General features: G+C 40.7%; 2 protein-coding genes, 3 long non-coding RNA genes and 1 pseudogene across 19 annotated transcripts; 3 read left to right on the forward strand and 3 right to left on the reverse strand.

Moving 5' to 3' along the window:
* The first annotated feature begins 12,496 nt into the window (after positions 1-12,496).
* LOC112643485 (U2 small nuclear ribonucleoprotein B''-like) lies at positions 12,497-14,482 on the forward strand (annotated as a pseudogene).
* Positions 14,483-19,720: 5,238 nt separating this feature from the next.
* On the reverse strand, positions 19,721-30,702 carry LOC112644542 (uncharacterized). Its single transcript, XR_003126482.3, has 5 exons — positions 28,697-30,702; positions 28,452-28,603; positions 26,046-27,735; positions 25,071-25,115; positions 19,721-19,921 (listed from the first exon to the last, which is right to left on the reverse strand). It is a non-coding gene; the product is annotated as an uncharacterized LOC112644542 (long non-coding RNA).
* Positions 30,703-36,541: 5,839 nt separating this feature from the next.
* Positions 36,542-59,038, forward strand: RNF146 (ring finger protein 146). 10 transcript variants are annotated; one of them, XM_049115341.1, is made up of 5 exons: positions 37,425-37,556; positions 37,839-37,969; positions 47,307-47,411; positions 53,003-53,032; positions 57,282-59,038. In XM_049115341.1, the coding sequence occupies exon 5, from the start codon at positions 57,283-57,285 to the stop codon at positions 58,357-58,359; it is 1,077 nt and encodes a 358-aa protein (XP_048971298.1). In that variant the 5' UTR covers positions 37,425-37,556; positions 37,839-37,969; positions 47,307-47,411; positions 53,003-53,032; position 57,282; the 3' UTR covers positions 58,360-59,038. The 10 variants fall into 10 exon arrangements, with proteins under 10 accessions (XP_025278761.1, XP_025278755.1, XP_025278757.1 ...); XM_049115347.1 differs by having other exon boundaries at positions 47,312-47,411; XM_025422976.3 differs by lacking the exons at positions 37,425-37,556; positions 37,839-37,969 and adding an exon at positions 36,542-36,655.
* Positions 40,001-47,308, reverse strand: LOC125755931 (uncharacterized). Its single transcript, XR_007413518.1, has 2 exons — positions 44,657-47,308; positions 40,001-43,577 (listed from the first exon to the last, which is right to left on the reverse strand). It is a non-coding gene; the product is annotated as an uncharacterized LOC125755931 (long non-coding RNA).
* A 1,211-nt stretch (positions 59,039-60,249) lies between the features above and the next one.
* ECHDC1 (ethylmalonyl-CoA decarboxylase 1) lies at positions 60,250-121,367 on the reverse strand. Of its 6 annotated transcripts, none has more exons than XM_049115359.1 (7): positions 107,556-107,649; positions 106,278-106,398; positions 100,089-100,310; positions 95,036-95,178; positions 87,305-87,357; positions 84,960-85,040; positions 60,250-61,430 (listed from the first exon to the last, which is right to left on the reverse strand). In XM_049115359.1, the coding sequence occupies exons 3-7, from the start codon at positions 100,306-100,308 to the stop codon at positions 61,022-61,024; spliced, it is 906 nt and encodes a 301-aa protein (XP_048971316.1). In that variant the 5' UTR covers positions 100,309-100,310; positions 106,278-106,398; positions 107,556-107,649; the 3' UTR covers positions 60,250-61,021. The 6 variants fall into 6 exon arrangements, with proteins under 6 accessions (XP_048971316.1, XP_025278754.1, XP_048971309.1 ...); XM_025422969.3 differs by lacking the exon at positions 107,556-107,649 and adding an exon at positions 107,233-107,363; XM_049115352.1 differs by lacking the exon at positions 107,556-107,649 and adding an exon at positions 107,233-107,363 and having other exon boundaries at positions 106,274-106,398.
* Positions 107,316-120,063, forward strand: LOC125755934 (uncharacterized). Its single transcript, XR_007413525.1, has 2 exons — positions 107,316-107,446; positions 119,614-120,063. It is a non-coding gene; the product is annotated as an uncharacterized LOC125755934 (long non-coding RNA).
* Positions 121,368-144,179: the final 22,812 nt, after the last annotated feature.

The raw sequence follows: 144,179 nt of genomic DNA on the forward strand, positions 1-144,179 counted from the left end.
CCAGAGCTGATGCCACTACCGATGGAAGGTCTGCCCCGCCAGCTGAGCTATTAACACCCCACAGCAAAGCTTTAGGTCTGCTGTTTCTCTCATTCCCCACAATGATGTTTTCAAACGTTCAGTCCGACTTTCTCCATCACACTCAGCAAGTGAACTCCACTTTCATAAGGAAGCAGAGACCACTCTGACTACGTCGTGCGTGCCCTGGGCGTGATATACGACTGATGAACCACGGAGCTCTACTTCCAAAACGAGTAATGCGCTCTCTGTTAATTAATTGAATTTAAACTAAAAAAAAAAAAAGAAAATAGAGACCATCACGCAAGAACATTCTCCGCTTCCTGTCTCTCCGTATGACACAAACAAGTGTAAATATAGTCAGAGTTAGACTTATCCTTTCTCTTTCTGTGTTAGCTAAGTGGTTGTCCTGCATCTTGAATGTCAATCCTTCCATCTGTTCTTTAAATCACATCTGTCAGGGCAGCCCGGGTGGTGCTTCTATTTAGAATTTTAAAACTTGGAAAGAATGAAGGGAAATAAAATATAATTTTGTGCACCGGTTTAGTATCTTTGGATCCATTTTTACCTGTTGAAAATCCTTAGATTTCATGATTCAAGTTTACTGGTGAAGGAGAAAAATTCTTCTAAGAAGTTAAGACTAGGGCAGACCGGGTGGGGCGGGGGGGGGGGGGGGGGAGGGGGGGGAGCTCAGCGGTTCAGCGCCGCCTGCAGCCCAGGGCCTGATCCTGGAGACCCTGGATGAAGTCCCACATCGGGCTCCCTGCATGGAGCCTGCTTCTCCCTCTGCCTGTGTCTCTGCCTCACCCTCTGTGTCTCCCATGAATAAGTAAATAAAATATTTTTTAAAAAATCACATCTGTCCATTTTGGGGGGACCCTCACTTAAATCAAGTGTATTTCCTCTCTTCTGTATCTTTAACGTCTCTTTTTCTTTCAGCATCTCCCGTCTTGTCTCTTTATCTCCTAGTGATCACCTTATTTTTCCTTTTCTTCTTAGAACCACGTTGCTCCAAAGACCAATAGGTACTTACCTCCACTTCCTCGTTTCCTAAGACCGACTCACACACTGTATCTGTGCTTCTTTATCTCCATTAAATCACATCCTACAAACATCTTCCTAGTTGCTAAAAAACAGTAGACATGTTTCAGCTCTTACCTTACAGGATCTCTCTGTTATTTATCATCTTTCTTCTCCAAATTCCTTCCTCATACGATTGTTATGGCATCGAGTACTCTTAATTTTCCTCCTTTTTCTCCCATAGGGAAAATCTCATTCACTTATAGGATTTTAATTACCATTTAATGTTAATACTCCAACGTCTCAGTCTCCAACCCTGGTCTACTCCAGATCCATGCAGCTAATGGAGAGTTCAAGAAAAGCAAAACTTCTTGATTTGGATGTCCTATATATAACATGTCAAACTGTTATGTCCCAAATTGAACTCACCATCTTTCTCCTACTTTGAAATTTGTTTATCTTCTTTTTTTTTTTTCCTGCCTTGGCAAACTATCACATCCCATCCATTTTGTCAGTTCATAGACTACATCCAACCACCACATTTATCCAGTGATGAAGTTGCCCATTTTTTCCATAATATTCCTTAAGTCCATAATTTTGTTACTGCTATTCTACGATCTTTGGCCTTCCATATAGTTTCCTACAAGATGTTACTCACTGTGTCTGCCACAGTTACTGGAACCGTACTGATCACCCACACGGCTGCCAGGCATCCTCCCAATTGAAATGTCCCCCCCAAAGCTCTCCGTTGCCTTTAACAAATTAGTAACAACTACCATTTTTTTTAAAACTTACTATGTACATTGAGGACTTATGGGCCTCTTTGCTCAGAAGCCCCTGGACAGGCTCATTCTGGGAGACTTCCCCTCTCATGCAGCCTGTGCAAGTCCTGCCCAATAAAGCTTGCTGTGTGTTCCTGCTTCTCACAGGCATGTTTCTTTCTTTATGAGCCCCAAATCCCTTGAACCCTAGCAGTGGTCACAATGTACTCATTTCAGGATAAAATCCAGACTTTTTAGCAGAGCATATTGGAGAATTCACTTTCTGGTCTTTGTATCTCCAGCCTCATTTCCTGCAAACACTTTCTTTTGTGTCTGCTACATTCCAACAGTAACCCGTTAATTGCATTTTCCTCACCTTTGTGCTACATTAGCTTATTTGGTGGTATAATAAAATAATACCCAAATGTCAGCAGAAACTTTAAAACCAACCAAGGTTGATAAAAGATCTGATCACTTCCTCTGAGGAGGCTCAATTCAAAAATCATTCTTCCATTCCTTGAACAAATATTCAGCACATACTGACTACTTTGTACCTGGTATTCTTCGCAGTACTTGGAGCACATCAGTGAGTAAAATAAACACATGCCAAAAAAAAAAAAAAAATCCTGTGCTGGGAAGCTTCATTCTGGAGGAGGTTAGGGTAGCAGTTGGCAAATTTAAATACAGTGGACTGAGAAGATTTTAGGGAGGTGACATTTGAGTTTGGGGATAATATTTCAACAGAATCAACCTGGCTTCTAGGTTGAGAGTGGATATTAGAGGAAAGGGAACAAAGGAAGCAGCTGAGAAAATGGTGTCTTAAAATAGAGTGGTAGCAGCAGAGCTGGCGTAGAAGGTCAGGTTCTGGAATTATTTTGAAAGCAAAGCTACTAGATCTGCTCCGAGGTTATAGGTTATTCGTGGGGTATGGAGGAAAGAAAGGAGTTAAGGATGACTCCAGTATTTTTTGATGGGAGCAACTGAAAGGATTGAATGGCTATGGCTGTGAGGGGGAGCACTCTGGGTCAGGTCTTAGCATTTATTCTCCCTCCAACCATAACCTCTCTCCTCAATGAACTGTGAGTGGTGTTGCATATCAAAACTTTGGGAAAAAAAAAATCTTGATCCCTAAAGAAAAAAAAAATTTGAACCAAGCAACCCCATCTCAAAATGTACAAAAAAATAATGACAAGTCGGATGGATCAGCATGTTCTAGATATTCTGATAGCCCATATGGTCCAAAGCATAGTACAAATCAAACTGCATCCATAATAAATGAGTCACAAACAGGAACTGTTTAGGACTTGCAAAAATGCAGTATAAATACAACTGGATTTGAAGATTTACCGTGAAAAAAAAACCTTTGTTTTATAACCTTCCTCCTCTCTTCTGTTACCTTCTAACTTGTTGTTCTTTTCTCTTTTCTAAAATTATATTTTGTTTCTTGGCATTGGTTTTATCCTGAAATTAAAATGTGATTTCCGGAGCATATGTGGATTAAAGCTCATCCAAATCCATCATGTTTTATCTTAATCGGCCTCCTATTAGCAAAGCAAAAAGAGCCAAACCTACTACAGAGCCTAATTGGTAACAGAGGGGCGCTGGTGACTCTTCCATTGAGAGGAGGTGAAATAGGTACTTGACTCATGATGTGCCCAAGGAAAGTATACAAACTGCTTTAAAAATAGAAAAGTCCTGGGATGAGAAGAATCAAATATTTATGTCAGCCTGAAAAAAAAAAAAAAAAAGAACAATGCATATATTGTAAGGCCCAGAGACTCAGGAACTCGGCATTCTATCTTGGGAAGTGACTTTAGGCAAGTCCTTCAACCTCTCTGAGTCAGTTTCCCCCGGGGGCAGGGCATCAAGCTGTACTTTCTATCTTTTTTCTTTCTGCTTATCTTAGTCTTTCTTCCTCTCATCTGTACTTTCTTTCACTCCATCTTCCCACCCGACCTTCACTCTCCCTTTTTCTTCCTTCCTCCTCTTCCTTCTTTTTGTTTTGTTTTGTTTTATTTTATTTTATTTTATTTTATTTTATTTTATTTTATTTTATTTTATTATTTATTGAGAGGGAGTAGGGGGAGAAGCAGAGGAGGAGGGAGAGGGAGAAGCAGACTCCGTATGTACTGAGCGGATGCAGGGCCAGGCTCCCCCACCAGAGATGCTCAACCGAGTGAGCCACCCAGGCGCCCCTCCTTCCTTTCTTCCTCATGCAGGATTGGGAGACATTTAAAAAATAACAACAACAACAACAACATATCCAATAAAGTAATGGGAAAATGAAAATAGGAGTGGAAAGACAAAAGTACAAATAAATACACATCTATCAGCCTAGAAAGCACCAACAGAGCTGTGATAGTTGATCACTAAGTGATCAAACCTTAAGAAGATTGGGGTGCTTGGGTGGCTCAGTCGGTGAAGCGCCTGCCTTGGGCTCAGGTCTTCATTGCGGGGTCCTGGGGTCCAGCCCCACATGGGCTCTGCTTCTCCCTCTCCTTCTCTGCCTGCTGCCCACCCCCCATGGTGCGCGCGCTCGCGCCCTCTCTCTCTGTCAAATAAAATAAATAAATAAATTTGTTATGTTAAAAAGATTTAGCTTAGGTTATTATACTTTGATTGGAATGAAGAGACTCAAGCAACACCGCCAGTGGGCCAGGGCCAAGCACGCCCCCGTGTGCCGGGGTTTGCACTTCTCAGCTCCCTGTCAGCTCCATCACCTGCAGGCCGGAGGTAGGTATTTGCATTCCCATTAAGGCCTTTTTCAAATTTATTCTATGCACTTCCTAGGTGGATAAACCTGAGAGGGTGCTTAAAGTTTCTGAATTCTGCTTCATTATCTGCAGATGCCAGGATAGAACATAACTCTGTGTATCACTACGAGAATGAAATATGTGAAAGTGCTTATATTCATCTTCCATTGCTGTATGACAATGTTGCCACAAGCTTAGAGGCTTAAAAAAACACCAGTTGTTCATCTCAAATTCTCCACGGACTGGGAGTCTGGGCATGACTTCCCTGGACCCTCTGCTCAGGGTCTCATGGACTTGCATTCCAGGTGCTGGCCATGATGCCCTTATCATTTGGAGCTCAAGGTTTATTCAGACTGTTGGAAGAAATCTCCTCCTTGCAGCTGTGAGACGGAGGTACCCATTTTTTTCCTGCCTGTTGGTGGGTGACCCAAGGCCACCTGCGGCTCTCTGCCACGGGGCTCCCATAGTGACTCCAAACATAGATGTTTGCTCTCTTCCTTCCAGGCCAGTTGGAGTGAATCTGCTGATGTTTTGTTTTTGGTTTGGTTTGGTTTGGTTTGGTTTGGTTTTAATCTCTTTCAAGAGTTCATTCCATTAGATCAAGCTCACCGAGGAAAATTTCCATTTTGAGATTTATCAGTCAACTGGTCAGTCATCTAATCGTAAGAGTGAAATTCCATCATAGTCACTGTTTCTTCCACTCACAGGGTGTAGCTTATACAAGGTTACAGGTCATGGGGGTGTCATAGAACTCTCTCTGTTGAATGGAACACATCATGACACCCACTCCCTACAAATAGGACCCTTAAAACAAGAGGCTATCTAAAGTGCTGCCTGGCTTGATCTTTTTGACGAATTGAAGGTAGCTCTGACAATAAAGAAGGCGTGGTTTCCACCTTCACAGAGCTTGTAGAAAGTACTGGAAGAACAAAACAAACAAACAGAAACCCCAAATAAGTGAGTAAACAGATGGATACAATCTTTGCTAAATATGATTAGAGCTTCTAGTCCTTGAAAGGCTTTTAGCAGGGAGGTGACAATGTTCAGATGGCAATTTTAGAAGATGACCCTGAACATTATTAAGAAATGAGTATTTGTTGGGAATGACTGGACCCATTTATGAAATTATTTGGTACTCTTTACTATACATAAACATAAATATGTGGCTTTAGTGAGAACTCAAGCCTCTTTCATCAGCCTGCCTTCAAATCCACTTACAATGAAGGAGAACCCTCGTCTAATTTTATTCAAGGCTTAGAGCACAGTATTGGGACCTAACCCTAGTGGGCTCAATTATGATGTCTATCTGTGGCAGTCTAATCACTGAGTTCCCTTCTTTTGGGGGCCTTCTTGCCAGTAGATGTGATCTCATTGCAATTTTCTTCAAGTGGAATGGTTCATCATTTAGAATTAGTTTGGGTGCATATAAAAAAATAGTAGTGATTTAAACAAGATAATTTATTTCTACATCAAGTAAAAAAGAATTTTTTTTTAAATGCCTGAAGATAAGTGTTCCAGGGCTGGTCTGGGGCTCCATGATGCCATAAACCTGGGTTCCATGAATCTCAGCTCATGCTTTCTACCCCATAGTCCAAGGAAACTGGTCAAATTCCAGCCAGACTATAACAACCAACTGAAAAGGAGACCTGAAAAAGGAAGGTGGCAAAGAGCACATGCCAGCTGCCCCTTAAGGAAAGTTTTCAGAATCTGTAAAAACAAAAACAAACAAATTAAAAAAAAAAAAAAAAAACCCCTTCTGCTGAATTCTCAGTCACCTTGATTACAACCCATACCTAGCTGCAAGGAAAATTAGAAAATGAAGACATTTTTTCCCAGCCAACTTATCTCCAACTAAGATTCAGAGTTTCCATTAGAAGGAAAATGTAAACTGGAGTAGGCAACCGGCAGTCTCAGTCACATGGTATGAGGCAGGATATGAGTTTGAGTGGAGTAGGCAAAGTCTGCAACTTGGCACCAGTTTTGTTCTAGGCTACTCACGCTAACCAGAAAAAAGGGGTCCCTTATGTGTGCTGGCCTAATCAACTAGAGTTCCCAGTATAGAATTTGAAGTTGGAGCCCCATTTAGAACTGATACAGCAGGTTTTTTATGCAAAAAAAAAAAAAATGGAACAAATGAAGCTCTTGACATAATAATAGTCAGGACTCTATCAGATACATGTGAGAGAAACCCACATTGACCTAGGTTAAGCAAAAGGAGAAGTTTTATTGGAAAGCTATTCATTTAATACTCAAAACTTAGAAAAATACCAAACAACCAAGACTTTGGAAGAACAGTTGTTGAACGAGCCTCAGGGCTAAACCAGACACTGAAAGGTCCTTCTGTTTATTATAATATTCTCAGGACATTCTCCTTACTTCCAGCTCTATTTCATAGGGGTAGGGAGGTCAGTTTTATTTTCTTGGATTTCTCACTATGGTAAATATGTGGAATGCATCCCAGCTACTCAATCATGCCTGATAGTTCCTGACCAGAGAAGAGATAGAAAGAGATTCAATTCCTGAAAAGGGACTCTGATGTGCCCAGTTTGGGGAATATTTCCATCCATGGACCAATCGGTCAGTCCCCAGGAGAGCCAGGTAGATGAAAACAGGAATGTGTAGGCGCTGTACATGTAGATGGAGGAAAGCCACTGAGAAAATAAACTTAATAGTGGTCTACTAGACTTGGAGCTGACATACTAAACCTTTGGAAGTCCCAAACATTTGTTTCAATAGCAGAATAAGAAGAGAAAGAAAGGAAGAAAGAAGAAAGAAAGAAAGAAAGAAAGAAAGAAAGAAAGAAAGAAAGAAAGAAAGAGAAAGAAAGAAAGAAAGAAAGAAAGAAAGAAAGAAAGAAAGAAAGAAAGAAAGAGAAAAGAGAGAGAGAATAGTTGTTTCTGTGTATATTTTAAAATTTTAATATTTCTTCAAGAACAATTTGAGAGTAAGATCCGTGTAAGGAATTTTTCATTTCTCTGTAGGAACAAAAGATGTTCTTGATTAAGAGAAGGGATTCCAATTCATTTGGTTTTATGGAAAGAAAACAGTTTTCAGACACATTATATTTCTGGCTTCATATAACTGAACTGGGCTTTTATCGAATGGATGTTACATAACCCTGGCTAGCTCTTCCCCCAGCTGCATGAGAAGAGCCAATGGAGCTCCCTTGAGCTCCTCTCCCAGCCAACCCAAAAAATACAGAGGAAGGGAATTCAACCAGTCCTGCCCTATTCCTCGGGCCAAACACTTTCTTGGTTTTCTCTGCTTTCTTCCACTGTTTGTTGCTAGATGGTGTCCTTTCCTTGACTCAAAGAGTGCTGACGTTCAGAATTCATATTTGAACTTTGAAGTAGAAGCAAAGAAAGCAAGTCTTCCACAGGAGTTTGATCCTAGCCTGCTTAGGCCCAAATGGCCAAATCTAAAGAATCAGTGTATGACCAAGGCTAGTAGCCCAGCCACTGGATTTCCCCAAGGGAGTTTGGAGTCAACCCCATGAAGCAATGAGGTATCCCTTGGTTTTGTTTTCTGTGCATGATTTTTGTTTTTGTTTTAATTATGGGTATGGGTATGGGTATCTGTTAAGAATATAATTAAAGTGATTGTGATGTCGTGTCATGGCTAGCCATACCTCTTTCCATAAAAATCTTTTGCAGTTCACACATACATACATACACACATTCACACGTTCATATGTTTTATCACAACTAAATACAAATGTATGTATGTGGGGTTCTAGCATCCTAGTATAGTGGAGTTCTAAAATTGACTTTTAATTCCTTTTTTTTACTAAGGAGTTTATGAGACCCCCTTAGTCAGTGTAAATGAGGATACATAGTATGCTTCAATCTGGAATCCTCTTATAATCTCTTCTACGACTGTGATAGTTTTTAGCAGGCCACCTACGTTGGGATTTGTCTTATTTAAAAGCCCTCATTACTATTTCCAGGGTAGTCTTTTTCTGTTATATCTACATGCTCAAATTTCTCTACCAGTTGATTTCTATAGAGAATTAACTCCTCTAATTTGTTCTATATAATACTTTCAGCCTGCTTTACTTCTTAACCTTGACATGATCTCTCTCTTCTCTTTCTCTGTCTTCTCCCCCCCACTCCTCCTCCCTCATCTCTTTCTTGGATAGATGGTGGATGGATAAGAAGGAAAGGAGGGAAAGAAGGAGGAAAAAAACAGGGAAAGAAAGAAAGAAGAGAAAGAAAGAAAGTTCTCAGAGAGCAGTCATATTATATTCCACAAACATTGACAAGAAGAGTCATCACTAGCTGGGGTGGTAACAATTTTCGTATTGGCTAAAACATGAGTATCGTGCATGATGCATGTGGCCTAGGTCAACACTGACTACAGAAGTTGAGAAAGTATCTGTTTAACAATTTCACACATGACACCATAGAGGTTAAACATGGTTAAAATTCAGTTGCCTTCTCTTTTTCGTAGGAGCATAGTCACAAAGGCAATAGATTCACAGGTTGTTGCAGAGGGGGCAAAAAGAGGCTCAGAAGAGAAAGACTTCAGGCCGCCAAATACAAAGTCACTACCTCACTGCTCAGCCTTTTTTGTGCCTTAGGAATGAGTTGGGGAGAGGCTTTGAAAAGCCTGGGAGTGGGTTTAATGGCCCATGCGACACCTGTGAGGTCAGGGAATTGGTAAGAGAGAGCCCTCTCTTCACCTCTATTGTTCCAGGGTGGCCTGGGTCATGCTCAAGAGCTGAACACAGTCAGAAAAAGTTAGCTCCTGCCCTCTTACTTAGAAGTATCAGAAAGGGAGACAGAACATGAGAGACTCCTAACTCTGGGAAACGAACAAGGGGTGGCAGAAAGGGAGGCGGGCGGGAGGGTGGGGGTGACTGGGTGACGGGCACTGAAGGGGACACTTGATGGGATGAGCACTGGGTGTTATTCTATATGTTGGCAAATTGAACACCAATAAAAAATAAAATAAAAAATTAAAAAAGAGGTCTTTTTGACCTGAAGATGTTAATAAGCCTGTGATATGTGCTAACCTTGGAATGATTTCTCTTCTTTTTCTTCTATCATTACTTGTGCCAGTTTGTACATACAATTACGATATAAGGAAAATAAGTTTGGATGAAGGCACAGATAGATTGCAATTACTCTTCTTTAAAATAAAAAGGAATTAGTGTCTAATCTAATTAGATATTAACTATGTTGTTATTACTCGATGGGATATGGCAATCAGATGAGGAGGATGGCACCTAACACCTACTATGTGTTAAAGCACCAATATCTATGAGTAACTAAAGTTGAAGAGTAAATTTGAACTGATTCAAATTTTATTCCTAAAGTATTGGCACTCCCGTTTTTGCATTGTGATACATGTAGGGCTGGAAACACTTGGTGTTCCATATGGATCTCCTTGGATCCCCTTGACCATCCCTGAGTGGCCCTCTGCCAGTTTCTAGCCTGTCCCTGAGATGCTTTTGTAAAACTGCCTGAGGGCAGCTGAGGCTATTTTGCTTACAGACTTGGAGCCAAGGAGCTGAAAGTGTCTGAGAGCCTATGCACCTCCTATTCCCTCAGCCCTCGGCCAGTCACTGACACAAAAATATGAATGCCTGACTTTTACCCCTCCAATCAGGACAAAAGCCGAGGTGAATTTTACTTTTCAGAGGACTTCACAGACTCTGGAAAGCAGGCTGAGGCTCCTCTCTGGCTTCTTTTACTTCCCTGTCCTACTAGTCCTACTCCCTTTGTGGTGTCTCCCATGAGCATTTCCTTTACAAATCATGTGTTTGGGGGTTGGTATACTTCTAAGAAACCTGATCTGAGACAATGGGCTGCCTTGAATAGAAGAGAAACTGATAAACTTGGACATGGTCTATCAGAAAATGCATTGGGCTGAGTCCACCCACAGAATTCTCCCTCCAAGAAATGGACATGATGGACAGATGTCACCACAAAAACACAACATTGAAATCCTCCCCAATCTAAGCCTGGATGAGGAATCTTTTCATATATTCAGTCTTTGTGCCAAAGGAGAGAGAGAGAAAAATTAAGTGAATATTCATTCAAATTTAAAGATTCTTGTATCTCATTGTGTAATTTTTATTTATTTATTATTGAAGTGTAGTTGACCAGTTGTGGAGTTTTTTGATAGAGAAATGAATCAGAGTCTATTCGTTTTTAAAATTATTAACGGGAATGTTGAATTCTATTGATTTACTCCAAAAAATAATAAAATGTCCCTTTCACTTACTTTCTAGAGAAAGGTGAAGAACAGGAGGGAATGAGCAGGGCACAGGGAATGGAGACTAGGAGACTCAGTGAAAATCAAATTTGTAATCATGTCTGATGCTTAGAGAATGCTTATTTTAGGCCAATATCATCTGAATAGGCTCACATACACTCTATGAATTGGAGACTATTATTATCTTCATATTTCAGATGTGTTTAAACTATGTGGGTCACTTATAAGCAAATTTTTCTACAATACAGCGCTGTAAATGTATCTCTCTTATGATTTTCTTAATAACATTTTCCTTTCTCTAGCTTACTTTATTGTATAATGTATAGTATATAATACACATAACATACAGAATATGTGCTAGTCAACTGCTTATGTTATTAGTAAAGCTTCCAGTCAACAATCGGCTATTTAGTAGTTAGGTTCAGGGAATCAAAACTTACACGTGGATTATCAACTCCATGGGGGGGCCCATAACTCCTGTGTTATCTAAGGGTCAATTGTACACGCATCCCCATATAGACAGACATCTGTGCGGAGGTATGTACCAACCTACAGTTCTGTGAGTTGGGGAATATTACAACCTTCATATTTCAGATGGGAAGACTGTAACACTGAGATGCTAAACGTGTCCTGAGGTCATCATACAGTATGTGGCACACCTGAGGTCTGGTCCCAGCAATGTGACTATGGTGTCTGTGCCCTAAACCACTTCACTCGGCTACCTGTTCCTGGAGAGATTGAGAGAATTCAGTAGAAAGAAACAGAGACTGAAAAAGAAAAGATGGAAAGTCAAACATGTAAAAATTGACCCACACACAATGATTAAGACTCGGACCAAAAGGTACCAACAGAGAGGAGCATGCACACATCCCACAGAGGCAAGGTGAAATCAATATAAAAAGACTCCCATTGTAACACAATCACAGAGAAAAATCCATACACACAAAAAATAAGGCATGCACGCTTTATAAAGACACAGGCAGGAGAGGGGGTGCGTCTAAATAAGCAAGACTCAAGACAAATGGGACATGCCTGCAAAAGGATCCTGGGAACCAGAATTCAGGCAGATGAGTCTTTACTGCATGGATGGCTTTATCGGTGTGATTTGAAGGGAACCATCTACCTTCAGTGATAGGGAGAAGAAGAAACTGATAGGAACTATCCCGTAGGGGAACATAAGTCCAAGATTCAGAATTTCTACTTGTTTCTTCCATTATCTACGGCTGTGTAAAAATCACTCCCAAACTTAATGGCTTAAAACAAGAACTATTTTATTATATGTCATTATTTTATGAGCCAGGAATTTGGGCATATGTACCTGGGCAAGAGTTTTGTTCTATAGGGTGCTGACTCACCCATTTTTAGCTGGTGCCTGGGTGGGGCTGAAAGATCTAAGGTAACTTCCCTCATTCACGTGATACCTTGCCACAGTCAACTGGAAGGATGGGGCTCAGCTAGGCCTCTCTCTCTCTTTCTCTCTCTGACTCTCTGTATTCTCAGGCCTTTCTCTGTGGTCTCTCCAGCAGGGCAGTCCGACTTCTTATTTTTTGTCTTGGGGCTTTAGGAGCCCAAAGCAAAAGCTGCTACCCTCATAAAAACAAGCTCCAGAGCTGCCACAGTCTCTTGCACATAGTCTCTTTCTGTTTGTCGAAATAGCCTAATGGCAGCCCAGATTCAAGAGGAAGACAAATAGGCCGTGTCTCCTGATAAAAGGAGTACCAGAGAATGTGTGGCTGCCCTTCACCTGCCACACCACTCAAGCAGAAACAGGCCAGCGATGCACAGATGTCTGAGAAGCCAGCAAGGGTCCAAACCTTGGACACTTCCCAGAAGGAAGTGCTATGGGAAGCTAACCTGGAAGGCAGAAACTGTCTCTTGAGGTAACTAGTGAATCTGAGAGTTGGATAATTATGGAAGAGGAAGGAGAGCCCCGGGGTGGCTCAGTCGGGTAAGGGTCTGCCTCCAGCTCAGGTCATGATCCGGAGTCCTGGGATGGAGCCCCGAGTTGGGCTCCCTGCTCAGCGGGAAGCCTGCTTCTCCCTCTGCCCCTGCCCCCCTGCTCATGCTCACTCTCTCTCCCACATTCTCTCTTTCAAATAAATAAATTCAAAAAAAGAGAGAGAGAAGAAAGAAAGAAAGAAAGAAAGAAAGAAAGAAAGAAAGAAAGAAAGAAAGAAAGAAAGAAAGAAAGAACTGTGTTGTTAGAGTCACACACTTTGTTTGGAACTAACTAGATACACTTACTTGGCCCCAAAGGTTATCTGTGTGTTCTTAAGTGTTACACCGCACCTATTGCCTTACCTGCCTACGTGACCCCCTGTTCCCACTCCACAGATCCTAAGTTCTGATAATTTGCATTGACCTTCATGTTTCTGGAGTTTCTTCCATCTGTAAATACAGCGGGGCCTGCAAGATTCATTACTAGCCCGTTGAGTCCGGATGACTCTCCTCTTCTATTTGCCGATCAAGAGACACACCCAACGGGAGGAGTGGAGACACGAAGAGCCATAACACTGACAACAATGCAATTATATTAGCAGGGTTTTCCTTTTTTTCCCTGGGTCAAACGAGAATAGTTCGAGGCCACATGAGCAGTTTGCACACGGGCATTGGCTCTGGAGTCAGGTAGAAATCTGCCAAAGTGTTTGCAAAACAGACAACTCGTGTGAGCTGGATCTTAGATGAACTGAGTACTACTTATTTTCTAGGATTGTTGGGATTATTCAAGAAAACGGATACCGTGTGGATAGCACAGAATAGTCCTTCAATACATGGAAGCAATGGTTACGAACACCAGGTCGACCCCTCAGCATAAGGCGGTAGGGAACTGGAACAAAGGAATAAAACCCAGGGGTGCAGCCTGGGGTCTGGTCAAGCCTCGGTGCACCTGACCAGCGCAGGCCCCAGGCAATTTGAAACAGTTTAACTGCAAACACGGATATCAGACCAAATCATATAATTTACATGAACAATATGAAAGACAAAATTAAAAAAGAAGAATTGAAGTGATCCCTGTACGCCTTGTTTTCTCAGTTTGGCCCTGTGGTAGGTATTGTAGCTTTACAGACCATGAAGATGAGGGGGCAAGCCTTTGTTATTTTTAAGGAACTGGGCTCATCCACAAATGGCTTGAGACAGTTACAAGGATTTCCATTTTATGGTAAACCAATGCGAACCCAGTAGGCAAAAACAGATTCGGATATAATATCTAAAATGCGTGGCACTTTGGCTGACAAAGAATAGAAGAAGGGAAAGAAAAAAGCAAAAACTGTGGAACAGACTGCGACCACTGCAAACAAAAAGCCTGGTCAGGGAACACCAAATGCAGCAAATGCCCAAGGAAATTCAACACCAAATCCTCAGGTCCCTGATTACCCTCCAAACTATATTTTATTCCTCAACAATTTACCAGAAGAGACTAATGAGATGATGTTGTCTATGCTGTTTAATCAGTTTCTGGGCTTCAAAGAAGTACGTTTGGTACCCGGGAGGCATGACATTGCTTTTGTTGAATTTGAAAATGATGGACAGGCTGGAGGTGCCAGGGATGCTTTACAGGGATTCAAAATCACACCGTCCCATGCCATGAAGATCACATATGCCAAAAAATAACATATGGCATAGTTGTCTTTAAAGGACTTGGTGTTATTTAAAGTGTTTGTTTTGATGACATTTGGTCAGGCCATTTTAATAGTTGGGATGTGGGGGAGTGACAGAGAAATTTTTGTGAATTCTAAAAAATAACCTAGTTTTTGTTTAGCCTTATTGAACTATAAAATATGAAGGCCTCATTTTTGTACGATTAACTTTTATTTGTATTCTATAAAAAAAAACCTCTGTGCATCTAAACTTTAATTTCTAAATATTTTAATTATCTTCCATCTATAACACATGATTACACATACAGTATGTACATACAGTTTAAAAGTATAACTCAGATTTACATTCAGGCAGAAAACACATGTTACACCATGGGTTTCACCCAAATTTATTTTCAGAATTCATTCTATTTTAAATTTGATTTCACCAGTGTCTGATTCAACTGATACATTTGCTCATCCATTCTTCATGAGCATAAAAATTTAGAAGGTATTATTGTTGATGGAAAGTAGTAATTTAAAAGTGACATCTTCTATGGCTATCATGGCTGTGCGTGTGTGTAAGCATATTTAGAGAGCAATTATTTCTTGATTATTCTTTTTTTTAAGATTGTATTTATTTATTCATGAGAGATGCAGAGACATAGAGAGGCAGAGACACAGATGGAGGGAGAAGCAGGCTCCATGCAGGGAGCCCCATGTGGGACTCAACTGGGACCCCTGGATCATGCCCTGGGCTGAAGGCAGGTGCTCAACTGCTGGGCCACCCAGGGATCCCCTATTTCTTGATTATTCTAAGTGTGCTTAAATGTACACTTTTCAAGTGTATATAGGACCCCAAAAGAAAGTTCCCGCTAGGCTAGTTGTCTTTGACTATAGAAAAGTAGTTAAAATAGATCCTTGCATCCCCTGAGTCTGGCATTTTCTATACCAGAGCCTCATCACCAGGACATCACAGATTATGTGTTTCCTCTTCTCTGTAACCTCCAATTAGAATTAATCTCTCCCAGGGGGCGCTTGGGTGGCTCGAGGGGTTAAGCATCTGCCTTTGGCTCTGGTCAGGATCCCCAGGGCCTGGGATTGAGCCCCACATCCTGGGCTCCTTGCCCAGTGGGATGTCTGCTTCTCCCTCTCCCTCTGCCTGCTGCTCCCCTACCCCCCTCTCTTTCAAATACATAAATAAAATCCTCAAAAATAAATAATTAATCTCTCCCTCATATACCTTTGTTATAAAGGGGTGTATGTTGTATTTTTTAAAATAATTTTAGCATTTTTATTTGATGCTTTAAGAATTGTTTGTTCATGCCCGTCTCTCTCACTTGATTACAAGCTCCTGAAGGCAAAAGACCCTAAACCTGTGTTCAAAATACCAACCAAAATGCAAATCAAAAGACTCCATATGAAAACACATTCAATAAAGGGGATTAAGTCTGCTAATGCACACAGAGAAACCAGTCACGTACTTCATTAACCTGCCCAAAACAGTAACATAAAGTAATAAATACTAGCTTTTTACAGCAACAGAAGTATTTTTTTTAATATGATGGACTATTTAAAGCATACAGCCTTACTGGAGTATTTATGACTGATTTTATTCCAAAAATATATCATCTCACGTCTTGAGACAGAAGGGCAACCAGTGCAACCTCTGGATTGCTGACCCGGGCTATGCCAAGGGTCGCCCGAGGGACAGCAGCAGCAGCCAGGCCTTGGAACTTGTCAGAAATGCAAAATGTCTGGCTGCACCCACATCTGCTGAATCAGAATCTCTGGATGCAGGAATCAGAAATCTGTGTTTTAGCAAACCTTCTGGGGGACTTCGATGCACACTAAAGTTTGAGGGAGATTAATCCGAACATTTATTAAAATTCCAAACGAGGAGAGAACTAAGGAGGCCTTTCGGTCTAGCTCTTTACTTACTGGATGAGATGCAGAGGCCAAGAAGGGATAAAGCACTTGCTTCAGTGGCAGAACCAATATCACAACCAGAATCCTTGATTCCAGACCCACGTCCTTCTCACTTTAACCGCCCTAAAAATGTCATTTTCCCTTAAAACAAAACACAGTGGTTTTGAATGAATACTAGGTGGAGTTTGAATTCATGTTGGGTGGAATCGGGGATCCAAACTGCAGTCACTTGCTGCAAATTGTTCAATTAATCAAAAGTCATTAAATAGAAAGAAGCAGGGTAAAGTTGCATCCTCTTGGCTGCTGGGAAGGAATCGGGCAGCCCGTGACCCTTCTATCCATTCTGTCCCTGAGCAGTAACCACACAGGCACTCGCATGTGTGCACGCAGGAATCCACGGGAAATTTCACTCCAGACACGCCACCCCATCACGATGAAGCCATTTCCCCCTCCGCGACGCGTTTAGGAACATCAGGCCTCCCTGTCTTGTCCTGACATCGTGAGTGGGAAAGCATTTGTTCTTCTACCGTGAAGTGTTATGTTGGGTTTTTGTGGATTTCCTTTTTCCAGTTGAGGGTGTATTCTTGTGTTCTTTCTTTGCTGAGTATTTCACAGGGAATAGATATAGAATTTTGTCAAGTGGTTTTTTTCTGTTTGTTGAGGTAAGTTTTCAATCTGACTTTTCATTTTTAGCTTGTAAGGTAGTGAATACATTGCTACATTTCCTGTTAAACCAATCCTCTATTCCTGGATACAGCTCAGCTTGGTTATGACGAATTATCCATATTTGGGGGCTCAATTTGCTAAAATTTTGTTTGGGACTTTTATAAAGATGCTTATGAGGGATAGTGATGAGTAATTTTTCTTATTTGTTTGTTTTATTATGTTTCTTGGAATGCCTTTGCGTGGTTTTGGAGTCAGTTTCATAGTAACTTCATAGTGAACAAGTTGGGGAATATGACTTCCTCGTTAATTTTTGGAACAGTGTGTCTAGAATTAATATTGTTCTTCCCTTAGATATTTGTTAGAGTTTACCCAGTAAGCAATGTGAGCCTGGAGTTGTCTTTGTGGGAAGCTTTATAACCACAGTTTCAACCTCATTAACAGGTATAGGAGTATTTAGATTATTTATTTGTTCATGAATGAGCTTCAGGAATTAATGCTTTCAGGGAATTTGACAATTTCCTCCCTCCTTCTTGACCTGGAAACTCTCTCAAAGCATTGTGGTGAGGATAGCACAGTCCTCACCTCATGGGTTTCCCATCCATCAGAAATCAGAAATCACTCTCCTTGTAACTCTAGGTGCAGTGTTTTGAAATTATTGTTCCATATTATTTATACATTTTTTATTTGTTCCTTATGTGTGGGTAAACTCCATCCCTGTTTCTTCATCATGGCCAGAAGTGGAAGTGTTCTTTTGATTGGCCTTTGCATGCCATTTATTTTTCCATGCGTGGTCTCCTTTTTCCTATGCTTTTACTTTTACCTTAGCCGCTCTTTTCTATTTAAATTCCAGTCTTGTAGACAGCATATAATTGAGTCTTTCTTTAAAAAAAAAAAAATCCTAACTATCTCTGCATTTTAATTGGTGTATTAGGCCATTTACATTAAATACAATTATCAATACTTATAGGTTTAAATCTATTAACTTTTGGTATTTGTTTTCTTAGTTTCCCATCTGTAATTTGATCCATTTTTCCTGCCTTCATTTGGATTGCATGTTGTTTTTTAATTCTATTTTATTTTTGTTCTATTTTATTCCTAATACTGTTAAGATTTTCTCTTTTTTTTTCTTTTTATAATAGATTATGATGTGATTTAACATGGTTTTCTGAGTAACTTTTATTGACTTTTCCAGGTCAGCGGGTCTATCAGTTTTCATCAACTTTAGAAAACATTTACACGTTTTGTCTTCAAATGTTTTTCTGACATCTCATCCTTTTCCTCTGGAATTTCAATTACACATATATTAGAAGGCTGGACATTGTCCTACTGGACCTGGATTCTTTGTTTTTTCAATCTAATTTTCCCTCCTGTACTTCATTATGGATAGTTTCTATTGCTATGTCTTCAAGTTTACTGATCTCTTATTCTACTGTACCTAGACTGTTCTTAATTCCATACAGTGCATTCTTCATATCTGATGTTGTATTTTTCCTCTCTAGAAGTTCCATGTTGGGGATCCGTGGGTGGCGCAGCGGTTTGGCGCCTGCCTTTGGCCCAGGGCGCGATCCTGGAGACCCGGGATCGAATCCCACATCAGGCTCCCAGTGCATGGAGCCTGCTTCTCCCTCTGTCTGTGTCTCTGCCTCTCTCTCTCTCTCTCTCTCTCTCTCTGTGACTATCATAAATAAATAAAAAAAAAATTAAAAAAAAAAATAGAAGTTCCATGTTGGCCATTTTTATAGCTTCGATATTAAAAAAGATTTTATTCTCATCATTTCATGTTTTGCTCTACCTCCTTGAACATGTGGGTCATATTTATAAGAGCTGTTTATATGTCATTGCCAATTTCAACATCTCTGTTATTTCCAGATTAATTCCTATTGATTCAATTTTATAATAGTATGGGTCAGAATTTTCTTACTCATTTGAAGAAGATTTTTAATTTTTATTTTGTGGATTTATAGTATCAGTTGCTCTATTTTGTTATATTCCTTTAAATTCTCTTAAATTTTGTTCCAGCGTGTTACTTATAATATGTAAGCTATAGGTAAGTTATGCAATAGGAAAGTTACCTATAATCAGATCATTCTGAGTTTTCTTTCAAACTTCATTATAGTGGGGCTGTAGAGTTAAAACTAAAATTTCAAATGCTGCCTTGTTACCTTTGGCCTCACAGGTCCCCACAGGCCTAGCTATGTGTTTCCCTGCTCTCATGGGAAAGTCTATCCATCTGGTTAGTTCCCTTATCAGTTGGACCAGCTGCACTGTACTAGGTCGTCAACTTAACATGTCTTATCTCCTGCCAGTCCACAAAACTATTCAAACAAGCCGATCACAACATCTCATAAGAACCAAGGGGCACCGCTTATAAACTACAAAGCCTGCCTGCATAGCCACATTGGAATTACTTTGCTCCCAAAGGCAATGCCATGTGACCCTCGTGGAATTTGCTGCCAATCTCTTCTGGCACCATCGTTGGGTGCATGTGTTTGACAATCCTGTACTATTTAGTGTAAGAGACCCTTCCTGCACCAACAGGGTGAGTAGGAGTTCATCAGAACAGTGCCTAAAGCAACTCACAGTCTAGTGATAATGTAATTTCATGAAGATAATACTCTTTTTTCTTTTTTATAATAAATTTATTTTTTATTGGTGTTCAATTTGCCAACATACAGAATAACACCCAGTGCTCATCCCATCAAGTGCCCCCCTCAGTGCCCGTCACCCATTCACCCCCACCCCCCGCCCTCCTCCCTCTCCACCACCCCTAGGAAGATAATACTCTTGAGAATTCTATCAGATGAGCCTTGTATTATATGATCTTCACACATTTTCAGGTAGGAACATGAACAATTTCCAAACCTGCGTGATTTCTAGGAATTATTCTTCTCCTCCTTCATGGTGGTGCTTTATGTGATCCTCAGGGAGTTTTCAAAACCTCTTCCTTATTATATGTAGATGACTTTTCAGCTAAAGACTCAAAAGAAAAAAAAAAAAAAGACTCAAAAGATTCCTCTAAAAATCTCTGGAACTCTTTCTGTGCAGTTCTTTCCTCTCCAGTAATCTCAATAGCAAATTTTAGCCAACTTAGCCTCCCTAAATTTTGACTTTTTACTCTTCAACTTAGTAAGACTCTTGGGTTCTGTTTGGGTTCCTATAACTTTACTGTGGCATGAAAACTCTCTCCAAGCTACTAGAAAATATTAGGGCACATACTATTTAGTTGTCTTCTCTCAGGAGTCACAATTCTGTGCTGTTTGTTATCCAATATCTGACAACTTTTATTTCCTTTTTTTTTTTTTTTGACAACTTTTACTTCTTACATGTTCTCTTTTTAAAATTGTTTAAGGCAATGGATGTGGGTAAAATCTGACCCCTATTAGATTCATCTTGACTGGAAGGGAAAGTTCTCATCTAAAATTTTAAAGTGTATTTTTAAACAAATAATTATGTGCTCAAAAATGGAAAAAAATGTTTGTTTATGTATACAATGGAATATTACTCAGCCATTAGAAATGACAAATACCCACCATTTGCTTCAACGTGGATGGAACTGGAGGGTATTATGCCGAGTGAAGTAAGTCAATCGGAGAAGGACAAACAGTGTATGTTCTCATTCATTTGGGGAATATAAATAATAGTGAAAGGGAATATAAGGGAAGGGAGAAGAAATGTGTGGGAAATATCAGAAAGGGAGACAGAACATAAAGACTCCTAACTCTGGGAAACGAACTAGGGGTGGTGGAAGGGGAGGAGGGTGGGGGTTGGGTGTGAGTATTTTTCAAATAGAAGTAGAAGCTAAATTCCCCTTTAAAAATTCTGAGAATTTATAGATGTGCGAAAGACTTTGTTTTTAAAGATTTACTTTGAAACCCTGGAGACTGTTGATTTTCACCAAGATGTATGTTATTCTTTGGCAAGTTTCCTATTTTTTCTCAATGCTGTCTCTCAGATCTCTTGCCATCATATATCTCTAGATTAAAATAAACTCCTATCTGATCTTTCTGGCTCCACTCTCAACCTCGTGTTGGATCTCTTGCCCATCAATGCAGAATAGATTTTTCCTTACAACTCTCTTCATCATAATATCCCACTGAAACTTGAAAGATATTTTTCTAATGCTTACATAATTAAATAAAAACTTTCAAGATTTGGACTACTTTATAAACTAAACCACAGAACAAATGTTATTTATTAATAGAATTATGCTCTGCCTAAATTTAAAAAGCCCTAACTTATTTCCATTAACAATGTGAGTCACAGAGTCAATGGTATTAAACTGCAATATGTTTAGCTTCCCTCCCAACTTTTTTTTTTTTTAGTTTATTTGCCAGTATTTGAATGCTGCTTGAGGGATAATTCTCTTCATTTCTTGATCTAACATTTATTGAATGTTCACTATTTTCCAAGTGCTATGATATATATGTTAGATATATAGATGACAGTTATTATAAGCTTATATATAATATAGTGATTATGCTTTACATATGATAATCATATAATGACATAATACTTAATTTTAATACAATCTTATGAAGTAAGATTCCACACCTATTTTCATTTAACAGTTGAGGAAATATTCAATTAGAGAGATACACAGTGATTGTATCACAGATATGAGATGTATATATGATCTTTCTGTTTCCAGAATAGAAAGATCTTAACAATTATATATAAATGAGCAATGTATGATGCAATATTCTATTTGTTGAGGGAATCTTGAAATAACAAATTACAATTCAAGCAAAAAAATTATAAGAAAAAAGTAATATATGATAATAAAGTATAAAAGCCACAATGGTTATTTAACAGTCATGTAATGTTAGAGGCTCCTGGGTGGCTCAGTTGGTTAAGTGTCTGCGTTCAGCTCAGGTCATGATCCCGGGCTCCTGGGATTAAGCCTGCTTCTCCCTCTCCCTCTGCCACTTCCCCTGCTTGTACACTCTTTCACTGTCAAATAAATAAAATCTTTAAAAAAAAAAAGTCATGTAACTCTACATACCATTGCAAGCTCTTATATATCACACCACTTTTTTAAACCTATTTAACTACCATTTGAATAAATACCATTTGAATAAATACCATTAAGAATATAGCACAAAATATTTAAGAAAAATTTTCAGAGGCATAAAAGGAGTAAATAAATGTGCCATGTATTCTCAGTTCATTATGGTCAATTAGATGAAAAACTAAACCAAATATTCTCTTTAATAAGATTATATATAATAGCTATCTGTTGACTAAATTCTACAGCAGTTGCATGGTCTCTCCAAGCATACTTCTACATAGGAAGATTTTCAAGCATACTTATACAGAAAAATTTTGCACAAGCAAAATTTCAGTAAATTTTCTTAAAAGCTGCAGAAGAAAAAAGGACAATGCTACAAATGTAGACTAAGAAAATTATATACAAAACATATACCTCTCCTTTAAAAAGTTCTCCACTGAGAAATCAAGTCTTAACTGCTTTTATAAAATTTAAGTACAAAACAATGACAAGAAAATGAGGGGGTGAATCCAAGAGATTAGAATGAAATAACAAATGAAAAATAAGAAAGCTATAGAAGAAAAGAATCAATGAGGCCAAAAGTTGGAACTTTCATCTCAGTTAAAAGAAATTAATGTTAGAAGGGCAGCGCAGAAGAAAGGGAGGAGCTGGTATAAACGGCTTCCCTTGAACTATCATGAAAATCCTGGATGAGGGACACCAGGGTGGCTCAGCAGTTGAGCGCCTGCCTTCGGCCCAGGGCGTGATCCTGGAGTTCCAGGATCGAGTCCCTCATAGGGCTCCCTGCATGGAGCCTGCTTCTCTCTCTGCCGTGTCTCTGCCTCTCTGTGTGTCTCTCATAAATAAATAAATAAAATATTTTTAAAAAGAAAAAAAGAAAATCCTGGATGATATCTTTTTTTTCCCTCATTTGGATGAAATTGTTTTTAAATGGCATAGTACAACTCTTAGCTTGAAAGAAAAGCAAGAAAACTCTAGGAGCCATAAACATAGAAATCAAGCAATTAATAGAGAGGGGAAGGTGAAGCTGATGTCCTGGCCTACAGAGCAGTCAGTCAGAACCACGTGTAGGTGCTGGGCCTCCCAGGCAAGCAGGCAGATTGAGGTGGGACCAAGACTCTACATAATGGAAAGTGTTAACATGCTTCTCTCAGAAACTGGTAGTTAAAGCATAGTAATTGACAGTTAATATTTAAAAATATTTTTAAAGCAATGAACAACAAATTAATAATTTAGAGGACAGTCAGGGAATGCACATTCCTTTCAAGCTCAAAGAAGATTTTCAGAGGTGGATCAGGTTCTGGACCGCAAAGTATTCTCCATAAATGCCAAACAATCAATAACATATGCCACATTCCATAACTACTCTGCTACTAGGATGAAATAACAAACCAATAATTTACAGCCTAATAAATAAATCAATCCAAATTATTGTAACAAATATCTGGACATTTAAAAGAGGTCCACAATTCTAGGTAAGTCATGAGCCAAAGAAGAAATCCTAATAGTGTTTATTATGAAACATTAAGTCATGAATTATAACTAAAACCCCAATAGAATAAGGCTTGTGCAATAGAATTAAAGGTTTCTAGAGGAAAATGTGTAGTCTTAAAATGCAAATATTACAAAAACTAAGAATTAATGAGCTAATCAACCAAGAACTTAGAAAAATAATAACAGGAGGGACACGTGGGTGGCTCAGTGGGTTGAGCGTCTGCCTTCAGCTTGGGTCATAATCCCAGGGTCCTGGGATCAAGCCCCACATTGGGCTCCCTGCTCCTTGGGAAGTTTTCTTCTCCCTCTACCTCTCCTCCCTGCTTGTAACCAAAAATATTTTCTTGAAAAGGACTAATAAAATAGAAAAATATGTAACAAGATTGATGGGAGAGACAGAGGGAGAGGGAAAGAGGCAGAGGAAGATGGGAAGAGAAAGAGTGTTGAGTTAAAGCAGCTCTCTCTGGGGTGCTAGTATGCTCCCATTTCTGACATTTCTGATTTCCAAAGGTAAATATCACCACTTTTGCTGATTTTAATCTACCAAAACGATGTCACGGTACACAGATTGGGAAGAGATGCACAGAGTTGGCTCTCAGCGGCCAGTACAAGCCAGCTCTACGGTACCACTGGGGAGAAGTCGCGAACAGATAATATTAGAGCTGCAAAAGAGTACACAGTGCAGTAGAAATTTAAAACATTAAAACATCAGAGAATATCTTGAATAATTCTGTGAACATAAGTGAAAACATGGGAGAACTAGACAATTTCTCAGAGAACTATATGTTACCAAATAGACCGAAAAGCAAACTAGACTAGAACTACATCATTAAGACAGTGAATTAATAGTTTAAAAGTTATCAATTATTTAAGAACACAAAACAATCAACTTGGCTCTTCAGGTTTTATAAATGAGATTTATAAAGCAATGTTTCTTAAAATCCAGCCCTCAGACCAAAAGCGTCAGCAACGTCCGAGAATGTGTCAGAAATGCCAATTCTCAAGCTCTCCTTCATACTTCCTAAATTAGAGATTCTGCGTTTGATATCACTGAATCCGTGCAGTGATGTGTGCTGAAGTTTGAGAATGATTGTTTCAAGGAAAAGCCCAACCTAAAGTTACACAAACTATTTTAGAGGCTAGAAAAAGAAGAAATTCCCCTATGAGGCCATTATAGCCTTCTGTTCAGAATCAGACATAAATACTGTAAGAAACATTATAGGCTGATGTCACGTGGAATATAAGTAAACCTTTGAGCTAAGGTGTTAATTTGCAATGGAATCCAAAAATGCCTGTGTGTGTTTGCCTCGTCGGTGTGGGCCATGACTAAGTCGGGAATATCCCAGGAACCAAAAGATGTTTTTATAAATGGAAATCAATTACTAAATTTGCCACAGTAAAAAAGGAGAAAAGCCATGTGATGATCTCTATAGGTACAGAAGGTAATTTGGGTAGGTTTAAATATCCACTTGTGACAATATTTCACTATTACTATTAACTGTTTGCCAACTAGACATAGAAAAGTTTTAACCTAATCAAAACTATCTTTAAACATTTAAAACCAATAATACTCTGATAAAATTCTAGATCTATTCCTTTTAAATTAGGAACTACACAAAGATACCTGCTATTACCACCTCTCTTCAGCATTGTACTGGGGGGTCCCCGTCTGTGTAGTGAAAAATAAAAGAAATAAAAGGTTATCAACCAGAAAGAAAGCTCATTCTTTCTTGGTGATTCTATTGTGAATACAAAAATTCAAGACACTTTACAGACAAGTTAATAAAGTTCAAGAAGATTGTTCAATATGAGATCACCATCTGCTTACATACAAGCATTAACAGGATTCCTCTGCAATAACCTTTGATGCACAATAACTTTAAAATTTTTAAGTCACTTAGGAATAAATCTAACAAACTTAGCAAAATATACGACCCTAGTTATTTAGTGATATAAACACGAAATAGATGGAGAGTATAGAGTGTTTGTGAAAAGGATGACTCAATATCTTAAAGATGTTATTTCTTCCCAAGTTAGGGTTGCCAGATTTAACAAACAAAAAAATAGAGAATACTCAATTAAACTTCAATTTCAAATAAATGATGAATAACTCTTTTATAGAACTATCTCCCAAATATTGTATGGGACATATTTACGTTAAAAAATTATTGCATGGATACCTCTATCTACCTATCTATCTAAACATATACACATATATAGGCATTTACTTACTTATATTTATATAATTTATTATTTATCTGAACTTCAAATTTAACTGGGCATCTTGTATTTTACTGGGCAACCCTACACTAAGTTAATCTAATGAATCAGTATTATCCAATATAATCCCAACAGGATTTTTCGTGGAATTTAGAAATAATCCTAAAATACATATGGAAGAGAAAAGCATGTAACATAGCAACATGAAAATGGCTTTTCCAAGAATAATGGGTAAGGAAAATCTGCACTCCTCCTGGGTCTCTCCTTTACTCTCACATGACAACTACCACACTAACAACACTCTGACACCAGCTGTGGGGGCAATTCTGTGACAGCAGCTGGGTGACCTACAATTTAACTTAATTCTGACAGTATCTACCTGGAGAAAGCATTAGATCCTTCAGGCTAGGGCTGTGTCTCAAGATGTACTTCAGGCCAATCAGCTATGACCCGGAGGTTCCCATGTGTTAGAAGGTGGAGGGGAAACAGTCAAGTATCCCCCAGACTGAAAAGGCACTTTGAGACCAGAAACGAAGCAGGCCACTCCCTACAAGGTGACTTGCTTACTGACAGCGAGGAGTGGGGAGAGAATGATGCGTGGCGGCTGCATAGTTTTTCCCTGCAAAAGTCGGGACGTAGTCCACAGATGTTATAGAGTGAGGGGCCACGCAGAAGGATGTTGTAGTGAGATCAAAGGGTTTGCACACACCTAAGGGGGGTGCATGCATCTGACCAACAGCTACTCTTCAGTTAGATCTTGCAGCACCACCTGTGAGTCAGGAAGGGCAAGACCATGTTATCCCTAACAGACTCCTGGGAGGCCAAGACAAGTCTCCCTCCACCCCTATCCTGGCCTTGGTGGGCATTTCTGAAGTATGTATATTAATCTCCAGGGGCCCGGAACAAATAGCCCCAAGGGATGTCACTGAGCAAACATGAACAAGGTGGAGAGCCAAAGATGGAGTCAGTCATTGTCAGCACTCCTACACCATTATACCCTCCTCAGGTTCAATTAATTTGCTAGAACAGCTCACAGAACTCAGGAAAACAGTCTACTTACTGTTGACCAGTTTGTTATAAAAGGATATGATAAAGAATGAGCACCCAGAGGGAAGAGATGCATAGGGAAAGTCATGTGGGAGGGGGCACAGAGAGTCCATGCCCTCTCGGGGCATACCACCTTCCCAACACTTCCATGTGTTCAGGGACCTGGAAGCTCCCCGAACCTGATAGTTTTGGGATTCTTAAGAAGGCTCCATCATGTAGGCGAGATCATAATTTACTCAATTTCCAGCTCCTTCCTCCCTTCCTGAAGGATAGGGGACTGGGCCAAAAGCTCCAAGCTTCTCCTCATGTCTTGATCTTTCTGGTGACCATTCCCCATCCTGGAGCCCATAGAGAGTCACCCCATTAGAATAAAAAACACCACTGTCACCAAGGAAATTCCAAGGGATTTAGGAAGTCTGTCAGACACAGGGGTTTAAACATCAAATATTAGAACAAAAGACGTTCCTAGTGTTCTTGTCACCTCGGGAATTATAGGGATTTTAGGAGCATTGTACAGGAACCAGGGCCAGAGACCTATATATATCTTTTTTCTATCGATTCACAGGGAGGTTTTTGCCTTAGACCTGGATGATTAAAGAGACATTTTTAAGAAGTCTAATACAAAGCAAGGGAATGCCTTCCTCAAAGACTAGCTCAGAAACCTCAGCCCTGGTTACACCTGCATTGGCCTATTCACTCCTGCCAGGTGGCGACAAGAGGGAAAGGCACACCTCCACATCACAGTCCTTGCTTTCATCTGTTTTCTTCTCTTCCCATCAGGGACTCAAAGAGTGCTTTTGATTTGTGGCAATAAAAAGCAAAAAATGAAAGTATGAGAATTTGAAAATGAGTCATGACAGTCATTTGACCTTCATAACATATTCCAGGCATGATCTGATCTTAGCCCCGGCCTGCGAATAGGTCCAGCGTCTAAGAGAAAAGTAGACCAGATGGGAGGACGGTGTCTGTAAGATCAGTCTGGAATCCTCCTCGTAGATAGATGCAGCTGAGGAACAGGAAATCTGGAGAAAAATCATACTTACATAAAAATGCAGTCATGAGTAGAACTTGTATCAGTCGGGATTCTTTTAGGAGCAAGAAACAAAAATCAACCCAACCTAACAAGCACAGAGGAATATGTTGGAGGACTGGAGGATATGGGACATCTTTACACAATCTCAGAGTCAGTCTTGGAAAAGCAAGGAGCCAAAGCATCTATGGGGAAAATGGAAAGGAATAAGTCACAGCCAGATGGGATTGATCAGCTCCAATTGCTTTTTCCACCTTTCTTCACATTCCACGTGAGCTTCAAATTCCAAGGAGAGAGAAGCATCTGATTGGTATAACTTGGGCCACATGCAGATCCCCTGGCCGGGGGAAATGGGGACATCTTGATTGATAGTTCCTTGGTTGTATCCAATAGTGAAGAAGTAGTTTTCCCCCCGAAAGTTCAGGGGACCATTTCAAAAGAAGAGGAAATGGATTTTTGGCAGCCACAAACAACAGATGTCCACTGCACGACCAAATAACACAGGTTTTGGGAAATGTACCAACGTAACACAATCACATTGTGATTATCAGTTGAACCTTGGAGCAAGACTGATTTTTTATACATGACAGGAAAGATTTTCTCAAGATGAGTTATTCCAGGAAAAGGTTACTACTCGGGCAGAAAAAGGAGTAGGGTTGGAGGTATTATGCTGACCCAGGGTGTTATTCTAGAACTACTCCTGCTTACGGTGGCTGCTGGGAATTCGGTTTGTTGTGGGAGGTGCAGCCAGCAACAACCATGAGGAAAGATAAGCCACGTTCTTGAGCTTCAGTACCCAGGACAGCAGTTGAGCGTCCTCCCAGGTCAAGGCAGGCACCTCCAGAGGGAGTGGCGGGGAACTGATGCGCGCCAAGGACAAAGCAGAACAAAATGAAACAAAGCAAAACCCAAAAACCTCCCTCCCTGATAACAAAACAAAACAGTGCAGTTACTTGGGCTGCATGAGAGTTTTCTCTGGCTGAGGTGAGGATGGGGTTTCTTCAGTGGTGATGGGTAGACGGTCCGTGGCCAGCGGAGAAGCACTTGAATCATCAGCGGCGGCAGCAGCAGCAGCAGCCCGGAGATGAGCATGCAGAGGGCAAGATCTGCTGTCTGCTGAGTAAGCACGTGCACCTGCACCCCTCGGGAGGACCGTGGGATCACTCTCGCGGCATGAGGTAGCCCACAAAGACAAAGAAGAGAAGAGAAACACGTATGTGTGTAATCTGTGAATGGGCACACATATGCACCTGTGTGTGTATAATGAACATAATGTCCATTTCACGTAGGAAATACTTGATACTTGTATTTCCAACAGTTTTTCGGCTCCCACTTACAATATTTTGGCTGTACAGAAGCTTTCCGTCCTGGTGGTCCCCAATATTGTCCTCTCCTCTGCAGTGCTTTCCATTTCTTTCATGGTTGGGAGGTGCATGTCTACAAAGGACAGTATTATGTCAGTCATTCACGTTAAAAGATGTTGGCATGGGCAGTGGGCTGTCAGTGGGTGCTCCTCGGGGTAGGCCCCGTGCTCCGTGTGGTCCCTGCTGTAACCAGGACCCTCCCCCCTGCAAATGGTGAGCAGCTTCCAGCCTGAAGGGCCACACTCCAAAGAGGACAGAGGAGCGCTTCGGCTAGTCCCTCTCTGCTCACCACCAGATGTTCTGCTAATCAATAAATAAATGGTAGAAAAGGCTTCGTGTTGGTGAGATGGATTCTTGTTGGTGGAACTAAATGACATGGGGTAAAATTTTCAGAGATGCCTTCTGCTCTTGCTCGAACAGTACCCCAGAATCGAGGGACCCCTGAGTCCTATTTGCCCAAGGGTGGCACCAAGATTTGATCTCTGGTGAAGTGTTTTGCCTACTACTAATAATTTGATAAATGGTTGCACGTGCAGAGGAATTTGTTCTGAAAATGGCTTTCTTTATAACCTGATAGAGGTTGTGGGGAAGTCGTTAATCCTCATCCACTTCCGGCTCTTGGAGACTACTATTAATTAACAAAACAGCTCAAGAGTTGCCCCAAATAAGATTGGCTCAGGCCAATTCATAAGAACCAGTTCAACATTCACCGGTGTTTTCTTCTCATTTATTTCGTGATTTTATCTTTTATATCTAACTCTTGATCCATCTGGAGGTTTTAATTTCAAATGCCTACAGGACTGGAGCCATTCATATAAATGCATGAGACAAGCTGGCATAGAACAGGAGGTAGGAAGAATCGTGCCAAACTGCAGAGCACCAGGGGGCCACCACTCCTCTATTCACGCCAACTGTGGCCATCTGGGGATGAGCGTCCAGTATTGCTATATTTTCTGATTTACTTTTTCTTCACAGTTTTCTGAAACATTTGTATTTTGTCTAAAATTTCTCTGATTTTTAGAATACCAGGCAACAAACAGTATATATTTGTGGCCCAGTTACGGTACAAGGGTAGCCAGTCTGTAATATTTGCTTTACCGTATAAGAGGTGGATGCGACATACTTTTTCCCTCCAAACAGGCAATTTCCCCCCAAAATGTTGAAAACATAGCCTTTAGTTTTAAATTCATCTTCTTCCTTTATCAAGTACTGTACACTTGTATACCAGCAGCTATTATTTCCCACACACTTGGATAAATTTGAGAATAACTTCTCCATCTCCAACAACATTTAGATTTTGACTTGGAATTTTTTTTAAAAGACTTCATTTATTTATTCATGAGAGACACAGAGAGAGAGAGAGAGAGAGGCAGAGACACAGACAGAGGGAGAAGCAGGCTCCATGCAGGGAGCCCCATGTGGGACTCAATCCCAGGTCTCCAGGTTCACGCCCTGGGCCAAAGGCAGCGCTAAACCATTGAGTCATCTGGGCTGCCCTTGACTTGGAATTTTTTTTTTCCTTGACTTGGATTTTTGATCGCAAATTAAGTCCTTATTACTTCGGATAATTTTTAAAACAAAAAACCACAATTTTTAAAACAACATTAATTTTTAACACAGTAAATAATTAATGTTATTGAAGTCTTATTTAAATTTTTGTATATTTGTTTTATTTCTAAGTATTTGAGTTAAGTTTTTTTTTCTAGTTATAAGAATCTTAAAGTTTATTCTTTTAGGTGTTCTAAATATATATATTCAAATATATAATTGAATAATTGGTCACTTTCTGAGCTAGCAAACATTTTATGTAACATGCAGAGTTTTTATTTGTTGAAAGCTTGCAAGGGCTCAACAGTAAAACTGTCATGCCTTGGAGCTGTTTATTTTTTAAAGGTTTTATTTATTTTAGAGAGAGAGAGAGAGAGAGAGCATGACACAGCAGATAAGGGCAGAGGGAAAGAGAGAAGCAGATTCCCCACTGAGCAGGGACCCGGCCACGGGGCTTGAATCCAAGACCCTGGGAATCACAACCTGAGTTGAAGGCAGCCACTAAACCAACTGAGCCACCCAGGTGACCCTGGAACTATTTTTTGAAGTAATTCCATTATTGGATATATGTCTTGTGATTCTAGTTATTTTTATTTTCCTAAAAAAATATTTTATTTACTTATCAAAAGTTTTCTATGGAGCTATTTTTGCTCTTTTAGTAATGTGATTTTTATTCAGATAATTCATAACACCAAGTTTTCATAACACCAAGTGGAGAATAAATAACATTTATTGATGCCAACGATGTGCCTCTGTTCTATGAGCACTGGGGAGTAGACATTCAAGGCCCCGCTTTTCAAGAAACTTAGATTCTCAGAAGCAAAGACAGATAATAAACCAAGAAATAATGTTTTACAATATCAAGTAATGAAAAATACTCTGGTGAGATTAAGAGTGTGGTATGAGGGGACTCCAGGTGGCTCAGTTGGTTAAGTGGCCATTCTTGGTTTGGGCTCAGGTCGGGATCTTGAGGTCGTGAAATCGAGCCCCACCTTGGTCTCTGAGCTCCACAGGCCCAGAATCTGCTTGGGGTTCTCTCTCTCCCTCTGCCTCTTCTCTTGCTCTCTCAAATAAATAAATATATCTTTTTTTTTTTTAAGTGATGTGATAGGAAGTGACAGGCTGAGGAATGTGGAGGAATTATGAGTAGTCAAGAAAAAAGAAGAAACCACCTCTCTGAGGAAGTGACATTGAAGACATCGTTGACAAAATGTCAATATTGATTTCCTAAATCCTAGCTATTTTGAGGAAAATGTGATAATGCAAAACATATTTGCTGCCTGTGTGACTGCAAACTTAGGGTGTACTGTTTAAGTTTCAGTTTTATCAAAATAATAATCAAGCTTTAAAACAACAAATGATTCTGTCAAAAAAAAAAAATGAAATAGAGCACTTATCTGTCAATACTCCGTGAGTGGTCATGTCATCCAAGAAAACAGGCATGGATTTGGGAGATAATAGATAATACTGTCAATATAAGACATCTAAAAATCAATACATATGCATCATATGTTCATACAACGAGTTAGGAAAGGCACGCTTGACTGTGAAATTCTGACTCAGTGACTGTTTTGTGTTGTATTATTTTCCAGGAATACAATTGTCAGAATTCGGCTGTAACTTCTGGGGCTGCAGTAGGAACACTGAGAACTGGGATCCCTGGGTGGCGCAGCGGTTTGGCGCCTGCCTTTGGCCCAGGGCGCGATCCCGGAGACCCGGGATCGAACCCACGTCGGGCTCCCGGTGCATGGAGCCTGCTTCTCCCTCTGCCTGTGTCTCTGCCTCTCTCTCTCACAGTGTGCCTATCATAAATAAATAATAAAAAAATTTAAAAAAAAAAAAAAAAAAAGGAACACTGAGAACTAGTCAAAGAGACAGCAAGGATTGCCACAGTAGGTAAAGGAAAGACACAAGTAAAAGCTACGAATCAGGTCTTGGGAAAAAAAAATCTTTAACTGAGATGGAAAAATTTGCATTTCAAAACTTCCCCTTGGCTTTATTTATATTCATCTGCTAGCTATAATGACCAGTGCATTTCTGAATCTGGTTTCTCCTGTTTCCAGACGTACGAGATTTGCATCCACACAACTGATAACAACGCTTATCAGATGGTTGCTGGCACACAGGCAGAAATCTAGCTTAGAGGCGGTACATGAAATTGCCCAGAGCCAGTGTTCTCAAACTTTTTGGTCCTAGAAAATGATAGAAGACTCAAAATTAACTGCTATTTATATATGTTCATTAGAAAGTAAAACTGACAACTATCTAAAATATTAACCCCTTTAAAAATAAGAACCCCATTGGGGTGCCTGGGCGGCTCAGTCAATTAAGCATCCAATCCTTGATTTCAGTTCTGGGCATGATGACTGAGCTCTGCATCACACTGAGCTCCGCACTCGGCAGGAAGTAAGCTTCTCTCTCTCTCTCTTTCTCAGCCTCTCCCTGCACTCATGCTCTCTAGAATTAAAAAAAAAATGTTCAAAAATTAACCCCATTAAGTATAAACATAGTACCTAAATATTTTCTGGGAAAAAAAAAACACACACACACCCTGTATTTTCCAAGAAAAAGCTTACTTAGTGAGAAGAATGGCATTATCTTATGTTTTGTAAATGTCTTTCAGCCTGGCTTAATCGATATAGTCAAATTCTAATATCTCCTTCTACATTCAGTCTGTTGGTACATCACACAACATGTAACCTCTGGAAAACGTCACTATACAAAGGGGCAGAGGGGAAGGTGACTGAGTGAACCAGGCAGCTAGTGTCTTAGTATTAATATCAAAATAATTTTCACCCCTGGAACCCTCTGAGATCTCAAGGACGCCCCCACCCCACCCCCAGGGAATAGAAAACACTTTGAAAATCATTGCCCTAAACTAGCTACATCAGTGGTTTTCAACAAACTTTTCACTGTAACACATCATAATCTCATGTGTGTTTTCGTGGATGTCTTCGGATATTCACTAAACAAAATGACTATTTTCATTATTAAGCAAAACAAATAGCATCAAACAACTTGGGGTGCTGGGAGGATAGTAGGGGGAAGTGAGGGTGCCCAGAGAGATACCTAGTATTCACATATACTTTATGTGCTTGTGGAAAATAGACAGTGGGTTAGGAATACTCAGCACATCCTAGCAGTCTATGACAACTCCTTTATCTTTGCTTCAAGGAAGCAAAATAGAATATGCCAGTGACAGTAACGTTATTACAGAGATACCTTGAATCAGATAGGCTCTGATTTATTTCTTTAAATCACTTGAAAGTTTGAGCATTTTAACAAATACTGGAAACCAATCACTCTTTTTTTAAGCTTATTTATTTATTTATTTGAGAGAGGGAGAGGGCACAAGTGGGAGGGGCAGGAGAGGGAGAGAGAATGGGAAGCAGGCTCCACGATGTGGGGCTCAATCTCACCACCCTGAGATCCCGCCCAAGAGTCGGATGCTCAACCAACTGCACCACCCAGGCGCCCTGGAAACAAATCACTTTTTAAAACACTTTGGACAGTGTTGAAAGGTGCTGAACTGTCTGTATTATTCATACGTAGAAACTGCCCAATATCTTCCAGGTGGCTGGTGGAAATAGGGTGCATACTATTTCATATGGCCAGTTCTCCTCTTTATATGCATTTGCTGACAAATAACAAACTTTTATTCATTTATATGTTATTTGGGATATAAATAAATGTGCACATATTCATTCATTCTTTCAACGTGTATTTATAGTTTCTCGGATATGTCAGGTACTATTTTTGGCAGTCAGAATAGAAAAGAGAACACAAATTCCTGTCCTGGAGAAATTTATGTTCTAGTGTGGAGAGACACACAATAAAGAAAAATACACCAACTAAATCATACCTTACTTTGTGATAAGCTTTAGAGAAAAAGAAGTAAAAGGAGGGGAATAAGAAATACTGGGACTAGGGGATGCCAGGATTTAAAATAGGGGGCAAGAAGAGGACTGCCTCAAAGCATGGCTCTTGGGAACAGTCAGAGGAAGGAAACCATGATGGGGGAGGGTGTTCTAAGCACAGAAAACAGCAACTGCAAAGACTGAGGTTGAGAGCTTCTGTAGAGTCTTGTTGGATCACAAAGCTGAGCGAGCAGTTTGTGAGGCTAGGGAGACAATGAGGGGAGAGTCCTAGAGCCACGGTTAAGGACTTTGATTTTTACTTTGTTTTGGGGAGGCCGTGGGAGACTCTGAACAGAGGAGAAGTACGATCCGACCGTCTTTTAATACGTTTGCTTTGGCCTCTGTGTTGAGAACAGACTCAAAGGGAAAGCGAAGCAAAGACAGAAGCAAGAAAACTAGTCCCTGGGCTATCGCAATACTCCAAATAAAAGATGATGTGGGTTGTGGCAGAAGGGGTAGATAGACATTTTCTGAATGTGTTTTGAAGAAAAAACCAACAGATTATTTGCAAAGCAGATAGGGGACATAGGAGAAAGAGGGATTAAAGATGAGTTGGGATACGGAAAGATGCAGCTTTTCACTGAAATGATTTAAGATTATAGGTGTGGCTGAAAGACCATCTGAAGCCTGAAAGGGCATTGTAGTGAGACTCTTGTTGATTAATTCCTTTCTTGTGTGCAGACACACAGATAGGGTATTGGTTACAATATGCGTGTATTTACAGAAACTGTTCAAAATATACACCCAGAGCCACAGAAGAATCCTGAATGACTTCTCCTAAATTAAAAGTCTTTATGGATCAGCAAACTTACTTGTGTTCTGATCCCCATCTTACCTTGAATAAGAAAGTCTCTAACCTCGTTAGAGCTATTTCTTGGGTCGATAAAATAAGCATTGGATTCGGTGAGCTCTTACAGTCCCTGCCTGGGTTCAGATCCGTTTGTGTAAAATGGGAATGACCATAGTACCTGCCTCACTATTTATTGGGAGCTGATATGTGCACGATGCCGTTCATTGTATTATATCTTTTTTTTCAGGATTTTATTTTTTTAATAAATTTATTTTTTATTGGTGTTCAATTTGCCAACCATATAGTATTATATCTTAAAGCTGGAATGTTTGAGTACGGATCAAATTTTTGGCCTTATTTTTTTCGTGGGGTGTGTAGGTCAGAGGAGTGGCTAAGGAGAACACAAAGACAGGATGAAGCTTAGAGCTGGAGAACGTACTCCTGGACATTATTACACTAGCAGAACTTATTTTTTAAAAAAATACTGCTTTTGTTTACATCATTTAGCATCACTGAGCCAGGCGGCCCTCTTCCAGAACTAGCTGTATCCTGATATATATATATATATATATATATATATATATATATATATATATACCTTGAAATATTATTTCAGAAGAATAAAAAAAATGTGGCCTCTCTCCATATACAGGGACCCTAAAAATTTGCAACCTTCAAATGCAACAGCACTGCAAGTAAGAAACATGGGGTGTTGGAATATATATGTATATACACTGTTTCAATGCATGCTATTCCCCCTTCCTCATTTTACTATAAATCGAGAAAAAAAACATAGGATTCCGAGGAAGACAAGGCATAGGCCACCGTGCAGCGGGGGCTACTGCCCAGGTTCTGACATTCACAACCGCACCGGTGCAGCCAGAAAAGCCCTTTCTTTAGTCCCAGACCCTCCTGCTCATCAATCCCTTCCTCCAGCTTCCTAAGCTCCAGTCGAAGGAAAACAGGTGCAAAAGGAAATGAAGTTTTGTTTTGTCTTTTTTCCGATCCAATCGCTCGGCCGCCAACAGCGAACGCGGCAGGTGTCAAATGCCCCCGCGTCCAGCGAGGCGCCCCGCGGCGGCGTCGGAGCAGCGCACCTGCCGGCGCAGGCGCGCGGGGAGGGCGGGGCGGGGCCTGGGCGGGGCCTGGGCGGGACCCGGGCTCCACTTCCGGCCCCCGCGGCCCCGCCCCCCGCGGCGCGACGGCGGGTCACGTGACGGCCGCGCGCGTTCCCGGCCGCTGCGGGCTCCGGGGCCGGAGAGGGAGGCCTGCGCGGCGGCGGCCGCCCGAGAGGTGGGAGTCGGGGCGCGGCGCTCGCGGGGCGGGGGGCCGGCCGCTGCGGGCTGCTGGCGGGGCCGAGGCGCGGCGGCGCGCGGTGTCACGGCGGACGGGCCGCGCTGCGGTGGGCCGTGCGCTGCGGGCCTGCGAGGGGCGGCGGCGGCGGCGGGGTCAGGGCCGGGACGTAGGTGGACGCCCTTGGGCCGGCGGGCCGCGGCTCGGGCGCCGGAGGGCCGGGGCCGGGGCCGGCGGAAAGGCTGCGACGGGCGCCGTGGCCCCTGCCCCTGCCCCGGGCGCCGGCCCCGCACTGCCCCCGGCCGGGGTGCGAGAGGCGGCGCCGCGGCCATTACTGCGCAGCCGCTTCCGCCGGGGCCGCCGGAGCCGCCGGAGCCTCCCCTCCCTCCCCTCCCCTCCCGTCGGCGGCGGGGTCGGGCCTCCGCCCGGGGCGTCCTGCTGCTCCCGCGGGGCGGCCTCCCGGGCCTCGGGACGCCGCGCAGCCGGGGCATGCGGTCCCTCGTTGTGTCTGTCTCCGGAGCGTTTTTGGCTGCTTCCTCTCCCCCCCTCCCCTTTCCATCCTCCCCCTTCCTCCCCCATCCTTCCCCCTCCCATCCTCCCCTCTTCCCCATCCTCCCCCCCTCTGTCTCTCCCTCCCCATCTCCTCCTCATCCTCCTCCTCCCCATCCTCCCCCCATCCTCCCCTCTTCGCCATCCTCCCCATCCACCCCCCGTCCTTCCCATCGTCCCCCCTCCCCTCCTCCCCCCATCCCCCCCATCCTCCCGAGTGTCCGGGTCTTGCCCAACACCCAGAGCAGCCCCTCAGCCTTGCCCTCCGTGAGACCGCCGCGTCTTCGTGTCTTGGTCCTTGTTTGGGTGATGATGAGCAAAGCTCCGGAGCAGTGGACGCGCCTGCAGCCCCGTGAGCCCCCCCCGCCCCCACCCCCCGGGAGGGCGTCCTGGAGGCGGAGGCCGCCGCTTTGTTCTCGGTTGCCTGGGTCGCCCCGCGCCCCCCCCCGCCCCCCCCCCCCGCCCGTCTGAGCGCGGCTCTGGGCGGTCGCCCGTGTCCCCGCGGGGTCACGCCCCGTCGGGCCCCCACAGCGTTCCCCGGGCCCCACTTGGTCTGTGCCGCTGTTTCTCTGTCCCCAAGCGCCGGTTCAGGGACGCTTTTCAAGTTTCACAAGTACTTAGGTTTCTGTTTCAGGGAGATTTTCTGTGATGTTGGAGCAGTGATGAGTCGGGGGAGGAAGCCAGCCAAGAAATGATGGGAAAAGCCTTGTCTTCAGAGCCTGACGTCTCAGGTGCCCCGGGCACCACCACCCACCCCCACCTCCGGTGTGTGTACTTTTCAGATGGGATGTGAAAGCGTAACACTGGCGTTGAAAGCGCTGTAGGATTACAGACACCGGAGGGCTTAAGACTTTTTGTCTTTTTAGCAAATGACAAGTCTGTGTTTGGACTCCTAAAAAGACCTGAAGTGTGGGACACACGAAGATGACCCCCAGGAGTAACAGGATTTATGATGCTGGCTCTGCCGTTTCCATGACCAACAAATACTGTTTGTCTTGAGTATCCGAGTGCCCTAAAAACACATGAAAATAGGTCAAATAAATCTTTTTTAAAAATATTTTATTTATTCCTGAGAGACACACAGGCAGAGACACAGGCAGAGGGAGAAGCAGACCCCATGCAGGGAGCCCGACGTGGGACTCCATCCCTGAGCCCTGAGCCAGGCCCTGAGCCCCAGGCAGGATCAGGCCCTGAGCCCCAGGCAGGCGCGAACCGCTGAGCCACACGGGGCTGCCCCAATAAATCTCTTTTTAAAGAGAAAACCAGAAAAGCAAAAGCCAGACTAGAAATAGGCTTTGGATGTGTTTGCTTTAGCCTCGTGTATCTTAAATTGGAACATTTTGTTAAGCCGGCTCTTTGATTTAGAATTTATGTTTCAGATGGGCTGATGTAAGTTGCAGGGAAAATAAAAATCACGGTAAATATTTGAGGGTTTTGTTATTTCCTGGATTTTAAAGACTTGATAGAGTTATAACATCAGGGACACTAGTTTTCCAAATAGCTGGTCTTCAGAAGGAAGAAAAAGGAAATGGCGTTTTTTCTTTTAGGAGACACGTGTCAACGGGTGAAGCATCTTGTTTTCTGTTTCCACCAATTTGAATTGTTAAAAGAATAGGACAGGTTTTTGTTTTTTTTGTTTTGTTTTTTAAAGAATCCAGAAATGTTTTGACTTGGTATAGAAGAAAAAGAATAGTATTGGATCTTTTCTTTTCAAAACATTAGTCTGTTTAGAGAATATTGTTTTCTTTTCACAGTACTAGCCTGTTTAGACAATAGTATTTTATGTATTAGGCATTTACTGGCATGAAATGCCTGATACATTGTCAGCTGGATATTTGAATTTTTTTCCCCCCAGTGTCAGTAACAGAGGGTGCTGACCCCTTTTTTCCATTCCCTCACTTGGTTCCTGATTGCGTCTAAGGAATCTGAGTTTGTGAAACATCAGGTTGGATTAGGAGTAATCTTTGTGGGTATGGAAACCATTTTATTAATATTCTCCTATAGCCACTTGTGCTTATTTATGGAATATTTAGTGTTTATGGCTTATTACCTTTTGGATTGATTAAAACATGTTAAATGCCTGTTAATTAAACTATTTAGAATTACAGAAATACAGAATAGGGTGAAATAACTAAGACACGGGAGTTATGACTTGACCAAGGTCACACATATAATTAGCAACTAAGCCTTTCTCATTTACAGTATGGCTACAGTCTATGAAATTTCTGCTTAATCTTATCAGATTAAAAGAGTATTTGTTCACATTCACATTTCATATTTTTTTAAAATAAACTTTTTAAAAAATAAATTGCAAAGGCCACATTTGGTGGTGGGGATGTAAAGGTTTAATGCTTGGATATGAAGATTGTGAAGGTCATAGATTGCCATGCAGTAATTTTTTTTTTTTTTAAGGAAAGTACTAAATAAGGGAAATAATTCTTTAAGATAGTGTAGTTTTGGGGCGCCTTTGCGGCTCAGTCAATTAAGTGTCTGGCTCTTGATCTCAGGTCAGGTGTTGATCTTAGGGTCTTAAGTTAAAGCTCCTACTTAAAAATAAAAATAGTGTGATGTCAGGTATTGGCTCCCATTTAGTTGAAATGAGTTTTAACTGAAAACTTTTCCCAGTGTGACCTGGCTTTCTGTAAGCTGAGTTTTAGCAGGGGATGAGAGGGAAAGCTAAAAATGGAAACATTAGGGCATTTAGTTACCTCTCTCAATTTGTGACTCTTTCTTTAAAAATACTAAGATGTATCTGCTAAATTACACCCCATCTCTCTGTTCCTCCTTTCACTGGTCTTTGCTCTTCCTTCCTTCCTTCCTTCCTTTTTTTTTTTTTTTTTTTTTTGAGTTTGTATACCAAAAGTTGGAAAGTTTGAAGTATTTTTGTCACTGCCAGCTTTTATATAGAATATTTCCTGTTTTGTGTATTTTTGAATTTAAAAAGAGTAAAACTATTTTATTAAACATTAGCTGTCAGTAGTTGGATAAATACAGGAAGTCTTCAAATCTTTGTAATGTGATACTTTATTTTATACTTCTCTCTTTAATTAGTTCTTTTAAAAAGAAAATCATTTATCTGAATCTGTCATGTGGGAAAAAAACGATGTTTTTTTTTTATTTGTGACTGACTAGAAAAGTGAAATTGGGGGATCCCTGGGTGGCGCAGCGGTTTGGCGCCTGCCTTTGGCCCAGGGCGCGATCCTGGAGACCCGGGATCGAATCCCACATTGGGCTCCCAGTGCATGGAGCCTGCTTCTCCCTCTGCCTGTGTCTCTGCCTCTCTCTCTCTGTGACTATCATAAATAAAAAAAATTAAAAAAAAAAAAAAAAGAAAAGTGAAATTGTAATTAATCCTAGATATTTTCAGAGAAGATAACAGCATATGCAAATAATAGGAGTGTGAATTTGTTGAGTGGTCACAAATTATAAATAGTACAGTATTACTTCATTTTCAGTTATACTTTTACTAATTGGTTGAGTGGGTAAATGATTTAAATTCACTGACAGTCTCTAAACTCTTTTATATATTTTTAAATTTAGTCTGTCACCCTTAATTCTGTCCCCCAGAATTAAGAGGCAGAAATATGTAATGTGGTTTTAAATCTTTTCTGTTTTTATGTTAACTTCCTAATAGTCCTTTTCTGTACGAATTTTCACCTAAAGAATCTTAACCCATTCACTAATTGGTATTTGCATATCAAAATATTGTGATAAATTTTACTATAGTAATTCATAAATTATATTGAGTTTGGTATGTAATTTACAAATCATTCATTGCAGTGGGAAGTGTATGTTTTAATTACTTATGTTTGCCAAATTAATTCTGGCTTAGAGTTAGAATTATACTATTCTATCCTAACATCTTTGGTTGAAAGGTGATTCTTTTACCTTCCCCCCATTAAAAAAAATCTGGTTCCAAATGTAGAAGTTTTCTGAGGACTACTACCCATCACCATTCTGAATATTAGGTGCTATTCCTTGTGTTGTGCCCCCTTGGCCTTAGAATTCTCCGAGATTACAGTGGAGGGATCAGTTTGGCAGAATTGGTATCACTGAAACCAGTCAATTTTGATTAAACACAATATGCACTTTTCTTTTTTATCTGTGCCAGAACAGGTGTGGATAAAGTAACATGGAGTTCATTTTCTTTACTCAGCAATTCTGGTAGTAAGTTATCAGTTTTGTATTTTTAAGAATTGTTAATATGCAAGACATTCTAAACCAGCATTACACAGTATGGTAGCCAGTAGCAACATGGGGCTATTGGGCACTTGATATGTGGCTATTCTGAATTGAGTTGTGCTCTAAATGTAAAAATACACAGTAAGTTTCAAAGTGTACATACGCACGAGAATATAAAATATATTAATAATTTCTTTATATTGAATATTTTGGAAACGATAATGTTTTAAATACATTGGGTTAAATAACCGTTTTAAATTAATTTTACCTGTTTCCTTTTATTGTTAATGTGGCTAATAGAAAATTTGAAATTATGAATGTGGCTTGCATCATATTTCTGATAAATAATGCTATTCTAGACCTGTTCTCTGAGATACAGTACATTGAAGAAAAGATCTTTTCAAAGAAACACTTGAGTTGGGACACCTGAGTCACTCAGTGGTTGAGCATCTGCCTTCAGCTCAAGGCATGATCCCAGTTCCTGGGATCGAGTCCTGCATCGGGCTCACCACGAGGAGCCCGCTTCTCCCTCTACCTGTGTCTCTGCCTGTCTCTTCTCTGTGTCTCTTATGAATGAATAAAATCTTAAAAAAAAGAAAAGAAAACTTGGGTTTGAATCCCATCTCCCAGTATTGATAGCTTTGTGACATGGGGTTAAATCCTTACGGGTTTGGGTTTCCTCATTTATACAGTGGGTGTAGTCATATCTCACAGGATTGTTTTTGAGGATATCCAGAGCTTCGTGAACTTCTTAGTATGCATATGAACCACCTGGAGATCTGATTCTGTAGGTATGGAATGGGGCTCCAGATTTTTCATTTGTAAGGGACTCCCAGATAAATGCTAATATAGTTGGTTGGGGACACAGTTTACATAGCTAAGATCTAGAATACTGCATACATTTTAGTTTATTTTCCTCCCCCAACCATTATTGCCTATTTAGAATCTACTTTGAAAATTATGCATGGGATATAGGAATTGGAAAAGTCACTGTAGCTTGTAAGATTTATTAAAACTGGTTTTATTCTTGTTTTTTTATCTGTGCATTCTGAGAATTCATTGCCAGTGAACAAAAAAATGATATGCTTGTCAAAATGGCTTGAATCTTATATTTGTAAATGTTATATTTTAAGCTCTTTATTTAAAAAAATGTATTTATTTATTGAGAGAGAGACTCCCAGTGAGTGAATTTGAGCGGAAGGGAGGAGCAGAGGCAGAAGCAAACTCTCCAATAGCAGGGAGCCCAACGAGGGGCTCCATCCCAGGACCCTGAGATCCTGACCTAAGCCTAAGACAGACCCTCAACCAGTTGAGCCACCCAGGCGTCCTTATTTTAAACTCTTTAAAGAAATGATTAAAACGTAGGTATCTTTATATCTTTTGTGACTGGGTGCCTTATTCTCAGAACTCAGATGTTGTGTTATGTTGAATAAATATTTCAATATTTTCTCTCAACAGTTACTTTAGAAAGTTTTCCCTTCAAGAACTATCACTTCAAGTCAACAACTGATTGGCAGTTTACTAGCCACTTAGAGATAAAAGACAATCTTTATCTTTAGGAGGTTCATGGTTTAATGGAACAATAAAAAGCAGACAATTTCAGTGTATGAAGTTCAGCAATAGAAAAATGTACAAAATTGAGTGGAGGGAATGATTTTTGAGAGATAGTCACAGAAAGTGCTAGTACAGTAGCATTCATAAGCTGTAAAAGAGCTAGTTTATACCAGCAGGAGGAAGTTCAGAACTACAGAGGGGGTTAGAGAACTATGAATCATTTGGTATAACTAGATTCTTAATCTGAGAGTGGTGGTGGGAGGTAAGACTAGAGAGAGATTTAGGTTTCAGGTCATTAAAGCCTTCAGATGCTGTCCTTAGGAGCTTCCTTTATTGTATAGGCTGGAGAACCAGTATGGGGCTTTTTGTATGGGAGTCCCGTCTTGCTTTTGTAGTATTCACTCAGGCTCAGTGAATAAATTTGAGGGGTGTTCCTGAGGCAAGATAATCAGACTGAACAGTAGTTCGGGTGGGATGATACATGTCTAAACTAGGACATTCGCCGTGGCTAGCGAGTAGATTCCAAAGATGTTAGGGATAAAAATTGACAGAACTTGATTGGAGAAAGGATGAGAAAAATGATTTTCTGTTTTTCTCCATCTGCATTCCTTGATTAAGCACGGAAGCTGAGATGCCCCTGCAAGATTCACACAGACGTGGGGGTTTGTGGAGAACACGTAGATGAGAGACAGATGTGAGAGAGCCAAGTATTCTGTTAAGCAGAAAGTTAAAATGGTGAGCTCCACGTGGAGTAGGAGAAGAAAGGAGACTGGGAACTGGATAAAGAAAAGGAGGCCGTCAAGAAACTGGAGGGCCTCGTAAAACCAAAGAGCAGGTGTGGGAATGAGTAAGTGTGGAAGGACCAGAGCTTGGATCTGAGAGTGAGATTAAAATGACAGAGGCGACAGTGCAGGTGGCCTCGAGCTGCAAATGTACACATCGTGTTTTGTTGCTGGAGGGATGGGGGTGAAGTTCACTGAATTTAGGATTTTAGGAGTTGAAAACGGGGAACGGTGTTTCTCAAATTAGATTCCGTGGACTACCTGTGTCACTATCACTTGAGGCGCGATTCCTGGGCTTAACGCTCGTCCGTGTCTCCAGCCTCGAAGCTCCAGGATTAGGGCCTGAGAGTGTGTATCTCGGATGAGCAACCTCAGTGGGGCAAGTTTAGGAACCTCTGAGTTAGGAGTCGGGTGGGTCATATTTAAATCGGCTCATGGTGATGTGTCAGGAGTTGGGATGGAGAGGATGATGAACAGTGAAAGTGCAGTGCCTGCCCGACAGGGGTTAAACCAGAAGAGCTGTAGGGGTTCGGTGCGGGCAATGGTGAGCCTTCTAGGAAATACGGGTTAACAGTCATGGTGACCGTAGTGTTTCCTCTTGTCCTGTGTGTGGGGATGGGCAGTTTCTGTTTTGACAGGCCTGCAGGAGAGAAACCAGCCAGTCTCCTGTGCTTTTGTGTAGGCACCTCAAGGGTCAAGTGAAAGGGTTTGGGGGTGTGGGGGTGTAGCCGGACCATGGAATTCACATGATGTGAAGAGTAAGTTTCCAAAGTCTGAATAACAAAAAGGTGATTTAGAAACTTTTTTAGTCAGTTGCTTTTGAAAATCCTCTGGTACTGAAACAGGATTTTCTGTTCTGTGAAACACTTAGCGGGATAAGCTGGCTTGTATTCCATCTCACCGGGAAAAGTTTCTATTAAAGATAAATACTTACCGTCAAACACTAACCCCCTGTACCGGGGGAGCACGTGGACCTGGAGGAAGGCACCTTCTGTCTTGCTGTTCCGTGAGGCTTACGGTCTCGGTCTCGAGTCGCCCCGCGTGCTTGGTTCTGAGTTCTGTGCCGGGTGATCCGCTCCTGCGCTGGGCGTCGCCAAGTGGAGGAGAGGAGATCGAGAGAGAAGAAAGAGGATTCATAGCCGAGATGATGTTTTGGTTGGTGCTCCTGGATTCCCCGGATAAGAGGCATCTTGAGAAAAATTTGGCTTAATGATCAAATTTGGCTTAATGATCGTAAACTTAGCTGTACCTGCAAGCAGTAGGAGGCCCTAACCAAGGTGATGGCCTGGTCTCCTCACAAACCAGGCCCCCGTAGAAAGGCAGTGGCTATGGAGTACATTCCGTGTGGGCTGCTGTGTCTGTAGAGAACTTGTTTCACTTTAAAAACATTTTGGGATTGTGGTCAAATTAACATAAAATTCACCATGTTAACCATTTTTAAATGTACAATTCAGTGTCATTAATTACATTTACAGTGTTGTGCAAGCATCATCACTGTATTTCCGCAACTACTACACCATTTTAAACAGAAATTCTGTATCCATTAAGCAATAACTCTGCTCATCTCCCTAGCCCCTGGTAACTTACCAACTTTCCGACTCTGAACTTGCCTATTTTCATTATTTCATATAAGTGGAATCATAACATTTGTCCTTTTGTGTCTGGCTTTTTTTTTTTTTTTTTTTCTGTAATACTTTCAAGGCTCATCCAGGTTGTAGTATGTATTAGAATTTCATTTTTTTTTCTATGGCTGAATAATATCCCATTGTATTTATATTCCACATTTTGTATATCTGTTCTTCTGTTGGTGGGTACTTGGATTGTGTCCACCGTTTGACTTTTGTGAATAATTCTGCACTGAACATTGGTGTACAAGTATCTCTTTCAGTCCTTATTTTCAGTTCTTTTGGGTATATACCCGGAAATGGAATTGCTGGATAATATGGTGTTTTTATTTAGATTTTTTGAGGAACACCAAACTCCACAGTGGCTGCAGTAGTTTTATTAATATCAACAGTGTACAAGAGTTCCAGTTTTTCCACGTTCTTCCCAATGCTTACTATTTTCCTTTTTTTTTTTTTAATTATAGCCATCCTAATAGATGTGAAGGACAATTCTTGTGATTTTGATTTACATTTCCCTAATTACATACAATGTTGAGCATTTTTTTCATGTATTTATTGGCAATTTCTACATCTTCTTTGAAGAAATGTCTACTCAAGTTTTTTGTCCATTAAAAATTTTTTTTTGTCTTTTTGTTGTTGGGTTGTAGGCATTCCTTTATATACTGTGGATATTAAACCCTTCTCAGTATATGATTTGTAAAGATTCTCTCCCGTTGTATAGTTTTTGACTTTTAGCTTGCTTGACAATGTCTTTTGATGCCCAAAAGTTTTACTTTTGATGGAGTCCACAATTTGTTTTTTCTTTTATTACCCATTCTTCTGGTGTCATTCATATCTAGGAATCTATTGCCAAACCCAGCGTCATGTGTTTATAACCCTCTGTTTTCTTCTAGTGGTCATATGGCTTTACCTCTTACATTCAGATTGTTGGTCTGTCTTGAGTTAATTTCTGTATATGGTGTGAACTGGAGATCCAACTTCATTCTTTTGCATGTGGCAGTTCACTTGTCCTAGCATTTGTTAAGGAAACTGTTCTTTCTCCCATTGAATGGCACCTCTTTTTAAAATCAGTATAGGTTTATTTCTGGACTGTCTCTTCTATTGGTGTATTTGCCTATTCTTAGGCCAGTACCACGTTGACTTGATTATTGTAGCTTTGTATTAAGTTTTGAAATTGGGATGTATGAGTTCTCCAACTCTGTTCTTTTTCAAGATTGTTTTGGATTATTTTAAGGTCCCACAATTTCAGATGAATTTGAGGATTGGCTTTTCCATTTCCGCAGAAAAGGCTATTGGAATTTTCATAAGAATTATGTTGAATCTATAGATTACTTTGGCTAGTATTGTCATCTTCAGTCTTCCAATCCATGAACAGTTGTTTTTCCATTTAATTGGCTCTCTTGATTTCTTTTTGCAGTGTTTTATAGTTTTCAGTGTGCAAAGTCTTTCCCCTCCTTGGTTAAGTTGATTCCTAAGCATTTTATTCTTTTTAGATGCTGTTATAAATGGAATTTTTGAGCATTCTCTAAAATGGTTTCTTGATTTCCTTTTTCAATTGTTGACTGCTGGATACAGAAACACGTCTGACTTGTACATTGAATTTGTAACCTACAACTGTGCTGAATTTGTTTACTAACTCTAGTAGTTTTCTTAGGGGTTCTTTAGATTTTATAGAAAATAGAGACAGTTTTACTATCTCTGCAAATAGAGATAATTCTACTTCTTCATTACCTTTTTGTATGCCTTTCATATCTTTTTCTAGTCTAATTACTTCAGCCAGCAATTCCAGTACTGTGTGAAATAGCAGTGGTGAAAGCAGGTATCCTTGTCTTGAAGTTTTGTCATTTTTAAGATTAAAAATTTGCCACTGAATTTCATTAAATGAGAGGATCATACATAATTGACTAACTTTATTGATCTTAAAGTCTATAGAAGTTGATGAAATAATTTCTTTTGCAGCACAGAATGAACCAGCAGTGGAAGACAAAATACTGCACGCTATTTGACTGCTGGTGAAGATGATCTTTTTTTGTGACAGACAACTGTGGGATCTGTAATAGAAATGTAAGTATGGCATCATGATTTGTCCCAAAGAGGCAGCAAATTAAATGGACTAATGAAATGCAGTAAACCAAGTATATGTTATATTTAGTTCTAATTACACAAAATGAGCATTTTTATATTGAGTTTTAGATGTTTATTGAGTTTAATTTTATTCATGTTAAATTATTGTTAATGTAGATATTCAGGAATCTTATCAGGAAAAATTTCTGTAAAAGTGAATGAAACTGAAGACAAAAGAATTTGCTCAGAGAAGGCTAAAAAACTGGAAAGATCTCCAGATCGTCTAGGTTCTTTATCTTTACATAATAATTTACTTAAAAGCCAAACTAGGAAAAAAAAAAAAAAAAAAGCCAAACTAGGCAGACAATGTCGGCTGTTATAAATAAGAGGGACTTAACGGCTATAAAACACTAGTTATTAAAAGCTTATTTCACTAAATTAAAGTTTTTTTTAAACTTATTGATTTTTTTAAAATAAAGATTTATTTAGAGAGTGCAGGGGAGGAAGGAGCAGAGAGAAGGGGAGAGAGTCTTAAGCAGACTCTGTGCTGCCCACTGCATGCAGAGCCTGATGGGGAGCTTGATCCCACAATCCTAAGATCACAACCTGAGCTGAACCAAGAATCGGACGCTTAACCAACTGCACCACCCACACGTCCCTAAATTAATGGATTTTTTAAGAAAATTTAATATATGATTGCATTTTAATTAATCTGAATTTACTCTAGCCCCCAGTTTTACTAGTTGTGTTTTCCTATCACAAAAATCCTAGTTTTTGTGAAATAAGCTTTAAAATATTGCATTACCTTGATCATGCCCATATTGTATGTCATTCTAGTCTTGAACATTTTTACATGATGAACATCGTATTTCTATCTTCCAAGTTAATATGAATATTATCCAACTTGCTGTCACTCATGAAAAATGCAGTGAACATTTTACTGACTTTCATAGTTTTGGTGATTACCATGTTTGAAATAACTGGACTAGAGAGTGATCCTGTAGATACTATTTTACATATAACTATTGTTATCTACTTTTCAAAATGATGCTTTGCTTATATATTAAAAGTATGGCAATATCATTCTCAGTTTTGAGAATTTGATAAAAGAAAAATGAAACCGATAAGCAGTTTTCTTTAAAATTAGGGTAAATATGTCTTATTTAATCTTGTTCATATATCATTTGTCTATATACATACATATTTTTTAATCCTGTAGCTTAAATATTATAGGTGCTGGCTGTCAAGGAACTAGACTATGGTCTAGGAAGTGGGACATAATTATTAAACAGTGGAAGAAATGTCATATTGAGGTAACCATAAAATGCTTTTGGAACTGAGAGAATTTAGCCCATCTGAAGGGTTCAGAGTGAGAAAAACTTTTAGGTTGGTCTTAAAGAATAAATAGAATTTTAACAAGCTGAGAAAATTAGGAAGTATTTTTCAAGCCAAGGGAATGAGGGAGGGGCACAGTTGTCTAAGTATCAGGGCATCTTAGGGGAGTCAGGGAGCAATCCATGTGGCAAGGAGGGTAGGGAGAAAGAGACTTCAAAGTTAGTGAAGGGAGTGTTTGTTTCATACCTACTATATTGCTAGGCACTACTAGATATTTGTTTTGGATTATTGAATTTAATCACTGAAAAATGGCAATAGCTCATTGACTGGTGAAGAAACAGAATTAAGAGAGATGAAGTCATTTTACTTAGGTCAGTGTTTTCCAAATTTCTCTGAGCATAATTCTCTGGGGCACTTGTTAAAAACACTGATTTTTTAGACTGTAACACAGATGTGTGCAGATTTCCAGGGTAGAACCGACTAGCTAATACTTACTTTTGGAGAAGTTTGGGAAATGCTCTTCTGGGTCAGTGTGGTAAGAATAAATGATGGAGCTAGTATTTTAGCTAAGTCTTGTTTACCCTAAAGGCCAGTCAGTGTAACTGAAAGCCGGTACTTTAGGGATGTGGATTAGATAATGCAGGCAGTAGAAAACTGTTGAAGTTTGGAGAGAAGACTAATTAGACATGATTGAACTGAGAAAAGATGAGGCGGAGAAAGGACTGAAGTCAGGGAGGCCACTTGGGAGGTTAGTATTTGTACAGGAGTATGTCTGAGAAGCCAGAATTGGGGTTACAGGCTTTGCTAATGAAGGGGACATAGTCTAAAGAAGTTTTTGTCAGGGAAAAGAGAAATGGCCAAGGAATAAGGGATCATCAAGGATGGCTCTAAATTTTATGCAAGATCAAAAACAAAGGAAGAGGATGCAGATTTAGGAGAGCAGAGAATTTTGGCTTTAGTCCTGTTTGATTTCAGGTCCTTGAAAAATATTGAAGTAAATTCTTTGAATACAGATTGGAAATACAGTTCACATGGCTCTGGAGATTAGATTTTGGGAGTCATGGCAGCATGTGTATTATTTTGAAATACTCAGTAGATTGTCTAGACATAGAATGTAGTGTGAAAATAGGGCCACACACAGAGCCTTTGTGAAGAATACTAGTACTTAGCTAGAGAAAAGAGAAAACAATGAAATAGGAGAATTGGGAGAATGTACCATCATAGAAATGAATAGTATAAAGTTTTAGAAAAAGAGTTGGTGATCATAGTATTCAGTACAATGGGATCAAATATATTGAGACTGAAAGAAACCATTAGATTAATTATGGTAGTTGACTTTGTAATTTAAGGGTAGGGAATATTATCCAAAATCTTGAGGGAATTGGAATGGTACTAACACCAAAAATTGAGGGTTTAGCTTTCAAAACAATCTTAGAGTGCCCTGTCCTGAGCGAAGAGGAATAATGATAGGTAGAGTGAAGATAAAGATAAATTTCAATGGTTCATTCTTACCTAATTTCTTAATGACAAAGTAGTCCAGGATATCTCTAAACTAAGAAGTTGGAGAAGATGTGTAATAGTCTCTGGGGGAAATACGAAAAGAAAGTTGTCTTGAAAAAAAAATTGTCTTAACTGGGTAAAAAGTTGTCAGTAGGAGGCTTGATAGTCTCTAGCATGTCAAAATAGCTAATTATACGTGGTGCTCACAATTTTTGCACCATACATTTCACTATAAAAGTAGAAATTTTCATGAGTTTAATAGTTAACTTTTGTTAAGTCCTCTCCTTACTTGACTCTTCTTTTTTTGTAAATGTCTCCCTTGCAGCTTTTGTGATGGTGATGGTCTCTTTATTCTCCTTGTCTCTCTGACCACTTCTTAACATCTTTTGTAGGCTCTTTTGCCTCATTAGTAAATATTGGAATAATCCAAGGTTCTGTGGTTGGCCCTGTCTGCTTTCTCTACAGGTTTAATTTCAGTGTTCATTTACTTTCATGTCTCCAAGAACCATATATTGGTGACTCATCAGACTTTTTTCAGCTTAGATTTCTTCAGAATACCAGTCTTCATCTGGAGACTACCTATCTTCATCTGGTGACCTTATAAATATCTCAGTCTTTATGTCTGAAACAGAATGCTCCTCAGATTCTTTTCTTTGTTTTCTTTTTAAGATTTTATTTATTCATTCATGAGAGACACAGAGACACAGGCAGAGGGAGAAGCAGGCTCCTCACAGGGAGCCAGATGTGGGACTTGATCCCGGGACCCCAGGATCACCCCTGAGCCAAAGGCAGATGCTCAGCTGCTGAGCCCCCCCACGTCTCTCAGATTCTGAATCTTGATGGGTGTGCCACCATTGATCAGTAAACAAATGCTTTGTTTCGTTTCCTCAGTATTTCTTATATTCGTTTGTCGAAACCTTACATCTACACCCTCCCTCCCATTATCTTCTGCCTAGATTACTAGAAGTCCTAGTTTCCTTCCTGCCCCATGCCCTTCTTCCTCCCGACCACTGTCCAAATGATTTTGATAAACTACTAAGCCTAGAATCACTTCACAGCATAAAACCTTTCAGTGAATTCCTGTTGCCTATGTAAGAGTTCATTTGTTGACCAGCTTCATAGAGACCCTGAACCCTTTGAAATTATATGTAACATTTCATCAAATTCTTCTTAATAATGCTGTGATGTAAACATGTTGAAGAACCTTTGGTATTCAGAATAAATGTTTAAGCTTATTAAGATAACGTAATGTACCAGGTCTTCGCAGCACTTCCTCTTGCATGGTATATTTCATCCACTCAAAATACATCTGTCCCCTTTCCTTGTTGGTCACCATTCTTTCCTTTTGTGCTGCCTGGTACCTGTTTCCTTATCATAAAACCAGTGAGAAATGCACGTGTCCACTAACTTCTCAGCCCCTGCACTTTGGTAGCAAGTAGTAGTATGCATCTCCTTCCTAGTACCATGGGAGATGCTCAGATAGGTCATCTGTTCAGAATTGAAAGGGAATACACAGAAGGACTGGAAGTGACAGAGAACCCCCGAGGGTCGTGGTAGAAACTCATTCCTTTATCAGTCTGTGAAGTTTCTTAGTAACTTGATGGCGGTGCTTATGTTTGTGTAGCCGTAATTATCTGGGGGCATTCAGTAGCCGCTGAGAGTGCAGACTCTAAAGTCAGACCATCTGGATTTGAAATTTAGATTTGGAGCTGGCTCAGTCACTTATGAACTGTGTGACTTTGGGCCTATCACCTGAGCTTTCTTTACAGTTTTCTAATCTGTAAAACAAGGAAAATTATAGACCCATTTTATAGGGTAATGTGAAGATTAGAAATAAAGTACTTCAGTGTCTGGCACATTTTACACAGTAAATGTTGTATTTATAATTAATGTAATAAAAAAATGCATCAACAAACACCAGTAGAGATTAAATACCCACCATTTGCAAGACAGTGTACAATATGAAAAGCTAAGAATTTTGTCTTAAGGACTTCGGTCATTGTTTAAATTTGAAAGCTGTATTTTTAACTTGTATTAAACTTCAAACTCTTTATATTCCAGCAGAGCTAATAATTTGAGGAATTTTTTTTTTTTAATAGTCAAAGTTTTGAGAAGGAAGATGACATGTTTTTCTGATAGGTCTACACTTAACAAAAAGTGGTGTGTTAACTTACTCTTTGTTCTCTTTTTGATGTTTGTAATTGTATTCTGAGCCCAGAATGTTAAAAACCTGATTTGTGATATCTGGAATTTTTAGCACTGGCTATAAAGTTCTTCAGTACTATGTATGCTAAAGACCTTTTTCATTTATAGTAATTTTATCTTTCTTTTGGTAAGATGTCTTCAAGAGTAGTAACAAATCTGAGTACTTAGAGATTGCCACTAACTCTACCCATATAGCTCTATATTTTTGTCTTGAAAAGAAGGCTTATGTATTTGTCTTCCACAAATAATATACAACATACTTTCCTTATGGGAAGAAGAATGGAACTTTTGCTTAGAAGTTATATCACATTAACAATTCAATTAGTAAAAAAAAAATGTCTGAAATGGAAAGATTTGAAATGAGAAATGTTTACTATGTTCTTCAGAGTTGAGCTAACAAATTTCTACATATGAAATCATTCTTAGTTTATTTAACCAGCAAATAAATTCTGTTTTCCAGAACAACCTCTGGAGTTTCCAAAGACATTTATTAGTTAGGGAACGCCTCTCTTTGACTGGCATTAACTCTTTTTCTGATCCTTTCTCTACAGAAAGAAGACAGGCATCTCTTATTCATATTGGTATGTTCCTCTGCACACATTTAGCCTCCAACCTACTTGACGGTCATTGAAGCTGCGTGAAACAGACTTTGTAGGGTAGATTAAAATGGCAAGAAATATAATGTTGAAGTGTATCTTATAGGAAGGGTAGTAGTTTGGGTTGCTTTGTGTTTATCTTGTTATATCATCTTAGTTTTGTCCATTGTAGGTGCCTCATCTAGAATTGTGTAAGAAGAATTTACTGAGTTTTACTCCTCATTTCTTGGTTGGTGATAAAGTATACTTGGCAAATAATCAATTTACAATTTGCTATGGCAGATTGATAGTTGAAAGTGCTTCAGAGAAAACAATGAAGCTTTAGCTGTCTAGTGTCTGGTTTTGATGAAGTTTATCCAACTTGTATCCTTCATTTTAATGAGGGAACCGTAATACCTGCCCAGACAGTTGTTTTGACTTTCTGAGTGTGTTGCTTTTCCAGTTCATGCCTTCCTCTGGGATGGTTATAATTGATTTTTTTTTTTTTTTTTTTTTTTTAGTCTAAAGTTATGTTTAGGTTTATTCATTTATGCAAGAGTTGTAAGATATTGATCATATTAAGCAAGGTAGAAATAATGTTTTTAGGTTGAAAACTTTTTTTGTTAGATAAGCTAAATTATCTAATGGAAAATTGACTTTTGGGGTCAGTTTTACCTAAATACAAGGTTTGGGATTATGTTGTTTTCAAGTATGGCATTCATCCAAGTTACACGTTGGATATTTTGTTCACATTTTACAAGGCTTTTATTTTTCTTTTTAAAACTATGGGCCTGTCCTTTACCCAGAAGTTACCTAGATAGTTTAGTTTAAGACGTGTACTTATGTATAAGACATCACTGCGTTTTTTTTCCCCTAAGTAGTGATGAGCATTAGCCCCTCTCCATTTCGTCTTATCAGTAGAATCAGAATGGATGGATGGCTTTCTTATTTTCATCTTCTTAATTAGGACTTTAAATACAGAAATTGAAAAGGATGTAAGAATATTACTTACTACTTGTTCTCCCATTCAATAGCTGATTTTAGTTCTTTCTGTTATCAAAATGTTTAAAGCTATACTGAGGTTTAAAAATGTAGCAATAAAAAAAAATGTAGCACTAGAACCTGATGAATTAAAAGAGGCTTCCAGGGACCCCTGGGTGGCTCAGCGGTTGAGTGTCTGCCTTCCGCTCAGGGTGTGATCCTGGGGATCTCAGGATCGAGTCCCACGTCAGGCTCCCCGCATGGAGCCTGCTTCTCCCTCTCCCGTGTCTCTGCCTCTCTCTCTGGGTTTCTCATGAATAAAGAAATAAATTTTTTTTTAAAGGCCTTCCAATATAGTTTAAATAGGTTGGTGGCGTCATAAACCAGTTGAGAAGCAAGCACTCTCACTTGTAACTTAGGTTAAGTTACAGAATCTTTGAAGGCAAGGGTTTATCTCAAAATACTTTGAAGCTCCTGTAAGTGCCTATCACGTATGAAGAGTTCCTATCTGGTAGAAATTGCCATAAGTTGGGAAAAAAGTTGTACTTTACCAGTTTATGTAACCCAGAATTTCTAGTAAAGGAGTTGATTGGAAATGGAATTAAAGGTTGAAAAAAAGAGTTTGGAAATTAAAAATTAAGTATTTGCTAGTGATGAGTTCTTTCCACTGAGACCGTGTGCCGCTTCCTTTTCTAGGTAAGTACTGCCTTTTTAAAACTCTGGCGTCATTTTCAGCCTTGCCTGTTGAGGAGCCAAGGACACAGTAAAAGCAGTAAGAGAATAGGTGGTTGGGCTGGGTGTGCTGTGATGAAAGCCTAAGAACATTGTTTTGCAAGTTTTGATGAACATGACTTTTTAACTGACTACCTCTTTTGTCACCACTGTGCCCATGTTTGAATGTTTGTATTCCTTGTTTAAAACAGTGGAATCAGCTGGTGAGAGAGAGAGATGGTCATTCATTTTAAGCAGCAGTTAATTAAAAAAAGATTAATTAATTAATGGTTGCCAGTCTCTGTGAGACCTTCACCTCTGTTTCTCAGTCATTACTTATCACTGGTGCACTCCCTCTATCATTTTCTCCCCTTTTAATATGTCTGTGGTTACTTAGGGCTATGGGATAAAGTCAAATCAGATGCTGTTTTAGCAGGCTGCAGAAAGACTCATTGTTTGGCTTCTGATTCCCTTTATCACTTCGCCTCTTGCTGTTCCATTGCTTATTTGACTCCGTGCCGTGTATATGTCTCTGTCTTCAGTCTCTTCCACTCCCCAGGCACCTCTGCACCCTGTACTTTCTAGCCTGTGTCCGTCTTCCCATCTCTCATTATTATTTTTTAATAAGTATCCTAACACAGTAGGGCAGGAATTAGGCCATATTGTGATGATATGCTTGCTTGCCTCTGTGTTTCCTTATTTAACAAAGTAGGTGTGTCTCTTTAGATCCATCAATGCTCAGTGTTGTATGTGGACTATAGTAGTTTTTAAATAAGTGTTCATTCTCAGTAAGGCAGGAATTAACAAATTTCATGTCAGTGTTTAAGCCCAATACCATCCAGTTTGACAAATCTTGTCCTTGTGCTTCAAGGCATCTTCAGTATTCATGTCATGTTTCTCCTTTGTTTTTACGTGATTGTAACATTGTGGAGAGGTAGTGATTACAAAGTGTTTTCATTTAGTGTTTTTTTGTTTTATTTTGTTTTGCGGGGGGTGGGGTGTGCACTTTGGCTCTTCTCCCCTAAGTTTCATAAACTGATTTGTAGGTAAGGAAATTTAGACTGGGTTTAACGGAGTGCTGAAGAGTAGGGGAGGGAGACTGGGGCTTTTAGGTATCTTCTCTAGTAGCGGTTTCCTTGTGGAATAGCTGCCTTATTTCGCGTGACCCTCTCCCTTGGCCGCCTGCAGTTACCACGCCCGCCCTCACTGTGCCTTCAGGGCCCGTCTCTAAGTGCACAGACAGAAGGCTTAGGCATTCCCAGATAGGTACAAGTAAATGCTTTACAAAAAAGTTTTATCAGACAGTTTAACATTAACATTTAAAGTAAAATAAAACTCAAAACGCCTATTTTATATGATGTATTCTTCGTTGAAAAACATGTTCATTTTCTTAGCCAGTTTTGCGTGTTCCGTCGCTGGCAGGTCTTGTACGGGAATACAGAGATGAGCCAAGTGGCCTGTTTCTTGCCTTTACCAGGCTTATGGGGAACACTGGCTTGAACAAAATAAATTCACACATAAATGTAACACTGCGATTCTGATAAGTGCTAGGAGTGAGAAGTACATGATAGGAAGTTTAAAAAAAAAAAAAAAAGAGTAATTTGACCTAGTCATGGAGACTTCTCCAGAAGGATATAAAACGGGTAGTCGTTTGTCCATGGGGGATATGGGAGACAGGAAGTGAAGTGTTCATATAGAGAAAACCTATTGGAGGGAGTGGCCAGTGTGGATGGAAGCCTGATCAAGGGAAGGTCTGGTGGGGATGAGGCTGGTATGGGGGCTGAGGAGCGGGACCACTGCAGGACACAAACATCCTGGTCTTTATCCTGAAATCAACTTTTTAAGCAGGAGGTAAGACTGGAACAATTTAAAAGGCATATTCAGGCATTTAATGAACACTGTTTACTGGATGGCTAGGGCAGAGATGGACAGTAGATGGATTCAGGAGAGTGGGATCACATTGGTAAGACCTGCTGATGTTTTGGATGTGAGGAGTAGGGGAAGGGCAGTGTCAGTGATGGATTTCAAATGGCTTGAAAGAGCAGATGGATAATGTTATCCCTGGGGGTGGGGAGCTTTTAGGGAGTAAATAAGGAGGAAACAGATCATGAGTTTATTTTTGGCTTAACATTTGTGCTTCTCATTGCTCCCCACAAGTAAAAATTCATGACAGAAAAAAATCAAAGATTTTTCTGCACAAGTTAAATTCTTTTTCTTTTTTGTTTTCCCATTTTCCAGTGTGTAGCACACATATACAGTAGGTGCTTAATAAGTGTTTTCTGGGGGATCCCTGGGTGGCGCAGCGGTTTGGTGCCTGCCTTTGGCCCAGGGCGCGATCCTGGAGACCTGGGATCGAATCCCACGTCAGGCTCCCGGTGCATGGAGCCTGCTTCTCCCTCTGCCTGTGTCTCTGCCTCTCTCTCTCTCTGTAACTATCATAAATAAATAAAAAAAAATTAAAAAAAAAAAAAAAAAATAAGTGTTTTCTGAATTGTTGAATTAAGAAATTGGAAGAGTTGAAACGCAGTTTTAATGTTACGTGTATCTGCTCTCCTTTTCTTAGGATGGCTGGCTGTGGTGAAGTTGATCACTCGATAAACATGCTTCCTACGAACAGGAAAGCGAATGAGTCCTGTTCTAACACTGCGCCTTCGCTCACTGTCCCCGAATGTGCCATTTGCCTGCAGACCTGCGTCCACCCCGTCAGTCTCCCGTGTAAGCATGTGTTCTGCTATCTGTGTGTAAAGGGAGCTTCATGGCTTGGAAAGCGATGTGCCCTGTGTCGACAAGAAATTCCTGAAGATTTCCTTGACAAGCCAACCTTACTGTCCCCAGAAGAACTCAAGGCAGCAAGTCGAGGAAACGGTGAATATGCGTGGTATTACGAAGGAAGAAATGGGTGGTGGCAGTATGACGAGCGCACTAGTAGAGAGTTGGAAGATGCTTTTTCCAAAGGTAAAAAGAGCACTGAAATGTTAATTGCTGGGTTTCTGTATGTTGCTGATCTTGAAAATATGGTTCAATACAGGAGAAATGAGCACGGACGTCGCAGGAAGATTAAGCGGGATATAATAGATATACCAAAGAAGGGAGTAGCTGGACTTAGGCTGGACTGTGACTCCAGCACGGTCAACCTAGCGAGAGAGAGCTCTGCCGACGGAGCGGACAGCGTGCCAGCGCAGAGTGGAGCTTCTGTTCAGCCCCTGGCGTCTTCTGCGAGGCCCCCAGCATCGGTGGATGGTCCCTTAACAAGCCCTGCCACGCCGTCCCCAGATGCGAGCACTTCTCTGGAAGACTCTTTTGCTCATTTGCACCTCGGTGGAGACAGCATAGCTGAAAGGAGTCACAGGGGGGAAGGAGAAGAGGATCACGAGTCGCCGTCCTCGGGCAGGGTCCCCGCACCAGACACCTCCGTGGAGGAGACCGAGTCCGATGCCAGTAGTGAAAGCGAGGAAGTACCTGCGCTTGGTGCACAGCACTCCTTGACCCACCAGAGACTTTTGGTTCCTAGTGTAAACCAGACAGTATCTGATAGATCAGATCGATCGGGGACTGATCGACCAGTCGCAGGGGGTGGAACAGTGAATGCTGGTGTCCGGTCTAGAAGACCTGATGGCCAGTGCACAGTAACTGAAGTTTAAATACGACAGTCTTCAGCTCCAGGCTCAAAGTTAAGGCAGCGCTCTGTAAATTTCTGCCCACGTAACATACTCGTCCCTGGTAGTGCGTTGTTGGGAGCTGGGGGGGGGAAGGGGTGTGGGGAGGACAGACCTGTAATTAAAATGTCTAACGTGTCTCTGTTGAGGAATTTATTTAATATAAGGAACTTGGCGTTAATAGTTGAGAGCTGTTTAGTAATAACCCAGTTTTCTTGAGGTCTGTTTATTTTATAGTTTTTAAAAGTTTCTTCAGTTCCTTTGGCCAGCGTGTGTGTATTATCTGTGCATTAACAGTCCTCATCTGACTCTTGCATTGTGTCTTACTTTTCTGCATGGATTGACGTAAAACCATTACTAAAATCTGGCACCTCTGAGGTGTCTGGTATCGGTATGAGCAGGAAGCTTAATGTGAGAATAGATGTGAATTCGGGATTTTAAAATAGATGAATAACAACTATTAAATAGTAAAGTTACCGAAATGGAAGTGTAAAGAAAACAGCTAATAACTCCTGTTTCAGAATCTTGTCTGTAACATACTCCATGGCATTTCCCATAGGCTCTGCTGTCTGGTCCTTGTAGTTTGAGGTTTCTCTTGACCTGCATTTTTCTTTTTGATTACAGAATTTATAATTTAATAAATACTAGAGTTTACCAAAAATAACTTGTCCGTTGTCTGAGTGTGGAAAGAAGATGAAAACATTTTGACATTTGTGGCCAAAGGTCAGTAACCAGGTGGTGATTTGAATCGGTTGTGCTCAGCTTATTCAGCTGCTCAGAAGCTTGGTTTTTTAACCGACTCCACAAGCAATTGCGTGCAATAAATACGTATGGAAGTAAACCTAACGCTCGGGGGACCTAGACGTCTGACGTAACTGGTAACAGGCACCACGCACCCTGTAGACTGTCATTGCCGGCCACCATTAGTGGCTTGACGCTAATGAATCCAACGGTAGGTTTATTTATAAACAGCATTAGTAGACACAAACTTAAAACGTAAAATCTGTGGCAAAATAAGTCTTGGATTAACTTGGTGATCCCGAATTTGGTTCCGAAAAATGGTAATGTTTGTCTTAATATAGTTTAACTCAAAACCGTAGGATTGTGTTGAAGCGTATGCAGGTTATTTTTAATGTTTTTCAAATGTGAATTAAATGTTACCATAGCAAATACAAACTGTCACTACTTTGAAACTAGCTTTTATCTCTTGTTGTAATAGGTTAGAGTTGGGAGTTAAGTCTTACTTTGATGTTCTTTAAAGCCTGTATTACAGAGATGATCATAAAAGTGTCAGTTGTGCATTTGTATTAAGTCTGCTTTCAAAATATAGCTAGTTCTAAAAAAGAAAGCTGTTTTTCAGAAAAAAAATAGAAATCTGCTATATAATGCAAATGTATGTTCTAGGATGCTTCAGGAGTGCCTTTAAAATCTGAGGAAGTTTTGATGTAAAGCTAAATTGTTACTACATAAGCAGTAGTATTTTTACTAGTAGTTTGGAAATCCCAGGGCATATACATCCTGGCAAATTTTATAGTCCGTAGACTTCCCACAAGATGGATATTGTTTAGTACGTGATTATTTTTTATTTTATTTATTCGTGAGACACACAGAGAGGCAGAGACACAGGCAGAGGGAGAAGCAGGCTCCATGCAGGGAGCCTGATACGGGACTCGATCCAGGGACTCCAGGATCACGCCCTGAGCCAAGGGCAGACACTCAACCGCTGAGCCACCCAGGGGCCCCTAGTAGGTAATTTAAAGTAGAAAACTAATTATTAAAACACCAAATAAGACTCCCAAGTTCGGGGGGGAGAGGGAGTAGCATTTTTATTGAAGGAGGGGCCATTAAAAAATTAAAAGACGAGCCATTCCCCAATTCTTTCTTTATAAAGATTTTATTTTTTTTATTTGTTTTTAAATGATTTCTACACCCAGTGTGTGGGGGTCAAACTCAACAACCCCATGATCAAGAGTCACATGCCCCAATGACTGGCCCAGCCAGGTGCCCCTCCCCAAATCTTCATTACCTCCCAGCTAGTTAGAGCTGAAGAAAATGGTTGATCATACCTTTTTTTTTTTTTTTTAAGATTTTATTTATTTATTCATGAGAGACACAGGCAGAGGGAGAAGCAGGCTCCCTCCAGGAAGCCCAACGTGGAACTCGATCCCAGGACCCTGGGGTCACGGCCTGGGCAGAAGGTGGTGCTAAACCGCTGAGCCCCCCAGGGGTCCCCAATCATACCTCTTCTTACTGTCCCTGACTCCCCTCCACTTTTGTTCTTTAGTGCAAATCTCAGTACGTTATTTTTGTAAATTATTTCCAGGTAAAACAGAAAAAGTAGTACGAAAAATAACCCAGGGATAGGTTTGTGGAAAGGTGTTTCCTTTTAAAAACTGGTCTTTGGTTACAGTGTAAGAATTACTGTGGCAACTTATGATAATTTTTAGGCCAAAAGTGTTATATATTCTAGCGAAATGTTTCAGATTACTTGATGATTACCCAGATATATGGAAAACTAGATCAGTAAGTCAGTGATTGAAAAAAACTACAAAAAATCAAACACTAGCGTAGCCTTTAAAGTAATTCTGGTTGAACGCCTGTGAGTGTCCAGCACTGGAGCTCCCCTGGAGCCCGGTATTTCGTCCCCCTACTTATTAAATTTTCCTTTCCTAGCAATGGCCTCTCTGTTTGCAGGTCCGCCCCACACCGTTCCTACAAGCTCCTTTTCCATCTGTAAGGCCTCCTCCAAACAGAGCTCTCTGCTGGAAGACACCGACCTTTTCAAGGCTCTGATGACTTGGGGAGGCCCCTGGGTGAACTGCCCGAGCCAGGCTCGCGCCTCCTGCAGACAGCTGGCCTCGTCCGAGGCACGCAGCACCTCCTCCACCATGCCCAGGCTCAGGGCCCTGGCGGCGTCCAGGGGGAGGGCGCCGCTTAGCACCTTGAGGGCCTGCCGGGCGCCCAGCAGCTCCACGAGGCGGGTGCCGCCGCCCCAGCTCGGCACGATGCCCATCTCCCTGTGGACGAACCTGATCTCGCCGTCCGCGGTCATGAGCCTGCAAGACAAGGGCGAACCTCCGTGAGTGAGTCCGCACCGCGGCCGGGCCTGGGGGGCGGCCTCGCTCCTAAACGCCCGCCCGCTCTAAACGCCCGCCAGACCGCCCCCAGAGTGCAGGCCCATGGCTCTCAAGAACTGGCTCTAGGCCCGGCGTCTACACGGTGCTCGCGCGAGCCCGCGGGGAGCCCACAGGGAGTACAGGGAGCCCGCGGGGAGCACGAGGAGCACCACCTACGGGGCCGACCGGCTGGGGGCCGCGGGCCCAGCCAGCAAGCCCTGCGCTCCCTTCACAGTCCTTTGGGACCCAGGAAAGGGCCGTGGGCCACGGGGTCAAGACGCCACCAGCGCTCCAGCCAGCCCGGGAGGCCACCCTGGGGAGGCGACCCTGGGGCGCGCACCGATGTCCCCAGCCTGCAGGGGAACAAGACCCAGACACCCCCGCGAGGCCCCACCCTGGACCCCGGCAGGGCGGCGACTGCGTGTGCCGGAGCCTCCCTGGGACTGGGGAGAGGACACGGGGGCCGGTGCCCCTCCTTGGCCCTGGGGAAGACCGCAGAGCAGTCGCAGCCCGACGCCACAGACCCCACGTGGGGCCCGGCCGGTAGGTGGGTGACCGCGCACCCCGAGCAATCACCGTGCAAACCTCCAGTGTGGACCCAAGGTCATGTCTGAGCTTTAAAAAATATTTTTTTAAGGTTTTATTTATTTATTCCTGAGAGACACACAGAGAGAGGCAGAGACACAGGCAGAGGGAGAAGCAGGCTCCTCTCAGGAAGCCCGACGTGGGACTTGACCCAGGGGTCAGGACCTGGGTCAAAGGTGAACCTCGCCACTGGGACCCCCAGGCGCCCGTGAACTCTTGTAAGTAATTGTGTTGGGAGACCACAAGCCTTTGATGCAAAGTGCGTAGCTTAACGGAGACTGCCGGGCTCTGAGGACAGATGGGCTGCATACGACACCCCGAAATACAGCAAAGAAAAAGACTCATGATATAAAGATGATGAGAAAGACTAAACTACTTACCTCTGGGCTTCAGTGTGCTTGTTTATAAAATAGAATAATAGTACTTATGCCATACAATTAGGAATATTAAGTGAGTTAATATATAAAGGTGCTTAGAATCTATTTGCCAGAATTCATCTAAACAGAAGGAATCCTGGATTGCATTTGTGTGTTTAAAAAACCGTCACTGTGAAATCTGCCTCAGTCCCATCCACGGGGCAGTATTACACTTTTATTTGGAATATAGATGTGTATATTTTGTGGCCTCGCAGGGCCCGACATACTGTAAGCTATGGGTACTGGCTTCTAGGAAGGTGGCTGCGTTGACAGCAGGGTCACTACGAGTAACGGCAATGTTTCTGCTACAAGATGAGTATAAAGTGGTTTCCTGTAGTTATTAAAAGGGCTTGATCCCTAAAGTACTGAAAGTGAAAGAACTATACTTACACGGGGAATACCGACAAATGATGGTTGTACTGTCCTGCCTCAGAGACATACACACCATGTTTATAGATAAGCCTAAAGTAAATATTGCCAAGTTGATTTAAAAAAATTGAGAGGAAGTCAAACTGTAAGAGACTCCTAACTCTGGGAAACACAGAAAGGGTTACAGAAGGGGAGGAGGAAGGGAATGAGGTGACTGGGTGACAGGCACTGAGGAGGGTACCTGATGGGATGAGCACTGGGTGTTAGACTTAATGTTGGCAAACTGAGTTTAAATAAATTTTAAAAAACACCAGAAAACACAGACACATCTAAGATTAACCTAAGGAATACTATGTAATACAAGTAAAAGCACAAATATTTTCAAATTTTAAGGAAGGCCTGTCACCAATACAGTAACAGTAATACAATGTCATAAATCTAAAGTTTGGAAACATTGATTTTATTGCTACATATTTTTTTTTTTTAACTTGAAGTTCGATTTCCCAACATATAGTGTAACGCCTGTGCTCATCCCGCCAAGCGACCCCTCAGTGCAGAAACAGTCATTTCCATCAACTGTAGTCTGGGCGCAGAAACTGCTCGGTCCTTTTACAGGGCGGTAAGCACCGGGAGGACAAGCCCACGGCGATGTGAGCTAACAGTCCCTGCGGGGTCCACCTGGGCGGGGGCGCCTGCACGGCGGCCTCGGCCCAGCTTCCTCCCCGACCTCACGTCCCGGCAAGTCCTGACAAAGCGGCCCCAGGAGCCCAAGGTCCCTCCCGGGAGCACACCGGCCCCGGCCGCGCCTTGCGGCGGAGCTCACCTCTAAGGGGCCTGCGGCGGGGGCGGGGGCGGGGGAAGCTTCACCGCCCCCTGCTCGCCCTCAAGCGGTCCCGCGGGGGCAGCGGCGACACGCACAGTCCTACCCGACCCGTGCCGACCGCGGTCAGGGCTCTGGAAGGACCCCAGGCTGTCCCCGCGTCCCTGAGCGGGCACTCGGCACTGTATGGACTCAGCTAGTATTTTTGGGGCGGGGCGACCCCGGGTAGCTCGCCCGCCCTTCCCACGGGCCTTCCCACGCTCCTTCCCACGCCAGGCCGGGCCGGGGCTCACCACTGCTGCGCACAGAGACAGGCAGGTTTCATCCCGCATAGCACAGCTAAACCCTTGATCTTCCAAAGAAACACAGGAAACAAAACTGCAGACAATTCCCACGCGCACACCAATGAACATGAACATTTCTGCATTACCAAAAACCTCTTAAAAATGCAAATTAAAACTTGATTTTTCATTATCAAAATGAGAAAAGCGGTTTTAAAAGATTATACCCCTGATAAGACAGGGTGCTCTCGCACAGATGCTCCTCGGCTGCTGGCACTAGGATAAAGGGGCCGAATCTTTCCTGAAGGATAACGTGGCACTAACGTATGAAAGACTCTGGACATTTTCTTACCCTTGATGAAGTACTTGAACTGCTCACGGGATTCATTCTAAGGGAATAATCTGAAATGTGGCAAAGCCTTGCGTATAAGGCAGTTGTCGCGACATTAATCATAACAAGGAAAAACGGGAAAGCACCAGAAGAGGATACGTTAGTGTATCCGTATCGATGGAATATCTTGTACTTGGTAGACTCATGGTTTCGGGTATATTCAATGCTAGAACGCCATCATTTTATAAACTATACACCATATGATCCTAGTTTTTTAAAATAAAAAAGTATCTATTTAAAAAAAAACCTGAAGAGAGCACGCCCAGCGCTGGCAGGTGCCTCGGGAAGGGGGCTGCAGCTCCTGTCCCGCACAGCCCCGGACTGGACAGGCGCCGAGGGGTGCTCGGGGCGCGGGGGCCTGCCACCCTCCGGCCCGCCCCGACCGACCCTAACCCGCGGTCAGCACGGCCCCCGGGGGCGTGGTTACTAGAACGAGCAATGTCCCTTTACAATTAGAAAATGCAAGAAACATTTTAAAAATCTCGCCGCCTGTGTCGTTGGTTCCTGGGGCTGCCGGAGGAGCTCAGCGGGTCCCCGCGGGGCCGCGCACCCTGGGGGCTCTTCCCCCTACGGGCCTCCCCGGCCGGGCCCCAGGCCCCTCCTCGCTCACTTCCCAGCCCGCCTCACGTCTTCACTGCCTGAAGGTCCCCCGACAATCCAGGGTAACGTCCCGCCGCCAACCCCGGGCCCTCACGGCACTGGCGAGGGCCCTCGGGCCAACCGGCAGCAGGCAGGGCACCGGCCCCGCGCCCACGAGTCCTCGCTGCCCCCTCCCCGAGGCCGACTGCCAAGGGCCGGCCCGCCGTGGGGCCAGGCCTCACTGAGCAGTGCGCGACGGGCACGTACGGTGGATGCCCCGCACCATATTAAAAACAAACAAAAAAGGAAGCTGGAGACAAGAAATTAAGAGGACCATGAGGGAGGCCAACACACTGACAGCCCGTGCCCGTCCGCGGCACACGAACCGGGCCAGCTTCCAGGGAGCGCGCGCAACGGCGTGGGCCGGCACCCCGGGGCCTGGCGCCAAGGGCAGGGGCGCCCACGGGCAGGAGCGCCCACGGGCAGGGGCGCCCACGGGCAGGAGCGCCCACGGGCAGGGGCGCCCACGGGCAGGGGCGCCCAGGGGCCCAGCCGACCTCCGTTCGCTCCACCAGGCCGAGCCGAGCCGCCAAGCTCCGGCCTCCCGCCCGCCCTCCAGCGCCGCCAGCGAGGCCCACTGCGGCGGCCGCCCTCCAGGCACCCCGTGGCTTCCCACCACGGACCCCTGCACCCCCCGTGCGAGCCGCCAGTAGGTAGAGGCTCCGCAGAGGAAACCATCCCAGCAGGACGGAGCAGGAGGCTCCGCCGGGCCCAGCGCCTCCCACCCCAGGGGGCTGTCAGGAGCGCCGCCTAGGGGCTAGCCTGTCGGGGATCCAGAGCTCGGGAGCGCAGACACCGGACCCGCACTCCAGAACCGGACGCGGTTGCTGTTTCCTCCAATATCCACGCGGTAAAACCAGGATATGAAGGCACGACTGGCTCCCTGCTGAGCCGCCACTTCAAAGAAGCCACCCGCACAGAAACCGAGTCAAGGCCTGACTGCGGAAGCAGGTGTGTATTACAGTTGGCGGGATTCGTGTATGCTGTTAAGAACTTTTTCCGAATTACAAAATATTTCAAATACACAGAAAATAATAAACTTATGTACCCGCTCCCCAGATTTTGCAGATGTTAACACTTTGCCACATTGATTTCTGAACTCTTTTCTGTCATCCTTTTCCCTTCTCTTCCCGGCTTCTTTCTCTCTCCAGCGGCAGCCAATATCCTGAAGTTAGTGAGAATCCTTTCCGTGCATGATTTAACTTTTTTTTTTTTTTATTTATGATAGTCACAGAGAGAGAGAGAGAGGCAGAGACACAGGCAGAGAGAGAAGCAGGCTCCATGCACCAGGAGCCCGACGTGGGATTCGATCCCGGGTCTCCAGGATCGCGCCCTGGGCCAAAGGCAGGCGCTAAACCGCTGCGCCACCCAGGGATCCCTGATTTAACTTTTAATAAATACTCAATATGTTGATCCAACAGTAAGCTTCTGCATGAAGTAGTATTTCAGTTTTATGTCCAGTACCACAAAGACAGTCCACCTGACTGCCAGCACCACGCTTAAACTGTTCAGTATTTGGCAGGTAATTTCTATATTGAAAATGAGTCTATCCAACTAACCTAGTGTGATGACATGAGCCATTAAGATAGTTCAATTAGCCCTGTCTACTCTGGGGGATCCCTGCGTGGCACAGCGGTTTAGTGCCTGCCTTTGGCCCAGGGCATGATCCTGGAGTCCCGGGATCGAGCCCCACGTTGGGCTCCCTGCATGGGGCCTGCTTCTCCCTCTGCCTCTGCCTCTGTCTCTCTCTGTCTCTCATGAATTAATAAATAAAATCTTAAAAAAAATAAAAATAAAAAAAATAAAAAAACTTGTCTACTCTGATTTATCATTTCCACTGCTGAAGGACCTTTAGAGTTGTTTCCTGTTTTTAGCTACTATGAATGTATGAATGGTGCTATGAACATTCTAGAACCTGTCTGTAGATAACATTTGTATATATTTCTATTGGATTTATATTAGGGTTTTTTTTTATTATTTAAATTCAATCTAGTTAACATAGTGTGTTATTAGTTTCTGGGGCAGAATTTAGTGATTCATCCATTGCATAGAACACCCAGTGGTCATGACATCAGGTGCCCTCCTTAATGCCCATCACCCTATTACCCTATCCCCCACCCCCCTCCCCTCCAGTAGCCCTCAGTTTGTTTTCTACTGTTAAAAGTCTCTTATGGGTGCCTCCCTTTGTTTTTATCTTATTTTTCCTTCCCTTCCCCTGTGTTCATCTATTTTGTTTCTTAAAAGACGTATGAATGAAAGCTTACGGTATCTGTCTCTCTCGGACTTAACTGCACTTAGCATAATCCCCCCTAGTTCCACCAACGTCATGGCAAATGGTAAGATTTCATTCTTTTTGATGGCCCAGTAACATTCCATCGTATTAGGATATATACACCACATCTTTATCCATCCATCCGCCAATGGACATCTGGGGTCTTTCATAGTTTGGCTACTGTGGACTTTGCTGTTATAAACACTGGGGTGCAGGTGCTCGCTCAGATCACTACATCTGTATCTTTGGGGTAAATCCCCAGTAGTGCAATTGCTGGGTCGTAGGGCAGCTCTATTTTTAACTTGAGGACCCTCCACACTGTTTTCCAGAGTGGCTGCACCAGCTTTCAAGCCCACCAACACTGTAATAGGGCTCCTCTGTCTCCACAGCCTCTCCAACATCTAACATTTCCTGACGTGTTAATTTTAGCTCTTCTGAGAGGTGTGAGGTGGTTTCTCATTGTGGTTTTGATTTGTATTTCCCTGATGCCGAGTGATGCAGAGCATTTTTCACATGTCTGTTGGCCACTTGTAGGTCTTTTTTGGAGAAATGTCTGTTCATGTCTTCTGCCCATTTCTTGACTAGATTTTTTTGTTTTGTTTTTTGGGGTGATGTATTTGATAAGTTCTTTATAGATTTTGGACACCAGCCCTTTATCTGTTATGTCATTTGCGAATACCTTCTCCTATCCCTTTTAGTTTTATTATTTCCTTTGCTGTGCAAAAGCTTTTTATCCGATGAAGTCCCAATAGTTCATTTTTGCTTTTGTTTCCCTTGCCTTTGGAGATGGGCCTAGCAAGAAGCTGCTGTAGCCGAGGTGAAAGAGGTTGCTGCCTGTGTTCTCCTCTAGGATTTTGATGGATTTCTGTCTCACATTTAGGTCTTCCATCCATTTTGAATTTGTCTTTGTGTGTGGTGTAAGGAAGTGGTCCAGTTTAATTCTTCTGCCCATGGCTGTCCAATTCTCCCAGCCCCATTTATTGAAGAGACTGTCCTTTTTCCATTGGATAGTCTTTCCTGCTTTGTCAAAGATGAGTTGATGACAGAACCATTTCTGGGTTCTCTAGTCTATTCCATTGATCTCTGTGTCTGTTTTTGTGCCAGTACCACACTGTCATGAGGATCACAGCTTTGTAATACAGCTTGAAGTCCAGAATTCTGATGCCTCCAGCTTTCTATTATAGTTTTGTAGGTTAAAAGTTCAACAAAAGACTAATTTAAAATCAAGAACTCAGTAGGGCTGCATTCTGTTCTGGAGGCTCCAGGGGAGTCCACTTGCTTGCCTTTCCCAGCTTCTAGAGCCTGCCCACAATTCTTGGCTCATGGCCACACTCCTCCATCTCCAAAGCCTGCACCTATGGGTTACATCCTCCTCACACTGCATAAACTCTGTCACTAACCCTCATTTTCTGACACTGAACTTTTCAGCATCCTTCTATAGCATTTTTAGGACCCTTGTAGTTACACTGGGCCCACCCACCAGGATAATCCCTCTGCTTTAAAGTCAGCTGAGTATCAACCTTATATTCACCTACAACCTAACTCTCCCTGACCATACGATGTAACATACTCACAGGTTCCACGGCTTAGGATACAGATATTTTTGGAAGGCCATTATTCTGTCAACCACAGACACACAGGAATAGAATTACTATGTCACACTATGTGACATTCTGTGTTAGCAGATACTGGGCATTTTCCATTGTGCCACCTTATATTCCCATTAGTACTCTTCTGAGAGCTACAGTTGCTTCACACCCTTGATAACACTTGACATATTCTATCTTTTTCATCTTAGTTTTTCTTGTGGGACTGTAATAAAAAGGCGTCATTTCAATTTGCATTTCCTTAATGGCTAAAAAGTTTCAGTGCTTTTCAACCATATTTTTTGGGCCACTCAAATATCCTCGGAAAAGTCAGTTTGAGTTTTCTGCCCATTTATTTTAACTGGGTTGTCTGTCTTACAGCTTTGGAAGAGTTCTTTATATATTCTAACTATGTCTTTTGTCAAGATATAAATATTGAGATAATCTCTCCCTCTGCAGGCTGCATTTTCATTATTTTAGTTATATGTTGATAGAAGTTATTACTACAGTCCAATTTATCAATTTCTTTATTTATGGTTAGTGATCATTGTGTCCTGTTTTAGAAATCCTTGAATACTTCAAGACCATATATTCTCCTGTTTTTTTCAAACAGTTCCACTGTGTTACCTTTAACTTTTATATCTGGAATTCATCTTGAATTGACTTTACACATATACATATACTTACTAAAGAGACCATTCTTTCCTAATGCACTAAAAGCGTCACGTTTGTCTTAAATAACCCTACATTTTGGATGTTTCTGAACTCTATTGGTCAGTTTCTCTATCCTTGTATGTACAAAAAGCATCTGTTTAAATTAGTTTTATAACAGGTTTTATGGTAGGTATAAGCCAACTTTGTTCTTTGTGACTACAGTAGTTCCTCCTGGTACTCTGCATTCCCATATGAATTTTAAAGACTGTCGATACATACACACACACACACACACACACACACCAACTTGCTGAGATTTCTTTTGGAACTACATTGAATCTGTGGATTATTTGGGGGGAGAGGTGAATCTTTACAATATTGAGTCTTTTATTCCATGGACATGGTATATTTCTATTTCACCATTTATTTGGGTCTTCTTTAATTTCTCTCAGTATTGGAGGCACCTGCGTGGCTCAGTGGTTGAATGTCTGCCTTCAGATCAGGTCGTGACCCTGGGGTCCTGGGATCGAGTCCCACACTGGGCTCCCTGCATGGGAGCCTGCTTCTCCCTCTGCCTGTGTCTCTGCCTCTCTCTGTGTGTCTCTCATGAATAAATAAATAAAATATTTTAAAACAAATTCTCTCAGTGTTGTTTTCTAGCTTTCAATGTAGAATCCTGACATGCCTTTTGATTTGTTCCTAGCTGTTTTTTTTTTTTTTTTTTTTTTCTAAAGCTACTCTGAGGGACACCTGGGTGGCTCAGCAGTTGAGCGTCTGCCTTCAGGGCATGATCCTTGGATCCTGGGATCGAGTCCCACATCGGGCTTCCTGCATGGAGCCCACTTTTCCCTCTGCCTGTGTCTCTGCCTCTCTCTTGCTGTCTTTCCTGAATAAATAAATAAAATTTAAAAAAAAAAAGCTACTCTGAATGTTATTGTTCTTTAAATTTTGTTATTTATTTGTTTGCTGCTGGAATATAGAAATGTTTAATTTTTATTAACCTTGCAGCCAGAAAACTTACAAAATTCACTTATTAATTCTAAAAGATTAGCTATATATATATATATATATATATATATATATATATATATATATTTGGATCACAATGTTGTCATATGTGAATAGTAGGCTTTCTTAAAATCCAATCCTTATAATTTCCTTAATCTTGTTTTACTGAACTGACTAGGATATCTAGTATAGTGACAGTACTCTCCTTGTTCCTGATGTCAGAGGGAAAGCTTTCAATGAGATATTTGCTGTAGGATTTTTGTAAATGTTCTTTATAAGATTAAGACAGTTCTTTCCTGGTGTGCTAAGAGTTTCTATCATGTATGGATGTTGAATTCTATCAAATGCTTTTGCATCTATCAGATTGTAACGATCTATCTCCCTTTTTTGTTAATATGGTATATTACACTAATTGGTTTCAAGGTTAAACCAATCTTGAATTTCTAGAATAAGCCCTTTGATTAAATTTGGTAATACTCTGTAAAGGATTTTTATATTTATGTTTATGGGACTAGCCTATAATTGGCTTTCTTATAATTTCATTTCTAGGTTTTGGAATAAATACTGTACTCATTAAAAGAGTGGGGAAAAAAAGAGCTGGGAAGTATAACTTCCTTTTCTATTCAATGAACAGTGTGTGTAAGATTGATGTTCTTTCTTTCTTAAATGTTTGGAAAACCTGACTGATAAATCTAAGTTTTAAAAACTAAGATTTCAGGGATTGGTCTGGAAGCTTGCTGCTGATTTGAGTCCTAATCTTTCCACACATCGTCCCCCAAATTACAAAATTAACAAGGAGTGAAAGAAAACCACACCAACGGGATTACTCAGAGACACAGAATACTGTATCCTTGAAATTGCCTTTAAGTACAGAAATAAACATCAAATTAAAAAATTATTTCCTGCTGCTGTTGTAAGCCAATAGGCACAAACTGATAAAGAGGAGGCTTAGGACATCTGTATAAAACAGGACAGGAAAATGGAAGACTGAGGAAGTACAGTCAAAATCACCCCCAGAAGAGAAAATCCAACACTATGTTCTAAAAACTTAAGTGCAAATTGGGGATTTGGTAGTCCATAGTACTGGCTATAGAAAAGGAGCTTGAAGATAAAGGGTAAAACTGATAGTTTGAGTAAGCACAGCTTCTGAAGAAAGACCCAGATTAAGTAGAGAAGGGGTGGTTCCCTTGGAGAAATAAAAGAAAAAAATTAGAGAATAAAAATAAGGATTCTGTAGAAACAAAAGGACTCCTCTCCTATTTGGAAATCCACTGTGTGACTAATGCATCCATTCAAAAACTAAACTGTGAGAAGTTGGCACTCTCAAATTAGGAATCCTAGCCACAAAATACTCAGAAAATATCAAGCTAATCCTATAAAAAGCTACTGTAAGAATAAAGCAGAACACGTAAATTCAAACATTTCAGCTGATGAAAAGTACTCCCTCCCCAGGAAAAAAAAACACGAAATAGAAGAAAAACTGGTCATGATCATTCCAAAATTAATTCAACATCTTCAAATAGCATAGTTATGAAAAAATTTTTAAAAAAATCTTGAGTCAGAAATTTAAGCATATTTTTGAGAGAGCACACATATGAGAGAGAGGAGTGGGGATGGGAGTAGGGGGAGAATCTTAAGCAGGCTCTATGCCTAGCACAGAACCTAGCACACACATGGGGCTTGGTCTCACAACCCTGAGATAATGACCTGAACCGAAATCAAGAGTCAGATGCTTAACCATCTGAGCCAGGCACCCTGTGAACCAGGAATTTAAAAACCTGGAGTGGAAATCAACCCCTAGACACACACATAAACACACACACACGAATAGGGGCTGGGAGATAAAACTGAACTCAAGAAAAATAAAAGAAAAAGAGAAGAATACGTTTGAATAAAAATTTAATATATATATTTTTAAGATTTTTTATTTATTCATGAGAGACAGAGAGAGAGGCAGAGGGAGAAGCAGGCTCCATGCAGGGAGCCGACGTGGGACTCGATCCCAGGCCTCCAGGATCACACCCTGGGCTGAAGGCGGCGCTAAACCGCTGAGCCACCCAGGCTGTAGGGCATTTTTAAAAAGCAAGAAAATGACCAAGAGAATGAGAATTGGTTAAAAAAAAAAGAAGAAGAAGAAAAAGGAGTTAGAGAAATAAGCAAGAAGTCCTATATGAATAACTGAAACTGATAAAACAAATATTGAAAGCATTCACTGGATACCTGGGAAAATGGACTCTAAAGAATCACCTCAGACATATCCTAATAAAGTATTAGACTTTACATATAGAGAAACCTCGGGACCTCTAAGCAAAAAACAATAAAAAACTTATAAGTCAAAATAATTATAATGCCACTGGACTTATCAAAAGCAAAAAGGTACCAGACCCAGATGGTTTCACAGGGTTTACCAAATCTTTACAGACTATGTAGTTCTGATGCCATCTGAGATAGAAAATGAAAGAAACATTCCAATTTTTTTAATGAAGCGTAACATTAATACCTAAGTCTGCTACATATAACACAAAAAATTAAATTAGACCAATATTTGTCTATTCAAGTGTGCAGTCTCCAAGATGACACCCAATGATCACTGCCCCTGGTATTTACATCCTTGTGTATGTCATCTTTTCCCCTTGAATGTGGACTGGACCTAGTGACCCCTAGTGACCCTGATCTAATAAACAACATAGGAAAAGAAATGGGATGCCCCTTCCAAGATTGTGGGTTTCTGTCTTTCTATTCTCTTTCTCTTAGAACCTCCTCAATTTGGGGGAAGCAAGCTTCTAGGTTGTGAATAGCCCTGTGGCAAGCCCAGGCAAGCCCAAGAAACTCCTATCCCAGCAATAGTCAGTGAGGACCTGCCCACAGCCTCTCGAGTGAGTTTCGACACAATCTTCCCTCAGTTGAGTCCTGGCTGACATCTTGATTACAGCCTCATGACAGACCTGAGCCAGAGGCACCCAGCCAAGCCACATGCAAATTCCTGACCCCTGGAAATAATAAATGTTTATGTTTTAAGCTGTAAGTTTTGAGGTGATTTATTACCCAGCAATTGATAATTAACACAAATATCAAAACAAAAATCCTAAATATTATCAAATACATTTCAACACCATATTAAGGAAATCACACACCCTGAGTAAAAGGGATTTATACTTTAATTGACGTTAGAAATCAATTATTATAATCATATTAATAGGTCTAAGAAGAAAAATCATTTATCTTTATAGTTGGTAAAAAGTATTTAGATGAAATTCAGTACCTCAAAACTCTTAAAAGAATAGGAATGGAAGGATATTCTTTAGCATTAATCTATATACAAATATATACAAATACGAACCTCAATCCTACAGCTAGGATCTTACTTTAAGTATCCAACTCTTCATTTTGGCATGTGTCATGATCTCAAAGTCATAATGATCTCAAGCCTCATGCCAGGCTCCACATTCAGTGGGGAGTCTCCTTTAGATTGTCTGTCTCCATCTCCCCCTACCCCTTGCTCCCCCACCCACTTACAAACTCTCTCTCTCTCTAAAATAAATAAATCTTGGGCAGCCCTGGTGGCTTAGCGGTTTAGCACTGCCTTCGGCCCGGGGCATGATCCTGGAGACCCAGGATCAAGTCCCACGTTGGACTCCCTGCATGGAGCCTGCTTCTCCCTCTACCCATGTCTCCGCCTCTCTCTCTCTCTCTCTCTCTCTCTCTCTAATAAATAAATAAAATCTTTAAAAAAATAAAATAAAATAAAATAAAATAAAATAATCTTAAAAAAAAAAAAAAAGATAGGTGGTGAGAAACACTAGATGTATGTCCACAAAGATCAGGAACAAGAAAGCAAGGATGAAAAAAAAAAAGAAGAAAGCAAAGATGGCAAATCTCTCTACTACTGTTTAACATTATACTGCAGGTATTCACTGAAACAGTAAAAACAGGAAACTATCAGAGAAATAATAATTGGGACAAAATGAAACTATCTCTATTGTATAATTGGAAGACTAAAGAATCAATGATAAAACCAATTCAAGCAACAGAAAAATTCAGGAAGGTAGCAGCATATAAAATTGCCATAAAATAACCTTCATCCTATACACAAAAAAGAAATTAGATGACATAATGGAAGAGAAAACTCAGTTTTCAACAGCAACAAGAGCAAAATACTTTGAAAAAAACCTTCCAATTACATATTTTTTTTTAGGATTTTATTTGAGAGAGAGCTAGATCTATTACATGGTAAGATCTAGTATCTAGCATAAGATACATCAAGTATCTGATAAGTTTGTGATATGATAGTGATATCCACAGAGGAACCTTCTTAAAGAAATAGTATTGAAACAAAAGGATAGCCATTTGGGAAAAAGAGAAAATAACATTCATTACTCCATAAAAATAAACTCAAGAATGGATTAGGTATATAAATAAAACACAAGACTATCCACAAGTACTAGAAAAAAACATAACTGAATTCCTCTATAATCTGGACATATGGAAGACTTTTTAAAAAGAACTCAAATCCAAATGCAATAGAAGAAAGAATGGATAAATAGAACTACAATAAAACAAATGCTCGCATGGGAAAAACAAATAAAACATAAGCAAAGACAAAAGACACAATGAGAAGCTGGACAAAAAAAAGCTGAATACATAAAAAATTTATCATCAAAAATGGCAAATATCCGTAATATTTAAAGAACTTATAAAAAATTAAGGGGAAAAAAGCCAAATATTCTGTAGAGAAATAAGCAAAACATGAATAGGTATTTCACAAAAAAATATATAAATGTTTCTTAACCACATGTAAATATGATCAACCTAACTTACTTTAAGAGAAATGCATGTAAAAGCTATACAGAAACACTATCCTCACCTGTTAGACCGACAAACATTCAAAAGCTTAACAGTAGCCTTTGCTGGCAAGGCCGAGTCAAACAGATTATAGAAAATTTTAAGAATGGTGTATTCCCTATGGAAGAGAATTTGGCAATATCTAATGAAACTAAACATTCATTTCACCTTTGATTCAGCCATTCTCCTAGAACTGATCCTTAAGATACACCGTTAATAATACCAAAAAATACACACAGCTATTCATCACAACAGTGTACATATTAAAAACAAAATTCAATCAACAGGGATGGGAAGAAAGAAAAAAATTAAAAATGAATACAAAAACTAAATGAGCTAAACAAGTATTTCAAATGAATAACAACCACACTGAAGGAGGAAAAGCAACAGGGAACTAATTCAAGTTACTTTCGAATATGATGCAATACTTTATTTACCCTTAGTCTAGGAGACAAAGAAACAAAGAACAATGGGCAAATCTTGAACTCTTTTCAAATGGTGATGTTACTGTAAATATGGTGAAGTAAAGCCAGGGGCGCTGTGTTGCAGGAGGTACAGTAGGGAATGGGAGGAGAGAACAAATTTGTGAGAATAGACTGGATTGGGAGATACCAAGTAGAAATTCACGATCTCTAATGAACAAATGGATTAAATGAATGCATGCTGTAGCTTTGTTTGCTAAAAGAGTCCAGAAACCACGATACCAGTAGCAATGAGAGCACCACCAGGCATCCAGGTCTTGGTTTTTAAAAATATTATTTCCTAGTTAAAAGAACCAGCACTCAACACCCCCCCCTTCCCCAAGGGGGGAAAAAAAAAAAACAGCAGTGCTCCTATGAGGTATGTCTAAATCTACGGTCAGAAAGAGGAAGGTATAAGATGCCTAGAGTATCTTGTACTCAGAAACTTAAGGAGGCATTTGAATGAATGGATGAATGGATGGATGGATGGATGGATGGATGGATGGATGGATGAATGAATGAATGAATGAATGATAGGGCATATCAAAAGGATACAAAAGCCAGTGTGAAAGGCTTCCCACTGGCCAAATCTGGGACAACTGAAGCATCAGAACAATCAAGGACAGTAATGAACCATAAACCACTGAAAACAAGCATTTATTTATTAGTCCACACTGATGATAAATATACACATACATACACACACATGCAGGGAAAGGGGCAAAGAGGACTTTTCTTTAGAATACCATGACAAGTGATACACATGGATGAATGAAGTTAGAGAAACACAAACACACAATCATCATAGTAAAGATGGTTTCAGAAAGAATCATCAAGGAATGCTAAATCCAGTGGAGAAAGTTTGGCGAAAAACAGAGTATTAGACTTGCCTGCAAGCATCTCTCAAGTATTATTTATTATCGCAAAGGGGAAATACTCTAGTGTTTGGAGTGGGTAATCAAAATTAGCATCACCAACAAGAGGCAGAAGAAACACCTGGTTGCATCCAGATGTGATACCTCAGGAACAGTATCATTGTATCATCTCTGCCCCTCCCCAGCCCCTGCTCATGTGCTCTCACTCATTTTTGCATGGATGTTATCCAGACATATAACCTGAATCCAATAATGAGAAAATACCAGAAATCCTCAAAATGAAGACTAATTTATTAAAACACAAAAAGCAAACCTAGTCTGTTTTCTTTAAAACGTCAATGTCATGAAAGACAAAGGCAAGCTGAAGAACTCTTCCAGATGGAAAGAGAGTGAAGAAACCTCGACAGCTAAATGCAATACATGATCCTGCAAGAGAGGAAAGCAGCGCTGTCCTGGACACCATTGTCTAACTGACAAAACTGGCGCACACACAGTATACCAGATAAAAGTTCTGCATTGGTGTTAAATTTCCTGCATCTGACAACAGTACTGAGGTTATGTAAGACAATACTCATTCTCCTACATATATGTGTATATGCGTGTATAAAACATTAAAGGGCAAGATGTTTGCAACCTACTCTAAAATTTCTCAGAAAAAATATATACACTTACATATATAGATGTATGTACACATATATGAGAGACAAAATTAAAACGAAATATCAAAATGTTAAAAATGTAAAAACTAAGTGAATAGTATAGGGAAATTCTTTATATCATTCCTGAACGTTTTCTACAAGTTTCTAATTATTTCCAAACGAAAAAATGCAGTTCTACTTTGTCTTGCACCAAATTCAGTAACAAAAAATTAAATATTAGATATGTTATTAAAGTATCTACATGGTTTTGCTTGCCAAAAATTGATGCTAAAAGCCAAGTAGTCTGAGTCTGTCATTTTCTCTTTTCTAGGGTAGTTTTGAGATTTTTCTTTTCTCTCTGTCCTTCCTCACTCCCCTCTTTGAATGATGTCGAATCAGAAAGTGGAATAAAGGAATGAGTGTTCTAAGTCCCTCCTAAAGCACATTCCAGAATTTTGAGCTTAAAACCAATCTAAGAAACCATATTATGATTACTCTTAAAATATGAGGCACCTGGGTGGCTCTGTCAGTTAAGCATCTGCCTTCCATTCAGGTCATGGTCTTAGGGTCCTGGGGTCGAATCCCACGTGGGCTCCCTGCTCAGCGACTTCTCCTTCCCCCTCTGCCCCTCCCCAGCCCCTGCTCATGTGCTCTCACTCTGCTCTCTCAAATACATAAAATCTTAAAAAAAAAAAAAAAAGTATGAGTGAGCCTTTATCAATTTGACATACATAGCGACTATTATTGATGTTTTCCAAAAAGAATCTAAATAAAATTTAAAGAAAAATTTACAAAGGTGACTTTAGAGTAATAAAGTTACCGATTTTCATTTAGTGCCCAAATGGGTGAAAGGTGACAACTATATTCTCTGTGCCAAGCCCACATGTCGTAGGCAGAATGCTCCCACGAAGATGGCCGTGCCCTAGTCCCCGGAACCCCTGCACCTGCACTTCGCATAAGCAAAGAAGCTCTGCAGATGGAATTTTAGGATTACAATACACTAAAAAAGGGAGGTTATCTGAGTGAGCCCAATTTACCCACATGAGTTCTTAAAAGCACAGAACTTTCTCCAGCTGGAGTTACAGAGATGCAGCAGAAAGGTGAATGACAAAAACTCAAAGTATGAGAGAAACTCAACTCCCCACTGCCATAGGGGGCCACATAGAAAACTCGAGAAGGAATGCAGACATCCCCTAGGTGCAGAGAATGGTTCGCAGCTGATAGTCAGTCCTCATGGAGAACACGTGCAGAGAACTGAAATGTCCTACACGTGCAGAGAACTGAAATCTGCGGGGTGGAATCAGGATGAGCCTGGCCCTGGTTTCTCCCTGAGTCTCCAGAACCCAGTGCTGCCAACATACTGATTTTGGCCTTTTGTGACCAGGTTTAGAGAAACCAGTTGAGCCCAGCCAGACTTCAGACTATACACTGGTGAGAGAAATTATGTTGTTTTAAGCCACTAAATTTGTGGTAATTTGTTATGGCTGCAGTAGAAAACTAAAACTCAAATAAGTATTTTTATTTCTTAATTTTTATTCCATTCTAAATATTTTAATTAGGGTTAAAAATTAGAAGCAAATTATCACAGTTCTAGCTTTTTGTTTCCTCATATCAATTTTGTCACTAAAAGGGAAACATAATGTTTGAATGACTAGATTCTGAGCACTAAGGAATATCAATTTTTTACTTGATAAGTTAGTGTTTTGCTTTTAAAAATGTTTTTAAAAGGGCAGCCCCGGTGGCTCAGCGGTTTAGCACCACCTTTGGCCTGGAGCCTGATCCTGGAGACCTGGGATCGAGTCCCATGTTAGGCTCCTGGCATGGAGCCTGCTTCTCCCTCTGCCTGTGTCTCTGCCTGCCTCTCTCTCTCTCTCTCTCTCTCTCTCTCTCTCTCTCTCCCTCTGTGTGTGTGTGTGTGTGTGTGTGTCTCTCATGAATAAATAAAATCTTTAAAAAAAAAAGGTTTTAAAATGCCATTTTCTCTAAGAACATTTTATATGAAAACTGACTCAACTGAATGCAATTTAATATAGGGGTCTGTAGGTACCAAGTAGACTTGATGGTTCCTGAACTCTGAAATATTAATTCATTACGCATATGATCAGCTGGTGCCTAGAGGGTTTCGAGATAGCCAGAACGCTGCATGAGCTCATTTCTTTGGAATATTCATAATCAGTGTACCTCTCATCTTCTGAAATATTTCCCATGGGTAATGGAAGAGCAGCAGGGATGAAAATCCTAGTTGAGTGAATTCCAGGCAATTCTCCAAGGTAAGAAAGTTAAACAAGCTAAAAAAGGCTAACATATAACCCTTGAGGAAGGAACTTATCTTTTCAGTAGGATGCTATGAAAGCTTTTGGTGTTCTTTCCGAGCAAGCAGATATTTTTAGAATAACAAAGCAATTTGTCATAGAAGATAACCAACAATGTTGGAGGAAAGACCAGCTAGAGTACCTCCGTTGACCTACCACCTCCTTGTACCTGTGGCTAGTAAGGTACGTCAGTGTGCAGTCCTCTGTTTCGGCATCTAACTTCTAAGAACTTTTCTGGGGAGTATGTAGGTTAAAAATGCCTGAAGAGTTGAAGATAGTGCTCTTCAAAGTTCTATTGTAAAGGATCAGTTTCTACCATTTGTTCGCAACTTCTCGTGGATGGTGAAATCAATAATTTTGTAAAATGCAGTAAAACTATATAACTATAAAAATGAAACAAAATCCCAAGACATGTAAGTTTCTTGAATGGCAGTGTCTAGTACATATGGGAGCTAAACATATGTTTAATGAGTGACTCAGCTGAATGTACTTTAACATGAGGGCCTATCCATACCAAGTAGTGGAGCCACAAATGAGCATGTCTTCACTGGCAAGGTGGACGTATCTGGTATATTACTAGCTCTAGCTGATGAGGGCAAGCACCCTCAGATATCTCATAACCAAGAAAGTACATATTTTATGAGACCCCAGGACACACGAGACCAAGTAGTCTCTGACTATCTTTTCCTGTGATTTTGCCTTTTGTCCTAAAACCCCAACTATCCAAACACAGATCAGGAATGACTATGAAGGATAATGCTAAAGTCTAATAAGTCTAATACATGCTTACAGACGAACACCGGGCTCTACGTTAAGATATCCAGAAGAGGGGGATCCCTGGGTGGCTCAGCGGTTAAGCACCTGCCTTCGGCCCGGGGTGTATCCTGGGGTTCTGGGATCGAGCCCCATGTCAGGCTCCCTGCATGGAGCCTGCTTCTCCCTCTGCCTGTGTCTATGTCTCTCTCTCTCCCTGTGTCTCTCATGAATAAATAAAATCTTTTAAAAAATAAAATAAAAAGATATCCAGGAGATACCTGTAAGGCTTAATTTGTATTTACTTTTATGCAGAGGATTTTTGAATGTAAAAATGCATGTTCACATACAGCTTAGAATTCCTTAAATATATCAGACATTTAAATATACATTTTTAATATATTACATATATTATAAAAAATTATTTAAATTACATGTTAAAAACTGCCTGTATTTCAGCATAAAGTGAGAAAAGTAATCCTTTCACACACAGATCATTTTAAATTTAGCCTCGCATCATCCATAAAGCCAACGACCACTTCCTCTTCACAGAATCCAATGTAGTATCGTAATGCAACCTGCAGTGACGACGGCAGAGGGCACTGTCACAGAAAGGAGTGCTTTCTGCTGTGTTCAAGATTCCTCCCTAGGTCAGAGTACAAAGAGGCTAAGATCTTCATAAACTGTCTTATACACTAAAACTATTTTAATATATCTACTTATGTGAATACAAAGTGATATATTTCAACTGATAAATTGGAACCTGAGTCATAAATCATAATAAAGAAAAAGAATACTTTGTATACATAAACGTGGTGAATCTTTCCTCATACTATTTCTAGTACTATGTGATGCCATTTATAGAGTTCAAAAAGAAAAACAGAACATATCAGTTATAGAATAGTTAATTTCCTTTTTTTAAAAGACTTTTTCAGATTTTTTTTTAAGATTTAATTTATTTCTTTGACAGAGAGAGAGAGAGCGCAGAAGCAGGCAGACTGACAAGCAGAGGGAGAAACAGAGCCCCTGCTGAGCAGGGAGCCCAATGAGGGGCTCGATACCAGGACCCCGGCCAGAATCATGACCTGAGCTGAAAAGGCAGACGCTTACCTGACTGAGTCCCCCAGGTGCCCCAGTTAATTTTATTTTCTTAGGAAATAAGGAAACAAGTACTTTCATAATAAAAGAAATTAATTATCATAGAATTTAGGGTAGTAGTTTCCCTTAGACGGAAATAAGGGGGCTGTGACTTAGGAGGGGCTTGTAGGAGACTTCAGGAGTGCTGACAATGTTCCCATTCTTAACCTGTATTATGGTAACACAGGTTCCCATTTTGTCTTGGAAGCAGCTGCAGTGGTCTGTGTGTGATACAATGAGAACCCAAATTGCTTTATAGTCATCTCAGACATCTTAAGACTAAAATGTCACAAAAAAGACATGGGCCTAACATCTAAAATGTGGAATTTCAAGAAAGTATAAATAAAGAGCTCCTATGTGCTTTCTGCTCTCAAATGTCCCCCTCTTTATATCATCATAGCTTAAAAAACAAGCTTTTTAGGCTAACAGAGAAATACACAACTTTGAGGAAGGCCTTTTTGAATAATTAGGGTTCCTTTGGATCATACAGTGAATGCAGTCCATAAATCTCTCTCCTCTCTTCTGTTCTCTCCCTCTAACTCTAACCCTAAAATACAAACATATCTCAATCCAGGTCGCCCTTGACCGAGAGTTCCCGATCAGCGTCTGGACTCTGGAATCAACATCCAGAGGATCTGGGTAAACGGTGGGGGTACAGAAGAGCTGACGGAGGAGACGCCCCAGGTCTCCAAATTCAATGGATGTCACATACCAGTGGTTTGGTTTGCATTTCGTACTTCAGGACATAGTGGGTTTGCTTCTGTTTCCCAAGCAACAATTTTTTAACCCAAATAAACTGGCATTGAGTAATTAAAAATAAAATTGGGAGGACAGAAAGTAGGCTGCCCACAGATGCTGTCAACAGTCAGGGGCTCCTCAGCCGCTGTCATCTCATCATCCCCTTCTCTGTAGTCAAGGAAGACATTTCCTCACTTCCTGTGTAAGGGCTGCTGCTCCCTTGGGGCTTCCATGCAGACGCCCCTGCTTCCTGCCTCTTCAACACTGGCAGGATGTAGGCCTCATTGTATTCCTGGCAATCTAGAAGCAGACTAGTAACACTCATGATGCTAAATGCAGCGCTCACACACTTTTAAGTAAAACCTAAACATATTGTTTAGAGTTGGATGGTCGCAACGAGGGGACTGTATTATAATCCTATAGGAGTCAGACAGGATTTGAAAAGGGGGCTTTTAGGGGAATCCCTGGGTGGCTCAGCGATTTAGCGCCTGCATTTGGCCCAGGGCATGATCCTGGGAGGAGTCCCGGGATCGAGTCCCGCATCAGGTTCCCTGCATGGATGCATGGAGCCTGCTTCTCCCTCTGCCTGTGTCTCTGCCTCTCTCTCTGTGTGTGTCTCTCATGAATAAATAAATAAAATCTTAAAAAAAAAAAATGAAAATCTGTGAATCAAAGAAACAGAGTTGAAAGGGAATGAAAAAGCTGAATTAGTCACCATCTTTTTTCTTCTAGCCTACTGCCCTACATGCCAGAGAGGAACAGCTTTCGCTTTAAGTCTCAAAGGGAGAGTCAAAAATTTAAACATGGAAAGTCTCTAAGTGATCCTTCCAGGATCAATAAGGAATAGGAAAGGAGCAGCGAGACCAAGATTAGCCTTAAGGTTGAAAATCATCCCCAGTGAAAGGAGAATTAATAAGTTTAAAATCATGCCAGGGCACCTGGGTGACTCAGTTGGTTTAAAATACAACTCTTGGTTTTGGCTCAGATCATGATCTCAGGGTCATGAGATTGAGCCCTGAGTCAGGCTCCTTGCTGGGCATGAAGCCTCCTGTGGTTCTCTCTCTCCCTCTCCCTCTACCCTCCTCAACTGTGTGCTCTCTCTCTAAAACATAAAATAAATAAATAATAATTTTAAAACTATGCTGAAATATTACCATACTGGCATTTATGTAGAAGTATGAGAGTAGTAAGGTCATCAATATCATGTGTATATCAGTGTGTACCTAGGTTAAGTGTTATGCCAAACATCTACATATTCATTAAATCATTTAAATCTATAAGCATTTAGCAGAGATTATTTTTATTTTACGAAGAAATGAGACTCAGATAAAATACTTATTTAAAGTCAAATACAGAATAGATAGATAGATAGATAGATAGATAGATAGATAGATAGATAGTCAAATACAGTTGACCCTTGAACAATGTGGGGTTTAGGGGCACTTACCCCCTCCCATGCAGTCAAAAATCTGTATAGAACTTTTGACTCTCCCAAAACTTAACCACTAATAGCCTACTGTTGACCGAAACCCTTACTGATAACATAAACAGTTGATTAACATATATTTTGTATGTTATATGTATTATGTACTATATTCTTACAATGAAGTAAGCCAGAGGGGAAAAAAATGTTATTAAGAAAACCATAAGGAAGAGGGGTGCCTGGGTGGCTCAGTCAATTAAGCATCTGACTCTTGACCTCAGCCCAAGTCATGAACTCTAGGTCCTGGGATCAAGCCCTGCTTCGGGCTCTGAGCTCAGCATGGAGTCTTGGGATTCTCTTGTTCCCTCTCCTTCTGCCCCTACCCCCATTCATGCTCTCTAGCTCTCTCTAAAATAAATTTTTAAAATCTTGAAAAAAAAAAAAAAACAGAAAAGAAAACCATAGAAGAGAAAATACACTTACAATAATGTTCTGTATTTATTAAGAAAAATCCATGTATAAGTGGACCTGCACAGCCAAAGTAGGGTTATTCAAGGATTGACTGTAGATAAAATGGCAAATTGGGATTGAACCTAAATGTATCTTAACTCCAGTGCTCAGACTCTTTACTATTTTGTGATTTTATCTCCAATTATGTGATATATACTACCTTCTGTATTAGAGAGGCTGAAGTGTGTCAGTCTGAGCTCAGCACAGAGTCTACTTGGGATTTTCTGTTTTTCCTCTCCTTCTGTTCCTACTCTCCTCACTCATGCTCTCTATTTCTAATTTTCTCTAATTTTTCTCCCCTAATCCGCCCAAAAGCTCCACAGTAGTACTACCAATCACAGTAAAGATAAAAAATGGACCTCAGAGAACCTACATTTATTGGTAGGAGGACAATTACAGCAGTGCCTCTTTCTTCATTCTCTCTTTTTTTTTTTTCTTCTCTGTATAGTTCTTTTGAATCTTAAAGTTTCATATATTTCCTTGACTTCCTTCTCCAGGAATTTTGCTAACTTGGGTTTAACTTGTTCAAAATCATTTTCCCTTACTAACTTTTTAAAAATGCACAGTAACAAAGTAATGATAGAACTATACTAGATTGAATAAAATTATCTACTTTAATAAACTGACAAGAAGAAAATGAAAATGCTCATGAACTGATCATCCTGTTTAAGAATATAAATAACATTTATATTTGCACAAAAAATAAGTTTGAGTTTCTTGATTTTATTTGTGGAGGGAGTAAAGCAATTTTCATCTTACCTGAAATCACATGCTGTAGTAACCTCTGCTCCTCCACCTAATGCCCGACCTTGAATCAGTGCAACACTTATTAAAGGGAGTCTGTTTAATGAAGAAAAAATGGAACTACTTTTCATTTCAATTTTAATTTACAAATATTACTTTAAAAAAACTTGAGATGCAGTAGAAACAAAATTATTGAACTATGTTTATAATGACAAACACACCTCCAAGGAGGGTGGAACCCTGAGTGTGCACATCATGAGGAATAAAATAGTATAATTCTTAAGATATAATGATTAATACTAAATGCTATGTCAGTTTATCAAACTACCTCCCTGAATCTAGTTTTAAACTATGAACTATATTTTTATATGTAAGTAATAAATATAAAATATACCAAGTATATATTATAAATACTATATTTGATATATATGTCTTACATATATTTTTATGTTACTATATTTTTAAACTATATATTGTAACTTTCTTCCAAATAAATAAATGTTTTTAACATAGTATACACCTCCTATAACTTTTCAGCAACTGGAAATCAGGAATAATTCAATGTGATCTTACCTACTCTATTTTTATTGATGTCAAGTTAGATGGCAAAATTAAAGCTATATCCAAAGGGATGAAATGTGGTAGAGAAGACTAAGTTCCAAAACTGTGTCATTATAAAGATTCCTATCAAAAGTCTTTTTTATTATCTATTGAAATGATTGGTAAACTAATTCTATATAAATGAATGGGCCTGTGGTAAAAATAAATTTCTTCACCTTTCCTGTCCTTGCAAAGACCCACTTTGGAGGAGTATGTATTACAACTTAAATCCAAAATACTTTGAAAGTATGGAATATTTTGTAGGTTGTAGGTTCTAACCAAATGCAAAACTGCATGTCTAGGGACACCTGGGTGACTCAATGGTTGAGCGTCTGCTTTTGGCTCAGGGCAAGATCCAGGAGTCCCGGGATCAAGTCCCACATCGGGCTCCCTGCATGGAGCCTGCTTCTCCCTCTGCCTGTGTCTCTGCCTCTCTCTCTGTGTCTCTCATGAATAAATAAAATCTTAAAAACAAAAACAAAAACAAACTGACTAAAGTAATAGAAAATTTATTAATACATTCTGTTTCCAAACTAAAAGGATTTTTTAAATCTTTTATGATTTATCTAAGAAAATGTCAAGTGTAACAGGGAAAGAAAGGTGAAGAGGAACAATGCAAAAAAGTATTTTAGAATAATGCTTTGATTTCATTATTCTTTCTAGGCTCTCACATATGAAGAGCAACAAAAAAATGTGATGTCAACTAGTAGGTATGCTAAATAATATGAATCCTTAGTTTTTATAATTTTTAAATTATTTTAATTTGGAATACTGAAGTAGAAAGCTAATTAGCCAAAACATGTCAAAGTTTGTAACCAGAAATGCACAGTGACAGGCCAAGAAGAATTTTCTTCCTTTTCTCCATCATCTAGATGCAAATTGAATCCATTTTCCTCAGAAACTTAAATTTGTACAGGCCTTCACCAATCCATAGTTCTTTTTCTCTCTCCTTAGATACAGATCACTTCACTCTGCACTCTACTAATTTTGAGTATGAGATAAACTTTATGTGCCATCTCTTGACCAGTGTCTTTACTCTGATCTAAAAGCACTATATAGGGATCCCTGGGTGGCGCAGCGGTTTGGCGCCTGCCTTTGGCCCAGGGGCGCGATCCTGGAGACCCGGGATCGAATCCCACATTGGGCTCCCGGTGCATGGAGCCTGCTTCTCCCTCTGCCTGTGTCTCTGCCTCTCTCTCTCTCTGTAACTATCATAAATAAAAATAAAAATTAAAAAAAATAAAAAATAAAAAAAAATAAAAGCACTATATAATTTTTTCATGTCTATACCTAAATAAAGCTATTACTATAAGCTCTTTATGAAATGTGTGCTATATCTTAAAATTCTTATTATCCCTTGTCTTATTTTGTATACCTGTGCATTCTTCACTAACATTTAATTAAACGACTGTCCTTGATAGCACAGATTAATACTTCATCATTAAAATAAATGTAATTTGAAAATCAGGTATTTTTTAATTGGTCCAAAACACAGAACATTAAAGAACTGTTTTTGTTTTTTGTTTGTTTTTTTTTTTTTTTTTAATTTATTTATGATAGTCACACACAGAGAGAGAGAGGCAGAGACATAGGCAGAGGGAGAAGCAGGCTCCATGCACCGGGAGCCCGATGTGGGATTCGATCCCGGGCCTCCAGGATCGCGCCCCGGGCCAAAGGCAGGCGCTAAACCGCTGCGCCACCCAGGGATCCCCTGTTTTTGTTTTTTAAGAAATAATATTTTAAAAAGAAAGGTACATTACCTCATAAGTCTTGTTAAGGTGTTTTGCATGAACATACATAAGGCCATTCCATCCTTTAAAGAAGAATAAGCATAAATAAACACAAAGGTATAATGTAAATATATAAAAAAATTTTTTTTATTTTTTTCAGGATTTAGAAAGCAATGAAGCCAAAAATATACCCAATCTTTTTTAAAGGTTTTTCACTTAAAACTCTTTAATGCTGTCAGAAAGGCAAATGATGCAGTATTTGATTTTGCTGGCCTCTTAGAGCTCTTTGAGCTTAGCTCTACATGAGATATTAGCAAAGACTTAGGCCTAAGAGTCCAATCACACACCCCAAAAAAGTGTGAAGTTCTACTCAGGGTACTTTGGGAGAAAGAGGCATAAGATGCACCCATCTATTAGCCCAAATTCTCATCCCCTTAAAAATCTAAACATAAAAAAAAAAAAAAAAAAAAAAAAACAAATTTCTTAAAAGTACAGTTGACCCTTGAACAACACAGGTTTGAATGGCATGGGTCCACTTACATGTGGATTTCTTAGAGCACAGGACTGTGAATGTGTATTCTCTTCCTTATGGTTTTCTTAAAAACATTTTTTCTATAGTTTTCTTTATTGTAAGAATACAGTATATAATACATATAACATACAAAATATGTGTTAATCAACTGTTATCAGTAAGGCTTCCACTCAACAGTAAACTATTAGAAGTTAAGTAACTGGGGAGTTAAAAGTTATATAAAGATTTTCAACTGCACAGGGGTCGATGCACGCCTGCATCGCATCGTCCAGGCGTCAACTGTAGTCTAAACTCACTGCCTCCTCTTTTTCTTTTTTTTTTTTTTTTTTTTTTTTTTTTTTTAAAGATTTATTTATTTATTCATGATAGACATAGAGAGAGAAAGAGGCAGAGACACAGGAGGAGGGAGAAGCAGGCTCCATGCACCGGGAGCCTGACGTGGGATTCGATCCCGGGTCTCCAGGATCGCGCCCTGGGCCAAAGGCAGGCGCCAAACCGCTGCGCCACCCAGGGATCCCTCCTCCTCTTTTTCAAGTCACATATTTCCTTCAATTTAGTTTAATCTATTCAGTCTTCTCTCAAAAGACTTCCCTCAAAGGTTTCTAATAATCTTCTATTTGTTAAATGGCTTTTCCTTATCCTTGTCTTCCTGTCTCCATAACACAGGTATCTTACTTTGACCAGTTTCTGTATTTTAAAATCCTCTGATGGTTTCTAGTAATACTTTCTACTCTTGATCCTCTTCCTGTTCTTTGATTGTTCCCTTCAAGTTTTCTTCATTGTCTCTTCTTATTCAGCTACACAGGTAATGTAATACATGTAAATGCATGCATTCCTCAAAATCCAATCCATGATTCTCTTTCTTTTCTTTGTCTACAATTTCTTCCTTGGAAATCTCATCCATCCCCATTGCTTCAACTCTTGTTTTCATGTAGACTCCCAAAACCTCCTAGGAATTTAACATTCTGCCAAGATTTCAAATTCAGCGTGGCAAAACCAACTGGGAGTGGAAAGAGCTGAGTTTCAATCCTAGTGCTACCGCTTAATAATAACATGAACTAGAGCGAGTCTTAACTGAATGGAGTTTGCTCATCCGTAAGGAAGGAATGAGGAATAAAAAATACCTACTGCTCTATGTGACTTAAAAGATGGTTGGAAAAATGAAAATCTATAAAAGATCACATAAACAATAGGATACTACTCTATAAAGGGATCACATAAATGTGAGTTCTGACTTAAAAAGGTCTTCTGATCAATAAGGCTCAGAATTTTGTTATTATCTTTGATTCTTCCAATTCATAGTTCACCCACAATCAGTTACCAAGTATGTCCTTTGAAATATTATAATATAAATCCCTTCTTTCTCTATTTGCACTGCTCCTACACTAGCTCAGACTGGTGTTACTCATACTTAGATTATTAGACAGTCTTGTTTCCTTACTAGTCTCTCTGTATTTAATTTCTTTTTCCTCTGTAATATAGCTTGTATCCTGATGCCTGATAAACTTTCCTACAGAATGGTGATTTCATATCGCCAAGAGAACAAAGTCTAAATTCCTTGGGAGGAATTGATCTCACCTGATTCCAAAATAATTTTACTAACTTTATTGACTACCATACTCCTCATCCCAGTATCCTAATTTCAGCCATAACAAACTATTTGCCATTCCTTTAACACTTTATACTTTACTCTTGGTCCTCTATCTTTGCTCAAACCATTCCCATTATTTGGAATAGCCTATTCTTGTCTCTACCTATTTCAAGGAATGCCTAGTTCAAATAATTTTTCCATCAAGATTAGTTTTCTCACCTGTGTTCCTGTGGTATTTTTATTTTTGTAACTTAGCTATAGTACTCACAGATTGTTTTGTACGCATTGCATTTGTATCCATTATTTGACACATTATCTATACAAGATAGGGACTAGAGAACATAAGTGGAATGTGGTCCCAGTTCCTAGTCCTCAAAAATCTTATAAGAAATAAATGCAACATGCATCAAGGTACATTATATCATATGAAGTATTTTAGGAAATGCTTGAACAAACTGAGAAGAGTGCTGAATAAGAAGCGATTCATTTCAATTGGGGTAGGGTAGTTGGGAAGGCTTTATAGAGGAGAAGGGAAGATGGCATTTGCTAGGCCTACACAATTATCCTTTTGAGGCTGACAAAAATGCCCTTTTATTCCTCAGAAGTTAATACAATGTTTTACATATAACATATGCTTTTGAAGTTAACTAAATCAGATGAATTTTAGATGGAGAACTATGTTATTCTAAAACAAATGCTGTCAATGAAAGGTAAAAACCAACATAAATTAAATATAAATTTCCTAACTGGAAGCCTTTATAACAAAGGTCATTCTATATTATAAACACATGAGAAAATTAACACAAGTACAAAGAGCTAAAAGGTTTAAAACTAGACTGATTTGTATTCCATTACAATCTATGCAATACGGGTAGCACCTCGGTGGCTCAGTCAGTTGAGCGGCCAACCTGTGATCTTGACTCAGATCATGGTCTCACAGGTCATGATATAGAGCCCCACATCAGGCCCCTTGCTCAGCAGAGTCTCCTTGAGATTCTCACTCCTCTCCTTATGCCCCTCCCCTGCTCATGCGCATGTGCTCTCTCTCTCTAAAATAAATAAAATCTTTAAAAACAAAATTCTGTGGAATAAAGCCTGTTAAATTATATCAATAAATTAATTTTAATAGCCCTATTTTCCATTATACTAGATCTAGAGTACTTAAAATTCTAACAGAAGCATCTAGAATTGGTAGAAATGAAAGTGAAGCAGGTATTATACTGTATACTGCCATAATTCTCATTCAAAAGATAAGTCACACTAAAATTGTTTCAAGGCAGTATAGAACAATGGTTAACAACACAGACTGTAGAGCTAACATGCCTAGGTTGAATCTAGGCTCTATTATTTCCTAGCTGTTTTGGCTTTGGACATAATACCTAACCTCTCTGTGCTTCAGTCTCCTCACCTAGAATAGTAGCAGCTATCTCATTAGGGGATATTTAATCATTCAGTAATGACCAAATAAATCTGACATGTAAAAAACTTAGTGCCTGATACATAGTAGGAGAACAGGAAATGTTATCTAGCACTGCTATTATTAACATTAGTAACAGCACTGGCAATCAGATAATGAGTATGCTTCCGCTTTAAATGTATCATAAAGTAGAGATCACACTGTACTAGCCAACATGACCTAGGGAGAAAAAAGATTACATATGTCCCCCAAAACCATTGGGCCCAAAATGGTAACATACTCAGGCCCTTTCCTGGGCTGTAGGAAGAAAATAAACCAATGAGAGACAAACGTCAGCTTGTGAGAGTATAAACTGAGAAAAAAGAACCAATGAGAAGCTAAACTTACTCTGATGAATGAAGGCTAGAAGCTGGAAAGTAACAAAAAAAAAAAAAAGTGTTAAGAGCTGCTGCACCCAGTGATACTTATATCCTAGACAAATGATACCCTGAGGACCAAACCTACTCCAGGAGCTCTTACTTGTAAAACAACTATGGGAAGCACACTGCTCAGACCAAGTGTCAAAAGCAACTATTAATGTCGTATTTACTACAAGTCACATTTATCCCGAGTAGAAAAATGCCAGCCTGTAAAAGTATCTTCCTAGAACCATAAATGAGCCTCTCTTTTTCCCCTAAGTTCTTGTGGTATGGATTTATTAATTTCCTCCGAGTACATGGGACGGTTTAGAGACAATTAGAATAATTGGTCTCTAAATTAATGATGCTAAAATGAAACTGTACAAAAGTAGTAACAAAAGCAAAAAAGTCAGATGAGAACTTTGAGGTCACTGCAGGAATTTAAGCAAGAGAAAAATAATGGACAACAGATTGGCAGAAAAGCACCAAGAAAGGTCAGGGAGGCAAGGAAAATTATTGCCTTCAAGCTAGATTAAGAGTATAAAGGTTTCTAAAATGCCAGACTTTTCCGCGGGGCCTTATGCCCATTCATTGCAGAATAAGTAGGTTTATTTCCCCATATCTTAAAGGTTATAATTGGATCCGGCTGATTTCTGCCTTCTGAAAAAAGGCTTCTGATAGTCTACAGAACACCCGGTGGTGCCAAATCCAACTCTTATAAGTGGGCTAGTACTTAACGGTAGATTTTTTCATATTTTATTATTTTCTTTGTCCCATAACTTTTCAGGCTAATATGTGTGTTATGCTAATCTATCTCCCTGCCGCAACCTTTTCAACCAAGGATTAACTGCCTAATAGGGACAGCTGGAGCTCGTTTTCTACTCATTAAACAAAAAACACCAAAATGAAATCAACTTCTTAAGATACCAGCTACATTTTTTAAAAAGTAAACTGATAAATAAATATAATAAAATGTTGATGGCTATTAATGCTATTATGAGTACATGAGGGTTTCACTGTATTAGTCTACTTCTATTTAAATTTGGTAATTTTCACTAATAAAATATTTTTGAACTTTGAAAAAATACAGTGGCAAAAACATCAACATAATTATCTCTTTTAAAAAAGTCATTTATTAATCATTTTCAAGTATCTTGTTATAATCAGAAGGGACTGTATCCAATTACTAAAATCATCATCTATTCTAGTTTTCTCATCATCCTCAGAAAAGCAAATTTACCACATAAATAAACACCAGTGATACATCTGCAACAACAAAGAGTAAGTATATTAGATAGAGAAGAGCTTCACTTAGAGAAAGGCTGTTCACAACGGAATGTTAAGAGTTCTCAGACTGTCTCAGCTGTGAAGGGCAGATGCATTTATATGTGCAGGTGCAACTCATACAGATGTGTGAGCCTCAAAAGTCCTGAGGCCATTTTATATTTTTTTTATTTAAATTCAATTAGCCAACATACAGAACACCATTAGTTTCAGATGTAGAGTTCAATAATTCATCAGTTGCATATAACATTCAATGCTCATCACAGCCCATGCCCTCCTTAATGCCCATCATCTAACTACCCCATCTCCTGACCTACCTCCCCTCCAGCAACCCTCACTTTGTTTCCCAGAGTTGAGAATCTCTCATGGTTTGTGTCTCCCTCTCTGATGACTTCCCTTTTAGTTTTCCCTCCCTTCCCCTATGATCTTCTCTGTGCTTCTCATGTTCCACATATGAGTGAAACCATTCTCAATGGGGAAAAACTGAGAGCTTTTCCCCTAAGATCAGGAACATGACAGGGATACCCACTCTCACCACTGAAGTTCAACACAGGACTAGAAGTCCTAGCTTCAGCAATCGGACAATAAAAAGATATAAAGGGATTCAAACTGACAAGAAATCAAACTCTCACTCTTCACAGATGACATGATACTTTATGTAGAAAACCCAGAAGACTCCACCCCAAGATTCCTAGAACTCATACAGGAATTCAGCAACACGGCAGGATACAAAATCAATGCACAGAAATCAGTTGCATATCTATACACTGAGACAGAAGAAAGAGAAATTAAGGAATCAATCCCATTTACAACTGTACCAAAAACTATAAGCTACCCAGGAATAAACCTAACCAGAGGTAAAGGATCTGTACTCTAAAAACTACAGAACACAGTCAGCAGTGGATCATCTGCCTTCAGCCCAGGGCGTGATCCCGGGGTCCAGGGATCAAGTCCCACATCGGGCTGCCTGCATGGAGCCTGCTTCTCCCTCTGCCTGTGTCTCTGCCTCTATCTCTCTCTGTGTCTCTCATGAATAAATAAAAATCTTAAAAAAAATGATGTTGGGAAAATTGGGACAGTGCTGAGGCCATTTTAAATCTTGGTTTTATAAATATTCATAGTTCTTTTTTCTCAGGCATATAGAAATTAGGATGATTCTACTTTCAGCTTTTACATGTATGCAAAATAAAAAATCCTGACCATGTGATTTAAAGAGACAGAGAAACACGTTTTAACTAGAAGAAAGGAAAATAATCTTTCACCTTTTCAGGGATCTTTTCCTACCCAACTTACATCAGACCCAAAATAATCTATTATTGCATTTTATGTATCCAGTGTCTTTTATGAACAAAGTGAAGTGCCTAGGATTTCAATCATTCCAGAGATGAAAAATTATAATCAAATAAATCGCAGGCCATATAGCTAATGATTAGATGACCCAGGGCAAGAATCCTTATATTTGAATCTACAGCTTAGTGCTCTAATCATTTGAACACACAGCAAACTTAAGCCTAGTGGTGCTACAAATAATAGATCATCTCAAAGATAATAACATTTATCAATATTGAGATCTTTGATATAAAAATAATAGCTACCTTTTTCAGGCACTATCCTAGCAGGCACACTATATACATTATCTTGAATCCTCATAATAGCTATGTGAAATACGGAATTCTCATTTCTAGATTAGGAAAATAAGACTGAAAAAGACTAAGTGATTTGTCCATTTACCCAGGTGTTGAAATCAGCATTCAATCTAAGTCTATCAAACGAGAGCTCTTGCCTAACAATGTGATGCAAATATAGATCATATACTACAGAGAGCTGTTTGAGTTGTGGAATACTATTAAAACATTATTACCTACATACAACTCACACTTATAATTAAATGGCAAGGACTACTTATATATTTCCCTTCCTTCTTTTTTTTTTTTTTTTTTTTTTTTTTGCCTAGGGGATACAGGTGGAAGCCTAGCCTAGGTAGGCTTCCTTGGCGGCCTAGGTTCCTTGGAGGATATAGCCCAGGTTCCCTGGAGGATAATGGAAGATGACTAATAGTGGAAGATGATTAGGATACCTCTTCTATCAGGGTAATTCAGACATGAATGTTTTAATTTTTATCATCTGTTGAAGCCTACCATGTGCCAAGGCTTTGCTGGGTACTTTATATATGTACCTCATATAAAATTCCTCGTCATGAGATGTTAAGAGTCTGCCACTTAAAAAAAAAAAAAAAAAAAAAAAAAAAGAGTCTTCCACTTAAAAGACCTAAAACTCTTTAATTAAAAAAAAAAAAAAAAAAAAAAAGACTTAAAACTCTTGCTGGTTTTAATGGGCTTTCCTTCCTTCCCTTCTCCCCCATTCCCACTATGTCACACTACTTACGACTTGAATTTAAGAAGAAAACCAAAACCTCTGATCTTTGGAAATCTCTTGTCTTAAAGAGCAACTATCATAATAACTATATGTAAAATATAAATATCTTAGCCATAGATATCTGATAAATATGTGGTATCTAGTGCATATTTCATATACTTGCCTCTGGAGTCGCTAGTGCTTTCACAGCATTCAGATCGGATCCTGAGGAGAAGGTATTTTTTGCCCCACGAACAATGAGACCTTTCCCCTCTGTCCAATTTTCCAATTCAATCACTTTTTCCAGGAGTTGTAGCATCATAACACCTGCCAGAGAGAAGAGGGGGAATCAAAGCAATTTGATACTAGAAAAAGAGAAATAATTTAGAAACCATCAACTGTCACATAGGACTCTTAGATCCTACGTTTTACAATATTAACTGAATATTTATCAAATGTCTTTTGTGTTGGTATCATGGGATATATACAAAAGAGGTGTATTTGACAGTCCCTGCTTTAGAAGTTTATAATACGTTAGTAATCTCTCTCCTTTTCTCTCTGTCTTAATTAATAAATCACACAAATACATGGTTAGATAGAAAATGAGAATATATGATACACTTCCTAGAAATAGGAAAATTAGAATGAATAAAACACATGGTGGTAAAAAAATATATATATTTCTTAAGGTAAAAGTCAAATATAGATCTGACTTCATAGTAGTTCACACTGTTACAGTCAACAAGCTCAACAAGGATTATAAAATCAACAAGCTCCTAACAAAAATTATGCCAGTATTCCTAACTCAAATACAGTATTGCCCCAGAAGACAGAGATCTCATAATCTATCGGGTATATGGTACACAAAACAAAGGTAAGATTCCTATGCTATTCACATGAAAACTATTATAACAGGATGTTAGTTTAGGAAAGGGATAGTACTTATCATCTTGTTCCACAGTTGACAAACTATGCTCTAACCCAAGGCATACTATAAAAGGTTGCCAATAAGATAACTACCAACCATCAATTCTATGATTTATAAATTAAATTTTTACCTTAGTATTATTCCAAAATTCTTTGGAGCCTCTTTATAATGGACAAATTTAAAATGGGAACAGCAGGGACTATAATTCTTATCTGCAGTGATCACACAGTTGCATAAAGTTCATAATGCTATTAATGATTAAGCTTACTCTTGCCTCTGCTTAAGAAAATGATTTACAAGCCAATATAAAGACCACTCTCTTTCACCATACACAAAGATAAACTCAAAATGGATGAAAGATCTAAATGTGAGACAAGATTCCATCAAAATCCTAGAGAAGAACACAGGCAACACCCTTTTTGAACTCGGCCATAGTAACTTCTTGCAAGATACATCCACGAAGGCAAAAGAAACAAAAGCAAAAATGAACTATTGGGACTTCATCAAGATAAGAAGCTTTTGCACAGCAAAGGATACAGTCAACAAAACTCAAAGACAACCTACAGAATGGGAGAATATATTTGCAAATGACATATCAGATAAAGGGCTAGTTTCCAAGATCTATAAAGAACTTATTGGGGATCCCTGGGTGGCGCAGCGGTTTGGCGCCTGCCTTTGGCCCAGGGCGCGATTCTGGAGACCCAGGATCGAATCCCACGTCGGGCTCCCGGTGCATGGAGCCTGCTTCTCCCTCTGCCTATGTCTCTGCCTCTCTCTCTCTCTCTGTGACTATCATAAATAAATAAAAATTAAAAAAAAAAAATTTATAAAAAAAAAAAAAAAAACTTATTAAACTCAACACCAAAGAAACAAACAATCCAATCATGAAATGGGCAAAAGACATGAAGAGAAATCTCACAGAGGAAGACATAGACATGGCCAACATGCATATGAGAAAATGCTCTGCATCACTTGCCATCAGGGAAATACAAATCAAAACTACAATGAGATACCACCTCACACCAGTGAGAATGGGGAAAATTAACAAGGCAGGAAACAACAAATGTTGGAGAGGATGCGGAGAAAAGGGAACCCTCTTACACTGTTGGTGGGACTGTGAACTGGTGCAGCCACTCTGGAAAACTGTGTGGAGGTTCCTCAAACAGTTAAAAATAGACCTGCCCTACGACCCAGCAATTGCACTGTTGGGGATTTACCCCAAAGATACAAATGCAATGAAACGCCGGGACACCTGCACCCCGATGTTTCTAGCAGCAATGGCCACGACAGCCAAACTGTGGAAGGAGCCTCGGTGTCCAACGAAAGATGAATGGATAAAGAAGATGTGGTTTATGTATACAATGGAATATTACTCAGCCATTAGAAATGACAAATACCCACCATTTGCTTCAACGTGGATGGAACTGGAGGGTATTATGCTGAGTGAAGTAAGTCAGTCGGAGAAGGACAAACATTATATGTTCTCATTCATTTGGGGAATATAAATAATAGTGAAAGGGAAAATAAGGGAAGGGAGAAGAAATGTGTGGGAAATATCAGAAAGGGAGACAGAACGTAAAGACTGCTAACTCTGGGAAACGAACTAGGGGTGGTAGAAGGGGAGGAGGGCGGGGGGTGGGAGTGAATGGGTGACGGGTACTGGGTGTTATTCTGTATGTTAGTAAATTGAACACCAATAAAAAAAAAAAAAAGAAAATAAAAAAAAAAAAAGAGGAGCTAAAAAAAAAAAAAAAAAAAAACTGGCAAAGATTCTGTATTACAAGGTTCCAAAACCTATAATATAGTCCCCATTAAATTAGGGACACTACTCTGGAATATAAACCCCATGATGTCAAGAACTATTAATTCTCTTTGCTGTTTTCTGAAGTAGCCAATAATGAAGTGGTTTCACAATGATGCTAATTGTTAAATATTATTGATTCATAAGTATCTAATGCAGCTATCCTTTCTAATTGCGAATTATGACCTAATTAAGATTGTAGCCCTATCCAAAGATGTCCTAGATGTTTCAGAAATATAGTTCTTGTTCTCAAAAGACTTATAGTCTAATAGCTTTTTACGAAAAAAAAAAAAACCCACTTATTAGAGTAAGAATAAATCTATATAAGTAAATATGGACTTTCAGTCATCCCTAAGATTTAAGCTTCTAAAAAAAAGTAATGCTGGTTTTGAGTATGATACATCTATACTAGAAGTTAATCTTGACTCATCTTTTTGACTTTGTAAATTAAGGGTTAAGAGTTGGAAGGAAGGGGATCCCTGGGTGGCTTAGCGGTTGAGAGCCTGCTTTCAGCCCAGGGCGTGATCCCCTGTGATCCCGGGGTCTGGGCACCCACAGGGAGCCTGCTTCTCTCTCTGTCTGTGTCTCTATCTCTCTCTCTCTGTGTCTCTCATGAATAAATAAATAAAATCTTAAAAAAAAAAAAAAAAGAAAAAATAGATTTGAAAGGAACCTTAAAGGAGTGCCTAGGCTGGGTAATTTTCAAACCAGGGTATTGGGGTTGTGCGATGTGGCTCACTTATCTTCTCCTAGACCAAATCAAAGCACCTCTGCTCATATTCACTTTAAATATTAGCCATGAAATGAATATTGGTTTCCATTTGAATAATAATCTTTACTAATATAAATTCTTTGTAGCTATTCAATAGTAATTTAAAACAATTAATCTAGTCTAATTCTCTAGAACAGTCTTACTTTTCTAATGTTACTTATCCTAAACTAATATTAAAATTTGTTTTTGGGATGTCTGAGTGACTCAGTGGTTAAGGATCTGCCTTTGGCATGGGTCATGATCCTGTAGTCCCAGGATCAAGTCCCACATTGGGCTCCCCGCAGGGAGCCTGCTTCTCCCTCTCTGCTTCTCTTCTCTCTGTGTCACTCATGAATAAATAAAATCTTTAAAAAATGATTAAATAATTTGCTATTATTCTCTGAACCAATTAAAGGTATGGAGATGTACTGTCCAGTAAAGTAGCCACCATCCTCATCTAGCTTTTGAGCACCAGAAACGTGCCTAGTCCAAACTGAGCTGTGCAATTAAGTGTAAAATACCAGATTTCAAAGACTTGGTATGATAAAAGGAAAACACATTATAAATAAGTTTTCATATGAGTCACATGTTGAAATATTTTTGAATATACTGGATTAAATAAAGTATGTTAAAATTAATTCCACCTGTTTCCTTCTACTTTTTATTTTTTTATTTTACTTTTTAAAAACATGGCTACTAGAAATTTGTATTTACATATGTGGCTCACATTTGCGTTTGCATTATACTTCTATTGGATAACACTAATAGAGACATCTCTGAACTATGCTGAGAGGAAAGAAAAGTCATCTTGTGTTTTAAAGATCCACCACTAATAATTTACAAAGTTTACAGTCTACCAAATTATGTATATGGGTATGAAAATTTATTGAGACATTTTTTAGCACAGTATTTCAAGTATTATAAAACATAATTTATCCCCATGAAGTGCATAATGGACACTCTGAGCGTTCAAACATCGCCAAAGTCATCCTTACTGGGTAGTCAGCAAATGTTAATCATTTGCTCTTACATAGTATCATCAACCACCAGTGAGTTACATCACTGACAAACAGAAATTGCTAAAATCACCCTGAAATATGTAGGAGTGCTAGATACTCAGCAGTGTTACTCATTAGCTCTTGCATGACGTCATAGTAGTATAATTCAAATTTGCACTTTGGCACAAAATTACAAATGACCACTATCCTAGACTTTTGGGTCCCTCAAATGTGAAATTTTTACATGCTCCTTCTATTTGCTAGGCAGCAAATCCAAGTGTCAGGGAAGGAGCAACACATAGGCAGGACAGTGTTTTCACTGATTACTGGAATTACACGGTTAAATGACAGTCTTATTTCAATACATAGGGAAAAAAAATTAAGTAATTTTTTTTCATTTATAAGTTTTTCTCTTTAGTTTTCAAATATTTTTGAAAGCTCCTTCCCTTTGTCTCCCAGTGACATCAGCTCAACAAATGAAGTCATTACGGAGTTAGTAACTGTCAATGGAAAAATAATCAAGGTTAATTTGAAAGTTTCCTTTCTATCAACAACCATATTTACGGATTTTAAAAAATTTAAATATTCAGAATTAGTTTTAAAAAAGTGTTCCTGGTAAAGTGATGGTTTTGAGTGTTCTCTGTATGTATGTTCTAAGAATACCACAACTTTCAAGAATTCCATCACCAGAGTAGAGATAAAAATGTGATAGCAGCTTAGAGTTAGTGTCATTATTTAGCAAAAGAAAGACCTCTATACCTGAGAAAGCATTCATTTTACTTGGGTTGTTCAGGGTAAGAATACCAATGCCACTGTCTTCCTTCTGAAGGTCAACGGATCCACCAGGAAACTGTTGAAGTTTTTTTTTTAAATCTTCCTCATGGAAGCCATGAGATGTATTATAAAGAGATAATCCTGTTTGATGTAGTAATTTTGTCCTTACAGACAAAGATGATGTCTTCAGAAGATTTCCTGCCATTTCTGGAAAATAGAGAGAAATATGCAGTAGTCCAGATGAATGCTTTTCTAATATTATATGTTAATAGACTTTTTTTGTTTAATTGGGACCACTTCCCACTTCTAAAGGCACTCTGAGGAGACAGTGGGTATGGAAATCCTTTCCTTTTCCCTTTCTCAAACCAAATAATTCACAAAGTATACCATTTCAGTACATCGCTGAGAGAAGATGATGTATTACAGTACATTTACTGGTATCCAATACACCCAGATGGTTGACAAAAATGTTGCTGTTTTGTGTTTAGCACCATCTCTGGCCTCCTGGTAAGTCTTTCTCATGATAGGAGTTCTTCCTCCAACTCTTTAACTTTTGCAAAATCTAAGAATAAATTCAGTCCAATGTCCCCTTGGAAACAGTCTCTATGCAGAAATGTTACAAAAGTAATCTTATTCTCTAATAGAAATTTCATTCTTAGCATTATTCTTCCTTATGCAGTGCTTTCATAGAAAAAGCTGAGGAATATGGGGAAAGAAATAGGAATGTGTGCATGGCATGCTTAAAAATGCAGAGAGTAATGCTGAACTTAAGGGTTTAGATGTAGATTCTCTGGTCATTGAGCACATCCAGGTGAACAAAGCCCCCAAGATGGGACGTAGGACTTACAGGGCTCATGGCCAGATTAACCCATACATGAGCTCTCCCTGCCACATCGAGATGATTCTTACTGAAAAAGAGCAGATTGTTCCTAAACCGGGAGAGGAGGTTGCACAGAAGAAAAAGATATCCCAGAAAAAACTGAAGAAACAAAAACTTATGGCCTGGGAGTAAATACTGTACAGAATGAATATAAATAATTTTTTTTAATTAAAAAAAAAAAAAGGAATGTGTGTATGGTTTCCTGTGCTCCCCAGAATTTTGTTACTCTTCTCACTTTATATATACAACCTGGATAATGTCATTTCTGCCATAATGGTTTTTGCCGTATGTAAGCATTTTTTGTTGACATAAAACATTCAGAAGAGTATACAAATCACAAATTATAGCTCAATGAATTTCACAAGGTAAATACATTCAAGTCAATGACACCCAGATTAAGAAACAGAATGTGATAAAAACCAAAAACCAAAAAAAAAAAAAAAAAAAACCATGAAGCTCAGAAGGTCTATTGTGTCCTTTCAATCACAACTCCAAATAAGAATGATAATTACCCTGACTGGGACGCCTGGGTAGCTCAGCAATTGAGTGGCTGCCTTTGGCTGCTGGTGCGATCCTAGAGTCCCGGGATCGAGTCCCACATCAGGCTCCCCAAGGAGCCTGCTTCTCCCTCTGCCTATGTCTCTGCCTCTGTGTGTGTCTCTGATAAATAAATAAATCTTCAAAAAAAAAAATAATTACTCTGACTTCTAATACCCTAGATTAGTTTTTTGTTTTGTTTTGTTTTTTAATTTTATACGAATAGTATAGATTCTTCTGTCCCTGGTTTCAACCTTTTGTGACATCACATTAGTGTCTAAATGGCCCATTCCTCCCACTGCTGTATTTTATTTTATGAATACACTAAATATTTTATTTATTTATTCATGAGAGACACAGAGAGAAAGAGAGAGAGAGAGAGAGGCAGAGACACAGGCAGAGGGAGAAGCAGGCTCCCTGTGGGGAGCCTGATGTGGGACTTGATCCCAGGACTCCAAGATCATGGCCTGAGCCAAAGGCAGATGCTCAACTGCTGAGCCACCCAGGTGTAGCAAGGTTTTTGTTTTGTTTTTCAATAGCTTCTACTAATAAAAAGATCAAGTCCAATGCTCATTTTCATTGGGCCCTTATTGATATCTTGAGTCTCTCATAACATCTCTACCCACAGTATACATCGACACCAAACAACTAGAATTCCACAAATTTACCTTGCCATTTTACATTACGACATCCCCAAAATAATGTCTTTCCTTCTTCACTGACCTAGTAAGTACCTAATCATCTTTAAAAACTAAATTCCTGGGATCCCTGGGTGGCGCAGCGGTTTGGCGCCTGCCTTTGGCCCAGGGCGCGATCCTGGAGACCCGGGATCGAATCCCACGTCGGGCTCCCGGTGCATGGAGCCTGCTTCTCCCTCTGCCTGTGTCTCTGCCTCATTCTCTCTCTCTCTCTCTGTGACTATCACAAATAAATAAAAATTTAAAAAAAAATTAAGAAAAACAAACTAAATTCCCAAATTTCCTCCTTAAGTGATTTCCTAAGCAGAGATAATTATAATTATTCCTTTTACTTATCCCATCCCAAGATAGCATATGATTACATTTCAACATACTTTACACATCATTTTAATGTTATTTTTCATTTGCCTTTCTCACCAGACGGAAGCTTTCTGAGAGTAGTTCTCTAAGGCACATACCCTGTGTCACTAGTGCCTAGTATTAGTGCTCAACACAGGTACTTGAATGCTTAATGAAAATAAATCATCAGGTTGGCAAACGGAATGCCGCAAGCTTGTTTTATACCTTTAGAAATATCTCTACTACGTGAGTTATAAAATGGTCTCAAAAGCAGATGGAGAACAAGTCATCTAAAAAAGATTACAATATGATCTCTCTTCCACTTTAAATTGTTTCACCTTCAAAGGACACTTCAAAGACACTGTTAAAGTGTCTCAGCAGAACACTTGCAACTGTGTAAGTATCTAAAAATATTACACAGTGGAAAGCAATCCCCTACACAGATATACTTTAGAAACTTGGTGTTGAACAGTGTTTCAAAATTTCTTCAATAAGATAACTTTGAATACCAGTATCAAGGAGACCAAAATGTTCCTTAAATCTCCTCTAAAAGACTAAAATGTAATTCATATTAGATACAATATGACCTAATGTGCTGTGATACATGGTAGAGAGTTTAACAAAAAGAATGATAGTGAGTGAGGTGCTAGTTGTCTTTGAAAACACCACCCAAGAATAAGACCTTGATGCCATTTTTCCAATAAAAAAGGTGTCCTAACTTGCTATCCTAAGTGCTGCGGCTCTCAACCGCCGCAACTTTACTGTTACTGTAAAGTTCCTTATGGTCTTACTCTCTACTCCACAATTTATCCTCTTTCTTCCCTACTGGAAGGGCACTAACTAGTAAATATCAAGGCTAACAAACTGACATTTCTTCCATGTTTTAGGAGCTTAGTTTATCAAAACACAGTCTCTTGGGACGCCTGGGTGGCTCAGGGGTTGAGCGTCTGCCTTCAGCTCAGATCGTGACCCAGGGGCCCTGGGATCAAGTCCTGCATCAGGCTCCCCACAGAGCACCTGCTTCTCCCTCTGCCTGTGTCTCTTCCTCTCCCTCTCTGTGTCTCTCATGAATAAATAAAATCTTTGGGAAAAAAAGTCTGTTGTGGTTTTTTTTGAAAAAAAAAAAACTTTCATTTCTGAAATGAAATGGTACAATCTACCAGACTTGCCTCTATCAATAAGACAGACGCCCAGGCGCTCAGGAGCATCGATGAGCACCAACAACCGAGGCCACCTTTAAACATTCCTGGTGGTTAAGCGGTGTCGTCTCTGCCTTTACCATTAATCTCTCCCAATTTTCCATATGGTCAATTTCAAAATTAGTTTCATAAACACTCTATTTCTTTACGTAGAAGATTATTAAACAAAGAAATAGTGTAGTGGCTACATAGGCGTCTGAAGTCCGGCAGGTCTGACAACTACTAAAGAGTCCTTATTAGAGGTAGGGCTATTTCTTAAAAACCAGTGTACAATCAGAAACTAGACAATAGAGAATTAGAAATGAAGCTCCTGCCTCCAGTAAATTAAAAAACTCTTACAGGCAGGACTGCGTCTTATTCACAGCCTTTAGCATACAGTTTCACATTTAATATTTGTGCAACTAAATGACCTCCAGTGTGGTTATTACTGTCTAGGGATTACAGTACCTACCCATTAATTTTTAAACTAAATATAAAATCTCTATTTGCAAAATAGAAAAAGTTTATCTCACTGTTGGGTTTCTAGGAAATGCAAGCCCAGGATATGTAGCTACAGCCGTGCAGGTGTATGATTTCCTTTTCACATTTACAAAGTGGCTTTGCATACAACATGATCTCTATTGTTTCACTAATAAAAATATTAATACTTTTTAAGAAATGAAGTGACAAATAATAAGACATCACTCTATCTACAATACGTATAGCTGGCAATATATATTTTACAAGGATCTGATCAGTAATGTTCTTTGTCCTTTAACTAGTTAACAAGACTTTTCTCACAAGAGCAATCGTAGGTCAGGTCTAGCCTATCACGTTCGCTAACTTTCTCAGGATGAGAGGTAATTTACCCTGTGATACTGAGGTTAATACGAGTGACTGTCAGTGGCAAACTTAGAGAACCCGAGATCTGACCTATTTTTGCCTCACCTTCACCTTCCAAAGGAGGACGCTGGTTTTGAGCCAAAGTCCAGTAATGCAGTGCAGAGCTTTGTGTACTAGACAGAAAAGTGAAACAACTTGCCCTGGAACTGCTGTTATTTTGGTTTTTCTTAGTTCTGTTCTCCCTCTTTCACTCTAAGAGGCTTATGTAGTAAAAAGAACCTGGGGCTGCCTTTACCTCGTACCATCTGAAGATCAACTAGAGCAGGGCTCAGGGTTCCTTAGGCCTGTTTCTAGTCTAGGGAAAATAAGCTCTCAAGACCACTCATCAGGTCAGTTCATGAAACTGAAAGGTGCATACACAAAGTCAGAGCCAATGGCAATATGCCCAAACTTGCTTTGCCTGGATTTGCTCTGTGCATGTCGTGCCCCTGGAGACGTCAGACATAGAATGGAAAAGCAATGGAAACTCAGCTGAAGCTGAGGTCCTGATCTTTTCCATATTTACCACGACTTCAACATTCAAACAAGTACCAAAAAAAAAGTGATAAGAACTTCAATGGCTATTTTGTAAAACTAAATTTGCCTGTTCTCCACAATATTCTGTTTAGGGAAAAGAACAAAGAGTTAAACTAGAAAATAAGGAATAAGGCTTACAAAATGATTGGCCTTTTTAAATTATTTTTGTGGGATAACAAAATGAATGAACAATATGCCCTCTCTTCTGTAAGGAGCCTGTCCCGTACTCATACGTCACCTCTCCAATATCCAACAGCAAAAGGGCAAATTGTGTGGACGCCAGCAGATCTATGATCACCTGACCTTTAAGTCCTTACAAAATTAAATATACACATAACTAATACTTTTGCCTCATTCGACATCTTTGATATGATTTTTCCAAGGAAATCTTATAATAAACACTGCAAGCATCCTTCTATGAGTTCCATTTCTTCTCTCCTTTCCCATTCCTATTCCCCTTGCACTACGAAGTCTCCCTTCTGCTCTCCTCTCCTTCTGTTCCTTTGTACCATGGAGGAGCAGCACAAAAACTCAAGGCCATTGCTTAGGCTGACTAGGTTTGCCGACCTCAGGTTTACAGACCCAATTCTGGAAAGTTGGTAAAAGCCTAGTAAGTACACTCTCACGCCAATTCTAAACCCAAAGAGCAAATTAGACAAGAGTCCAGTGTTAAGGAGATGGCCAAGCATCGGCCACTCTTAAACCATGATGGTATCTGATGGTACCAAAGGGCTGAGGTTCAGATTCCAGGTAAGCACGGGGTTAAACAATCAGCATGTTGCGTTTCTTCCAGAACCACATGGCAACGAGGAAGTTCTGATGAAATCCCGAGTTTGCAAACTTTCCTCGAGATAAAACATACGTCTAAAATCCGCCGTGCATGATGCTTTGCTGCCCTGTCACAGACGGTCCCCGGCAGCTCAAAGAGCTGTCCTCCAAGCCACTGGAGGAGGGTGAGAGAGGAGGGCCTTGTGGACACCTGAGACCACCTGTGCTACTCTCTCCCGTTTTGATTCAAGCTCTGCAAAGGTTTTCAAACACTCTTCCCCTCCTTGCATGAGGAATAAGCTAGCTTTTCTCTTAAAAGCCACATACAGAGGGGATCCCTGGGTTTAGCACCTGCCTTCGGCTCAGAGCGAGATCCTGGAGTCCCAGGATCGAGTCCCACGTGGGGCTCCTTGCATGGAGCCTGCTTCTTCCTCTGTCTTCCTGTGTCTCTGCCTCTCTCTCTCTCTGTGTCTCTCCTGAATAAATAAATAAAATCTTAAAAAAAAAAAAAAAAAAAAAAAGCGGCATGCAGGGCTGCCTGGGTGGCCTAGCAGGTTGAGCACCTACCCCGGGCCCAGGCTGTGACCCTGGGGGAGGGGGTGGGGGGTGGTCCTGGGACTGAGCCCAGCCTCAGACCCCTGCTCACTGCGGGGTCAGCTTCTCCCTCTCCCTCCGCCTCTCCGTCCTGCTCCTGCTCTCTCTTGCTCTCTTATCAATCAATCAATCAATCAATAAATAAATAAATAAAATAAAACCTTTAAACGAACAAATCTTTCCCCCCCTCCCTGGAAAGCCACACATAAGCGGTTGTACCATCTGCCTGAATCACGGAATCCACAAGTGAACACGAATGCATATACTCCCACAGCCGGAGGAGCAGGTCCTAAACAACAACAACAGAAAGCCGCCACGATTCCAGACCGCCTCCACGCGACCTGTCTTTCAAGTTCCCATTTCCCTTTCCACCTACTCCTACCGTCTGCTTGCACACTATTTTCATTAAGGCTCACATAATCGGTTTAAATTTTTTTTTCTTTTTTTAAGATTTTATTGGATTTATTCACGGGAGCCACAGAGGGGGAGAGAGAGACAGAGAGGCCCAGGCAGGGCGCCCGCCGGGGCTCGACCCCGGGACCGCGGGGTCACGGCCCGGGCCGCCCCTCCTCTCCCCTCCCCCCCACGGGGGGACCCGTCGCCCCTCCGGCCGCGGCCGCAGCCTCCTCCCACCGCATCTCGCGAGGCGAGGCGAGGCCCCCACCGCGGGGGGGGGCGGGGGGGGGACCGCGGGGCGCGGCCGCAGCATCACTCACCGGGCCGCGGCTCCATCCGCCCGCCTCTCCCGCAGGTCAGGCAGTGGCAGGTCCAGGCCGGAGCAGCTCTTTTAAGCGGTCCTCCCGCCCCCCGCGGGTTTCACAACCGCGCTCCCCGGGCCGCCCCTCTGACCGAGGCCCCGGGCTGCCCCCGCGCGACCTGCCGGGTCCGCGCCTCCGGCATCTGCAGCGCCCGCGGCTGCTCGGGGCCGAGGTAGGAACCGCGACGGGGCGGGACCGGGGGGGGGGGTCATTACGCAATCAGCAACTTTTTTTTTTTCTTTTTTTCCCTCCCTCCGCGAGGCCCCGCTGAGCTCTCTCACCACGCAAAGAATTTAAGTGACACTCTGGGATCTCACGTCCTCCCCGCGCCGCCCGGCAGAGGGCACTGGGCCTCCGCGGCCACCGCCGCACACAGCGCCCCCGCCCCCCCCACTACCGCTCTGCGCGCCCTCCTTCCGCTCCCCTCCGCCCGGCTGCGCGCGGCCGCCACCGCCCGTCCGTTCCGCCCGCGTGTCCGGCTCCCGGCCGCGGGCACCTCCGACGCCGGAAGTCCCGCCCAGGCGCGCTTCCCCGTTCGGGGGGCCGGCCTGGGGGTGGTCTGCGGAGGGCACCGGATGGAAGGACCGACCGCGCTGACTTCCGGGGCGCGGGGCTGGGGGCGCGGCGGAGCGTCGGCCTTCGGCTCCGGGCGGGACCCCGGCCACGCGGAATCGAGTCCCGCGTCGGGCTCCCCGCGGGGCGTCCGTCTCTGGGTGTCTCGAGAATAAATAAGATCTTAATTTAAATAAATAAATACGGGGACCCCTGGGTGGCTCCGAGGTTTAGCGCCGCCTTCAGCCCAGGGCGTGACCCCGGGGTCCCAGGTTCTAGTACCGCGTCGGGCTCCCTGCATGGAGCCTGCTTCTCCCTCTGCTGTGTGTCTGCCTCGCTCTCTCTCTTATGAATAAATAAATAAAAATTTTGAAAAATAATAATCAGGGACGCCTGGGAGGCTCAGCGGTTGGGCACCTGCCTTGGGCTCAGGTCGTGACCCCGGGGCCCCGGAATCGAGTCTACGTTGCGCTCCCTGCGTGGAGCCTGCTTCTCCCATTGCCTGTGTCTCTCTCTCATGAATAAATAAATAAAATCTTTAAAAAATAATAATAAAGGACGCCCGGGTGGCTCAGCGGTTGAGCATCTGCCCTCGGCCCAGGGCGTGACCCCAGGTCCTGGGATCGAGTCCCACGTCCAGCTCCTTGCACGGAGCCTGCTTCTCTCTCTCTCTCTCTCTCTCTCTCTCTGTCTCTCATGAGTAAATAAATACAATCTTAAAAAAACAATCAGGGCGGCCACGGGTGGCTCTGCGGTTGAGCACTTGCCTTGGGCCCAGGTCATGACCCCGGGGTCCCGGGATCGAGTCCCGCATCGGGCTCCCTGCATGGAGCCTGCATCTCCCTCTGCCTGTGTCTCTGCCTCTCTCTCTCTCTTATGAATAAATAAATAAGATTTTTTAAAAACAATGATAAGGCGCACCTGGGTGCTCTGCGGTTGAGCACCTGCCTTGGGCCCAGGTCGTGACCCCGGGGTCCCGGGATCGAGTCCCACGTCGGGCTCCCTGCACGGAGCCTGCTTCTCCCTCTGCCTGTGTCTCTCTCATGAATAAATCAATAAAATCTAAAAAATATATATATAAGCAGTTAGTTCTTGAACATGTTTTTCTGCGTTATTGAGCGGGAAAAGTATTGGTGGCAGGACCCGCGGGACGGGCTGCGGGCCTTGCCGGGACGGGATCGGGTGGGGACGGCGGGTCACGCGGGAGGACCGCGGCCGCAGAGGCCGAGCCCGCGGGGGGCGGGAGGCGCGCGGAGGCGGGGTGCGCAGGCGCCGCAGGGGTGCAGGCGCGGGGTCGGCAGGGCGGGAGCTACCTGAGCCCGGGCTGCAGGGGCGGCAGGCTGGGCGGGGCGGGGGCCTGGTGCTGTCGGGGTGCAACCCAATGTGCCTTTGCGGACTGAGGCGTGCAGACCAACTATTCAGGCCTTATCTTTTTTTTTTTTTTTTTTAGGCCTTATCTTTTTAACAAGCATTTAGTCACTTGCGAGTTCTCAGAATTTTTTTTAAAGATTTTATGTATTTATTTATAAGAGACCCAGAGAGAGAGAGGGAGGGAGGGAGGGGCAGAGACCCAGGCGGAGGGAGAAGCCGGCTCCATGCGGGGAGCCCGATGGGGGACTCGATTCCGGGACTCCAGGGTCATGACCCGAGCCCAAGGCAGATGCTCAACGGCTGAGCCACCTGGGCTGCCCCTTATCATTATTTTTCAAAAAGTTTATTTATTTATTCATAAGAGAGAGAGAGAGAGAGAGAGAGGCAGAGACACAGGCAGAGGGAGAAGCAGGCTCCCCGCAGGGAATTCGGTATGAGACTCAGTCCGGATTCTGGGATCACGCCCTGAACTGAAGGTAGACACTCAACTGCTGAGAATTAATTTCAGAATATTTAAAATACATGAAATTTTTGAACTCCATCAAAGTGGCATTACCGATATATGATTTGGTTACCTTTTTGAAATCAATTTTGATCTCCAACAATGTACATTACAAATGATCGGAAAACAAAGAACATTTTGACTGAGTTGTATTTACCCTTTAGCAGATAGTGTTTGTGTGGTAGGCACTCAAATCTGTTCATGTTCTAATCTCTAGAAACTGTGAATAAATTACCTTAACAGGCAAAACAGACTTTGCATATGTAGCTAAGTTTAGAATCTTGAGATAGATTACCCTGGATGATCTGCATAGTTCTTGGCCCAGGACGGTCTAATAAGACACGGCCAAAGTGAAGCTCATGGCCTCTAGACACAACAAGACTACCCAACTAGACGATTCCTGGAGACAAAAGTAGCAAGTCACTTTGTTCTTGGAACTTAGTAGTCAGGACCCAGAAAGTGTACCAACCAACTAAATCATTATGCATGAACTTATGCAGGCTCTTGGTTGAAGGCTCTTAGTTGTTTCTCAGCTGTTGTGGAAGAGGCACTTTTCCACAAAGTATGGTTTCACTGCTAGATTCACTTAGATCTGGAGTAGGATATTGGAGAGTCGTATGCTTTTAAGATACTTCAGCTAAAGTGCAGATATTTCTTTTTGAGTAGATGTTCAACCAAAGAAGCTTAATACAATTTTACTAAGTATTTTGGACACCTCTCCTAATAAGATGTCAATATATGGCATCCCTAAAACTCTCCTCTAAGGCTAACAGGAATGATGCTACTATACTCTGCTCATTTCTTGGTGGTTATGTGGTCTTCTCAGTTGCCCATTTTTATCCACTTTGGGGTGGACAAATGAGCCAGGCTTTGTGGAGTCTTTTGTGTAAAAAAACTTACAGACAAGGAAAGCCAATAAGCTACTGACCAATGGTTTAATACCAGAAAAAGACAGACTTGGAGCTAGAAGAAGGGTGTTGCAGACTGGGGATCACACAGTAAGAGCAAAATAGGTGAATGCAAGAAACTTGCATCCTATTTTCTGTTAGGAATCAGCCCATAAGAGAACTTATAGGGAAAATTTTCCCTTGCTTTCTAATGGATAGCGTGTGTACCAAAGAAGCAGGGGACAGAGAAAGAATGCTGCTAACTTTAACTGATTTTGTAGTGGGAGTGGAGGGCTGAGCAACAAATCTGATTAGGGATTCCAGTGGTTGTTTCCTACAATGCCGAGAAGAACTGATTTTGTCAGTGGTTGCTCATCATCCAGCTCCAGACTTAACCATCTGGCAAAACTGTTAGATCTAATGAATGACTTCAGCAAAGCTGCAGTACATGAAATTAGCATACAAAAATCAGTACCATTTCTATATACCAAAAACAAATTTTCTGAAAAAGAAATAATTCTATATCCTGTAGCATCGAAAATAATAAAATATTTAGGAATAAATTTAATGACGTGAAAGATCTCTACTCTAAAAACTGCAAGACATTGATGAAAGAGATTAAAGAAGTCACAGATAAATGAACAGTATCCTCTGTTCATGGACTGATGGAATTAATAATTCTTAAAGTATCAACACTCCCAAAGCCATCTATAGATTTAATGCAGTCCCTATCAAGACTCTAATGGCATTTTTTTAGAGAAGTAAAAAAAAAAGAAAGAAAGAAAGAAAGAAAGAAAGAAAGAAAGAAAGAAAGAAAGAAAGAAAACTCCTAAAATTTACATAGAACCACAAAAGACCCCAAATAGCCAAAGAAATCTTGGCAAAGAACAAAGCAGGAGTCATCACACTTCCTGATTTAACCCTGTACTGTAATGTTACAGCCAGCAAAATAGTATGACACTGGCATAAAAAGACAAGGACCTTCATAGTAATTTTTTTTAATATGAGACCTAAAGCAGAGCAACAAAATAAAAAATAAACAAGTGGAACTACATCAAACTAAAAAACCTCTGCACACAAAAGAAGCCATCAAAAAAATGAAAAGACAACCTGAAAAGGAGAAAAAAAAATATACACACCCTATGTATCTGGGAAAGGGTCAATACCCCAAATATATAAAGAACTTATGCCACTCAGTAGCAAAAACAGAAACAAAAACAAAAAGAAATCCAGATAAGACCAAAAATGAGCAGAATGCCTGAAGAGATATTTCTCCAAAGAAGATATTCAAAAGACCAATAGGCACATGAAAAGATATGCAACATCACTAGGCACTAGGAGAGTGCAAATTAGGGACGCCTGGGTGGCTCAGTGGTTGAGTGTCTGCCTTTGGCTCAGGGTGTGATCCTTGTCCAGGCATTGAGTCCCACATCAGGCTCCCTGCATGGAGCTTGCTTCTCCCTCTGTCTATCTCTCTGCCTCTCTCTCTGTGTCTCTCATGAGTAAATAAAATCTTTTTTTTTTTTTTTTTAAAGAGTGCAAATTAAAACCACAGTGAGCTATCACCTCATGCCTATAAGGTTAGAATAGCCATCATCCAAAAGGCCAGAGACAGCCTGCTGGCATGACCTTGGGCACTGTTGGTGGACCTGTAAATAGGTAAATGGAAAACATTGTACCACTATGGAAAACAGTGTGGAGGGTCCTCAAAAAATTAAAAATAAAAATAAAAAATATAACTGCCATTTGATTCAGCAATTTCACTTCTAGAAATACATCCAAAGGAAACAAAAACATTATATATGTATGTATATATATGTGTGTCTCTTATGGTTTGTTCCCTTTTCTCTCTTTTTCTTCCCCCCTCCTATATGTTCATCTGTTTTGCTTCTTAAATTCCACATATGAGTGAAATCATAAGGTATTTGTCTTTCTCTGACTGACGTATCTTGCATAGCATAATACACTTCAGCTCCAAAAACATGATTGCAAATGGTAAGATGTCATTCTTTCTGATGGCTGAGCAATATCCCCATATATATATATATATATATCCCTATATATATATATATATATATATATATATATGTATATCTTCTTTTTTTTTTAATACTACATCTTCTTTGTTCAGTTGATGGACATTCGAGCTCTTTCTATAGTTTGGCCATTGTTCATAATGCTGCTATAGACATTGGAGCATGTGTATCCCTTTGAATCTGTATTTTTGTGTCCTTTGGGGTAAATACCCAGTAGTGCAATTGCTGGGTCCTAGGGTAGCTCTATTTTTAATTCTTTGAGGACTCTCCACTCTGTCTTCCACAGTGGCTGCACCAGCTTGCATTCCCACCAGCAGTGTAAGAGGGTTCCCACATCCTCAGTAGTTTTTTGGGTTGTTTAATCTACCAACTTTTCTTTTATGTTTGCTGATTCTTTCTTCCACAAGTTCAGATCTATGGTTGAGCTCTGTAGTGATATATATATATATATATATTTGGTTATTGTGCTTGCAACTTTATAATTTCCATCTTTATTTTTAGAATGTCTTTTTCCTTTTTTTTTCAAGACTTTATTTATTTATTCATGAGAGACACAGAGACAGAGACAGAGACACAGGCAGAGGGAGAACCAGGCTCCCTGCAGGGCACCTGATGTGGGACTCGATCCTAGGACCCTGGGATCACGCCCTGAGCAGAAGGCAGGCACTCAACTGCCGAGCCACCCAGGCATTCCTCTTTGTCCTTTTTGATAATGTCTATTTGAAGAGACATTATCATGCCTTCCTATAGATTTTTAAACATAATTTCCTTCAATTCTTCAAAGATATGATAGCTGCTTTGAAGTCTTTGCTATAGTCAACATCTGGACCCTCAAAGTTTCTGTTGCTTTCTTTTTTTTTTTTTAACTGTACATGGGCCACTTTTTTTTAAAGATGTATTTATTCATAAGAGACACAGAAGCAGAGACACAGGCAGAGGGAGAAGCAGGCTCCATGAGGGGAGCCCAATGTGGGACTCGATCCCGGGTCCGTAGGATCAGGCCCTGGACTGAAGGTGGCACTAAACCGCTGAGCCACCCGCGCTGCCCCATGGGCCACTTTCTTATGTCTTTGTATATCATATCTATTTATATTTCTTTGACTTTAAATTTTAGATAACATATTGTAGTAACTCTTGATATGATTCTCTCTCACCCATTTGGTGCATAGTATTGTAGTTTGCTTGTTTATTTAATTACTAGTGGTAGTATTTTAGTTTGAAGTCTCTGATGTTGCTCCTGAGAGGGCACATCTTTGTGCTTGCAAATAGTTACCTGGGATGATAATGGTTTAGGAGGACGCTCTTTAACTGCCTCTTTCCCTGATCATACCCAGATGTTAGACTCCTTTAATTGCTGGTTGATCTACTTTTTTGTTTTTACCATTCCCTTGAACTTAAATTGGTACACACTTTGGCAGTTAAAGTTGGGCCTCATTTTAGAGGTGGTTCTGAAGCCAGTGTATGATGATTGCTCTGACCCCACGGTGATTTTCTTAGGTGTCTCTTTCTCTGTTTCTGTCTGGTAAACTTACTGGCAAACTTTTTGATTTGTCACTCTCACCCCCAACACACCTCAATTGTTTTTAAGAGCACCCTTAGCTTTCCCACGCTGTGCTTTACATAGAATTAGTTCATTCCGGAGACCTACAGAATTCTCTGTTGTAAAGACCTATCTTTTTCTTCTATGAAAAAAAAAATCTCTGAACTGTGGAACTGGAAGTCGAGATTTCTCTAAGTATGGTACCCTTCTTTTAGGAAGAGGGTACTGATGAGAGGCGGTAGCCTCTGGCCCTCTTGGCTGCCTCTCCCATAGTGGAATTTCCACCCTCCAGATGACCTGATAGAAGAGAAATCAAAGTCTCAGTCTCTCGACCCCAACATTCCTATTCTGTCCTATGAATAGGGGCTAGGTGGGAAGGGAGGCTTTGACTTCTCATGAAGTCACCTGGAATTTAGGCCCTATAAAATGTAGCTATTGTATTTGATAATTGCTGGCAGGCTGTCCCTTGCACAACAGTTAAGCCACAAGGGAGCCCTATGTTCTTGGCTGCTCTTGTCTGGAGTGAAGTTTCTTTCACGCTAAGTATCAACAAAGAGGGGAGGGAGGAGATTGTGATTCAGATGCTCCAGATTCTCATTCTTCTTACTGAGTCTTAGTAGATTTTCTTGAATAAATGTGTATTTATTTATTATATGCCCTTATGCCAAATGCCATATACATTAATAGTTGTAGCTTTTGGGGGGGCACCTGGGTGACTCAGTTGGTAAAGGGTTTGCCTTCAGCTCAGGTCATGATCTCCGGGTTTGGGGATGGAGCCCCGCATCAGGCTCCCTGCTCAATAGGGGGTCTGCTTCTCCCTCTCCCTCTGCTTCTGTGTATGCATTCTCTCTCTCTCTCTCTCTCTCTCTCTCTCTCTCTCTCTCGAATAAATGGATAAAATCTTTAAAAATAAATAAATAAACAGTTGTGGCTTTTTAAAACAACTGTTACCAATTATGCTTATTTGGCTGGAGATGGATCCATAAACTCCTGGTGCGGCCATACTAGAAATGAGACTCCTGAAACTGATTACTTTTGAGACAGTAACTTTAATTAAATCGGGAAGAAAGAATAAAAATGATTAAAAACCCAAAGGGTGGTGATGAAGTGAAGGCAAAGGCTATAGACCACTCTTCTAGCTGTGTTGATGCAAGGTAGGGTAGCTAAAAGAGCTCGGACAAGAAGTATGGGGCAGAGGGTTGTTTTTTGGTTTATTTTGTAATGAAGGCAATCTCTTTGAATCTCTATGTATTTTGGTGTTGAAAGTAATAAAGAAGTAAGAAGGCTTGACAAGGGGGGAAACAGCAGTTTTTCCCCAAGTAGAAAAGGATGGAAACATTAATTGGAAAAGCCACTGTGTGTCTTTTGATGAAAGGAAGGCATTACAGTATATTTTGAGATGGAAGACAGGACAGATAAAGTACATTCTGAAATATGGCTCTGATCTTGCTAAAGCATTGATTCTCATGTCTACAAGGGGATTGCACATTAGTATTTTCCAGGGCCTTTTGTTTGTTTGTTTGTTTTGTTTTGTTTCCTCAGAAGCAGGCCTTAGTCTGAGGATTCAATGCAAGCAGATTTTTGAAAGTCACCAGGAACAAGATGAGGTGGAGGGAAGCGCACGAGGTGTCAGTAAGCACGCTACCACAGAAGGAAAGTAGAGCCTAATCCCCAGGAAAGCTCTGGAAAACAGTGCAAAAGCCATACTACAAGAAGTCTCCCTTCTAAGAAAGGAGGAGAGCTGGAGTATGTACAGTCCCACACCAGTGACTCAGTGATAGGTGACCCTGGGGATGTCCGTCTCCTACCGTCTTGACCTGATGTCAGCTTCAACAAAGTGAGTTTTGGCAGCCTGAGGGGAGCTCTTTGACAAAGATTCAAAAACCAAGTATGGCAAATTGTGCTGGCGTGTGTGGAAATTAGAGACAGTACACCGACAGTGCCTATTACTTTTTCATGCCAACTCACCTCTACTCTTCTCTTTCCTTAGCTACTGCCCCAGATTCTGCTCACCCTCGTATACGGCAGTACTGAGAAAAGGTGTGTCTAGCCATGCCAGGGAGATGCCTCAGGATTAATAGCCTCAGAATATTGGTTAAAGACCATGGAAGTCAAATGAGACAGTTTCCACTGAGACTGAATGGAGCCCTTGTGGGACTGGGAGACTAGGGAGGGAGAGAAAAACATTTCTTAAGATTTCTTTTTTTTTTTTTTTTTAAGATTTTATTTATTTATTCATGAGAGGCAGAGACAGGCAGATGGAGAAGCAGGCTCCCTTTGGGGAGCCCGATGTGGGGCTGGATCCCAGGACCCTGGGGTCAGGACCTGAGCCGAAGGCAGACACTCTACCGCTGAGCCACCCAGGTGTCCCACTTCTTAAGATTTCTTCAGAGAATATGATGATGAGTCTGCATGAAAAGAATTACGTTTCCTGAAATTGAGGTGAAAAGATTGCAAGAATTTCATGATATTCAGTCAGCACTATCTCGACGTACAGTAACATCAGATATTCTAAGGAATAGAAGTGAAGAGTGTGGGTGTGATAATAATCAGTTTATGGACTGGTTTTGTAAGTTAGTGGAAGGTTAAAGAGCCTAGGGACTCAAAAGTCCTAGAAAAAAAGAGCAAAGGTGAAGTGTGAGCATGGAATTAGGCTAAATAGAGAGGGAAGAGAAGCCAAAAGACACCCTCATGTACTGAAAGATTCCAGAAGGGGAAAGGAAACCAGAGGCTATCTGATGGCTAAGCTTAAGTGCAAGAAATAGAGGAGGAAAACCGATGTGGAAGAAAGAATCTAGATAAAGGTAGAGACTTGGGATTGAATCTTCAAAGTGGAGCAGTTCAGGCTTGTCAGACTGAAGTGAAGTGAAGATGAAAGGTTTTGGAAATAGGGAGCTTGAGAAATTATGAGACCAGGCTTTCTGATGAGTCATTTATGTACCTAATGGCAAGGAGTCAAAAGCAGAAGAAAGCCCTTACCTTAGTATCAAAGTCATAAAAAGAGAGGACATGGGATGTTTTATAACCAGGAGATATTACAGTAAAGATCTGGAAAGGATGGCATAATTTTCAAAATTACGAAAAAAAAATTTCAAAATTATACATCGTGTGTCAAAATTATTTTGATATTTGACACAGATATAATGTTTACAACTTTAGTCTTTCTGATTCACGCAGAGGAAACTCAATCAGGACGAAATTCTTCTTTGGTTTCAACCATTATTTTAAGATTCGCCTACTGGCATGATAACATTTTAAATGTTATACTAAGGTTCTATTCAGTAGAATTAGACTGTCACCTGAGAAACTTAGTTGAGAGCTGACTGCTCACCCAGTGAACAAGGCATGACACTGATTTCATTTATAGATGAGGAAATTGGGATCAAGTAGTTAAATAAATTGCCAAAGACCTCCCAGCTTCTAAATGCAAAAGTTATCATTGGAGCCCAAATCTTGTGGGTTATTATTTTTTTATAGTGCTTCAATGATTGCTATGTTTCTCTTTTGTATCTGTACTGCATACTGAGCTATATATTTTTTAAATGCTCCCTCCATTTGGTTTCTTATACCATTTTTAGAGCTTCTTCTACCTCATTTTTTCTTTTTTTTTTTTTTAAGATTTTATTTATTTATTCATGAGAGACGTAGAGAGAGGGAGAGAGGCAGAGACACAGCAGTGGGAGAGGAGCCCGATGTGGGATTGGATCCCAGAACCCTGGGATCATGACCTGAGGTGAGGGCAGATGCTTCACCCCTGAGCCACTCAGAAGTCCCACTTTTTTTTTCTTTTACTCAGATTTATGTCTGAGTGAAAGAAGAAAGGGCATTTTAAGTCTGCCAACAAATATTTCTGCCTGTGTGGCAACACAACCAGGTCCATGTAGAGGAAGGGAGTGAGCAGGGGATCCTTGGGTGGCTCACTGGTTGAGCATCTGTCTTTGGCCCAGGGCGTGATCTGGAGTCCTGGGACCGAGCCCCACATTGGGCTCCCTGCATGGAGCCTGCTTCTCCCTCTGCCTGTGTCTCTGCCTCTCTCTCTCTGTCTCTCATGAATAAATAAATAAAATCTAAAAACAAAAAAAAAAAAGAAAGGGAGTTAGAGGGTTCAAGGTTTATATTCCCAGGGTTGGGTTCAGTATTCTTAATTCCTGTCTTATATTCCTGTGCAGGTCCTGAGTCAATTTGCCCTCAAATTCCTTTCTAGGTCTGGCTCTATTGTGCAAAAGAATGAACTCCACTGCCAGTTGGTTTAGGGCCAATGTGGAATAGCAGGGAGAAACTGAATGGTGAGGGGAAGAGGGTTGACATGCTCTGTTCTATCTCCTTGACAGCTGTGCCCTGAGCAGCAGCAGTTGTGTTTCCTAATGTGACTCCAGCTCCCGAGGGGTGATGGCCCCCTGTGTTCAGATAGTGCAGCCTCTACCTTTTGTCCCTTCAGGCTGAGACAGGGGGGAAACACTGGTTCGCCAGTGTTGCTTGCCTCTGGATGGCCTGGATGGTCTGTTGGGCTTCTTAGTTTTTCATCTCCTTTTTTTTTTTTAAAAAAAAGATTTTATTTACTTATTCATGACAGACACAGAAAGAGAGAGGCAGAGACATAGGCAGAGAGAGAAGCAGGCTCCATGCAGGGAGCCGGATCAACCACTGAGCCACCCAGGCACCCCAGTTTTTCATCTCCTGTGTAACCATCCTCCAGCAATAAAGTCCTGCTGTTTTACAAACTCAGGTCGTTTTTCATATGATAGAATTTTTATGTGGAACTTAAAAAAACAGAACAAACAAATGAATAAACAAACAAAAAGCAGAAACACAGTCATAAATACCGAGACCCACTGATGGTGGCCGGAGGGTTAGACAATGGATGGGGGATGGACAAAATAGGTGAAGGCGCGTGGGGGATATAGGCTTCCCGTTTGTGAATGAGTAAGGCAAGAGGATAAAATGCATAGCATAGTCCGTGGTTCTATAATATAGTCCATGGTATTATAACATAGTTGGATAATGTCGTATAATAGAGCCCATGGGTTTATAACAGTGCGGTCTGGCAACCGACAGTAGCTCCTACACTGTGGAGAGCATAGCATGTTGTACACCTGAAGCTGATGCATCATCATGTGTCAACTATATTTCAATTTAAAAAGATGCATTCGGGTAGTTTTTGTTTTCCTGATTGGCTCCCGATACCCAATGTACTTTATACGTCATTATAAAGCTCAGTGCACTTGTGATTGGATAGTTAATAGATACACATTTAATAAACACACTCCATGCACTTGTGAGTGTATATTTAATACACACAGGTCTTCTTAGCCAAACTCTACATTTCATGAGGGCAGAGACCATGCCTATATTTGAGTAATTGCTGGATGAGAGGTGTTTAGTTATTATTTATTGAATAAATGAATGGATGAATAAGATGTGCCATAAGGTCTTTTTTTTCTCTCCTCAAAGCACCTGTCATCTCTTGCTCTGGAATAAGAAGGTAAAATAACAACAACAAAAAAAGAAGTTGCTCTTATCAACGCACCCTCCTGTCATCCAGGAAAAGTCAACTCACACACAAAAATCGAGTAACATCTGCCCAAATGGTTAAAATAAAAGTGGAACATATGTAAAAGACTGTGCGAAACCAACTTGAGAAGCTGACAATGGGGAGGTTAAACCTGTTGCGGCTTCATAGAACCAGAGTAAACCAGTGAGCGCTGAAGCAGTTTTATTTTAACTGGAGGGCAGCCCTGGTGGCCCAGCAGTTTAGCTCCGCCTTCGGCCCGGGTGTGATCCTGGAGACCCAGGATCGCCTCGGGCGGGCTCCCTGCATGGAGCCTGCTTCTCCCTCTGCCTGTGTCTCTGCCTCTTTCTGTGTGTGTGTGTCTCATAAATAAATAAAATCTTTAAAAAATATATTTGAACTGGAAACTTGTTCCTTCCTGTCATCTTTTTCTGCCAAATGGTTTGTATTTGAATGAATCAGACCAATGGCTCAAACGTATTTGGAAGGCGCGATCAAAGTCAGTAGGAAAGAAGGGAGGATGCATCTTGAAATTTCAGAAATCTTAAAAGATGCATTAATTTGTAAGGGGGCAGAGTCATGTGTGCGCTCTCTAAAAGTCACAATCTGAGCAGCTCCTGGAGGTTTTTCAGATCTGTTTTCACCACCGAGGCAGAGCTGGCTGTGGATCTCCCTGACTTTTATGGACCACCTTCTAGCCTCCTTTATGAGGGTAGCAGGAAGGCAGCAGGGTGGGGAGAAAGGGAGCTAGGAGTTCAATCTTTTGCTTGCCATGGTCTTGAGAAAATAACCGTTTGAGTTCCTACAAAAAGAGAATGGAAGAAAGTGAAACAATACTTGAGGTAGGAAAAATAATCTGGCCAGCACCGAAAAATAATGAGCTGGAAACGATCTCTGTGTGTAAAAAAGTTGCACAATATAAAATATTTCTCTGGAACCCAAATTCTTTTAGGTAATATATTTTAAATGCTACTCTGGAATGTTCTTACCATCCACTTAAGGGGCAGAGAACTTCCAGCTCTTTCAATTAATTTATTTATTCATTTTTAAAGATATTTATGTATTTATTCATGAGAGAGGCAGAGACGCAGCAGAGGGAGAAGCAGGCTCCACGCAGGGAGCCCGACGTGGGACTCAATCCTGGGTCTCCAGGATCACACCTTGGGGTGAAGGCAGGCGCTCAACTGCTGAGCCATCCAGGGATCCCCCCTATTTTTTCCAGCTCTTGTAATTTAAACAAGAATATAAACTAGGTGCGCTACGTACAACCCAGAGGCTAGCACACCTGCAGCACGGCATCTACACACAGCTTCAGTGTGCGGCTGCACTGGACACACTTAAAACAGGAGCCCGGAGGCAATTGAGGGACACACACACACACACACACACACACACACACAAAGGCATTTAGTAGTTTGTTGTTTACATTTCTAATTTTAAAGCATTTCCACTTTGGCTTATCCTAAAACTCAACCGGACAAATCAAAGTCCTATAATGACTGCTGGCTCTGCTTGGACTTGCAAAGCAATTCGAAACACCTTCCGAGTCTCTAGAGGAGAGTAGGCAATGGCCATTCAACCTCCTTGTGGCATATATATATATATATATATATATATATATATATATATATACACATACCACACATCGGAGAGGGTAAAAAAATAGAGGTACCTTGCAGGTAAGGCATGCTCGGTGTGTTCCAGGAGGATTCCTCATCAGCGAGTTCCTTAAGGTGCACGACGGGATGAGGGGTGGGGGATAAGGTGGGTCTAATTGCCTGGGGAACTGGAAGCATCTTCCCAGGTCTCATAAAGGACTCGGAGGAGAGGGGAGGGAGGGAGGCCGCCCCGGCCTCCAGGAGGGCATCCCTTGCACCCAGGCCTTGGAGTCCTTGCAGCTGCTTCCCCTGCGGTGTGGCTGAGCCCATCTGCCTGCTGCCTGCATCTCAGGCCTGGTCCCGGGGCTCTGGGACGCCAGGAGGGGAGTTGTGCAACATGGTGGGTGAGAGGTGGCGGTGGAGCGAGAGGAGGAGGGGAAAGGACAAAGATCTCCTGTCTACACAGTGGCTCATCTTCCTCCCCTGCCCCACCAAGCAGTCGGGTATCATCCCCCGAAGCTTAGGCAGCCCCCCATGTGTGCACAGTGTCCCCAGGGCCATCTCTCCCTGAGTCGGAGCTCAGCATCTTCAGGGCCGAGTAAATATTTGTCGCATGGATAAAACACCTGTTCCAAAATTCACTAGTTTCCAGACTAACCAACCGTGATGCCCACAGCTATTTCAGAAACTCTTGGCTACGTATTTTGTCTTCTTTTCTTTTCTTTTTTTTTTTTTAAAGATTGTTATTTACTCATTCATGAGAGGCACACACGGAGAGAGGCAGAGACACAGGCCGAGGATGGGCAGACGTGGGACTCGATCCCGGGACTCCAGGATCAGGCCCTGAGCCAGAGGCAGATGCTCAACCACTGAGCCCCTGTTTTCTTTTAAAAACTCACTATGCTACCTACAAGCAAACACAAGAGTCACTTGTACAGCCCTTGGCCTGGAGGAACTAGAAATGGAAAGGAATTAGATCTATAATTATAAATTATCCCAAGGTAGGAAATCATGGGACCCTTAAAACTGGGGTATCATGCGAGTCTCAGTGTTGACGAGTAGTGGCATCTTACCGGGCTAAAGCGGGGGAAAAAGACGCTTCAGGTAAGGCAGAGGAGGTGCGCAGGTATGGACGGATCCAGCAGCATGCTTCTTGCAGAGAATTGGAAATCAAGCTCTCTAGCTAATGTAGGGAGAATTACAGGAGCCCTCAACATCTCCTGAACTACGTGCATTTCTCAATTCTTGATTGCAATTGTTGAGGATTTGGGGCAAGGGTGAGGTAGGTTCAACAACTGGCCCTCCTTATTTCTCCCTCTACCCACCCCCTTTGCTATTTGCTTTTAAAAACCTTCTTCAAAAGCAATGCCTTTCCCAGCTCCCTTACCTTGGTCAAGGCGGTAGGAGTAGATGTAAAATGGGCAGGAACTTGAAATGCACTTGAAAAGGAGGGCTTGCCTTTTGGGTTTGGTTTGTTTTGTTTTCATTGTACAGTTTCCTAAATTTAAGTTCAATTTGCCAACAGACAGCATAACACGCAGGGCTCATCTCATCACAGGCCCCCCTCCTTGATGCCTGTCATCCCCCATCCACCGTCCCTCCTGGGACCCTTGGTTGGCTTCCCAGAGTCAGGGGGGTCTTGGTTTGTCCTCCTGTTTGAATCTCTGCTCCCCCACTCTTACTCCGGCCAGAGCTTCCTGTGGTGCCCGCGGCCTCTTTTGCCTAGATTTCAAAATGAACACACAGCAGAGCCACAGCATCTGACCAGCGGGTCCAGGACTCACATAAGTGCCCAGTGCTGTGCAGCACTGACAGCTGTGGTTCTTTTCTAGGCAACGTTGCAATCGCTATCTGGTGCAGAGCAAGCAACCCATGGCACCTTTTTTTTTTTTTTCAGCCTAATTTCAGAATCAACTGAGAGAGAAGGAGAGCAAGAGAGAGAGTGGGTGAGAGACAGGGAGGGAGAGAGGGAGGGGGGCAGGGAAAGAGCAACCCGGCCCATAGGGAGCAAACATCTCTTTTATTATGAAAGTCCTACTTGGAGGAGGAGCCTGCAGGGTCCTTGAACGCCAGCTCCAGGAGAGAGACCCTAGAAGCTAGGGTTCCCCGGATCCAGCTGCCGCACGTTTTGCACACATAGGCCAAGTGGAGAAAAGCAGAAGGGCTGCATTTGCTAGCCGACCCCCAGGGCAGAAGGGGGAGGGGGTGGGTGAAGTAGCCACATCTAGCCGGAAGGCAATTTCTCTCTATAAAAATGCATGATTAATGCCACTTCTCAGGGTTCCAGGCGAGTTAAATTAAAACAAAAAGGGGCCAAAAGAGTGGCTGAGTTAGATGGCTCAGCAAATACTCGCTGTGTTCTTTCCCTGCCCTCTCTTGCCTGATTATGTCTTTATCTATATTCCCCCTTTCTTTTTTCTCTCTTCCTTTTGATTTGCTTCCTGCCCTTCCTCCGTGCTTCCAATTCCACCCTATGTGAATGATAATGCATCCTGTACTGTAGGATACCACGTCCTGTGCCTTAGGCTGCAAATCAATGTATGAAACATTGATTTCCTCCTAGAAACATAGGCCAAACGGAATGCGATCCCTTTCAAAAATTGGTTTGGGGAGCTCCTGGGTGGCTCAGCGGTTGAGCGTCTGCCTTCAGCTCAAGGTGTGATCCTGGGGACCTGGGATGGAGTCCTCGTCAGGCTCCTTGCATGGAGCCTGCTTCTCCCTCTGCCTGTGTCTCTGCCTCTCCCTGTGTGTCTCTCATGAATAAATAAATAAAATCTTTAAAAAATAAAAATTGGTTTGGGTATTGAATTGATCTTCGTTTATGGGGTCATTTGGTCTTAACTATTAAAAACTTCCAGCCCCTCAGTATGTTAATGTCAAATTTCTTAGAGGTTTTCTATTTCCCACTTATGGTTAGGGTTTTTTTTTTTTTTTTTTTTTCCTATTTTTTAAGATTTTATTTTGGGTAGGTTTTATTTTTTTTTAAGATTTTATTTATTTATTCACAAGAGACACACAGAGAGAGGCAGAGACAGAGGCAGAGACACAGGCAGAGGGAGAAGCAGGCTCCCTGCAAGGAGCCCGATGTGGGACTCCATCCCAAGTCCTGAGCCGAAGGCAGAGGCTCAATCACTGAGCCACCCAGCCGTCCCCTTTGGGTAGGTTTTATAAAGAACAACACACTTTTCCTAATTTAATATGAGCTGAGCTTATCATGCCTTCAATTTCAAATCTTTTCAGATTACATGTAGGTCACGAAACAACACCGTTGTGTCTCCATTTTCAACACCATCATCATCTTTTTGATGGAATTTAAACATTGATGTTGAGGGATTGACACCAGAGAAAAATTTAAAAGCTCAGCCCTGGACTTAGTGATGTATTTAGTGGCAGGAAGGAAGGATGGAAGGATGGCAGGAAGGGAGGAAATAGGGAAGGAAAGGAACGGAGGGAGAGAAAGAAGGGAGGAGGGAAGGAGAAAAAAAGGCATAAATTTAAAAGCTGTTACTTGGCAGCTTGGTGATGTAAACATGAGAGAAGTGAATGAAGACTGCCATGAGGAAACTGAGGCACCAGTCCCATTCGCCTCAGAACCAGGAGAGAGAAGCAGCAGCACAGGGAAGGACGGCCTACAACAACCACGATGGGGGCAGAGGGACAAATGGCACTTGGGTCCACCAACTAGACAGTCTGGGTCACGATGCCAAATATTAGACTTCTGAATCCACTTACACCTGTCATTTCCAACGTATTTACGGCTTTTGGACATGAAAGGCAATGATGTGAGCAGAAACATAAATAACTTAAAGACTTTACATACCAACATAGTTTGAGCTCAACAGTATGAGGATGTCGGTCTACCATCAACACGGATTTCGAGAGCTCTTTATTAGGGCCAGATATTTCGTAAGATTTGGGGAAAGTACATTTCTGTTCTATAGATTGGTGGTTTTTTTGAACATTCAATAGACCTAGCTTTTTTTTTTTTTTTCTTTTGCACATACTCTCCTGCGGAAGGCGTGCAGCACCCGGAGCATTAGAAAAGGGAAAAGGGAAAAGCAGAGCTGTTCCTCCTTCAACAGCAATAACATTTGCTTCTTTTAAGGACCTGCTTCTCTGGTCTTCCCATATTTAGTAAAGCGAGGAACGGAGGGAGATGCATTAATAACACTGGCAGGTTTATGTAGCAAGGCCTGGAGGTAAGAAAAAAGAAATCGGGATACAGTGTGCGTTTAAGCCAGATCAGAGGGGACTTTCCAGGTGGTTTTTTTCTGGAATATTTAGGAAATTAAAAAAAAAAAAAAATGTGCTCCTGACAGTAGTGAGTATTCATTTCCCTCATATGGAACTTGTGACTTGATCTGGCTCTGATCTGTGCGGCAGGCTTGGTTGGGGCGTCCTGGCATTCCCCAAAGGCTTCAGATGATGGGGTCAACATTCTTCTTGCCCCTCTCTCGAGGATGGAGGGAAGGAAGGGTGCACCGCTCTAGTTCAAGGAAGTGCATGCCTTAGGTTTTCTCTCGTTTGAGGAGAAAGACTTGGAACCATCCTGCAGGAGGCCACGGTGGGATTCAGAAGGGAACTCAGGGGACCTGGCCTCCCAGCCCCAGGGAAATGACTCAGCCCCGATGTTGTAGGGCTTATCTGATGCACCGTGGAAGTTTAGCCAGCTTTTCTAACTGTTCTTGGTAAGAGGGCTAGTCTACAATAAAATACCTTGCTTATACCAGAAATAGGAATACTGTATGGAGAGGAGGAAATATGGACAGAAAATAACTTTTTATTCTATTGTGAAGAGTCTTTCAGCAGAAATGGGTTTTGGACTTTATTGAATTTTGTTTTGGTTTCTAGAGAAATAATTATATATTTTTGGCTTTGACTTACTGATTGAATTGATTATATGAATATGTACTCTAATATTAAACTATTCTAGTATTCCTTGATTAGAGCCACGTAAAATAAGTGTATTACTTTTGGCGTATGACCGAATTAATTTTGTTGGATTTTATTTAGGGGTTTAAGAAAGTATGTTTATAAAGATTCGCTGCTTTAATTTTTAAGTGCAAGTTTGACTTCTTGGATGAAAATGTTATGAAACCCCTGAGTTCTTAAATTTTTAAGTGTCTTTTTATCTTTATTATTACATGAGTTTTATTGCATTATATTTAGAGAATATGGCCTATGCCATTTCTGTTTTTTGTTTTGTTTTTAAAGATTTTATATATGTATTCATGAGAGACACAGAGAGAGAGAGAGAGAGAGAGAGGCAGAGACACAGGCAGAGGGAGAAGCAGGCTCCATGCTGGGAGCCAGATGCGGGACTTGATCCTGGGACTCCAGGATCACGCCCTGGGCCGAAGGCAGGCGTTCAACCGCTGAGCCACTCAGGCATCCCCATTTGTGTTTTTTTGTAATTTGGAACTTCCTTTGTGGCCCAATAATCAAGTTTTGTGAATTTTCCATGGTTATTAAGAAGTAAGTTGTATTGTTTATATGGCACAGATTTGGGGAAATTAATAAATTTTATTAGTTATATTATCAGATTATCTAGGTATCATTTCTGCCTACTTTATCTATCAAGGACTGAAAGGTATGTTTATATTTTCTATTAGCATTGTGTTTTGGGTGGTTTTCCTTTCAGTTAAAATAGTTTTGATATCATATATTTTAATGCAGTATTTTTTAATACATACAGATTACTCCATAACTGATAAACACACACGCTGTTCCTTGTGAATTTTATCAATAAAAAATTACTGCCTTCATCCCATTAAATGCACTTTCCTTGAATTCCTTCCTCCTTGGTTATGTATCATCAGTTATATCATCAGTTCGATTTTAAAAATTATATTCATCTAGTATATTGTTTATGAAAAACCTATCTGTTTGAGGTGCTTATTAAAAAATTGGAAAGATTATGATATAGATTCTTTATGGCTCAAACTTCCTTCTATTCAATAGGGATTAAAGTTTTTTTTATTAGATTTGTAATGCTCGCTCCTACTCTTTAAAAACTGGAACACCAGAAATGAGATTATATATTGATGAACAAATTTGAAACCCATATATAAGAAGTGTCTCTTTATGATGAATTAAGTAGACTAACGGTGACTTCAAACATGTAGATGATTATAGGATGGCCTCTGTTAAAAGATAAAGAATTCTGAGCAATAGTTTTAGTTTACTTTAAAATTCAACAAAATATGGGATCCCTGGGTGGCGCAGCGGTTTGGCGCCTGCCTTTGGCCCGGGGCGTGATCCTGGAGACCCGGGATCGAATCCCACGTCGGGCTCCCGGTGCATGGAGCCTGCTTCTCCCTCTGCCTGTGTCTCTGCCTCTCTCTCTCTCTCTCTCTGTGACTCTCATAAAAAAAAAAAAAAAAAAAAAAAAGAGCAAAAGCTCCAGAGCTGGATTGTTGGGTTCTGATACACACCTGAAAACCACTAGCTTTGTGAACCTGGGAAAATCATTTAAAAAAAAAAAAAAAAAAAAAAAAAAAGATAAAATTCAACAAAATATAAACAAATCTCTGATTATCTCTCCTTAGATTTAAACCATATTAGCCATAGTAACATTAATTGGGTTTTCTTTTTTTTTTTTTTTTATTTATTTATGATAGGCACACAGTGAGAGAGAGAGAGAGGCAGAGACACAGGCAGAGGGAGAATAAGCAGGCTCCATGCACCGGGAGCCTGACGTGGGATTCGATCCCGGGTCTCCAGGATCGCGCCCTGGGCCAAAGGCAGGCGCCAAACCGCTGCGCCACCCAGGGATCCCTTAATTGGGTTTTCTAACAAAGTAAACTGATGACCATGATGCCTTAAGTGGAAAAGAGAAAAGAAAATAAAACCTAAACAAAGAGGGACAAGATTTCCTGGCAACACAAGCCCAGCATTTATGATGCTTTCTTTTATTTAATCATAAATGACTCCTTCAAATTACCATGTAACTGAGAGTGCACTGTTTACAAAATTCATGGTGTTGGTTGGTGCTTATGTTGTACCTCAAAACAGTTAGGATTCTTGTTCTCCAAAGTCATAGCACATATTTGCACTTCTACCAATAGCATATTGGAGCTCCTATTTATCCACGTCCTTGCCAACTCTTTATATCATCAAATTTTAACTTTTGTCTGTCTCATTGGTGTGAAAAGTTTAAGCATCTTTGATGGGTTTACTGCCCTTTCTTTTCCTCTCTGTGACCTGTCTGTTCGTATTCTTTCCCTATTTCCCAATTTTTTTTCTTTTCGTGATTTGTAGGAAAACATTTTATGTTCTGGGTATTAGCCATTGGTCAATTATGTATTGTCAGGGGCTCGACAGAGCTAGAAGAGTGTGCCTAGCTATTGTGCATCAGAGTAGCCAATTAAAACAAGAACCCCAAAATGAGAAAGGTGGGCACTTAATGAGCTACTTTAAAAAGAAAAAGATTTTATTTATTTATTCATGAGAGACACACAGAGAGAGGCAGAGACACAGGCAGAGGGAGAAGCAGGCTCCATGCAGGGAGCCCGATGTGGGACTCGATCCCAGGACCCCAGGGTCACACCCTGAGCCAAAGGCAGACACTCAACCACTGAACCACCTGGGTACCCCATTTGTTTATTTTTTATTTATTTATTTTTTACTTAATGACTTACTGCCATGGTATGAGTGAGAGGCTACAACTGGAGAAAGAAAGCGCTGACTTCTCACCTCCCTTCTATTTTTCCCTGTGGGAAGGTACATCCGTTAAGGGTCAGGAAGGTCGGCCTAGACATGGGCCTTGTCTTCCTGTGGAAGGAGAAGCAAACAAAATGCTCCAACAGCTTTTATGAAACTTGGGTGGGCAGAGGCTTAGGGGGAGGAAAGTACAGGGCAGAGTAGAGACAGGTGTCTTCTGGGCTTACCCCTTCCCCCGACAAGGTGGTCTCTGCCGACGTACCTGAAGAACACCTCCACCCTAGTCCTCAGATCAGAGACCTAGGAACGAAGGCACAGGTTCAGAGAGCCCCACCCAGCGGGGTCTGAGCCCTTGACTGCAGCTCCCTTCGGGGGCCAGGAGGCCACCATGCGCAGGATGCACACCTCTGATATGGGGAAGGCAGTTTTCTCCAGAAGGCCTGTTGGGAAAGCTTTTGTAATTGCCTGTGGTCAGGCCTGAAAAACCACATGTAGGGTTTGAACCAGGAGCTGGACTCCTGTTCTGCTGCAAATGTCTTGTCCCTGTATGTGATTTTTTTAACTACTTCAATAAGTCAGACTACTTTTTTTTATTCTTTTTGGTCCTCAGGTCATAACTCCTATGCATTTCCTTATCGTATTTAAGAGTTTTAATATGATACTGACTTTTGTGTGTGGTATGACATATGGATATAGTTTATTTTTCTGTATTTATAACCAATTATATAGCACCACTTATTAAATCAGCCATATTCTCTCTGTCAGTTAGCAATGCCATTTGCCATATAAGAAGTTTCTGTTTATTTGTGGTTCTGCTTCTGGGCTTATTCTATTCCTTGGTCTTTTGTCTCTTTCTGAGCCCACACAATGTTTTAATTATTATTGCTTTATAATAATATTATATAATATGTATAACGATAATATAGTAGTATTCCTTTGTTGTGGGCAAATCCTTCCATCCTATTCTTTTTCAAACTCGTCTTGGCTGTTCTTGGCTATTAGCTCCTGTATATAAATTTTCAAACCACTTTGTCAAGTTGCAGAAAAATCTTGGACATGATTTGGAAAGGAGATCACATTAAATATTTAGGTTAGACATGATGATAAACATCTTTCCTGAAACACCTGGCAGGCTCAGTCAGTAGGGCATGTGACTCTTGATCTCAGGGTTGTGAATTCAAGGTTCAAGCCCCATGTTGGGAGTAGAGTTCACTTAAAAATAAACATTTTTACTATGTCAGAAAATCTTCTGCATGTGCTTGATTTATTTCTTTAATATCTTCCAATAAAGTGTTCTTATTGTCTCCACTAAGATTATATTATTAGTTTTTTTTAAATTCATTTTATTTCTCTTTGGTATTTTATTTTTTCAGTCAATGTTATGAATGCTATGTTTAAAGTCATCATTTGCAATTGTATTTTTTTTTTAAGATTTTATTTATTTTATTCCTGAGAGACACAGAGATAGAGAGACACAGACACAGGGAGAAGCAGGTTCCCTGCGGGGAGCCCAATGTGGGACTCGATCCCAGGACCCGAAGGTCATGCCCTGAGCTGAAGGCAGACGCTCAACCACTGAGCCACCCGGCGCCCCTGTTTTCCCTTTTTTGAAATATACTTTGGAATTTCCTTTATTGAGGGTTTATTAGAGGAGAATAAATCTGGTTTTGGTTGCTGTTCTTATGTTTTAATTTTGCTCACATTCCTGAATGATAGTTTATCTGTGTATAATGACAGGTTGACATTAATCTATACCAGTACTTTGAAAATGTTCTGGTTTCCTTCGTTGAGATTGAGAAGTCTGCAGTGAATCTTATTATTTCTTTGTAATCTTTTGTTCTGACTGCTCTTAATATCATCTCCTGGGACACCTGAGTGGCTCAGCTGTTGAGTGTCTCCCTTTGGCTCAGGCTGTGACCCGGGGGTCCCGGGATCGAGTCCCACATCAGGCTCCCTGCATGGAGCCTGCTTCTCCCTCTGCCTGGGTCTCTGCCTCTCTCTCTGTGTTTCTCATGAATAAATAAAATCTTTAAAAAAATCAACTCCTTATCTTTGCTTTCCTTTATTTTTACTATTATATGTTGTGGATGAATTTTCCTTTATATATTCTGATTATGAGGATTTGCCCTTTATTAAATATAAACATTTATTAACTATTATCTCTTTAAATATTGCCTCTTCCTTTTTCTTTTTGCTTCTTTCTTATGTAACACCACACACACACACACACACACACACACACACACACGCATATAATATACACATATAGGTACAGGTATATACATATATACATTTTTTAAACATATTTTTTCTCGTTTTATCCTTCATGTGTCTTATTCTCTCTCATATTTGTTCTTTGCATTTGTGTGCAATTTTTTAGAAAATTAATTTACATCTGTCCTGTCCCCCAGTGTTTCTTATGAGCTACATGTCGTCTGTGATTTAAAGCACATTGAAAAAAAAAAAAAAAAAAAAAAAGCACATTGAATGTTTAAATTCAATAATCATGTTTTTTTTTTTTCTACAACTTCAGTTGTTTACTTTTCAAGTCTGGCCAATATGTGGAGGCAACATATCTGGTTAATTGCTGCATTTTTGGTTCTTTCTCCTTCTTCAAGCACTTAAAGGCTTTAATTTTGTGAGTTTCCCAATTCTGAGATATCAGGTCATCTGTGGCCTGATTTTATCTGCTTGACTTTTGGACTCGTGAAAGCTTGGGTGAAATGTAAGCCCTGTAAAGAAAAGGTTTTGCCAGAAGCCCAGAACTCTGCCAGTGAGGACGGCAGCAAATTTATTTCTCAGCTTGGCAATTCCCGTGCCACACAAGTAGCATAAATTAAATCCCTCAGACTGCCTGAATCACACCTGAGTTTACAAACTCTCAAGGGAGAATTTTTCCTCACCTACAGCACAAATTAAGACAGAAGTTCAGACTGTCCAGATTTTTGTCTCATCGAACATTTCACAGAAAGCATCCAAAGCCCACAGCTCTGTACGGGACGGGGAAAGCAGGGCTGGGTTCTAACTCTGTACCTGGAGTGATCCCAAGCCTGATTTGTTTTTTCCGTCCTTGTTCTTAAAATCTGAACCTCTAGATAACTCAGATCGGCAGATCGCCTGAGGACTAGGTCATCTCGCCTTTGTAAAGCACCAAGGGCAGTGATCTGTGGATAGTAAACATTATGTATAAATACACATTAAATAAATAATAGGAAAGGTCACATGAGAAATGGTTAGTGGGACCAAGAATGTTTAAGTTGGACAAGTGGTGACATTTTGTTAGGGTTGAGGATGAGTGTGCAGACCATCTGGTAGCTCTCACTACTCGTTTCAAATGTTTGAATGGTAGAGAAGTTGAGATAGATTTGCTCTGTATGACCTAAAAGAACAGTATTAAGATTGATCCATCAATAAACACAGCACCCATTGTTGTCTGGCGCTGGAAGCTATAAAGAACTGAAATACCATCATTTGATTTGTTTTCTTACTTTTCAAAAATTTCACATTAAATCATCAAGTTTTAAAAAAAACATTTGAAAGTTTTCAAAGCACGATTATTGGCTCCACAATCTCTTGTAATGTGGAAATGGTATGATTTGTGTAACCATTCTTTTGTAGACTTAGTTTTTGCTCTCAAGAGTACCGTAAAAAACATCCATACCATCTTTTTAAAACATCTCTGATAAATTCCCTAGGCTGCTAAAAGTGTCCAAAGGTCATGAATAAATTTTAAAGGCATTTGGCATTTTTTAAAAGATTTTATTTATTTATTCATGAGAGACACACACACACACACAGAGAGAGAGGCAGAGATACAGGCAGAGGGAGAAGCAGACTCCCGATGTGGGACTCAATCCCGTGACCCCAGGATCATGTCCTAGGCCCAAGGCAAGCACTAAATCACTGAGCCACCCAGGGATCCCAGTTTTAAAGACATTTGATATTTGTTTTCCAACTTGTTTTCTGGAAGGGTTGAACCAGTGTATACTCTAGCAGCAGTATTTGATGGTGTTTGTCTCATTTCTGTCATTTCTTTTCTGGGTGTATTTACTATAATTTTAAAACCAGGATCTCAAGTTTACATATATAATAGTACAAGTGTTGCTCATAAATTATACACCATATTTGTCTGATAATGATACGCAGTTGCCAAATTGATGGCTATATAGGTATTATAGTTATAATAACTTGTCATGGCTTGTCATAACTTCCACTGGTTCTGTTGAACAGTCCCCTTGTGTCTTTTGCCTAAAGGAGTCGTCTACTGATGGTTCCATATGGGATGTTTGAGACCTGCATGGTTTTAGATGTCAACCATAACTACCTATTGTAGTGATAGACATAGAATCTAAGAGTAAATCCATTTTAGCGTCCTTCTCCTATGACATTTTCTCTTCCCACAGTAGCATGAAGTCCTTAAGAGCTAACAAATGATGTTTATTAAATATCAGAAACTATCATCTTTAGAATTTAAATGTTTTCCTTTTTTAATTTAATTTTATTTTTAAAGATTTTACTTATTTATTCATGAGAGACACAGAGAGAAAGAGAGGCAGAGACACAGGCAGAGGGAGAAGCAGGCTCCATGCAGGGAGCCCGACGTGGGATTTGATCCCAGGTCTCCAGGATCACACCCTAGGCCAAAGGCAGGCACTAAACCACTGAACCACCCAAGGTTCCCCCTAAATGTTTTTCTTAAACTTTGAAGGTATTGAGGTTGCAATGTAAATTTTACTCAATACAAAATTATATTGTTATGGGTGGTGGGAAGATTGAAGCTACATTTGCTAATGTATTTTAGTAAGTTATTTAAATCAGTAAATCAGTGATCCAGAATATTTATTGCTATTCCACACTGAGCTATATCTTGCAAACTTTCCCTGGGAAAAGAGAGTTGTGATTATATGATCAAATTATTGCATTAGATCAAAAGTGAGTATCTCTACTTGCATGACTGAATCAACTTCATTCATTTAAACCCTAAAGTTGGGGATCCCTGGGTGGCTCAGCGGTTTAGCACCTGCCTCCAGCCCAGGGCGTGATCCTGGAGGCCCAGGGCGTGATCCTGGAGGCCCAGGATCAAGTCCCACGTCCGGCTCCCTGCATGGAGCCTGCTTTTCTGTCTGCCTGTGTCTCTGCCTCTCTCTCTCTCTCTCTGTGTCTCTCATGAATAAATAAAATCTTTAAAATAAAAAAAAAAAAACCCTGAAGTAAACTTACACCAACTCCTTATGTTCACAAGATATCTTCATTTAAAATTCTTTATTTCTTCTTTTTATTTATTTATTCTTTTAGAATGAAAGGCTTCTTCCTCTGTAAATGTGTCAGGAGTCAGTCCATAGACAAGGCTGTTGATTGGGGTGGCAGGCAGCCTTCCTGTTACCCTGAAGAAACGTTGTATAAGCAACCACCAATGCCTTAGACAGGTATCTCAAGGCCTCTTGATCTTGTGGCTCTATCATATTTGGACACACAACCATGTGCAACTGGAACTCGTTTCCTTTACAGTAGAGTTCAGAAATCAATCTGATGAAACGTGGGTGCTTTTTTTTCCTCTACAGCAGCCATCATTTATATTTCAGAAATGCTTCTTGTGAAATCTCTAAAAATTTAACTTTAGAAAATACCATAACTGGAAAGTAAAAAATCCATACTTGTAGGGAAAATGTATCTGTGCCATGTGCCTTTGAATTGATCACCAACTGTTTTTGTCTAAGTGAATGTGGCAACTTATATTTGAAAAGACAGCAAGACACAAATAAAATATAACTGCCAGCTACTTTGAAAATTGAGTGAAATGTTATCCTTTGTGATCTTTCAGAAGCTTGACATTTATGGCCTTCTGTTCATCAGCCCCCAAGACTTTAACGCAAGTTACAGGGATGCAGAACTGGGGCTGTTAATCAGTGTGTAAAGCCACTGCCCATGCTGCCGCCCTCCTGCCTGGTTTATGATGGTTTCTGATTCCTTATTCCATTACACGCTTCTCCGGGCCACCACCCACTTTACTTCCCCCTGTACGATCTCTGCTCAACCAGTTCACCTACAGGGAGAAGTCTCCTATCTTTTCACTATCAATTGAAATGCCACACAGTCTGACTAATCCAAATTGCACACTCAAATTTTACTTAATATGTATATAGAAACCTACCTATCGGGGATCCCTGGGTGGCTCAGTGGTTTAGTGCCTGCCTTTGGCCCAGGGTGTGATCCTGGAGACCCCAGATTGAGTCCCACATCGGGCCCCCTGCATGGAGCCTGCTTCTCCCTCTGCCTCTGTCTCTGCTTCTCTCTCTTTCTCTATGTCTCTCAGGAATAAATAAAAAATCTTAAAAAAAAATAAAATAAAGTAAGCTCTTAAAAAAAAAAAAAGAAACCTACCTATCTTGCCGATATCACATAACTTTACCTTTAGAATTATATTCAGGCTGTTAATTTTGTTGACTTTCTGTCTTTATTGTTTTGAACTTATTTATTAATCGCTTTATTAAATTTCATACCATCTAATATAATAAATCTGGACATAACAGGCCCTTAATAAATACTTGTCGCCTATGTTTTTCCCATTGCATATTCTTTCCTGCTTTGTTGAAGACTAATTAACTGTATAATTGTAGGTTCAATTCTAAGGTTTCTATTCTGTTCTGTTGATCTATGTGTATATCTTTTGTGCCAACACCATAATGTTTTGACTACTACAGCTTTATAATACAACTTGAAGTCCAGAATCGTGATGCCTCCAGCTTTGGTTTTCTTTTTCAGGGTTATTTTGGCTACTCAGGGTCTTTTGTGGTTCCATATAAAATTTAAGATTGTTTGTTCTAGTTCTGTGAAAAATGCTGTTGGTATTTTGATAGGTATTGCATTAAATCTGTAGACTGCTTTAAGTAGCATAGGCCTTTTAACAATATTTATCCTTCCAAATCATGAGCATGGAATGTCTTTCCATTTCTTTGTGCCCTCTTTGTTTTTTTTCATCAGTGTTTTATAGTTTTTAGTGTTATCTGTCTTTTACCTCTTTCATTAAGTTTATTCCTTAGTAGCTTACTGTTTTTTGATGCAATTGTAAGTGGGATTATATTCTTAATTTTTCTCTCTGCTGGTTCATTATTAGTGTATAGAAATGCAACAGATTTTTAGAGGACTCTTGGGTTTTCTTTATAGAGTTTCAGATCATCTGCAAATAGGGAAAGTTTTACTTCTCCCTTGCCAATTTGGATGACTTGGAAAAAAGACGGCCTCTTTAACAGACAGTGTTGGGAAAACTGGACAGCGACATGCAAAAGAATGAAACTGGATGGCTTTCTTACACCACATACAAAAATAAATTCAAAATGTACTAGAGACCTAAATGTGAGATGTGAAACCATAAAAATCCTAGAAAAGAACACAGGCAGCAACTTCTTTGACATCAACCATATCAATTTATTACTGGATATGTTGCCTGAAGCAAGAGAAAGAAAATAAAAAATAAACTATCAGGACTACAACAAAAGAAAAAGCTTCTACACGGAGAAGGAAACAATCAAAACAGACAACCTATGGAATGGGAGCCAATATTTGCAAATTATATATATATATAATCATGGAAATGCAAATTAAAACTACAATGAAATATTGCCTCACACCTGTCAGAATGGCTAAAATCAAAAACACAAGAAAAAGTGTTGGTGAGGATGTGGAAAGTATCCCTCACGCAGTCTTGGGGGAAATGCAAACTGGTGCATCCTCTGTGAAAAGCAGTATGGAAGCTCCTTAAAAAATTAAAAATGTAATTACCATATGATCCAGTATTTCTGCAACTGGGTATTTATCCAAAGAATATGAAAATACTAATCTGAAAATATATATGCACCCCCATGTTTTTAGCAGCATTATCTATAATAGCCAAATTATGGAAGCAACCAAGAGTCCATGGATTGATGAATGGATGAAGAAGGTGTGATATATGTATATATATAATGGAATATTACTCAGCCATAAAAAAGAATGAAAGCGGGCAGCCTGGGTGGCTCAGTGGTTTAGCGCTGCCTTCAGCCCAAGGTGTGATCCTGGAAACCCAGGATCGAGTCCCACGTCAGGTTCCCTGCATGGAGCCTGCTTCTCCCTCTGCCTGTGTCTCTGCCTCTCTCTCTCTCTGTCTCCCATGAATAAATAAATAAAATCTTAAAAAAAGAAAAAAAAAGAAAAATCTTTCCATTTGCAGTGGATGGAGCTAGAGAGCATAATGCTAACTGAAATAAGTCAGTAAGAGAAATACTGTTTCACTCATATTCACTCAAACAATCACATTGTTTGACTCATACATGGAATTTAAGAAGCAAAACAAGTGAACAAAGGAAAAAAGAGACAAACAAAACCCCCAAACTCTTAACTATAGAGAACAAAGTGGTGGTCACCAGATAGGAGATGGGGGGATGGGTGAAACAGGTGAAGGAGATTATGAGTATATTTATTGTGAAGAGCACTGGGTAATGTATAGAATTATTGAATCACTATATTATACACCTAAAACTAGTATACCATTATATGTTAATTATACTGGAGTTAAACACACAGACACATACACAGACCCACAAAAATGTGTCTCTGTTAGACTATTAATCCTTAGAGGGTAAGGTTAATCTTTTTGTGTCCATTCCTATCACAAGATACTTCATAAATGTTAGTTTTGTAAATCAGTGTAGGTATGCATGTGTTGGTAATTTAAACCAAACTTGGTAACGGGCTGAGATACACAATGAACATCCTGCATGAAGGATAATCCGTGGTGTTCTGGAGTTTATTTACGAGACACAATTGATACATAATCAGCCATTTTGTGAGCTAGTTGATATTGATATCTGGAAAATGTCCATGATAGAAAAAATGTACTGGGATCCCTGGGTGGCGCAGCGGTTTGGCGCCTGCCTTTGGCCCAGGGCGCAATCCTGGAGACCCGGGATCGAATCCCACGTCGGGCTCCCGGTGCATGGAGCCTGCTTCTCCCTCTGCCTGTGTCTCTGCCTCTCTCTCTCTGTGACTATCATAAATAAATAAAAATTAAAAAAAAAAAAGAAAAAATGTACAAACTGGAAATCATCAAATATTACAATCAGGGTGTTCTTTTTTGTCTCTTCCCCCACCAACCAAAAACCAGTTGTAAACACTTACCAGGAAGTCACATTCAGAACCTGTCAGGGTGGTGGGTGACACAGGTGGTGAAGAATTGCACCAAGCATAGAACAACAAGCAGGACAGAGGTTATTCACTTTCCAAGGTTGGAGAGGGACCAGACATCCAGACTTCAAGAGAGATGTTGGCCCCGTGAGAACTCTGATTCTAATGCTTTGCAAACTGCATGAGCTACACTAACTGCCTTTCAACAGAAGACTGATTTTCCACTGACCAAGAGGTTCAGATGGAGAAGGTTCTCTCCTCTTTCTTATGTGGAGAAATGGACCAGAAGGAATAATCTGTTGGGTTGGCTGTTTGTAGTTCTTTTCAAGTTACATTGCTTGTTTGTTTTGTTAGTCTACACTTTATTTTCTTCATTTTTCATGTTTAAACTCAGCCTCTGAGTAAAACCATTATCTTATGTTTACAACAGGAGTTCAGGATGAATTTAGCTTTAGAAAATAAAGGAATTGACTTAGGTTTAAGGTTTATTAGAAGAGATTTGTTAAGACAATATAAATGGAGGCCCTGTGATAAATAAAGATAAAATAGTAGTTATAGGGTAGTAATACAAAATGGACTTGGCTAGAATTGCCAAACATAACGTGGTAAGGATGACAAGGTGTCCATCTCATTAAGTGCTCTACTCAACAATATGGGCACAACTACTAAATGTCAGGCCTTGTGCTAAGTACATGGGATTCATTAGTGTTCAAACCAGTAATGTTCCATTTCTTCATGAAGCTCACGGTCTAGTGGGGCATCTGATAATGAAAGAGTTAAAATCTCATGTGTGGTTAGGTGCTCTGAGGGAATAGTGCACGATGACTGGCTCAAGCTTTCACCGAAACACAGAGAATGCTCTCATTCTTCCATGCAACCTCCAAGGAACGTGCTTTTCTTTAACATCCAATTCTCCCAATTATAACATTATTCATAAACTTCTTTTGGTGGGGAGCAGTAGGAACCAATTCTGACCAGCATAAGCAAACCAGGGAATCGGTTGGAAGACAATGAACATATCTTAGAAAATCAAAAGAAAAAATCAGAATATGGGAAAGGAGGGAAGAAGGCAGATCCAGGAATCCAGTAGCAGGAAACCAGATCTTTCCTGCCATTTAGAGCGTTCAGCTGAACTAACTCCCAGGCTCGACTCCCCTCTTCTGCTTGACCAATTGTCTTGTGCCAGTCTCAGCCTATCAACAACCACTGTGGCTGGATTGGCCTAGTATTTCTTGCTATGATTGCAAGATGCCCTTCAACAATAACCATTAGGAAACTTTGGGGAAACAAAAGTTTATTACTTATGAGTCCTGGAAAGCACATGGCATATCAGGGTCCACACAGAGAGGTTTGCAGGAGAGAGAGAGGGAGAGACAGAATGCACAGGCCTAGGATTCTGGTTTTACTCTGATCAAGGGTGGAGGACTAGGGTTTCACTAGCTCACTCTTTAGTGGTGAAAACAGAATTTAAGAGTGGAGAATTTACAGCATGGGAAGAGAAAAAAAAAAAAAGGCTTAGATGGCCAGTTATTGAAATCAACCAAGATCTCTAAAACAAAGGAGTTTCCGTGGGGTTAGGTGGCCTGATTCATTATCTCGTTGTGTAGCTGGTGCTATGTTTATTTGAGATAGCCCTCTTTAAGATGGATGCCTCTCTGAAGTGGATGCTTCAACAAACAAAGCTTAAATCAGGCACTTGCATTACAAATAAACAAACAAACAAACAAAAACAATAACCGTCAAGGTTTACACTACAGTCCATCCTGTGCTTGCCACAGCATGAGAGTTTAAGCTCACAAACTGCCTGAGTAGCTGATACACTTCAAGCCAGGGGTAGGGCTCAGTGGTAACCCAGACATTGCACATCTAAACAGGATCAGAGTAGCAAATCCTGTAATAATTCTTTAGGCAATAGGCTGAAGTCCAGTCCATTGTCATTGTCCAAATGTAAAGGCCCAGACATAAAAAGGAGTGATTTCTGGGTCCTGGGAATGTTCAAGGATTTGAGTAACATTGGGAAATATTTTAGCACTTTGGGTCAAAGGTGTAAGTAATATAAGTATACCTTATACCAAAATATAAGTTTGAACCTGTTCTGAGTTGGTAGATTACTCAGCCAAGGAGCAACTAAGGGAACCAGCCTCTTAATCCTGAGAATAGGTGTGTTCAGTTAAAGGATCGTTTCTCATTTTAGGAGGTGACAATACAGGTGACTTTCCCAAGTTAGACCTATATGGTGCAAGGGTTTGCATCAGACATTTACCTTGGGGATTCTTGGGTGGCTCAGCGGTTGAGCGCCGCCTTCGGCCCAGGTCATGATCCTGGAGTCCCGGGATCGAGTCCCACATCGGGCTCCCTGCACGGAGCCTGCTTCTCCCTCTGCCTGTGTCTCTGCCTCTCGCTGTGTGTCTCTCATAAATAAATAAATAAAATCTTTAAAAAAAAGACATTTAATAAGAGGCACTAGGTATTTAATAAGAATTTTTATGGAAACAAACAAAAAACAAAGGTTGATGATTGGAGCACATTATAATCCCAGTTTCTACATTCTGAAGGCAGCCTGTTGATAAGACTTCTGGATGTTGGGCTCAAAGCACCTTCAGATGGGGTGACAATGGCAATTAATAGACTTTCTTGGCTTGCAGTTTGAATGGCTCTGGTGATCTTTCTGAGTAGTCCATACAGCAGCAGGTGTGAAGATATGTCCACATATGAGCTGTTCTGGTGATTTCTCTGAAGTTTATATTAAGTTGTTCCACCTTAGCTTGCATGGCTTCAGGAAAAGGGAAGCTCTGGCTCTCAATGATTCTAAGTCAGAAGGTGGGAGATAAGAATGGAAACAGTAGTTCGGAAAGTTATAGCCAGATATTGGAGGAAATGAGAAGAATTCACCACTCAGTTTAGTTTACAAGTAGAAAATAAGACCTCAAAGACAATTAAGAGGACTAGAATCTGATATGCACAGGGCGTACTATAGTTTCCACTGGAACATGATTTTTTTTTTTCTCTCTGTAGTCATCCCTACTTCTATCTATCAAAGAAGCCACACCAAGGACTGGCCATCAGACTCCACCTGCAGTACCTAAAGATTTGGGTGAATTCTTCTCTTTTTGAGGTCTCCAATATATTCTGAGTTTCCTGGGCCTGCCAGAAATGACCTTTCTTACTCATCTGGTAAGGCTGCCAGGAACCCTGTAACTAAGGTCCCAGGCTGATTTTCCCAACAGACTTTACTGGCTCCATGAAGTCAACCTTAGGTCCTTAAAGCTGTCTGGTCATATCTGAATCTATGCACATTTTTCTGCAAAGCCTTGTAAATTTAACCAACGTTTCCGACTGTGTCCTGTTACAAAGAGAACAGATTGTTATTGAACTTCTGCAGATAACTGTACTGTCATTAAAATAAGAACACCTGTTGAGAGTTTTTGAATTCTGGTGGGATCAAGTGGGATCAGTTTAGAGAGGATGCCTTTACAGGGGAGATATATTTCCTGCGTTCAGGAAGACAAAGGAAGGTCTCAGTGGCCTCTTGCATAGGTTGTGTCTCAAGGAGCTTTTATTTAAAATAATTGTTGGGAGGCCTGGGTGGCTCAGTTGAGCATCTGAGCGTCTGCCCTCCACTCAGGTCATGACCCCGGGGTCCCGGGATTGAGTCCCACATCGGGCTCCCTGCATGGAGCCTGCTTCTCCCCCTGCCTGTGTCTCTGCCTCTCTCTGTGTCTCTCATGAATAAATAAATACAATCTTTAAAAAATAAAGTAAAATAATTATTGAAGAGGAAGACTTTCCACTGCTGTTCAAAGTCCTCCTAGCTGGCCTGTGAGTCCAACTGACACGAGACAGATTAACAGGAGAAAATCAGAGGTAGTAGTGCACATATGGGGATTCCACAGACTCTGGAGATTCCAAAGACAGGGGGCAAGATGACCCCCTACGGTGGGGGGTAGGCGTCCAAGGACACAAAAGAGAGCAAGACCACTGGTAAGAAGGCGAAAGATGTTTGGAAAGCCAAGGTTGTCCTACTATGGCAGATGAGCTTCTTGGGTAAAGGGGAGTCTCTGTTAATAGCTTTTTTCTTGGCATAAGCAGGCAGTGGGTGGGGAGATTCACTCTCTGTGAATCTGCTGGTTTTGGATGGCTTTTAACTCAAAATAATTTTCTGGTCCAAGTGGCCTATCTTGGAGCAGCCCGATCTTGGCCACCGCATCCAGCAACTGTGAACTATTACACCAGCACTCTTTTAGATTGGCGAATTTCTGAACCATTTCACAATTTCCAGAAATGTTGCATTTCCTCTAGCTCAGTTTGTCCATGTGGCATAGACATTTTTCCTGAGAGATGCAAATATGTGTATTTCCTCAGTTACAAGTGGTCAACTCAGACGTGTTTGGCAATCACTGTTTCAGTATTTTATCTCATTTAGAGATGATCTAGGTAGTGACTTTGTACAATTTAACTTAACCTAGCAGAACTCTAAGGCTGTAAATGACCAAAGCAATTTGGGAAACAATTTAAAGTAGATGTATCAAAAAAAGAAAATTAAAAAAAAATAAAGTAGTTGTATCATGAAATATAATTGTTGAAAATTTCACTGAAAAACATTTATCACAATTACATTTATTTTCTTGTTCCTAAAACTCTCTCTAGATAATTTATGAAACTTGTATGAGACATTAAAAGAGCAAGCCAGAATTTTATCACAGGGATCACATGAATTTCTTTGCCTAACACACCCAAGTTGAATGAAGGTTGTATGAGATGGGGGACTGCAGGGCCAGCTGAGGTCAAGGCCCCAGCTCGGGGGGCACCCTGACGTGTCCTGGAAGCAGGTGGAGGGACCTTCCTCGGGGGCTCCCCTGCCTGGCTGCTCAGACTGTGCTCAGGGCCCAAGGCCAGCTTAGCCCACCCCCCAGGAGCCTGGGAGTCTACTTTATTTATTTATTTATTTATTTATTTTTATTTTTTATTTATTTTTTTATTTTTTTTATTTTTTTTATTTTATTATTTATTTTATTTTATTTTATTTTATTTTATTTTTATTTTTTTATTTTTTTATTTTTTATTTTTTTACTTTAACACATAAAAATTCCTTTAGGAATTTCCCTTGGTCTATAAACCCCCACGGTACACGTTGGCCATCACCCCCCAGCACATGGCCCACAATACACATCTGGAGGGGCTCATGACTCAGGTTTTACTAGACGGTACTAAGTGGCCTGTTCCCAACCAGAGCCAGCCCCCTCGAGGTCCTAGAAAGCTCACCTACAAAATGCCTTAGAGACTTACCCTATCCCCTAACCCCTCCCAACTCCCAGGGACAAAACCAGCCACACCTCCCAGGCCCGGGGCAGCCGCTCTTCCTGCTTTAATAAAACCCCCCCTTGTGCACCAAAGTCACCTCAAGAACTCCTTCCTGGTGGTCGGCTCCGGACCTCACCTGTATCACCTGAACGTCATCATACTTAACGCTGATAACTCTGAAGACAACACGCTTACTTTAATTACATCAACAAACTTGTACTAGCTTTTATTTACCAAAGATGATCTCAGATCACATGAGCATGAAACACATTTGGGTCAGTTTCTTTTTTTTGGGGGGGGGTCAGTTTCTATTATATTTCTGAGAGTTTGGAAATATTTAATTTGATAAGCACTCATTTCTCTTTAAGCCAATTAAGCCGATTAAATAGAGCTTTTTCCTCAATTAGTTTTGGCAATACCACCCGGAGGGAGAGAAGGGGGAAAAAAAAGGCACGTCCACATAACATACATCAACACACAGGTGGGCACAGGGGCTCTATAGCTTTCACCTCCAAAATTTTAGCCAGAAATCAATATAATGATATAAGCCTCACTGGTTTATAAATAACAGTTGAATTCAAATGTTGTCTCCGGCAAGATGAATAAATTAAGGTTACCTGCTCCAGGGGCTAGAGCTTTTAGGAAGTATCTGTGGAGAAGACTTTTGTGATGGGGGAACAGGGCTAGCAGAGGACAAAGCACAGCTGAGATCCCACAAGCGACCCCCACCCAGGGTGGGAGATGTGTTACATTCCTTGTTACATGTTGGTGCCTGGCTACCGGGAGAA

The sequence above is a fragment of the Canis lupus genome, chromosome 1 (assembly GCF_003254725.2).
Source record: "Canis lupus dingo isolate Sandy chromosome 1, ASM325472v2, whole genome shotgun sequence".
NCBI classification, from domain to species: Eukaryota; Metazoa; Chordata; class Mammalia; order Carnivora; family Canidae; genus Canis; species Canis lupus.

Excerpts from the sequence above, each read along its gene's own strand:
- ECHDC1 (XM_025422967.3), bottom strand. Across the intron at positions 85,041-87,304 it reads ACCTTAACAAGACTTATGAG|ACTCCCTTTAATAAGTGTTG; the intron begins GTAATGTACCTT and ends TTCATTAAACAG. Across the intron at positions 61,431-84,959 it reads ACTACAGCATGTGATTTCAG|GCTCATGACCGCGGACGGCG; the intron begins GTAAGATGAAAA and ends CTTGTCTTGCAG.